The sequence below is a fragment of the Hesperophylax consimilis genome, chromosome 19, assembly GCF_061612785.1.
Source record: "Hesperophylax consimilis isolate HC1 chromosome 19, BYU_Hcon_1.0, whole genome shotgun sequence".
NCBI classification, from domain to species: domain Eukaryota; kingdom Metazoa; phylum Arthropoda; class Insecta; order Trichoptera; family Limnephilidae; genus Hesperophylax; species Hesperophylax consimilis.
Genome location: NC_142854.1, coordinates 32,869,817 through 33,013,995, shown reverse-complemented (window position 1 = coordinate 33,013,995; position 144,179 = coordinate 32,869,817). Strand labels below are relative to the sequence as shown.

General features: G+C 33.3%; 1 protein-coding gene and 2 long non-coding RNA genes across 5 annotated transcripts; 1 reads left to right on the top strand and 2 right to left on the bottom strand.

The window, feature by feature from the left end:
- The first annotated feature begins 42,563 nt into the window (after positions 1 to 42,563).
- LOC149415171 (uncharacterized) lies at positions 42,564 to 107,242 on the top strand. The gene is made up of 9 exons (XM_089643028.1): positions 42,564 to 42,704; positions 54,715 to 54,763; positions 62,222 to 62,270; positions 70,284 to 70,332; positions 81,071 to 81,234; positions 101,463 to 101,576; positions 102,027 to 103,720; positions 104,147 to 104,345; positions 106,581 to 107,242. The coding sequence occupies exons 5-9, from the start codon at positions 81,099 to 81,101 to the stop codon at positions 107,240 to 107,242; spliced, it is 2,805 nt and encodes a 934-aa protein (XP_089499154.1). The 5' UTR covers positions 42,564 to 42,704; positions 54,715 to 54,763; positions 62,222 to 62,270; positions 70,284 to 70,332; positions 81,071 to 81,098.
- A 5,913-nt stretch (positions 107,243 to 113,155) lies between these two features.
- LOC149415170 (uncharacterized) lies at positions 113,156 to 114,940 on the bottom strand. Of its 2 annotated transcripts, XR_016303867.1 has the most exons (6): positions 114,845 to 114,940; positions 114,556 to 114,771; positions 114,321 to 114,459; positions 114,022 to 114,095; positions 113,669 to 113,767; positions 113,156 to 113,583 (listed from the first exon to the last, which is right to left on the bottom strand). It is a non-coding gene; the product is annotated as an uncharacterized LOC149415170 (long non-coding RNA). The 2 variants fall into 2 exon arrangements; XR_016303868.1 differs by lacking the exons at positions 114,556 to 114,771; positions 114,845 to 114,940 and having other exon boundaries at positions 114,321 to 114,501.
- A 6,069-nt stretch (positions 114,941 to 121,009) lies between these two features.
- On the bottom strand, positions 121,010 to 123,850 carry LOC149415169 (uncharacterized). Of its 2 annotated transcripts, XR_016303865.1 has the most exons (5): positions 123,596 to 123,850; positions 123,192 to 123,401; positions 122,897 to 123,097; positions 122,484 to 122,539; positions 121,010 to 122,228 (listed from the first exon to the last, which is right to left on the bottom strand). It is a non-coding gene; the product is annotated as an uncharacterized LOC149415169 (long non-coding RNA). The 2 variants fall into 2 exon arrangements; XR_016303866.1 differs by lacking the exon at positions 123,192 to 123,401 and having other exon boundaries at positions 123,596 to 123,645.
- Between the last annotated feature and the right edge of the window lie 20,329 nt (positions 123,851 to 144,179).

Here is a 144,179-nt window from a genome sequence, read left to right as displayed (position 1 = left end):
AATCAGATTGTGATGAAGTCATATCTAAATATTTCTAAAATTCCCAAACTGCGGATGTGGTGGCAGAAAACTTTGCAAAATTCTTTGACGACGGTGTAAATCAGTTATTGCACGAATGCAATGTTCGAGCGTCTGAGTTGAAGCAAGAACATTTGCAACATTCAATGTACCTACCAAGAGCTAATACAGAACAAACTGAATGCATTATCGGAAGAATGAAAAATTCAAAGACACCGGGCGTGGATCTAATTCGCATGTATGATCTTAAAAAACATGTTAAATTATTTAGTCCTATAATTACTCACCTAATTAACAGAATTATTGACACAAGTCACATTCCAGCTGAACTAAAATGCAGCATCATAAGGCCCATTTTTAAAAATGGAGATCACACCATAATGAATAATTATAGGCCTATTTCCTTATTACCCGCATTAGAAAAAATATTAGAAAAATATATATCTATAAATTTGGATAAATATTTAAATAATTTGGGCATTATTGATGAATGTCAGTATGGCTTCCAAAAACAAAAAAGCTGTGATAAACTGCTCGAAAAATTTTCCAATTATATAAATTCAGAGCTTAACTCAAAAAAACATGTACTAGTATTATTTATTGATTTTTCAAAAGCTTTCGATACACTCAGCCATACACAATTAATCAAGGTACTCGAAATCATAGGAATCCGTGGTAAACTCCTATCAATTTTCAAAAACTATTTAACAAATAGAAAAATGTATGTAAAGATTTTGAATGTAATGAGTAATTTTAGATTTATTAAATCAGGGGTGCCACAAGGGTCAATTTTAGGACCAAAATTATACATTATATATGTAATTGCCATGTCTAAACTTTTAAAAATAGCCCGTAGATTTATTTTTGCTGATGATACTGCACTAGTTGTCTCTAATGAAAACCCTGAAATAGCTATTCAAGAATTACAAATTGACTTTAACGAACTACTTAAATGGTCTCATGATGTAGGATTAATTATTAATGTCAAAAAAACTAAATGCATGTATATAAGATCACCGAGCTTGAAAATGTGGAACTTACCTAAAATAACTGCACATAATTTTGATTGTATACATAAAAAAATGGATAATATCTGCTGCTGTGAAAAAATTGATTTTGCAAACGAATATACTTACCTTGGCATAATCGTAGACAATAACTTTAAATGGGACAAAAGTGTGATCAAAATTTGTAACCAGCTCCGATGTTTGGCGAGTAATTTTTATAAATTAAAATTTGTATTGCCTCGATGTACTCTCAAACTTATATATCATTCTATGGTCGAATCAATACTTAGATATGGAATTCGAACTTGGGGACACTCGAGTAATATTAATATTAAATTCATTCAAAATCTACAAACTGCTATAATTAAAAAAATTGTTAAACCTAGCATTTACAAACAAAGGAACAACTTAAAATTACTGTATGGCTCTGAGGGCCTACTCCCAATTAAAGGGCTTCTCTGGTTTATTATAATTATGGATAATGCGGGAGAAAATGCGTACAAAAAGCCATTGGTGCATAGTCACAAAACAAGATTTACTGAAAAAAAAGGCCTAAAAATTCCACTAATATCAAATAAGTATGGTAGCAGAACACTTGACTATTTGATACCTGTGATTTATAACAAATTTAACAAAAAATTTAACTTGAAAAATAATGAGGAACCCTGCCCTAAACTGACAAAAAAGTGGTTAATAAATGAACAAAACGTTTATCTATCCTAAACATTATATTTGGTATTAATATTTAAACTTAAGCTAATGTGTATTATGTTATAACTTTAAATGGTAGAACCTACAGACAAGCTGATTGTCACAGCTTTGTGGGACTACCCATATCTTATTTTGTATTAAATGTAATTATATTAAATTTAATAAATAAATAAAAAAAAAAAAAAAAAAAAAAAAAAAAAGAAATAAACAGTTTCATTGGAACTCGTAATTTCAATCTTTACCGAAAAATATTCAAGTGATTACTAAACTTCCTCAATATTTAAAAGAGTTAAAATTATGGCTTTTCGATACAACAGTTGAAACTTTTCTTATTTAATTTGTATCAATTTATGTTTCTCATAAAATATTCACCATGTATTATACTAAACACTTCTAACTTCACTATACACTATTGTAAACACTTTCTATACAAACCGCTTAGACAAAATGTAATCTTGTTTTTGTTGTATATGTCTACAGTTTGTTTATTTCTAGGTACAATAATATAATAACTTAAATATATTACCCACGCACAGGCTGCGCCTTAGTGGGTTCCCATTATTCGTATTGATGCATATAATATTGTATGTAATTAATGTACAAATTGGGAAAAATAAAGAATTTAAAAAAATGCTCTACACAATGGGATGTTTTCACAAACTATGAATACAATTAAAAATGTGTGGAAGACTAAGGACGGGTTGTTTCGGAGATTTGAACAATTTTTAAAATTTCAAAGTTAATTTTCAAGTTCTGTGAAAGATTTTTTCAAGTTCTGTTATTATTTCAGTTCTGTCAAGCAAATAGTCTACAATGATAGAGTTTATTTTTATATATGTAATTTTAATATTTTTTCCAGAATTATTGATATAAAAAACGATCTAACAAATCACATTACGAAACGGTTCCAACTGGTGACAATGTCAATGAAAACAATCATGTCGTCAACCAAAAATGGCAGATTATAAATGGCATGTTATAATTTTTTTCCTTTATCTTTTTACCTTTCTTCCCAGGAACTGGAGTCAACGGCGTTAACAACCTCGCCAAATGCCGATCGGGTAGGACCGACAGTTATTTCATATATTAACTGCTGTAATGTCATCCAATTTCAGAGAAATGCATAAATGATTGCCACCAAAAGTTGATAGAATGCATTGTCATCGACAACGACTGTATCTGCTGAGTTTCAGCTCGATCGGATGTCGGGAAGTGGGTTAATTTAGTAAATAGATATATTTCCATTCGTTCTGTTTCCGGCCAGGGCGATACTAAAAGTAATTACCACTTTGAAACAGTGATATAAGACATATTGAACACAAACTCATCCACTTGTTCAAAGTACTTACTTATCTTTGTCCAGGGATAGAAGGTGTATTTACAATAAGGCTACTAGTTTTGTGTAAAAAACAATTTTTATTGGAAATTAAATTTTTTCTCATTTTGTTACATGTTTTTATGTCATAGAAATAAAAGGCATATAATCTTGTACATCTTAGATCAAGTGCTACTCTTGTGTGAAAGGACATTTAATCTGGTACATCTTAGATCAAGTACTACTCTTGTATTAAAAGGCATATAATATTGTACATCTTGGATCAAGTAGGTACACTACTCTTATATTAAAAACCATATAATCTTGCACATCTTAGATCAAGTACCACTCTTGTATTAAAAGGCATATAATATTGTACATCTTGGATCAAGTAGGTACACTACTCTTATATTAAAAACCATAATAATCTTGCACATCTTAGATCAAGTACCACTCTTGTATTAAAAGGCATACATATAATATTGTACATCTTGGATCAAGTAGGTACACTACTCTTATATTAAAAACCATATAATCTTGCACATCTTAGATCAAGTACCACTCTTGTATTAAAAGGCATATAATATTGTACATCTTGGATCAAGTAGGTACACTACTCTTATATTAAAAACCATATAATCTTGCACATCTTAGATCAAGTACCACTCTTGTATTAAAAGGCATATAATATTGTACATCTTGGATCAAGTAGGTACACTACTCTTATATTAAAAACCATATAATCTTGCACATCTTAGATCAAGTACCACTCTTGTATTAAAAGGCATATAATATTGTACATCTTGGATCAAGTAGGTACACTACTCTTATATTAAAAACCATATAATCTTGCACATCTTAGATCAAGTACTACTCTTGTATTAAAAGCTTTTAATTTTGTAGAAGAGTAGTGTACTTCAATGCATTCGTGTTATGTTTTTTTTTTTAAATAAAAATATATTAATTACATCTTTGGAGTTGTATTTTTTTCTCAATAGTTGGCATCATTAAAATACCTATACAAAGTAAACAGATATAACAGTTGAGTTTGTTTTGTAGTTAAATGGGAGATTGTTTAGAAGTACTTAATACAGTTGAAAGATATTCATGTACCAACATTATTAAAAAGACAGATAACATTTTCAGAGAAAATTTAAGTTGATTTAAATATTTTCATAATTTCACAATATCCAGTCCAGAGCAGAGAAAACAACACAAAAAGTGCTTTTCAAGTTGCGTTGCCAAAATCAAAAACTATATCTCTTTCTCTCTAACCTCTTAAAATAAAGAAACACGTCTAACCAATAGTAAATATGAACAGAGAGGCAATTATTCAAGTATTTATCCCGTCAATACATACAAATAAAACAATCTAGCACTAATACTAACTAGTATTTATATTGTACACATGTTTATCGCATATCATTATTTTTACATAATTTCAGGCGATGCACTACGTTGTGTAATATTTTAAATCGAGCCGCTATCAATAACACCCCTTACGTAGATGGCGATAAGGTTTAAATTCCCGCTTAACACCATCCGCCTGTTTTGATTTATGCAAGAAAAAAACATGGCCAAAAAGTGCCTTTTATTTTATTTTGTGGATGTTCAGGCATAAATATGTAATTTTTTTCCGATCATTTTATAAATAACTTAATTTGCCACATTATACAATAAAATCATAACCGAAAATGGGTTCGTAAGTAGAAGATTATTAACTTTAAAGCAGTTTTCATAGGCCTTATACATTATTTTTTTCTGGGCTTATAAAAAAACTTATCTAAAATATACTCGATTATTTCAAAGGCCAAGATGTATTCTACTCGCAATATTTATTTAAAGCATCTGAAACATTTCTAGGCGACTAAATTTTCAAACCAAAAACACATGATTTTGCATTACTGCGTAGTGCATCGCCTTAAATTCGAAAGACATAACAATATCTTCATAATTAGGACATGAACTTCTAGTCTTGGTACCAGTCCAAAGCACTCGGAGGTAATACAACATTGTTTTAGAAAATGATAACAGACAGTGATATCAAGAAGTAATGCTAAAGTTACCTGATGTTATTTCAACACAGCCCATGAATTACCAGCTGCTATTATAGCAGAATAATTGTGGCCAGACACAAGCTTGTATTATTGGGACTATAATATAATTCCTATTTAGTACCAACGATGCGCGAAAACAACATTGATTTCAGGGCTGTCCAACAAATTATTTACACCTTTAAATAATCTCGCAACAATTAATTCAGTAAATAATCTCACCGAAACAAAACAAAATTTTATACTGATTTCAACAGAATTACAAAACTTTAAATTAACAACTTTTTAGAAATTTGCATTGAGCTCTTTCAATAGTATTGGTGACTGTACTGGACAGCAAATGGATGTACCTACATAATTAAGCAAATGAATATTTATCTGTTATCACACATTTTAATTTTAATCCTTTGGGGCTTATCTCGCACAATAACCGCACACGTGTCATATCGCCATTTCAAGGATGAATTACTGACAAAACTGTGGGACCTTAGTAATTAATTCTCGGGGCTATGACGCATTATAATATTTCTGTTTTGATATAAGAATAATTGCTACACATTAACACTTGTAGAAACTGTATTTTAACCCAATAAATATGCAAACAACTGGCCCAACCAGTCAGTTGTCCGACGACATTCGCGAAGTTGTGTTTCATTGCAAATCCTTACCCAAGGTACCCCCGAGAGGAAACCGGCATTTTACAGTCGATGTCACTGGCGTAGTTGTCCAGTACAGTGACTATAGACTATATATTGGAGAATTATATTATATATAGACGTGCACCAACATTTATATTTTGTTTACACTTTAGAAATCTTTGGAGATGTTTTGAATATAACGCAGCAATTCCTTGTCTCCGTTAGCAATCGAATGTGGTTATTTGGTCTCATTTTGGGACTTAAAATACTACAAAAATAGGTACTACAGTAACAATTTTTCATTATAAACCTTACAATACAGAATAGAGAATAAATTATCAAAATGATTTATAGTAATGTTATTTATGTAATTGTCAAATTTGACACTTGTGTTTAATTTGAGTGAGGAATCACATACATAGCGAGAACACGAAGCAACTGATGTACCGAGATCTATAAAAAGATGGTTTGAAAAGGAGATATGTAAATACGAATATTAGAGTGAGCGCGCTAATATTAAAAATGATAATAATTAAGTGAAAATATTTTATAAAACACCACTTGTTTGAAATAGGGCAAAAATCTCTTGAAAAATGGTTTAGTTGCATTTAAAGATACACTGTGAATTTTTACATGCCCATAATATATTATAACAGAACAAAACATGTTTTTAGTAATTTTCAATGCTTACTTTGCGATTTTTTTTACTGAGGGAATTAAACATACCTAATTGAAATTTCATCATAAAAAATGTATAAATATAATCTTCAAAGATATATTTTTTTTGGGAAATTAAAAATTTTAAGACTTAACGAGAAAGTTGTTATAAATCGGTAGAAATTGTGAATGCGGGGCTTAACCCTTAAATGCATACTGTTGTAAAACTGCAACATACCGTTCAAACCACCTTTAACTCTTTGGTGTATACTTAATGCATGCCGTTTTAGAATTATCAAGTTCACGGTAATATATTTTATCGAGTAGCATCACCTTTTTTTTCTTTCGCGAATGTCAAATGTCACTTTTTCTTCAACAAAGTGAAGATTCTCGAAAATTGGTTGGAGTTTAGAAGAAAATTTTGTTTTTTCTGTTATCATTTTGATTTTCTTAGGTAAGTATATACAATAATACAATACTTATATGCAATAACTCGTATTTTTCCGGTACACTTTTTAGTTTTGAGAATTTTTTTTAGGTTTTTTATTTTTTTTTTCATACGTAAATTGTTCATATTATTTTTTATTAAATACATGGTGTTGTAAATTTGCAACAATTTTTTTTTAATCAAATATCATTAAAAAATTACAAATAAAATAAATTCTTTATATTTCCTTGCATATGCATGTAAATATATACAAAATATTTTTTTTTCCAGAAAATTTAATAAATCATGCATTTAAGGGTTAAGAGGAAGCTACAAGCCAAAAATGTGTATATTCTTGGTATACCTTAAATCGTAGGTAATAGACGTAAAAATCGTTTAACAAACGGAGTCTAGAACCGTTCGATTTCAAGCAAAAAACTAGTTTTTATTTATTTTGTAAATAATTTTATAAGAAAGCAAAAAAGTTAATCAAGTGAAACTGTCACAGATAATCTAAGCTATAATACTGTATTTTTTTAAAGTTGCTTCCTTTACGCGTTCACACATTTCTATTGAAAAAATATTTTTTTAGTAATTTGCATTTATATTTTTTATTTAGTAATCAATTTTTTTATTTGTATTCTACTCAAGCGAAGCGATAGGAAAACCTTCAATTTATCTAAAGCATATTTTTTTTATATTAATAATGCACGCCAATTCGTTATATAGATTAATCAAAATAGTGATAAAAAGTATCACCATTTTAGCTATTTTCTCACACTCTATGGCGCCAAATGGACTCAAATTTTGGATTCCTGAAATAATTGTATTCTGAATTGAAATGCGTTAGAAAATCAGAAATAACTACCATTTTCGGAAAATTCATCTTTTTTACGGGCCTAATTGCAAGACTTGGGTTCGGATTTTAAAAGCTATTTTCTCACACTCTATGGCGCCGAACGGACTCAAATTTTGGATTTCTGAAATAATTGTATTCTGAATTGAAATGCGTTAGAAAATCAGAAAAAACAACCATTTTCGGAAAATTCATCTTTTTTACGGGCCTAATTGCAAGACTTGGGTTCGGATTTTAAAAGCTATTTTCTCACACTCTATGGCGCCAAACGGACTCAAATATTGGATTCCTGAAATAATTGTATTCTGAATTGAAATGCGTTAGAAAATCAGAAAAAACTACCATTTTCGGAAAATTCATCTTTTTTACGGGCCTAATTGCAAGACTTGGGTTCGGATTTTAAAAGCTATTTTCTCACACTCTATGACGCCAAACGGACTCAAATTTTGGATTCCTGAAATAATTGTATTCTGAATTGAAATGCGTTAGAAAATCAGAAAAAACTACCATTTTCGGAAAATTCATCTTTTTTACGGGCCTAATTGCAAGACTAGGGTTCGGATTTTAAAAACTATTTTCTCACACTCTATGGCGCCAAACAAACTCAAATTTTGGATTCCTGAAATAATTGTATTCTGAATTGAAATGCGTTAGAAAATCAGAAAAAACTACCATTTTCGGAAAATTCATCTTTTTTACGGGCCTAATTGCAAGACTAGGGTTTGGATTTTAAAAACTATTTTCTCACACTCTATGGCGCCAAACAAACTCAAATTTTGTATTCCTGAAATAATTGTATTCTGAATTGAAATGCGTTAGAAATATGAAAAAACTACCAATTTCGGAAAAAAAAAAAAAATTTACGGGCCTTATTGCAAGACTAGGGTTCGGATTTTAAAAACTATTTTCTCACACTCTATGGCGCCGAACGAACTCAAATTTTGGATTCCTGAAATAATTGTATTCTGAATTGAAATGCGTTAGAAAATCAGAAAAAAACTAAAATTTTCGGAAAATTCATCTTTTTTACGGGGCTAATTGCAGGACTTGGGTTCGGATTTTTAAAGCTATTTTCTCACACTCTATGGCGCCAAACAAACCCAAATTTTGGATTCCTGAAATAATTGTATTCTGAATTGAAATGCGTTAGAAAATCAGAAAAAACTGCCATTTTCGGTAAATTCATCTTTTTTACGGGCCTAATTGCAATACTTGGGTTCGGATTTTAAAAGCTATTTTCTTTATAAGTTGGATGAAAGACATTTTCTAGCCTTCCACAGATATTTCTATTATTATATTGATATTTCTCCCCTGTACCGCGAACATTAGGAAATTATAACATTATTCATTGCTCTAATAATGAAGAAGAAATTTTTAATGACCAATTTAAATACATTACTCATATTATTATGCTGATATTGTGATGAATCTCTTTATTTAAAGAGAAGCAATATTGTACCTACCTAATCAGTGTCTCACCAGTACAGGTGTGACAATAACAAATCAGTGTCTCACCAGTACAGATGTGACAATAACAAATCAGTGTCTCACCAGTACAGGTGTGACAATAACAAATCAGTGTCTCACCAGTACAGGTGTGACAATAACAAATCAGTGTCTCACCAGTACAAGTGTGACAATAACAAATCAGTGTCTCACCAGTACAGGTGTGACAATAACAAATCAGTGTCTCACCAGTACAGGTGTGACAATAACAAATCAGTGTCTCACCAGTACAGGTGTGACAATAACAAATCAGTGTCTCACCAGTACAAGTGTGACAATAACAAATCAGTGTCTCACCAGTACAGGTGTGACAATAACAAATCAGTGTCTCACCAGTACAGGTGTGACAATAACAAATCAGTGTCTCACCAGTACAAGTGTGACAATAACAAATCAGTGTCTCACCAGTACAGGTGTGACAATAACAAATCAGTGTCTCACCAGTACAGGTGTGACAATAACAAATCAGTGTCTCACCAGTACAAGTGTGACAATAACAAATCAGTGTCTCACCAGTACAGGTGTGACAATAACAAATCAGTGTCTCACCAGTACAGGTGTGACAATAACAAATCAGTGTCTCACCAGTACAGGTGTGACAATAACAAATCAGTGTCTCACCAGTACAAGTGTGACAATAACAAATCAGTGTCTCACCAGTACAGGTGTGACAATAACAAATCAGTGTCTCACCAGTACAGGTGTGACAATAACAAATCAGTGTCTCACCAGTACAAGTGTGACAATAACAAATCAGTGTCTCACCAGTACAGGTGTGACAATAACAAATCAGTGTCTCACCAGTACAGGTGTGACAATAACAAATCGTCTATGAACATATTCGTATTTACCCTTTACCCATTCTTATTTGTTATTTACTTGCATATTTAGCTTCTTTATAATTTCCGATTTTATGTCCGGGTTAAATCTTCCCCACAGGAAAAACTAAACCCTTCCACACACTTTTCCATAAATGATCATCTAGTCAATCCACATTAAACAAGTGCCTTATATAAGCAAAACAATACAAGAACAACACGTCAACTCACCAGAGATCAAATGGGAAAATAATTCACCGACTTCGGATATTTTCATATCAGAGGGTTCGGCTCGGTAGAACTTCTAACAGGGCCTATAAATCCTACTGATCCCTCAATATAAATATTTAAAAAATCTTTCGTAATCCTACATGTATTTAAAATGACTGATTTTTGCATTTTTATATATAAATTCTTTGACAGATCTATTAAGCCTAAATTTAGAATGAGAGAGCTGGCTATAATGCCAGTAGCCGAAAAAACAAATGGTTATATTTTTATAGTCTGAGAATGCCAAATTATTTTTATCTCATTTCCTAAATCTGTGTATTTTCTTATTTTTTCATTCACAGATTTTTGAATATTACAGGAATTTGGAATAGCGACATCAATGATATAAGTTATTTTTTTTAATTTTGTCATGTAAAACTATATCGGGTCTATTATGACTAATCGTTCGGTCTGTTAGCATAGTTTTATCATAATACATTTTATAAAATTCGTTTTCTAAAAATGACTTTGGTTTGTTTTCATAATATGGTATTTTATATTACGGCAGACAATCAAGTTATGTTTAATTACCAAACTTTGGTTAGTTATTTTTAAATCTTGATTGTGCCTAAATGTATACTCGGACGGCGCTAATACAGAACATCCCGATATAATATGTTCTATAGTTTTCGGAAAAGCCAAACATTTTCTACATAAATCATCTATTTGATTTGTATCTTTGATTATGTGCTTCCTATAATTTTTAGCATTAATGACTCTATCCTGAATGGCAAAGCATAAATCCTTCTATTTCTGCGCTCAACTCTCCAATACTCAACCATTTGTTTGACGAAAATTTGTCAACATACTATTACGTTTGGTTGAGATAATTGAAGTGTTTTGCGTGAATAATTTTATTTGACTAGGAATTTAATAATTCCTGGTTGGGATTTATAAAAATGAAAGGCATTCTCGTCGTATAAATTTAAAGGTGTAATGTTTCTATCTGCCTTGGAAATTATTTTGTGCATTTCTGAGCTATTAGCTTTCCTATGAAAAAAAGTTCTTAGCATTTCTTCCTGATTGTGTTTCAAAGCAGTTATTTTAACTATACCTTTACCTCCTAAATTTCTAGGTAAGTTAATTCGTTCTATTGCTGAAATTTTGTTAGCGTAGTTATAATTAATCGTTCTAAGTTATATAAATCTGTATTGGACCATTTAATTATGAAAAATGAGTACGTTAATAGAGGTATTGCCTAAGTATTTATTTCTTTTACTAAATTTTTAGCAGATAGATTGTATTTTAAAAATTTTAGAAAATCATAGTTTGAAATTTAATCCTAATATCATTTTTAATACTAGTATGGTCTAATCTATTTGATTGTGGGTATCCTAAATACTTATAAACCTCATCCCTTTTCATACTAGTAATTTCTAAATATACTCTCGTCCTCATCTACAATTTTGCCTTTCTCTATTTGGATCGTTCTACATTTATCTAAACCAAAAGTCATTTTAATACATTCTGAAAAGTTTTTAACTACCTTGATCATTTTCTCTAAATTTTGTTCAGAATTCGAAAATAATTTTATATCATCCATAAATAATAAATGTGAAATTGTACTACTCTCCCTTGTATTCCCCTTATTTTCTATTCCAAACTTGCTTTTAATTAACATTTTAGATAGAAGATTCAATGCTAAGCAAAACCAAAGAGGACTCAATGAGTCTCCTTGAAAAATCCCTCTTTTAATTGAAATACCCGGTTTTACTATTTTCTTACCTTTTAAATTGATAAGTAAATTGGTATTCCAAAAGGACATAATATTTTCCAAAAAGTTAATAATAATGGGGTTAATTTTATATATATTTAATACTTTGATCAGCCACCAGTGCGGGACACTATCGAAAGCCTTTTGGTAGTCTATATAGCAAGTATGTAAATTACGCTTTTGAGTTTGAATCTGTTTCAGAATTACAGAATCAATAACTAATTGTTCTTTACATCCCATCTGCGACAACCTTTTTACTGATTAAATAAATTCATCTATATGAGTATATATTAAATCTGTCTAGCAAGAGGTTAAAATTTTGTATATTGTCGGTAAACATGTAATTAGAGGGATTATTAATATTTTCGCTTTTGGGCAACATATAAGTAATGCCCTTAGTTAGAAAATTTTGAAAGATTTTTTGCTAAAAGAGGATGTAAAGTAGTCAAACGTTTGTACCAAAAATCATGTATCCAATCGGAACCCGTGGCTTTCTAATTATGAGTATTTATAATAAATTCGACTAACAATTCAACCGATATATTAGAAAAACTCATTTGTTAAATATTTGAATAATTAAGTTCTTAATTTTCTATCGGACTTGACTCGTTATGTTTTATATCTTTACTCCAAATTTTAGTCCAAAAATCGCGCATATCTGATTCAGATGGCAACGGAATATTATTATTCGAAATAATATTTTGTTTATCGTCAAGTTGTGAATAAAATATTTTTCATTTTTCTGGAATAATCTGTTATAATAAAGTTAGATAACAATTATTAAGTAGGTATTTATCAATGTTGACGCACAGTAAGATAGGCGCACCTATCCATCGATCAATATACTGATTGTGCATCTAACCCCCGATGTAGATCTCTTAGATTAGTATATTATTAGTATTTTTAAAGTGGAATTACTTATTAATTAAAACGTCAAATTGTAAAATTAAATCATTGAAGACAATATGAACATCTCTCAAACGAAAACCAATTAACAATTATGTGTGTTAATATTGTCTTCAATGAGGCATTTTATATTTGTATTTAATAAACCGAAATGATTATTTTATTACTGGAAAGGAAGAAAATACCAATAAAGACACAGAAAATTAAAAATATAACGATTATTTTTATAAGCAATAATTATTAGCCTGAAACACTCATCCACATTGAAAAATCTCCTGATAAAAGATACATGACGCCAACGGGACTTGAACCCGTGTCCTTTCGATTTCCGGTCGACAGGTCTGACCACTGAGCTATGGCGGCTTATCTCTTATCCGCGAAATAATTCAATATATACTAGTGTTTCATTCAACAATTACTGCTTATTACATTTTGTTCACCTGAAAACAACCAACTTTATTTTATATGAGAAAGGCATTGTAAGTTTTAACTCTCTCACTAGATGGCGTCGAGACAAATTGTCTACATTTTTTGGTGAAGATACTTGAACTTGTCAAATATTAATTACTATTTTTTTTTGTTAAACTAATGTTTAAATCTCTTGTCACTGGGACGGATTTCTGTGTTACCGGGACAACACTTAATTTTTGATTAATTGCAAGATGATATTATTAATTTGAAATTGAAATATAAGATCGACAAAAATGAGGCATAATTATAAGGTCCCATTGGTCGAGCGGTTCAATACGTTGTTGTTGTTATTGTTTATTAAACCGAAATTTTCCATATTCCTTTCCAGAGATCCAACTTAAACTTCTCCAAACCTCTTGTGCCAATGTGTCGACTATATAACATCCACCGACTATAATATATTTGTAAAATTCCTTGAATCTCTTGTGCGACATTCAGTATCCATGCATAAATAAGCCTTTATCATTTCTTATTGCTGATCGTTGTTCAATATCAACCCAACTTGTTAGAAGTAGTAGTTTTATCCAATCAATCCTCTGTCGACTTTATCCGAAGACAGGAGAGAGTATTTGGTTGGATACATTATAATTAATTAATTTGTAGAAAGTATATGCATCCGAAAATTTCAGGTCCGCGTTTTCGGTAAGAGAAATGGACTCTCATTCATACTTCGCTATCGTCAAAAATGTAATGCCCGTTGGGGGATCTGCTATATCTAAGTACATACATAACCTAAATAACTGCCCGTTGGGGGATCTGCTATATCTAAGTACATACATAACCTAAATAAATGCCCGTTGGGGGATCTGCTATATCTAAGTACATGCATAACCTAAATAACTGCCCGTTGTGGGATCTGCTATATCTAAGTATATACATAACCTAAATAACTGCCCGTTGGGGGATCTGCTATATCTAAGTACATACATAACCTAAATAACTGCCCGTTGGGGGATCTGCTATATCTAAGTACATACATAACCTAAATAAATGCCCGTTGGGGGATCTGCTATATCTAAGTACATGCATAACCTAAATAACTGCCCGTTGTGGGATCTGCTATATCTAAGTATATACATAACCTAAATAACTGCCCGTTGGGGGATCTGCTATATCTAAGTACATACATAACCTAAATAACTGCCCGTTGGGGGATCTGCTGTATCTAAGTACATGCATAACCTAAATAACTGCCCGTTGGGGGATCTGCTATATCTAAGTACATACATAACCTAAATAACTGCCCGTTGGGGGATCTGCTATATCTAAGTACATACATAACCTAAATAACTGCCCGTTGGGGGATCTGCTATATCTAAGTACATGCATAACCTAAATAACTGCCCGTTGGGGGATCTGCTATATCTAAGTACATACATAACCTAAATAACTGCCCGTTGGGGGATCTGCTATATCTAAGTACATACATAACCTAAATAACTGCCCGTTGGGGGATCTGCTATATCTAAGTACATACATAACCTAAATAAATGCCCGTTGGGGGATCTGCTATATCTAAGTACATGCATAACCTAAATAACTGCCCGTTGGGGGATCTGCTATATCTAAGTACATACATAACCTAAATAACTGCCCGTTGTGGGATCTGCTATATCTAAGTATATACATAACCTAAATAACTGCCCGTTGGGGGATCTGCTATATCTAAGTACATACATAACCTAAATAACTGCCCGTTGGGGGATCTGCTGTATCTAAGTACATGCATAACCTAAATAACTGCCCGTTGGGGGATCTGCTATATCTAAGTACATACATAACCTAAATAACTGCCCGTTGGGGGATCTGCTATATCTAAGTACATACATAACCTAAATAACTGCCCGTTGGGGGATCTGCTATATCTAAGTACATACATAACCTAAATAACTGCCCGTTGGGGGATCTGCTATATCTAAGTACATACATTACCTAAATAACGCCTTTGATTGAACATTTCAATAGTTTTGATGTACCAAATGTACAAAAAATATATACCAAAAATGTACTTTTGAAACAATTATCTCAAAATACGGAATCCACACTAGATAGAATCTACGTAAAGTGCGCGAATGGGATTAGTCATGTGCCCGTTGGAAAATATGTTTTGTTCTGATAAGCGGTAGATAGAATTTGACAGTAATTTGACGGCCGGCATAGTCCAGTGGTAACGCATTGGACTGCCATTCCGAAGGTCGCGGGTTCGAACCCGGCGTGCGCAAATAAATTTTATTTGATTAATTTGTGTTATTTCACAATTAATTAATTAAAATAATATATAGTATATTTTCGGCACGTTCCAGAGTGGAAGATACTACCAGTATCGCCCTGGTGTAAAACCACCATTCAGAATTGAAACGTTGCTCCAAATGGCTTTAGCCGTGTTTAGTGACTAGATCTGAATAGCCAGGTACTACCCCACCTTCCTATTTCCCTTCCCCACTTACCTTCAGCCTCACAACATCCCCCAATTGGGGATGCCATAGTCTCACTGGCTCCAGACGGGAGCAGTTGGGACTCTTGTGAGGTATTACTATAAAAAAAAAAAAAAAAAAAAAAAAAAGATAGGCGCACCCACAGATTATAGATTAAACCATATTGATTTATGTGGACAAATATGATGGATGATTATTTAACAATGACATCGAATAATTTTATAAAATAATATCATCAATTGTTTACGTTTACTCAATGAATCAAATTTTGGTAAAATCAAAGCTGCAACAAGATAATTAATTATAAGAACAATTGTACGATTTGTAAGAAATGTATTTCAAGATTTACTTTCTGATTAGATTCTATTTTATTAATATAATATATTATATTTTAATATATAATGCATAGAAGAAACCGACATATTCGATGCATACTCTTACTTCATGCATATGCAAAGTATAGTTTATTTGAAATGACAATGTTTGTGAAGCCTTTTGTATTTGTTGTTTTTGATCCAGGTATTTTAATTGCCTTATCTATTATATGATTGTGTTACATTTATATTTTACCTTACTAAAGTTCTCACTTAAGAGATTATTGATTTTCTTACAATTTAACATTTTTCTTTTTGTCTTTTTTTGAAGCAAACAAAATAAGTGGTTATTTTGAAAACAAACAGATAGCTAAGCTACTTAAGTCACCTGTAGTTTGGTATAACGGTTATTTATGGGTTTTTACAGATTGGCTTTTTTTATCTCTCGCCTTTTTTATTTTTATATTTTCTTACACCTTATATACTTTGTAACATTAACATAGGTGATGTATGATTAACATGTATGAATGTGATTGAAGCCTGGAGTATGTCCAGACCGCCTTGTTTGGCGCTCCATCCTCTCTGGCTACCCGCAGAAGAATCTATCTGATGGTATTATAGTCTATTGCCATGAATGACATAGTGTAGGTACCTATAGACTTGTATGTATAAGACGATCTATGAATGTGATTGAAGCCTGGAGTATGTCCAGACCGCCTTGTTTGGCGCTCCATCCTCTCTGGCTACCCGCAGAAGAATCTATCTGATGGTATTATAGTCTATTGCTATGAATGACATAGTGTAGGTACCTATAGACTTGTATGTATAAGACGATCTATGAATGTGATTGAAGCCTGGAGTATGTCCAGACCGCCTTGTTTGGCGCTCCATCCTCTCTGGCTACCCGCAGAAGAATCTATCTGATGGTATTATAGTCTATTGCCATGAATGACATAGTGTAGGTACCTATAGACTTGTATGTATAAGACGATCTATGAATGTGATTGAAGCCTGGAGTATGTCCAGACCGCCTTGTTTGGCGCTCCATCCTCTCTGGCTACCCGCAGAAGAATCTATCTGATGGTATTATAGTCTATTGCCATGAATGACATAGTGTAGGTACCTATAGACTTGTATGTATAAGACGATCTATGAATGTGATTGAAGCCTGGAGTATGTCCAGACCGCCTTGTTTGGCGCTCCATCCTCTCTGGCTACCCGCAGAAGAATCTATCTGATGGTATTATAGTCTATTGCCATGAATGACATAGTGTAGGTACCTATAGACTTGTATGTATAAGACGATCTATGAATGTGATTGAAGCCTGGAGTATGTCCAGACCGCCTTGTTTGGCGCTCCATCCTCTCTGGCTACCCGCAGAAGAATCTATCTGATGGTATTATAGTCTATTGCCATTAATGACATAGTGTAGGTACCTATAGACTTGTATGTATAAGACGATCTATGAATGTGATTGAAGCCTGGAGTATGTCCAGACCGCCTTGTTTGGCGCTCCATCCTCTCTGGCTACCCGCAGAAGAATCTATCTGATGGTATTATAGTCTATTGCCATGAATGACATAGTGTAGGTACCTATAGACTTGTATGTATAAGACGATCTATGAATGTGATTGAAGCCTGGAGTATGTCCAGACCGCCTTGTTTGGCGCTCCATCCTCTCTGGATACCCGCAGAAGAATCTATCTGATGGTATTATAGTCTATTGCCATGAATGACATAGTGTAGGTACCTATAGACTTGTATGTATAAGACGATCTATGAATGTGATTGAAGCCTGGAGTATGTCCAGACCGCCTTGTTTGGCGCTCCATCCTCTCTGGCTACCCGCAGAAGAATCTATCTGATGGTATTATAGTCTATTGCCATGAATGACATAGTGTAGGTACCTATAGACTTGTATGTATAAGACGATCTATGAATGTGATTGAAGCCTGGAGTATGTCCAGACCGCCTTGTTTGGCGCTCCATCCTCTCTGGCTACCCGCAGAAGAATCTATCTGATGGTATTATAGTCTATTGCCATTAATGACATAGTGTAGGTACCTATAGACTTGTATGTATAAGACGATCTATGAATGTGATTGAAGCCTGGAGTATGTCCAGACCGCCTTGTTTGGCGCTCCATCCTCTCTGGCTACCCGCAGAAGAATCTATCTGATGGTATTATAGTCTATTGCCATGAATGACATAGTGTAGGTACCTATAGACTTGTATGTATAAGACGATCTATGAATGTGATTGAAGCCTGGAGTATGTCCAGACCGCCTTGTTTGGCGCTCCATCCTCTCTGGCTACCCGCAGAAGAATCTATCTGATGGTATTATAGTCTATTGCCATGAATGACATAGTGTAGGTACCTATAGACTTGTATGTATAAGACGATCTATGAATGTGATTGAAGCCTGGAGTATGTCCAGACCGCCTTGTTTGGCGCTCCATCCTCTCTGGCTACCCGCAGAAGAATCTATCTGATGGTATTATAGTCTATTGCCATGAATGACATAGTGTAGGTACCTATAGACTTGTATGTATAAGACGATCTATGAATGTGATTGAAGCCTGGAGTATGTCCAGACCGCCTTGTTTGGCGCTCCATCCTCTCTGGCTACCCGCAGAAGAATCTATCTGATGGTATTATAGTCTATTGCCATGAATGACATAGTGTAGGTACCTATAGACTTGTATGTATAAGACGATCTATGAATGTGATTGAAGCCTGGAGTATGTCCAGACCGCCTTGTTTGGCGCTCCATCCTCTCTGGCTACCCGCAGAAGAATCTATCTGATGGTATTATAGTCTATTGCCATGAATGACATAGTGTAGGTACCTATAGACTTGTATGTATAAGACGATCTATGAATGTGATTGAAGCCTGGAGTATGTCCAGACCGCCTTGTTTGGCGCTCCATCCTCTCTGGCTACCCGCAGAAGAATCTATCTGATGGTATTATAGTCTATTGCCATGAATGACATAGTGTAGGTACCTATAGACTTGTATGTATAAGACGATCTATGAATGTGATTGAAGCCTGGAGTATGTCCAGACCGCCTTGTTTGGCGCTCCATCCTCTCTGGCTACCCGCAGAAGAATCTATCTGATGGTATTATAGTCTATTGCCATGAATGACATAGTGTAGGTACCTATAGACTTGTATGTATAAGACGATCTATGAATGTGATTGAAGCCTGGAGTATGTCCAGACCGCCTTGTTTGGCGCTCCATCCTCTCTGGCTACCCGCAGAAGAATCTATCTGATGGTATTATAGTCTATTGCCATGAATGACATAGTGTAGGTACCTATAGACTTGTATGTATAAGACGATCTATGAATGTGATTGAAGCCTGGAGTATGTCCAGACCGCCTTGTTTGGCGCTCCATCCTCTCTGGCTACCCGCAGAAGAATCTATCTGATGGTATTATAGTCTATTGCCATGAATGACATAGTGTAGGTACCTATAGACTTGTATGTATAAGACGATCTATGAATGTGATTGAAGCCTGGAGTATGTCCAGACCGCCTTGTTTGGCGCTCCATCCTCTCTGGCTACCCGCAGAAGAATCTATCTGATGGTATTATAGTCTATTGCCATTAATGACATAGTGTAGGTACCTATAGACTTGTATGTATAAGACGATCTATGAATGTGATTGAAGCCTGGAGTATGTCCAGACCGCCTTGTTTGGCGCTCCATCCTCTCTGGCTACCCGCAGAAGAATCTATCTGATGGTATTATAGTCTATTGCCATGAATGACATAGTGTAGGTACCTATAGACTTGTATGTATAAGACGATCTATGAATGTGATTGAAGCCTGGAGTATGTCCAGACCGCCTTGTTTGGCACTCCATCCTCTCTGGCTACCCGCAGAAGAATCTATCTGATGGTATTATAGTCTATTGCCATGAATGACATAGTGTAGGTACCTATAGACTTGTATGTATAAGACGATCTATGAATGTGATTGAAGCCTGGAGTATGTCCAGACCGCCTTGTTTGGCGCTCCATCCTCTCTGGCTACCCGCAGAAGAATCTATCTGATGGTATTATAGTCTATTGCCATGAATGACATAGTGTAGGTACCTATAGACTTGTATGTATAAGACGATCTATGAATGTGATTGAAGCCTGGAGTATGTCCAGACCGCCTTGTTTGGCGCTCCATCCTCTCTGGCTACCCGCAGAAGAATCTATCTGATGGTATTATAGTCTATTGCCATGAATGACATAGTGTAGGTACCTATAGACTTGTATGTATAAGACGATCTATGAATGTGATTGAAGCCTGGAGTATGTCCAGACCGCCTTGTTTGGCGCTCCATCCTCTCTGGCTACCCGCAGAAGAATCTATCTGATGGTATTATAGTCTATTGCCATGAATGACATAGTGTAGGTACCTATAGACTTGTATGTATAAGACGATCTATGAATGTGATTGAAGCCTGGAGTATGTCCAGACCGCCTTGTTTGGCGCTCCATCCTCTCTGGCTACCCGCAGAAGAATCTATCTGATGGTATTATAGTCTATTGCCATTAATGACATAGTGTAGGTACCTATAGACTTGTATGTATAAGACGATCTATGAATGTGATTGAAGCCTGGAGTATGTCCAGACCGCCTTGTTTGGCGCTCCATCCTCTCTGGCTACCCGCAGAAGAATCTATCTGATGGTATTATAGTCTATTGCCATGAATGACATAGTGTAGGTACCTATAGACTTGTATGTATAAGACGATCTATGAATGTGATTGAAGCCTGGAGTATGTCCAGACCGCCTTGTTTGGCGCTCCATCCTCTCTGGCTACCCGCAGAAGAATCTATCTGATGGTATTATAGTCTATTGCCATGAATGACATAGTGTAGGTACCTATAGACTTGTATGTATAAGACGATCTATGAATGTGATTGAAGCCTGGAGTATGTCCAGACCGCCTTGTTTGGCGCTCCATCCTCTCTGGCTACCCGCAGAAGAATCCATCTGATGGTATTATAGTCTATTGCCATGAATGACATAGTGTAGGTACCTATAGACTTGTATGTATAAGACGATCTATGAATGTGATTGAAGCCTGGAGTATGTCCAGACCGCCTTGTTTGGCGCTCCATCCTCTCTGGCTACCCGCAGAAGAATCTATCTGATGGTATTATAGTCTATTGCCATGAATGACATAGTGTAGGTACCTATAGACTTGTATGTATAAGACGATCTATGAATGTGATTGAAGCCTGGAGTATGTCCAGACCGCCTTGTTTGGCGCTCCATCCTCTCTGGCTACCCGCAGAAGAATCTATCTGATGGTATTATAGTCTATTGCCATTAATGACATAGTGTAGGTACCTATAGACTTGTATGTATAAGACGATCTATGAATGTGATTGAAGCCTGGAGTATGTCCAGACCGCCTTGTTTGGCGCTCCATCCTCTCTGGCTACCCGCAGAAGAATCTATCTGATGGTATTATAGTCTATTGCCATGAATGACATAGTGTAGGTACCTATAGACTTGTATGTATAAGACGATCTATGAATGTGATTGAAGCCTGGAGTATGTCCAGACCGCCTTGTTTGGCGCTCCATCCTCTCTGGCTACCCGCAGAAGAATCTATCTGATGGTATTATAGTCTATTGCCATGAATGACATAGTGTAGGTACCTATAGACTTGTATGTATAAGACGATCTATGAATGTGATTGAAGCCTGGAGTATGTCCAGACCGCCTTGTTTGGCGCTCCATCCTCTCTGGCTACCCGCAGAAGAATCTATCTGATGGTATTATAGTCTATTGCCATGAATGACATAGTGTAGGTACCTATAGACTTGTATGTATAAGACGATCTATGAATGTGATTGAAGCCTGGAGTATGTCCAGACCGCCTTGTTTGGCGCTCCATCCTCTCTGGCTACCCGCAGAAGAATCTATCTGATGGTATTATAGTCTATTGCCATGAATGACATAGTGTAGGTACCTATAGACTTGTATGTATAAGACGATCTATGAATGTGATTGAAGCCTGGAGTATGTCCAGACCGCCTTGTTTGGCGCTCCATCCTCTCTGGCTACCCGCAGAAGAATCTATCTGATGGTATTATAGTCTATTGCCATGAATGACATAGTGTAGGTACCTATAGACTTGTATGTATAAGACGATCTATGAATGTGATTGAAGCCTGGAGTATGTCCAGACCGCCTTGTTTGGCGCTCCATCCTCTCTGGCTACCCGCAGAAGAATCTATCTGATGGTATTATAGTCTATTGCCATGAATGACATAGTGTAGGTACCTATAGACTTGTATGTATAAGACGATCTATGAATGTGATTGAAGCCTGGAGTATGTCCAGACCGCCTTGTTTGGCGCTCCATCCTCTCTGGCTACCCGCAGAAGAATCTATCTGATGGTATTATAGTCTATTGCCATGAATGACATAGTGTAGGTACCTATAGACTTGTATGTATAAGACGATCTATGAATGTGATTGAAGCCTGGAGTATGTCCAGACCGCCTTGTTTGGCGCTCCATCCTCTCTGGCTACCCGCAGAAGAATCTATCTGTTGGTATTATAGTCTATTGCCATGAATGACATAGTGTAGGTACCTATAGACTTGTATGTATAAGACGATCTATGAATGTGATTGAAGCCTGGAGTATGTCCAGACCGCCTTGTTTGGCGCTCCATCCTCTCTGGCTACCCGCAGAAGAATCTATCTGATGGTATTATAGTCTATTGCCATGAATGAAATAGTGTAGGTACCTATAGACTTGTATGTATAAGACGATCTATGAATGTGATTGAAGCCTGGAGTATGTCCAGACCGCCTTGTTTGGCGCTCCATCCTCTCTGGCTACCCGCAGAAGAATCTATCTGATGGTATTATAGTCTATTGCCATGAATGACATAGTGTAGGTACCTATAGACTTGTATGTATAAGACGATCTATGAATGTGATTGAAGCCTGGAGTATGTCCAGACCGCCTTGTTTGGCGCTCCATCCTCTCTGGCTACCCGCAGAAGAATCTATCTGATGGTATTATAGTCTATTGCCATGAATGACATAGTGTAGGTACCTATAGACTTGTATGTATAAGACGATCTATGAATGTGATTGAAGCCTGGAGTATGTTCAGACCGCCTTGTTTGGCGCTCCATCCTCTCTGGCTACCCGCAGAAGAATCTATCTGATGGTATTATAGTCTATTGCCATGAATGACACAGTGTAGGTACCTATAGACTTGTATGTATAAGACGATCTATGAATGTGATTGAAGCCTGGAGTATGTCCAGACCGCCTTGTTTGGCGCTCCATCCTCTCTGGCTACCCGCAGAAGAATCTATCTGATGGTATTATAGTCTATTGCCATGAATGACATAGTGTAGGTACCTATAGACTTGTATGTATAAGACGATCTATGAATGTGATTGAAGCCTGGAGTATGTCCAGACCGCCTTGTTTGGCGCTCCATCCTCTCTGGCTACCCGCAGAAGAATCTATCTGATGGTATTATAGTCTATTGCCATGAATGACATAGTGTAGGTACCTATAGTCTTGTATGTATAAGACGATCTATGAATGTGATTGAAGCCTGGAGTATGTCCAGACCGCCTTGTTTGGCGCTCCATCCTCTCTGGCTACCCGCAGAAGAATCTATCTGATGGTATTATAGTCTATTGCCATGAATGACATAGTGTAGGTACCTATAGACGTGTATGTATAAGACGATCTATGAATGTGATTGAAGCCTGGAGTATGTCCAGACCGCCTTGTTTGGCGCTCCATCCTCTCCGGCTACCCGCAGAAGAATCTATCTGATGTTGGATTATTTGGCGGGTTGGGAATAAGCCGAAGTGGCTCAGTGGTCCAGAGCACCTGACCGGACATCAGAAGGCGCGGTGACTAATTATTGCCTATAATAATTTAAGTACATGTTTGTAAATTCCTACCTTGGCTTTGTGCTTATGTGTATATCCCTGTCTGTTTCCCTTTCTGTTTTCTCTACTTAACCTCCTTTTTCTATGTTTGTACTGTTTGGTATGTGAAACATATCATTTTGATATCAAAATACCAATGTAAAATTGTACCTATTAACTCCCACTTTGTATTGTAAATTCCTCCCGTCCTTAAATGAGTTTTTTGACTCATTGGGAACACACTGACACGACATTTTTATATATTAACACATTTTCTTCTAATGATATTACGTTGAAGGGTATAAAGTTCATTCAATTAATATTACATAAATAATAGTTAAAAATACCGTCCATGGCCACCTGTATTATTGGATTACTAGAAAACGTCTCGAGATAATAAAATGATTGATCCAAGACTTATCTTGACTTTATTATTGTTGAAACGTTTTCAGTTGTGCAAATAAATACTTAATTAAAGCGGCCCCATTTTATTCGTATAATTTTGTAATCCGCAGAGATAATAATTTTATCGGCAGATTTACAAATTGTTATTTTTGGATCATTTCGGCAATCAATCAATTATCTCGCCTGTTTTGGTTGCAATTCATTCAATGACCCAATGATTATTGTAAAATTAATATTTTTTATTTTATATTTGGAATAACTTCAAAGATCGTACAGACAGTTGTCATTAAGGTGAAGATATAAGTGAAATCACTATTAAGATTAATCTTTACTACGAATCGGTATAGGTTATAAATACCAAAAATATACTATGGATACATTGAAGCTTGTTCTATCGTTTCTGTTGATCAGAATTAAAATAAAATTGTTAATTACGCCATGAAAAATATTGCCGCAAACTACTAAATGTTTTTTCATGAGCTTAATATGAACTGATATAAGAAACAACTTTAAAAAAAACTTTTTTATTGTTAAGTTTATTTGCGACTGTTTCCCTTGATTAACTTTTTTTCGTTCTTATTAAATTATTCACAAAATAAATAAAAACAATTATTATCAGTTTACTATGAACTCTTATAAGAAACAATTAAAAAAAAAATACTGTTTTATGGCTAAGTTTATTTGCTACCACTTGACTTGATAAAATTTTTTCCGTTACTATTTTATTATTCACAAAATAATTAAAAACCGCTTTGGCGCTTACGAAAACCATTTTTTGACTGAAACATTGTATTAAATTCTAGTATTTCTGTTTTTAGAAGCCCGCGGAGAGTGGCAACGAACAGACGTTAGATCTTTGCCAGTTTTTTAACGGTTTTTTCCGTGTTGACATAACTTTGTCTAGGAGCATTTTTAGTTCTCAAACCGTGAGGATAAGCTTGTGTTTTTTGAGATATTATTATTTTTCGTGACCAAAATATTATACCTTCTCAATACATCTATTTGAAATTCACTTTCGTTTACTTGAGAGAATGTATCAATGAAGTGGATTCTTAGAAGTGGAAATTAACCCACCACCCGTCATACAATCGAGCTGAAACTCGGCAGATTGACTCGTTGTAGAAAGATAATGCATTTTGGTGGCACATAAGTGGACATATGTGCATTTATCTGAAATTGGAACAACTTCTTGATCAACCAAATAATAATTATAAGTGTTAATTTGATTTTTTACATATCTTCTGATTACAGGTACATATTAGTAGTAATTGATCAAATTAAAATTTAAATGGTACATACTCAGTATATAATTAACTATTTAATTTCATAAAATATTAGTATCAAAAAAAAATATTTTTCTTCTTTTACCATATCCTCTTTTTTTTATTATTTTTTTTATTTAATTTTTTTTTTATTTATTAACATTCAAACCTGCTAAACTACTTATGTAGTTTGTCAGCAGGTACATAATGACAACATTTTTGCAATAACATGGTACAATGGTAAAACAGTATGTAGGTATGTACAATGTTGATGATAAATTAACAATAAATGACAAGTTGGTTAAATTACAGAATTGTATAAATATAAATATGTAAGAAGCAGTATAAGCCTCATATAACAAAAACAAGCACAAATGAAATTAATATGAATATATCAAGTGAAATAATCAACAAGTACTTCTATGGTTTTAATATACATAAGGTAATACAAATTTATAACGATTTTTCATTTCCCTAGAATGTGAATTCCAATTAGGAAAACAAGGTCTTCAGTAGTGCATCAATATAAATCCTCAGTATCTAATAGCCATTTCCTTAGATTATATTTGACTTTGGCTGTAAAAACGTTTATATTTTTAATTGTCATTGGTAGTTTATTAAATATTCTGGGTACAATAAAGTTTAGGGTTCTTTCACCGTATTTATTGGTACATTTCGGGACCACCAATCCTTCATTTTGGGTGAATCTTGTATTATGTTTATGGAAAACTCTTTCCCTAAACAAGGAATCAGACGATATAAGATGTTGACTTACAATATTATAAAACAATAATCCTCTGACAGGTAAAACATTCAGAGACTTGTATATTAATTTAGTGTCATTTCTGTGTGCATTGGTATATTTATGGATTAACAATTTTGTAAGGGAGTTTTGTAATGTTTGGATATAACTTATATTAGTTTTACAAGAATGTCCCCAAGAAGTGATTCCATAACGGATTGTGGATTCAGCCAGAGATAGATAGATTAATTTTAAAGTACTTACAGGCACAAAATATTTTATTTTATAAATTCTACCCACAATAGACCGTAGACGTTTACAAACATTAGTAATGTGTACATCCCATTTCATGTGGCAGTCAATAGAAACACCCAAATATACATAATTTTTGACAAAATCGATAGTTTCACATGAACAGGGTTGTGCAACATTTCTGTGTAAGCAGTCAAAAGTATGTGTATATAACGAAGGGATTAAATTGTATCTCGCGTGTGGTGATCTTATGTGCATAATTTTAGTTTTTTTTGGCATTTATTATGAGACCCGCGTCATGAGACCATATTAGGAGAGCAATAAAATCAAGCTGCATAAGGTTCATTGCAGTAATCAAATCCTCATGTGATATTACGAGTGCCGTATCGTCTGCGTACACAAAATGTTTAACGAAAGAAAATAATTTACTCATAATTGAGACGTATATAATATACAGGGTTGGCCCTAAAATTGACCCTTGTGCAACACCTGTTGAAATATATTTTCTTTTGCTAAATTTTTTTAGAATTTTTACTGTTATTTGTCGATCTGATAATAAATTTTTTAACAAAACTAGTAGCTTTCCTCGTATTCCTATTGCATCCATTGTTTCTAAAAGTTTATTTGTATCAATGGTATCAAACGCCTTCGAGTTATCTATGAATAAAACCAACACATGTTTTTTTAAATTTAATTCATGATTTACGTGATTTGAAAATTCCTGAAGCAACATTTCCGTACTTTTTTTCTTTTGAAAACCATACTGGTTGGGATCTAGCAAGGAGAAGGATTCTAAATATTTATTAAGTTTTGTAGAAATGTATTTTTCAAGTATTTTTTCTAGGGCTGGCAAAATGCTAATTGGCCTATAATTTTGTACATCTGTATGTTTGCCGCCTTTGTAAATCGGTCTAATGATACTACTTTTAAGTTCATCTGGAATCACTGCTTGTTTTAAAATTATATTGATAAAATGAGTTATGACAGGCCCTAAAATATGAATATATTTCTTAATGTCAAACATTCGAATGTTGTCATTCCCTGGTGACTTTGAATTGTTTAGTTTGCTAACAATGATATTAATTTCTTCGCAGGTAGCTCTTGGTAGGTACATACTATGTTGAACTTCTGTCGGTCTGACGGTCGAAGCTATATAATCACATTTATGTATCATAGAGCTAACACTGCTCGTAAAATATTCAACAAAATTATTTGCTACGGTTTCTTCATTATGCGTTTTTAACATATATTTTGAGATTATTTCGTCACAACTACTTTTAGACTTGCGTCCTAATATTTTATTTGCTTCATCCCAAGTTTTTTTGGTATTTCCGAAATAATTTTTAAATTTATTGTTAAAAAAGATAGACTTACATTTAATGATTTCTTTTGTAACCTTATTTCTGTAAGTTTTATATTCTAATTCAAAGAATTTATTGGTAGGAGTATTTTTCCACCTTCTGTACAGTAAATCTTTTTTTTTAATGTTTTCTAAAATATCAGAAGTTATCCAAGATTTTATTGCGAAGGGTCTTTTTTTGGGTTTATAATACATAACGATTTTACTTTGTTCATACAAATCCTGAAAATTATTTTTAATTTTAGTGTATAACATATTGCAATCTTGTTCCTCAAGCAAGGTATGCCACTTAAAATTATAAATATTTTTGTCAATTTTGTTTTGGGATAAGATCGATATTTTTTCCCCGTGTTCTACGACTTTTGGCCTTTCAATATATTTAATATTGACTGCAGTTAAAAAATGATCCGCTATGTTAATATTATTACAAACACACGAAGAAAGAGTATTGCTTTGTTGACATCCGCTATTAAAACGTACAAATATGTGGTCTAAACAGGAACGAGTAATTTTTCCTGCCAGAACCGCTTCCCTAGTTACGTTACAAATGCATTTGGTTAAATAATTGTCAGACATTATATTTTCATAGGACATAATAAGTGGGTTTTGATAATTTAAAAGGTCTAGGTTAACATCTCCTATAAGTACAATATTTTCTCTGGGTCTTATATTAGACAGAATGGAAGATATTTCATTGAGAAATTGAACTTTGTTGGAGTTGGGGGGGCGGTATATTGCTATGATGTTTAAAATATTCTTGTTTGGAAGTGTCATAGAGCCAAACACACATTCAAAATGATTCGTTTCTATTGACTTCTGTTGAAATGTGAGTTCATCTCGAACGTACAACAATATACCTCCACCCGATTTTTTACTTCGGCAATAATTGTAACATTTAAATCCAGGAATATTATACAGACAGACTAGCTCTGATGTTATAGCCGTTTCACATAACATTAACGCATGAATATGTTTCCAACAAGAATTTAAGTAGACATTCAGAGTATTCCAGTATTTATAAATCGATCTAATATTCAACTGAACAATATTAATATTTTCCATACTATAGTTACTATGAACATTTAGCCAATCCTGGAAATCATTAGTATTATCGAATTCTACCTCGTCATCTTCTTCAACATAATTATCTTAAAATATTATATCAGCATTCGAGCCACCAACAGATTATTGCCGCAATTTATTATGTACCTTCGCTTGCAATATTATCAGCTCTGTTTACTCCAAATGAATAAAATAACTCCACGTACTTATACCACCTACTACCTACTTATTAATCGAAATGTAATAATATTATTTTTATTCTTAAATTAATGTTCAATGTAAATAAATATATTCTTATATTTATTTACATTTAGTTTGTATCTAATTTAGTAACAGCTATTGTAGTCTATTTTCATTATCTATACTTTTGTTATCATGCTTTATACATTTTGTTTATTTCTTACTTTGTAAATAAAAACTTTCTTTCTTTTCTTTTCCCAATATAATATATTATAATGGCACTACTCCCCAAATCAAACACGAGAAACGTTTTACTCTACTGAATTGGGTAGTTACGTTAAAAAGAAAACCTTTTTATTGTAATTAGTTTTCTTTTAGTTTAACATATTTATGTTTTTATATAAAAGAAATATATTTTTAAATAAAAAAAAATAATAAAAATTACAGCAGTTAATATACCTACGCTATAAATTTCGGTCTTACCAAATTGGGATTTGGCTCAGTTATTAGCGTGGTTAACTCACCATCATCGTCATCATTCCAGTCAACGTCAAAGGGTCATGATATTCCCTGTGGAAGATTTGTTCAACGTCATCGCTTCAAATGTTCAGCTGTTAATGTCAAATGCAGTTCATGTCATTATTTTGATCATTCTGCTAAATTCTGTTTTAAAATTATTTATCGTCTCAGAAATTTCAAAAATGTATACTTAGAGTCATCATTAATTACACAATGGTGAAAATATTTATTGCCCTGAGGGTCGTCATAATATTGGAACAATAAGAAGTATTAATAATAAATAAATATTTAAATCAAGCGGCACTTAGATATTAAAATTAAGGAGAAGCTATAGTGAAATCACTATTTAGATTAATCTTTACAACGAATCGGTATAGGTTATAAATGCAAAAAAATATGATATGGATACATTGAAGCTTGTTCTATCGTTTCCGTTGATCAGAATTAAAATAAAATTGTTAATTACGCCATGAAAAATATTCTCGCAAACTACTAAATGTTTTTTCATGAGTTTAATATGAACTGATATAAGAAACAACTTTAAAAAAAATACTTTTTTTGGCTTAGTTTATTTGCGACTGTTTCCCTTGATTAACTTTTTTTCGTTCTTATTAAATTATTTACAAAATAAATAAAAACCACTCTGGCGCTTACGTCAAACATTTCTAGACCCAAATATTGTATTTTTGAAGAGTGGCAAAGAACGGTGAAGGTTTGTGTTTTGTTTTTGTTGAAGTTTGTGTTTTTTCTGATATTTGTATTTTTCGTGACCAAAATATTATACTTTTTAAATACAGCTATTTGAAATTCATTTTCTTGAATGAATGAATGAATGAAGTGGATTCTTGGAAGTGGAAATTAACCCACTATCCGACACCGAATCGAGCTGAAACTCGGCAGATGGACTCGTTGCCGATGATAATACATTTTAATGGCAATTCACACACGTGGACATACACGCATTTATTATTACATTACAACAGTTAATATAAGCAATAAATGTCGGTCCTTCCAAATTGGGATCTGGCTCAGTTGTCAGCGCGGTTGACTCCAGTCCCCAGGGAGGAAGGTTTAATCCTCAGTTAAACCATTTTTAAACATTTTTATTAATAAAAACAGATGAATTAAAGCGAAAAAAAACTTCTTTTTTTTTCACAGTTTGATTTTTTAAATGTCCATCATCATTTTTGGTAAATTTCAAACGTTTCATTCAACAAGAATACTAGTATAATAATAATTATTGCCACATTGACTTTGGACTCCAAACAAATATCCATTGAAGGAATAAAATCAATATTGATAAGTTGATAAGGTACAATGGAACCATTCGCTGAATATCGTGTATATTTAGCACTTGATAACATTTCATATTTGATTATGTACCTACCATGTACATTAGGGCGGAACGATTTTTTTTTTCTAATTTTTATTTGGAATAGTTGTATTAAGTTGCCAATTGCCATCAATTACCTCAATTAAAAATATTAAAAAAATATCAGACAATGGTAAAAGCCCGCAGACATCGAACATTTGCAAAAACGACAGTTTAGGGGCTATTGCGCGGCTTTCAAAATAGTACAGAATTTATTAAAATAGGTTTATTTTTTTTAATAACATATTCATATATAGTTAACTAGCTATTGCAATCAAATATTTCTTTATTTTAATATACTTTGGTGCTGTTACAGAGGAGCAAAGTGCGGGACGAAGCGGGGGCGGCACCCGACAATCTACGAAATGCAGTGTTTTGTTTAAACTAGTGTCGATAATTGTCTCAAGGTGAAAGGTCGCGCGTCAATTGTATTTGAGAGTACTTAATGATAGACGTTTTTTAAGTGAATTAACATTACTTCTAGAAGACAAAATTTTAAATGTCCGATATTTGGTGTAATTGCAGAGTTGAAAGAGAATATCCCACCTACGTATGAAAAAGTAATGAAATTCTACGAATGGGTTCGATAAGACTTAAAAGTAAGGAAAAACACAACAAAAGAACCTCTGTTTTTGGAATCACACAAACGAATCTTACAGTTACTAAAAAGTTATCACTCGAAGTGTTATATTTTGAAAAAGAAGAAACATAAGGAAGAAAAGTTAGAAGGGTTAAGAGTACAAAGTAGAAAGATTTTTGACATAGGTGCAAGTAAATGTAAAGAATTTGTAAGTTGTACTTGTTTGAGAGAAAAAAACGTGCCAACGGAGGAACAAATGTTTTTAGAAGACCAACGCACTAACTAACTAATGGCTTTAGGAAGAACGGATCTTATCCAGAGTAAAATATTGCTGAATAGAAGATTACGTACTCTAAAACAAGAAATGAGGCATAATAGATAGGATGAAACTAAGAAGAATAAGACAGAAAGTACGCGAGCAAATTTTAAAAGAAGAAAGAGTAACAGAAATTCCTTCATTATATTTCAATGGAAGGAAAGACAAGAAAAAGATCGAAGAGGCTTAGGGTGATTGTACAAAAGGAACATATTTCGATTATAAAAGAACCAGGTACTGTTTATGTTGGGTATGGGGTTCCAACACCGGGCAGTGCAAGAAATATTGAAAGAGCTTTCCACAGCTTTTTAACGACTGAAAAGATATCACTATATGGTTGTTGGCTGTGATGGAACAAACACAAATATAGGGAAAATGGTAGGCGTGATTCCACTTTTGGAAAACAGACTATCTCGTCCATTGCAATGGATAATTTGTCTCTTACACGCCAATGAGTTACCATTGAGATATTTGTTTACCTATTTGGATGGCCCTACTGCAGGACCTAAATCATTTGCAGGTCAAATTGGTAAAGCATTAGAGATATGCGAGACGCTGCCGTTGGACAACTTTGAGAAGATAGAAGGTGAAATACCTCCACAAATATCCGAAGATCTCAGTACAGACCGGAAATATTTACAATAAATTACTACTGCTGTCATAAATAGATCCTTGTCTCTTGTTTTTTTTACATAGAAGCCCAGGTAAACTACCTCATGCTCGCTGGTTGACAAAAGCTAATCGCATACTGCATTTGTATATTTCTAAAGAAAATCCACAGCAAAATCTTGTGTTTTTAGCAACGTTTGTCGTATTATCATACCCGTCTGGTTTGCTATCAAAACACATTCATCCTGCAAAGATGGTTCAAATCATTTATGGAAGCTCGTTAACAGCACTAGATATTTGTCCAACGAGTTGTTTGCGATAGTGGACACTGTTATAATTCGAAACAGTTACTTTGCTCATCCAGAAAACTTGTTGTTGAGTATGATAACAGATTCCCGAAAATACATTAGAGAACTCGTTGCAAGACGCATTTTAAAGGCTCGTCAAGTTAATACAAATTCTGTTTCGCGCATGTTTTAGGTGAAAAAAGTGGACTTAAATGCATGTTCTTACATAGACATGATTAACTGGCAACAAAATATATACAAACCCCCAATACTGATGAATATTTCCGATGAGCAGTTACAAGATCTTACTGAAAATGGAGAAGATACAGTGTTGGAGTTTATGAGACTGCCTTGCCACACCCAGACTGTGGAAAGATCTGTAAAAGTTGTGACAGAAGCAACTCTAAGTGTATTTGACAAGACAAGACGAGAGGGATTCATAAAATCTAAATTAGCATCTCGAAAACTCATGCCAAAGTTTGAGCCGAAAAACGATTTTTGCTATAAAAAATGATTTTATTCATACCAACATAACTTTCTGAAACTGTGTTTTTTGAAATAAATGATTTTATTAATTAAAATATACTTTTATTTTATCATTTTATGCATAATATATTATATTTACTTTTTATTTTGTTTATAGGGTGTTTAATACAAAACGTCTATAAAACCTTAAAAAATAAAATTTCAAGTCTATGGCGGGACCTCAAGCTGTCGAGCTAGAACTTCCAAATTGAGAAGTGTTATTTACAATTACATAAAGCAACTTTTACCTGGTATTCCAATTCGAATTTCGAAAAAAAAAATTATACAAAAGTGTTCCACCCTAATGTACATGTTATTTGTAATCAATTAAATGTTCAATTTTATTGGAATAACTTTGATGGTTATTTGGATTATACGTTTTAAATTATTGAAAAAGAAGATAATACTGATAAACATAAACGAAACAGAACAAGACACAGAAAATTAAAAAGTTGACGATCTCAACTGGGAATCAAACCCAGGATCTCTGTCTTATCTATATATGTAAAAATGTTAATGTAAAAGTTCGTTTCTTCAAAATCTTAAATCTACGAAAGCTATTCACAAATTGCTATGAAATTTTCACAAAACGTTGCATTTGAATAAGCGTATGTCTTTATATACCTATGTATGTAGATGTCACCTGTGAGAGGGAAAAACATGTGTTTTTAAAACATCGCCATCTATTGGACGAAAAACAACACGCGCTTTTTTTTTCTATCTGCACAGACAGACTGAGCCACAACAACGATTGGCGGGGTACAGCTAAATGACGTATAATAATTAGGTTCCAATAGCCGAGTGGTAAGACGATTCGAGGGTTCGATTCCCAGCTGAGTTACATATTTATTTTCTGTGTTGTTCTGTTTCATATTTCGTTTAAATTCATTAGTTTTATCTTCTTCTTCAATAAATAAAATGTATTTGCGCCAAAACCTAAGCCCGCTTTCTCTTGATTTGTAGTCTAGGATCTGACAACTGAGGTCGTCAAGTGACTGTAGTCTAGGATCTGACAACTGAGGTCGTCAAGTGACTGTAGTCTAGGATCTGACAACTGAGGTCGTCAAGTGACTTTGTTTTAATTCAATTTTTATTCTTTGAAAATGTTAAATCTTGTAATTTTGTTCAGTTTGTGGCAACCATTTTTGCTTCATCGAATATCCGGCAGATCCAGACTAGGGTTTGAAAAACCCTCACCTTTTTAAAACCCGCGGGATTGCGGGATAGAATTTAGAAATCCTGTGATATCCCGCGAGATTTTTATATAATGCCAACATTTCTTTTCATTTTTCTTTATTTGGTATAAATTATCCTTTATACCAGAACATTATAAAAATACATAGAAAATGTGACAGTGGAAGTCATTTAAGAAGTTTTTTGTCATCTTTTCATCGTCTTCTGAGTTAATCAAATTATAAAAATATGTTTAAAAGTAACATGAGAGAAGACAACAATAAGACTTCGATTAAAAATGAGAACGTAAAAATAAACACTACCTATGGAGATTCCTGTCACCCATACATGAACAGTAAACCAAAACAGTTTTGGTGTAAATTTCAATTCCGCAAATGCCGCACAAACAAATCTCTCTAATCCTCGGGATTAAATATTGTAGAAATTGCTGGATACGGAATAAAAATATGATGAGAGATTTTTGCTCTATTTTAAATGAGTCGTGTTTTATTTAAATATTTTCACAGCAGTCGCTTACGTCTGTTCATTTCAATCACTTTAAATATTATCGCGCTCTCTCTAACATTCGGATTTACATAAGACCATTTCAAACATTCGTCAGTCCCGCGCAGACGGCAGGCGTAGTGGAAGTGTGTAAGAATTTTCGGCATCTAAAATTAGGTGATTTATTGTAAATAATATTAAATTTTAAATATTTGAAAATCTTATTTAACGTGAATATTGCATTTATCGGTTAAATAATATTGTTTTTCAAAAATGAGAAATAAATAACAAACATAAATGAAATCTCCAAAGGACGCGGCTTGTGTACATAAGTATACCGTATTTACGATTCGCCAAAAATTCGTTTGCTACAAGGCAATGGAAGCTGATTGTTCTAAAACTGTGAGATTATTTCTTGAATGAATTCCGCAGTCCTTTTTTGCCACTCTGGAAATTGTAACGTATGCAATATTAGGTAGGTACATTCCAATGTTTAAAAGGAAACGGTAGAGCTGAGATCTCATCTCAAGATTGTGGGAATAATTTCCTGTCAAGTAAGTTAGGTGATCATAAATAAAAAGAATGAATTCTTAATGGAAAATATATTGAAACATCAAAGTTACAACAAAGGAGTACAGATGATAAACATGTAACCATAGAAATAAATATAGGCACATACCCGATGGACTCCTGAATTAACCTAAACTAACTTAACGTGAAACGAAAGAACGACAACGAATGGCGAACGAAGACTTGCTGTCGGCAGCGGGGAACGGACCCAAGTCGAAAGCCAGGACATCCTTCTCTTGGTGGCAGCGGGAGGACAGCAACTCCCTCAATGGACGCCTGCAGGGGCATCAGGCCTGCAGCACGTGGTAGTCGACCAGACTCTTCAACGGAGCCAAGACAGCAATCCGTTTTCTTAGGGGAAGCGGGAGGACAGCAACTCCTTCAATGGACGCCTGAAGGGGCATCAGGCCTGCAGCACGTGTTAGTCAACCAGACTCTTCAACGGAGCCAAGACAGCAATCCGTTCTCTGGCGACACGGGGACACTCCGCCAAAAACAACCAGCCACAGCTAGGACCAAACCAATCTCGGTTTCAAGTCCGAAACACGAGCACAACGACATGACCATCGGCCAACACTCAATAAAAGCGGGATTCCATATTCCCCACTAAAATAATAACAAACACGAACTGTTCGTGAATGGATAAACACCCCGCGCCTTTTTTTAAAAGAAATAATAACTCCTATTCACATGATTAACTCAGATTCAAGCCCCTTTAAAGGAGAGTGACTGGCTCCACCGACCCACTGGCTAAGTAGGCCGGGGAGGAAGTCACCATAAACAAAACTCTACTTCCTTCCTTCAAAATATTGCCAAAGTTCGAAAAAAATACCCATAGACAAAATAAACCCAATTAAGCAATTAAGCAAGAACTTCTCTTGTCACAAATATTTATGTGACAAAATATTAGAGTAAAACACGTCAGGTGTTTGCCGAACATTTAATTAATACTAACCATACTTTTGATAAAAATACAGGAGTCAAAATTATACATAAAAATAAAATAGGAATACGCCATAATTTAGAAGCATTAAAAATAGTAGTAGGTTGAGATAAACCGAAACCGGTCGTATATAGCAAAATAAAGTGTTTTAAAACAAAAAAATATATTTTGAATAACATATTTAATTCACGTATACTTTTATAAAATTTTCAAATATCTTTATGAAATTCAATTTTTATTTAAAAAAGATAAAAGTGAAGTAAAGCAAAAAACCGAGTATTAGAAATTATCCTCAAGGGACAACTCTGTATTACAAAACATATTCAACTTTTTCAAGTTGTTTTTATAATTTAATACTTTATATTATTTTTTAGAATGCGTCCATTTAAAGACATATTTAATGTATTGATAACTGGAAAAACCGAGTAAGTTTGTTTTGTATTGGCCATTAAATGATGATGATGTTTTTGTTACGTAACTCCACACAGGATGCAGGTAATTCTGCGTGATTATACAAGTAATTACAAGTGATTAAGTACAAAAATAAAATGTTAATTTTTCTAAATTCCAACGCTTTATGGTCGATTCCAGGTAAATAAGTTAATAAACTAAAGGATAAATAAATATTTTTTATGGAAAAATATTGTTCTATAGGAAAAAACTCACTGGATTGGTAACCCTATACGAACTCTATAACAAGTAAAAGTGGTGGGCGTCGCCCATCTACAATTCGAAATGCAGAATACCGCGTCTTAAGAGGAAGCTAAAAGCCAAAAATATGGATATTCTTGGTTTGCCTTATTTCGTGACGAATACACAGGTAATAGGCATCAAAATCGCTTGAAAAATGGAGTCAAGAAACGATCGATTTCATGCTCAAAAGTGGTTATTATTTATTTTGTATAAAAATTTATAAGTACGCAAAAAATTAATCAACGGAAACTGTCACAGATAATCTCAACCATAATATGTTATTTTTTTAAAGTTGATTAATTTGTGCATTCATACATTTTTATTGAATAAATACATTTTTTAGTAGCTTACATCTATATTTTATATGGAGTAAATATTTTTTCTATTTGAATTCTCCTCAAGGGAAAAGATAAGAAAAGCATCAATTTATATAAAGCATATTATTTGGTATTAATAATGTAAACAAATTCGTTATTAATATTAATGGAAAATCACTATTTAGCATTTATTTATTTATTTATTTATTTATTTATTTATTTATTTATTGTAAGAAACAAACAGCAATTTTATACAGGATAAGTTATACAAGAGGTTAAATATGAGGTAAGCCAAAATAGTTTCTTATGCTAATGTTGGTTAATGTGATATAATACAAAATTGTAATTGGTTATAACCATTACCTGAAAATGGAATTAACAAAAAATAAAAAATAAGAATCATATAAATATATTATAAGGAAGAAGGAATAGGAAAGGGCAAGAGGCAGAGGAAGATGGGATGGGGACAGGAGACGCTCATGTTATACCTTTTCTATAACTGTGCATTGATTTAATTAACATTTGTGGTCGTACGCTTGACTTCGTTTCGGTATTTCACAAGAGTATTATTAAGAATATCGATATTGTTAAATTGCGTGTTATATTGCGCGCATATACGGGGGATTGGAGAATTTTTTCTAAGGTTGGTTCTGCACGTGGGTAAATGAAAAAAATGGTTTTGTCTGGTTGGCCTTGTAGGTATGTGAATTGTTAAATAATTTACGAGTTCAGGAGAGTCCAGGCCGTTATTCAGAATTTTGTATAAAAATATTTGATCAGATATTAATCTACGTGTTTGAAGTGGAGTAAAGTTGTGAAATTTTAAGGATTCGGTGTTATTTGCAAAGAGTAATTTAAATTTATAATTTATGTGTTTAAAAAATTTGTTTTGCACACTTTCGATTCTGTCAATATGGCATTGGTAGAACGGTGCCCAAATTAGTGTGCAGTATTCTAAGTGGGGGCGGATATACGTGGTGTAAAGGGAATACATAGTTTTAATATTGCGAAAAGGTTTAGATATGCGAATTATAAATCCCAACATTCTATTGGCTTTGTTGATTACTTCGTTAATGTGTTTGATAAAATTTAGTTTTACATCCAGTACTACCCCAAGGTCACGGATTGATTCTATTTCATTGATATGTGTATCATGAAAGTTATAATTAAAGTAAATTTTATTTTTGTTGCGCGTAAAAGATAATTTGTTGCACTTAGAAATGTTTATGATTAATTTGTTTAATTTACAGTATGCAAAAAGACGATTTAGGTCTTCTTGAAGTTTTATGCAGTCATTGATAGATTTGACTACTAAGTAAATTTTTTTGTCATCTGCATATGCAAGGTAGTTAGCATGTAAAAAACATTTATAAATATCAAATATATATACATTAAACAGTAATGGTCCCAGATGGGAACCCTGCGGTACGCCAGAGGGCACAGTTAAGAAACTAGACTTAGTTCCCTCAACTGATACGCACTGTAGTCTTTTCTGCAGATATGAAGTTAGCCACCTAAGTAAGTAATAAAGCATTAATTAAGCTTCGCCTTAAGTCCGAGTTCTGTTGATTTTATTTCCGAGTAGAGCCGATTTTCCGTCAGCACATTTACGTCGTAATGGGGTAAAGTATGGTAGATTGTAGTTCATTATGTTATAATGCAAACATATTAGATAACTGTTTAAAATTATTGTACTGTTTAAATGAATAAATAAATAATTACAAAAAGTCTTCTGTTTTACAAGTCCTTAGGAGGAACCTAGAGTTAAAACAAAAAAAATTATTTTAAAAAAATGTAATTATTATAAGTATATATAATATACGTGTATGTTATGTAAACAAAAGTAGGTTTAATGTATTTATGCATAAATCTTATAAGAAAACACTCAATTAATTAAAAAAAAAAAGTTTTTTACTTTATAGGAGAAAATTTTAAATATGTATTCAATTTTAAAAGTATGTATCTTTAGATGAGTTATTTTAATTTAATATAAAAAGATTTAATTAATTAAATCCGTAATATCCGTAGTTTGAGACATTTTAACTCCCGCGCGCGTCCGTTCAGTAAAGTATTCGTGTAAAAGTTTATTAATCAAGAACCAAATACCTAACGACTCGTCGACCCTTACTACGCGTAGCCGTTAAATGCATGGCGACTTTTGTTTTGGCAACTTTGTCCAACTTTGGTAAAATTTGATAAAAGTATAAAATATTATTTGCAAATATATTTATGAGTTACATTATAATATAATATTAAAAAGAACAAAAATAATTCCCACAGTTTGAAAGTCACCGGCATTTTAAATAACGTAGACATGGTTCTGATCTTAGATACATTTTTCAATGTATTCTTTTATCGTCAACAGATGTAGCAAACTAATTAAATTCTCTTATAATTAGGACGATGGTGACTCTATACGAACTTTATGAAAACTAAAAGAGGTGGGCGTTGCCCATTTACAATTCTAAATGCAAAATGCGGCGTCTTAAATGTAAGTACATATTATATGTCACAAAAACATCAATATTAGAGGAATATATGTTAACTGAATTCCCCTTTAAATTAAACCATCTTCTCAATCTCAGTCATTTCCTTCGCCAAAAATCTGTTTCTACTTGAATCTATCTGAAAAAAAAACAATATTTTATTTATTTACCATTTTCTTTACCAAAAAAAGTTTCTCCAGAATTTATTTAAAATAACCTATTTCACATTTATTTAAATTTTTCCCAAATTTACACATAATATGTTATGTTTATTACTAATGACTAATGCATGAATTTTTTTTTACTTTCTCACTGCAGTGTACTTACTTCCAGTGGAAGCTCGTGACTTTTGGGTGTACTAGAGTGCTAACGTTATCAAAAAATTACATCATTGATGTTGTTGTAGCCAGAAACGTCTTCTTATTAAAAATATTATTTTAAGATATTCTTAAAACATAATCGGAAGTGACTGCCTGGGGCGAATGCATATCGTGGAACCGGCCCTGTCATATCGGAAGTGAGTGCCTGGGGCGCGTGCATATCGTGGAACCGGCCCTGTAATATCGGAAGTGACTGCCTGGGGCGCGTGCATATCGTGGAACCGGCCCTGTCATATCGGAAGTGAGTGCCTGGGGCGCGTGCATATCGTGGAACCGGCCCTGTAATATCGGAAGTGAGTGCCTGGGGCGCGTGCATATCGTGGAACCGGCCCTGTCATATCGGAAGTGAGTGCCTGGGGCGCGTGCATATCGTGGAACCGGCCCTGTAATATCGGAAGTGAGTGCCTGGGGCGCGTGCATATCGTGGAACCGGCCCTGTTATATCGGAAGTGAGTGCCTGGGGCGCGTGCATATCGTGGAACCGGCCCTGTAATATCGGAAGTGACTGCCTGGGGCGCGTGCATATCGTGGAACCGGCCCTGTCATATCGGAAGTGAGTGCCTGGGGCGCGTGCATATCGTGGAACCGGCCCTGTAATATCGGAAGTGAGTGCCTGGGGCGCGTGCATATCGTGGAACCGGCCCTGTTATATCGGAAGTGAGTGCCTGGGGCGCGTGCATATCGTGGAACCGGCCCTGTAATATCGGAAGTGACTGCCTGGGGCGCGTGCATATCGTGGAACCGGCCCTGTCATATCGGAAGTGAGTGCCTGGGGCGCGTGCATATCGTGGAACCGGCCCTGTAATATCGGAAGTGACTGCCTGGGGCGCGTGCATATCGTGGAACCGGCCCTGTCATATCGGAAGTGAGTGCCTGGGGCGCGTGCATATCGTGGAACCGGCCCTGTAATATCGGAAGTGAGTGCCTGGGGCGCGTGCATATCGTGGAACCGGCCCTGTCATATCGGAAGTGAGTGCCTGGGGCGCGTGCATATCGTGGAACCGGCCCTGTAATATCGGAAGTGAGTGCCTGGGGCGCGTGCATATCGTGGAACCGGCCCTGTTATATCGGAAGTGAGTGCCTGGGGCGCGTGCATATCGTGGAACCGGCCCTGTAATATCGGAAGTGACTGCCTGGGGCGCGTGCATATCGTGGAACCGGCCCTGTCATATCGGAAGTGAGTGCCTGGGGCGCGTGCATATCGTGGAACCGGCCCTGTAATATCGGAAGTGACTGCCTGGGGCGCGTGCATATCGTGGAACCGGCCCTGTCATATCGGAAGTGAGTGCCTGGGGCGCGTGCATATCGTGGAACCGGCCCTGTAATATCGGAAGTGAGTGCCTGGGGCGCGTGCATATCGTGGAACCGGCCCTGTCATATCGGAAGTGAGTGCCTGGGGCGCGTGCATATCGTGGAACCGGCCCTGTAATATCGGAAGTGAGTGCCTGGGGCGCGTGCATATCGTGGAACCGGCCCTGTTATATCGGAAGTGAGTGCCTGGGGCGCGTGCATATCGTGGAACCGGCCCTGTAATATCGGAAGTGACTGCCTGGGGCGCGTGCATATCGTGGAACCGGCCCTGTCATATCGGAAGTGAGTGCCTGGGGCGCGTGCATATCGTGGAACCGGCCCTGTAATATCGGAAGTGACTGCCTGGGGCGCGTGCATATCGTGCAACCGGCCCTGTCATATCGGAAGTGAGTGCCTGGGGCGCGTGCATATCGTGGAACCGGCCCTGTAATATCGGAAGTGAGTGCCTGGGGCGCGTGCATATCGTGGAACCGGCCCTGTCATATCGGAAGTGAGTGCCTGGGGCGCGTGCATATCGTGGAACCGGCCCTGTAATATCGGAAGTGAGTGCCTGGGGCGCATGTATATCGTGGAACCGGCCCTGTAATATCGATAAGGAGATAAGAAAGATAACGGATTTATAAAATAGGTTCGCAAATCACTTTGAGCATTCTTTCCTCACTTCTCTGTCTTGTTGCATTATCTCCAACCAACTTGTTCCTTTTGATTTGTGATTCAATTCTATTTCAAATTCAGTGTGTTCCTGTGGCAGATCAGAAGTGATCCATTTATTACTTTGGAAGACTAATTCGTGTCCGATATTATTTGAGGTGAGTTTTTATTTGTTTATTTATGAATACATTCAGGAACGTACTTGACTTACTTTAACCACTAATTCCTGATATTATCTGTCATTCCTAGTTATTACTAACTGATGATCAGATACCACTAGACAGCTGGGGTCGGTGGGAGGGCTTGGGCGATTACTCGGCTGACAATATGTGGAAGAATTTAAGAATTTAATAGTTATTTCCATTTTTCCTTACTTCATTTGAAATTGAACAAACATTTTCTTAAACGGTTTATTTGTGTAACTAGGAGTGGCGTCTTATGTAACTTTAGGATATCAGTTTACTTTGAAATGGGTAGGGACAGATAACACCCGTAGTGATTATCTCGTAACGGAGTATGTATAGATAAGAAAGGCAGCTAACCAGTGACGCATGCTTTTAAGGAGTGCCACAATGATGTCATTATACTAATCAGGGCTGCGCATTTACACTACAATTATTTGTTCATATTGAACATTTGTATATGCGAGTAGCAAGGTGTTAGAGAAAGTCATGTTTTATTTAATTGTTCCATTTGATGTAATTGTAAAATTGATGAAGTTAAAACTTTTGATGAAATCGTAAAATTTGATGAAACTGTAAAATTTGATGAAACTGTAAAATTTGATGAAACTGTAACATTTGATGAAATTGTAACATTGATGAAATTGTAACATTTGAATTGTGGTAACACCTCAACCTAAACCTGGTTGCTGTAATTAATTATTTAATGTTTAATTTGAAGAATTTTTAAAAGTTCAGTTTTATGTTTTACGTTAACATATTCAATAAAACAATTTAAATAAGATTTACATTGTAGACCTTATATCGCCTTCGCGGACACTAACTATATACTTGTGACAGCCCTGGGACAGTTAAAAATGTTTTTTTATGAAATTAGCTATTCCATTAATTTTCAGGTATTTATCGAAAACATAATTTTTAAAAAAAAGTCAGTTAATAAATGTTTGTCAGTAATTCAATAAATAAAATAGAATTCTGGGTCTGTTAATTTATTGTTTCTAAAATTTTCAAATATTAATTTGGGAACGGTTTTGTTAATTAATAATAACTAGCTTTTTGCCCGTTGCAGGCACCTAATAATGATAAAGCAGGGAACAATTTGAAGTTTTTGGTAATATGAATTTATTGAAAAGTAAAATTAGATTTTTTTCGAAATTCGATTTTTTTTTTATTAGAAATTTTTTTGAAATTTGATTTTTTTTATTTGAATTATTTTTGAAAATATGAAACTTTTTTGAAATTTGAAATTTATTAGAAAATTCTATTATTTATTCAATTTGCAATATTTTTTGAAATTTAAAATTTTTTGGAAAACGAAATTATTTTTTAAATTTAAATTTTGTTGACGAACCACTTGAAGTAACCTTTTACAAAGGTGTTTTTAACTAACTTTTTAATATCCGTTTCACACGCCTCATTCACATTCATACATCGTCTCATACATACTCTTCTATTATTCTGACTCATGACATGGCCCGACTCGAGTATCTGATTCACTTGATCGTGCCATGTCTTCCTCGGGCGTCCCCGACTTCTGCTACCATTCACATTTCTGTTTTATATTCTCCTTACACTCCTTTTTTCGCTCATTCGCACTAGATACCCAAATCGTCTAAGGGTCCGTTTCCTAATCTTACTCACCACGCTTACATCAGCCTTGCATTCTTTGCGGATCTCCACATTTCTCACGCAATCACACGTGGTTTTACACACATACGCCTCAGGGATCTCATTTCAACAGCATTCAGTCTACTTTAATTCTTTCTCTGCCAGTTCCATACATCAGGGTAGGTACCAGCACTCCATTGTGGACTTCTAGCTTCGTTCGGTCTGTTAGTATAGTTTTATCATAATACATTTTATAAAATTCGTTTTCTAAAAATGAAATTGATTCGTATTCATAATATGGTATTATATTACGGCACTTAATCAAGTTATGTTTAATTACCAAACTTTGGTGAATTATTTTTAAAACTTGATGGTGCCTAAATGTATACTCGGACGGCGCTAATACAGAACATCCCGATATAATATGTTCTATAGTTTCCGGAAAAGCCAAACATTAATTATTATTAAATTACATATAATGAGATAATGAAAGCAAGATGCATTGGTACATGTTAAGGGGACATAACAGTACGTAAGTCCAATTATTTAAATATGTTAAGGTTTTTAATGTTTTTATGCATAGCACAAATGATAACAAATTATTATAAACATTAATTACACGCCTGAAATATTCATACAAATTGTAAGTATAAATAAATGTCGCCGACGGGAATTGAACCCACACCTTCAGATGTCCGGTCAGGTGCTCTGGACCACTGAGCTACGTCGGCTTATATCCAAACCGCCAAATAATTCAATATATACAAGTACTACAATCGACAATTACTGCTTATTATATTTTTTCACCTGTAAACAAACAAATTTATTTTTAAAGGAAAGGCTTTGTTAGTGCTGAATTTCCTACGAGATTTAATTATTTGACTGGTTGGGAATAAGCCAACGTAGCTCAGTGGTCCAGAGCACCTGAACGGACATCAGAAGGTGCGGGTTCAATTCCCGTCGGCGACATTTATTTATACTTGGGAGATATTTTCAAGTTGTATGGATGTTTCAGGCGTGTAAAAAATGTTTATAATAATTTGTTATTATTTGTGCTTTGCATCAAAACCTTGTCTTATAAACATTAGTATATAATTAAAAAAATAATTATATATTAACGACCGTTAAAAAGGATTAATGAGAAATCCTTCAGATAATTACATATGTCTGATATAAACATATTTAATATTTTGTAAAAGGTTCTTAAAAATATGTTTTGCATAATGTGTTATTTTTCATAGTTAATATTTAAATTATTTTCTCTTTAAAGGTCTCCACCTTGAGCTCCCCCAGAAGCAAGTTCTAAGTCAGCAGTAAAGGTAACTAAATTTATTTATTATTTGACGACCTATTGCCCTAGTGGACTTTTGCGAATTTGTATATAAATTGTATTTTACTCTTAACTACAGTGTTAGTGAAACAGGATAGTGTATAATATTTTTTGTATAGTGAATAGTGTATAGAAGCAGGACACACAGCATAATAGCAATTATGTTTAATAAATCCTGAAATAGTAGACGAAAGCATGAAATAAACTATTTTGTACGACTAGCTTTTTAGTGAGTGATAAAATGTTTGAATGTGGATAAAGCAAGGAGTATGGGCTCACTTTAATATTCATGATTTGATCTTTGAATGTGAATGAAGCAAACAGTGTATGCCTACTTTTCACATTCCAGTTTGTAGGGTGCTACATTTTAAGTTATCGCATTTCAAATAATTCCAAGTAAGAAGCTACTTTGAATTAAACTTATTCTTGTTAGTAATGTGCTTATTTTAAATTAATTATCGCATTCCTGTAAGAAGGAATCTACAGTTATTATTCACAGTATTTTCCGTTTTGTTTAATATCGATATCAATGCTCTTCTAGCTTTGTCTACATTAGTGAGTGTGTTAGAAATTTTCACTCCTTTAATTACTTCAAAGTCTAGTAAAATGCCTTCTTTGATATTTCTATGTTTAACTTTAACCTTGTGAAACGTCTCTGATCTTCTTTGAAGCGTGTTCAGAACAACGATTGTTATTGATGTCGATTGTTATTTTATTTAAAAGAATAGATTGGTTTGTTTCATAATTTCTCTTTTCTTTATTTTTAGTAAGGAAGTCGTTCTCTAATATCCCGTCATGTTCTATGTTGATGTTAGATATAACGTGAAAAACGTGATTTATTTTTTCATTAAATTTAAGTTCTATAGTTCCGTCTGTTTCGCAGTCGGATTCGGTTTCTCCGTTTTTAATTTTTTTATTTAATTATTAATGTTTATTTAGCGATCACTATTTTTATTAGATACATCTCTTTTTATGAGTGATATTGCTGCGCCTGTGTCTATTAAGAGACTACAATTGGTATTATTATTACCAAACGGTATTTTAACATATGGCAGATTTAATAGTCTTTTTTTGTTAATGTTTACAACACGCTCCCCTGAGGTGATAACTCACAAAAGCGGCGCTATACAAAATGTAGAATATTATTATTATTATATATTGTACAGCATATATCATACCATACCGTACCATCTTGTACATTGTGTTTAGTAGGGTTAGTTGTAATTGTTGGTTTGGCATCGGTCATGTTCTTTATTCCAACGTCGCGATGCATGACGTGGATCCGTACGCGTTTAAATGATAAATCGCATGAGAAGTTGAGGGTGTTCCTCTTTTAAAGTTTATCCTTTTACTTGGATCTTTCAAAAAACAGTTATCTACCAGATGTCCTTTCTTTTTACAAAATGTTTATTCGGGCAAGTTAAGGTTTTTCCTTTTATCAAAAGTTGTATTGCGTGGTACAAAGTTGTACACTTTATTATGATTTTTATTGTTATTTCTTCTATAACAATCAATCTTCTATAACAATCAATCAATCAATCTATTTATAACTGAGTTATATCCTGAGACTGTGGTATAATTGTCACAATAATACATACTAGAGGACCTTGATCTAATGGTAGGTACATGAAATTGAATCAACATTAATATGTCTGGGCTATCCAACTGATAATTTATAATTTTGTATAAAAATATAAGATCAAAATTTTTTCTTCTATCACTTAACTTAAGCAATTTCAATGAATGTAATAAGAAATCATAATCTATTGTTTCTAAAGGAATTCCAAGCCTAAAATTAATACAACTCAAAAATTTGCGTTGGACTCTGTCAATGGTATTAATGTGATTATTAAAGACAGGTGACCAAATTGTAGAGTTGTATTCTAGAATACTTCTAACGAGATGTGAACAGAATTTTTAATGTGTAGATATTTTTAAAATCCTTGGTAATTATTACTATAAAACCTAACATTTTCATAGCCCTATTAGCGATAGTAGTTATGTGAGATACAAAGCAGAGTTTCTAATCGAACATTATGCCTAGGTCAAGTATTTCGATTACAGAGATTAAGGACGGGTTGTTTCGGAGAATTTGAACAATTCATCAAATTTCAACGTTCATTTTCGGGTTCTGTGAAAGACTTATTCAAGTTCTGTTTTTATATCATTGTAGGCTAGTTGCTTGACAAAACTGAAATAAAAACAGAACTTGAAAAAATCTTTCACAGAACTTGAAAATGAACGTTGAAATTTGATGAATTGTTCAGATTCTCCGAAACAACCCGTCCTAAGTCAACATTACACTATGAATAATCTGATATTATTAATACTCCAGCGTCTGGACGGTGTAGGCCCTCTGATTGGTCAAATTTAAATTGTCTGTTTCGGTTAAATTCCGCCAACTTGAAAATTAAGGCACGATTTTATACTAAAATAGGATCGCCTCATAATAATACGAGATTTCTTCAAAAGCATCGTTTCTCCTCATATAATTTTTGGATAATATCAAAGAAAATATGTTTTAGAAAGTTCATAATCCATTGGATTAATTACATTACAGTGAAAATTATCCACAGTTACGTAATTATGTTTGACGTTTATAAAAAAATCACACGATCCTTCAATGGCCGATACGCACGGCTATAGATTAGATCGCCGACAGAGCGCACCTCTGGCGGTCTAAAAACGAACTAAATGAATGGCGCGAATATTTAAATATGCAGCTCACAATATTTGAGTACTTACGATTAACAAGCAGATTTCTTCTGGAAGCTTATCACTTTGTAATGGCATTTTTCATTATTATTTTTATTTTTTTTGTTTATTAATTATATCTGATTTTATATTGACATGTTTTCCAATTTCTAAAATTTCAAAATTATTTATTTGCGATGCTTTATATCCTGAGTGAAGTATTTTAAGACCTGAATTTTTTATCGAAAGTGTGATCATTATTCAAAAGATGATTTGCAAACTCAGATTCACTATTTCCATTTAGAGCCGTGCGATATTCTTTAGTTCTGACTTCAAAATTTCTATTGGTTCTACCTTTGTAAAAAAAATTACAATCATCCCAGTTGAGTTTTTAAACTCCTGATTTTTTTGTTCGAATTTTGCTATCTTTATTATTAAGAATATATTTTTTCATTGTTATTAGTGTAAAACGCCAGTTGAATAGTACCAGGATTGTTTTTATATATAATTTTAGAAGTATCGTTATCCACAAACAGAATTCTACGCCATTGTTTATTTCTATCTTTAGAAAGACCGTTTGAAGAGAATATGTTTAATTTTTTTATTTAGTATTTCAACTATCAATTTATTAGAATAACCGTTATTAAATGCTATTTGTCTTATGGATATATTGTTTTATGGTTGTATGCTATTTGTTTTTTTCAGGTCTTAAAATACTTCACTATAAATAATATATAAATTTGGGAAACGAGGAAACATGTTAATATAAAAGCAGATATAATTAACAAGAATTTTTTATAAACTCTCTTTTAAATATTTTCCCACTCAACTGGTCTTTCCCGTCTAACGATATTGTAATTCCTAATTATTATAAACCCAGCCTACTCTTACCCCTCCCCCCTCCTTCCACTTCTTCTTTCCCAATTGCAATCTATATTTAATTTTTGACTTCGGTGTATACACAATAAAATGTAAACATTATATTTATTTATTTATTGGACAATTTGCATAGCGCCGCTTTTGTGAGATATCACCTCAGGGGCGCTATATTGTAATAATCTACCTTTATATATAGATTTTTACTCTCCTGATGATGTTGTATATATAATCTAACTTTAAACTTTATTAGATACAGTAACAGTTGTAGGTAAAGAATTACCACCAGTTGGAGTAAAATTAACACCTTTTAACTAAACCGACTTCTAATCTCATCGCACAATTACCCTCCTTTTATTCATAAACACGGGTACAATTAATCAATATGTAATAATCTATTATTTAAGTCAACTTTGTTATAACTATCTTTAATTGTGACAAACTAAACGATATTGATTCAACTTATAGACATTGACGGTTGTAACACATATTTAAGCACTGCAAGTCTCCTATGAGCTAATTATATTAGGTACCATAACAGTTAATATCAGTTGTAGACATGTAGTCAATAATAGTGTTTCATTTGAAATAATCCATCACAAATACGTAAAATTTCATTTATTCAAACAACTGTCATTCTTATTATGCGTAAATTTAGCATGTTATTATTAATTAACTCCTTTCTGTTCCGTGTTTTAACAATATATATATATACTCACCCTCTCTCTGTGAATGTCCTAATATCTATCTATTAAATGTAACTGTTGTTAATATCACTTAAAATGGGCGAAGCCTAATCAAAAGCCGCCCGCAGGGCCTAGCAGAAAAAAACCCGCGGAGCGGGTTTTTAACTGCTAGTTATACATTATCGGGTGTTTAATTTTGTGGAACCTCATAACTTGGCATTTGTTAATATTTAGTTGCAGTTTATTACTAGAACATCATTTGGAAAAGTTGTTAAGGTTCTCTTGCAAGATTATGCAGTCGTATACATCATTAATGACCCTAAACAACTTCATATCGTCAGCAAAAAGTAAAACTTCGACAGAACCTAAGCGCAAGCCAAATACTAAGTTTGGTGATCGCGCTTTCGGAGTATCTGGGCCGAAGGCTTGGAATAAACTCCCTCCGGAACTAAGATCCATAACAAGTCAAACAGAATTCAGGTCTAAACTAAAAACTTACCTTTTTAAGCTGTCGTACCCTTAAATTAAATATACCATTCCTAAGAGAAAGTCCAGTTATATTCAATTTTTCAATTAAGTCCTAAATCCTGTATCTAAATTTCGCCAATAAACAATTAGAAAATGTTAATTAAGTGTTAATCTCAAGTGACCTACCAGGTAAGTATTTTACTGTATACTTTCTCCATAAATAGTTAAGTAATAACATAGATCAATGTAGAAATGTATTATAAGTTTGTACAGCGCCCTTGAGGTGTTTTTGCACAAAAACGGCGCTATACAAGTCATCCAAGTATTATTATTATTATATTACTCACAATATAATATTTTGAAAGAAAATTATTTGAATTATTTTTTCATAATAAGAATAATCTATTCTATTGGAATAATCTTAGGAAGGCAGTTGAACTACAAATAAACTGAAATTAGATAGCTTTGTTTAAACTAAAACACAGTATTACTTGAAAGCTGTCTTAAAAACTGAAGATTGTTAATTTTTACACTACATATATATTTATTGCTAATCATATAAGTCTGTAGAAATAAATATTTTTATGCATGTTAAAAAAATAAATTTTATTTCTATACATTTTTAGATTGTCACCGATTTTTGAGTTTCAAATTACGATAATGATCCGCCCCATCACTAAAACTAGACAAATGATCCCAGCTGAAATTGTAAAAATTTTTAATCATTCATAAAAATTAATTTCGGGTATGACTTTAATTTGCTGAACGAGAACAATGTTTTTTCTTGATTAATGATTAATAAATAATGTATACTTTCACGATATTCACATAAATATAAACCAAATACTGCAAATTCAATACGAAACCTCACACTGTTTCGCGTGAATTTGAAACACATTCACTTTAAACATGCTATTATGGTATGATTATTTCATTAAAACAAACCAAAAATAACACACATAAGTCGTTCATATATTGAATTATAATAAAACAATATATAACATTGACATTTTTTAGAAATAATTACCTAAAACACAATTCTTTAACGGTCAACGGAATAATTCCGCCAATTTGTAATCATGCACTTTATTGTTTTTTTAGGTTTTTTCCTTGGAATTGAGTATAATTATTATAGAAAAACTTAGAAGAATAATTATTTTTCTTTCTAACTGCAATCACATTTCTCCGCATTATAAAAAATATATATTAAAAACTTAAATGATGGATGTCCTACATCCGTTTAAATTCAGCTAAATTCTGGAGATCCCTACTATCTTACCTATATTTCTGCATTATTACGAATGGATTAAATAAATAATGCTGCGTTAGTCGAATGGATTAAAATAAATAATTTTATAAACTACTTTTTCACTCACCTCCCTTATTCCTTTCAACTGACCTTCAATCGACGAAATAACTACAATCCTAGTTACCTAATTAATAGCTGCACATGTATTATTTAACATTATTACCAGCATTAAACGTGTTAATATACGTTATTTTAAAGTGTTCATAATAATTGATTTTTAAACATTAGAAAACGTGTTTATAAATTCATTTTAATTTGATATTCAACTGACCCCGTTTACGCTCGAGTAACGAGATTTTGTGAAAAGTCGAATTGTATTGTACCTCATCACTATTTGTCCGCCATTGTTGTTATGGTATGTGACCGTTAGCCACACAAACCAAAGCGTTCTAGTTAATATTTTTACGGTTTTTATTTATCCTTTTTCATAGTTATTTTGTGCGTTTTACTTCGATTTTTTAATGATTTGTGTAGATATGGACTCTATAAATAGAAATATGTAAAGGTTTCTTCCTGTCCGTGCATTCGTGATTGAAAATATCTGATTTTAGTCAACGCTACAAAGTTATTTCATATGGGATGTGTTAATTGTGTTATTAAATTACCATATTTATAAAGCAATTCGTCACAGCGATGTTTTTAAGTAATATTGATACCTTATGTAGGAATATATCTGTGAACTTGTTTTTACGATATTAATATTTGTTTTGATACAAAATGAGTTCAAAATCTAAGAATATTTTTGGACATTTCCTTTGTCGGAAAATAATTCATAAAGTTTATACATTTTTGAATATATATGATAGTTCTCTTCTTAATTTTGTTAACAACATGAAATGTTTTCTAAATATGGTATTATCTACATATTTGCTGAGGTATCGAGTAAAAATATTTCATTAAATTTTTTTAAAAACATTTTTCAAATTAGGTATTAAAATTTTATTGTTTAGAAATATCGATGTTTCAACTTATATAATAATAATAAATCTATATTGAATTTAAAATACCTCAGAAATATTGTTAAAATTCATGGCAATTTCATTGTCGTTTGGGACTTATATGAGAACATATTTAAAATACTGAATGGTTAAATAAATTACTTGATTATATTCTAAATAAAACTGACTTATTGTGCATTCACCATCTGAAGATAATCCCGAAAGCAGCCTCTTCACCTACGATATCTAACTAATATCAGGAGATATTTGAAGAAGGAGCTAATATTAACTAGACTTCACTAATCTAGACATCTCACCATTGGTGTCTGAAGTGGGATTTGATATCAATTTATAATCTGAACCTTCACAGAACTTGAAAATCAACTAATTGAAGTATTGTTTAAATTTTGAGAAACAACCCGTCGTTAGTTTATTTTGCTTTGCCTTCGGCGTGAATTAACTTTTGATTTAATATGGATTTTTAAAATGTCGTTGACGTACATAATAAATAAGATATGTCCCAATGCAGTTAGTTCCCTGTGGGATGCCAAAATCCCTGCTCTGCGTACCGCTCAGAAAATACATTTAACTTGCTGTCTATCAAAACGGCTACCGGATAAATCATCACAATTATAATTCATCACATCTTTAAAAAGTTATATAAAGTCATGGAAAGTGATGAAACAAAAACTTTATTAACTGGGTTAAGTAGGTTAGGTTAGTTTAGGTTAGGTTAGGTTAAAAAAAATTTTTTTTCATCGTTTCTAATGACTTCATCACTTTGTAAAAGTGTGTTGAATTGTCACTGTGTTGAGTTATCATGGAACCCTATCAAAACATATCATTTTTGATCTACGTTTAAGCAGTATTTCGTTAAAGCAATGTTCGCCAAATTGAATATAAGCTTAAAATCTAATAAACTGTCAAAAGCTTTTCTTGAGTCGACAAATATTCCAGAGCATTTTTGTATTACGTGAAGACGTATAATATATAATATTTCAGATGTTAAATCTATTAGTTCTCAAATGTTAAATCTATAATTGCAGCTTTATTCCTGAAATGTTAATCTATTATAGCATCTTAAGCCATGAAATGCTACATCTATGATAGCATCTTTAGCCCTGAAATGCTACATCTATGATAGCATCTTGAATCCTCAATTTAAATTATAGTTTCATCTTTGATAGCGTCCTGAGTCCTCTAATGTTAAATCTATGATAGCATCTTCAGTCCTCAAATGTTAAATCAATGATAGCATCTTTAGTCCTTAAATGTTACATCTATGAAATCATCTTGAGTCCTCAAATGTTACATCTATGATAGCATCTTTAGTCCTGAAATTTTACATCTATGATAGGATATTTAGTCCTGAAATGTTACATCTATGATGGCATCTTTAGTCCTGAAATGTTACATCTATGATAGCATCTTGAGTCCTCAATAAAATGATAGTCAAATCTTTATAAATTGATTTGAGTTTAAAATATAATTTTGTTTTATAAATTTGAGCAATTGTTTTATCATAATTCTGACAAATATTTTGGCGATGTGGCTTAGATTGGGGTCAACAGATTTAAATATAGGAGTAATAATAGTTTTTTTGTAATTTATGGGAAAGTTGTCGTTTTTGAAACTTGTGTTAATGATGTGTGCTAGTCGTTTACAAAATGAGTCGATTTATTATTTTCATATCCAGGGGAAGAATTCAGTTTTAAATCATTATTTTGGTGAATGCTGGTTCGTTGAAGTTGTGTTTCTGGCTTTCACCCTTCAAGGGTGTTCTAGGACATCATTTAAAATTATGGAGAGAAGGAATGTATTTTATATAGTCATTTTGTTTAATTGGCATATGCGAGATTGAAATCGAGTTCAGGATATTTGTTTAGAGAGGGACTACCAAAAAATATGTGATCTAAAGTTCCCACTTCTAGAGCAAAGAATGTACAATCTGAGGAGTCAAGAACGTGAATTTTGAAAAGGTGAGAAGGAACGGAACAATGTTTAAAGTTCTTAAAAATGTGTTTTGCCTAATGTGTTATTTTTTATAGTTAATATTTAAATTATTTTCTCTTTAAAGGTCTCCACCTTGGGCTCCCCCAGAAGCAAGTTCTAAGTCAGCAGTAAAGGTAACTAAATTTATTTATTATTTGACGACCTATTGCCCAGTGGACTTTTGCGAATTTGTATATAAATTGAATATTACTCTTAGCTACAGTGTGTTAGTTAAACAGGATAGTGTATAGTATTTATTGTAGAGTAAATAGTGTATAGAAGCAGGACACATAGTATAATAGCAAATATGTATAATAAATCCTGAAATAGTAAACGAATGCATGAAATAAACTATTTTGAACGACTAGCTTTTTACCCGTTGCAGGTAACTAATTTAAAAAAAATAGAGAGTGATATAATGTTTGAATGTGGATGAAGCAAGGAGTGTTTACTTTTTAAGTTATCGCCTTTCAATAATTCCAAGTAAGAAGCTACTTTGAATATAACTCATTCTTGTTAGTAATGTGCTTATTTTAAATTAATTATCTTATTAAATTATCTTATTAAGTAGGATTCTAAATTTGATTTATCGCGTTCCAGTAAGTAAGATTCCACATCAAATTTATCGCATTCCAAATAGTTTAGTGCTACTTTAATTTATGGCATTTCAGATTGTAAAGTGTAAATTTGAATTGATTGCTTTCCAGAAAGTAGGATGCTACTTTGAATTTATTGCATTCCAGTTAGTAGGATTCAACTTTAAATTAATCGTATTACGGCTAGAAGGATTTGATGTTTCAATATAGATAAAGCAAGGAGTGTGTGGCTACTTTATTAATCGCATTCCTTGAAGTTAAGGCATTTCAGAATGAAGGGTGCTTCTTTGAATTTCTCGCATTCCAGTTAGTAGTTTGCTCCTTTGAATTGAACTTGAACTTTGAATTTACTAATTGCATTTCAGACAGAATCGTGCTACTTTGAATATTTCGCGTTCCAGCTAGTAGGATTCAACTTAATCATTAACTGATTCTTCATACATACTTGGTTCATCCTAGACACGAGAGACTGTAGATCTTCCATACTGTTAGCAATCAGTACCGCATCATCAGCATACAACAGGCAATATACTTTCAGATGACTCAAGGTGTTTGTCATCCAATTAATGGTTGCCAGGGCGACATTACTCAATTTAAATAATTTGAATAAACATGCAATATTAAAAAAACGGCGCAATATAAATATTTGAATTAAAAAAAAATATGTCATATCAACCAACATTTTATTAATGTAATTGCATATATTCATAATGAATTTTATCTTTTCAAAGTTCTATGCTTCTGGTAAATTGTACAGCGCCCTTAAGTTGATTTATCGCAGAAATGGCGACATTCAGATTATCGTAATAGAGAAAAAAAAGTAACAAGTCCCTTTGCATTTTCGAAAAAAAACTTTCACCACCTTAAGTAATTTATTTTTAAATATTTGATTAATTCATTTGGTACGTGAGTCCAGTAATTATCGTCATTTAAATATTTGATTAATGCATTTCGTACGTAAGTGAAGTAATTTAAATATTTGATCAATAAAGATAGTACTGTTGATATCCCACTTCAGACACCAATGGTGAGATGTCTAGATTAGTGAATTCTAGTTAATATTAGCTCCTTCTTCAAATATCTCCTGATATTAATTAGATATCGTAGGTGAACAGGCTGCTTTCGGGATTATCTTCAGATGGTGAATGCACAATAAGTCAGTTTTATTTAGAATATAATCAAGTAATTTATTTAACCATTCAGTATTTTAAATATGTTCTCATATAAGTCCAAAAGGACATTGAAATTGCAATGAATTTTAACAATATATCCGAGATATTTTAAATTCTATACAGATTACTTATTTTTAAAGTGGAAACATCAATAAAATTTTAATATCTAACATGAAAAATGTTTTAAAAAAAACTTACTGAAACATTTTTACTCGAAACGTCAATAGTATGTAGATAGTACAATATTTGTTTACAAAATTAAGAAGAAAACTATCACTTCCCTTTTTATGCATTTCATACAAAAAAATGTACTCAAAAATGTATAAACTTCATGAATTTTTTTCCGACAAAGGAAATGTCCAAAAATATTCTTAGATTTCTCATTTTAGTATCAAAACAAATGTACATGTTTTTGGTATACCTTATATTGTAAGTAATAGGCATAATCGCTTGACAAACGGACTCTAGAAACGTTCGATTTCAAGCACAAAACTGGCTTTTACTTATTTTTAAGAAACTAAAAAGTTTTCGGGAAATTTTTTTTTAGTTCAAAAAACAGTAACCTTGGCATTGTTAACGGATCTGAAGTCGGAAGGCCGCTATAAATTATCCCTAGAATTTAAATCCGCAAACTTTGCAGACGAATTTGTCCAAAAAATTGATGCACTTTCACAAAACAAATTTAAATCTTATATTCCAACTTACAACCTTACTAGAATGGGCCGAGTGAGAGGTATACCAACCGATCTCTCAGAATCTGAAATTGCTGATGCACTTAATGATTCTCAAGTGACCCCTAAGGTTTTAAAAGCACGTGGATTAAATTACAAAGATACATCTAATGGAACCACTACATGGAAACCCTCACAATCGGTTGTTATTACTTTTGAAGGCCAAACTTTGCCATCTCGGGTATTTATTTATTACAACGCACTCCCTGTGGAAGTATATAAATTCCCGACGATCCAGTGTTTTAACTGCTGCCGTTTTGGAGACTCGAAACCCATATGTCGTTCCCCTCCACGTTGTTTTCATTGCGGAGAGGACCACCCCTTTGATCTTTACCAAAAATCATCGAATGATCCACGTTGCATTAACTGCAAGAGAAATCATACAGCGGTTAGTGTGGCCTGTCCAGAATTGACCAGACAAAGGAATATTGAACAATCAATGGCTTCAGGCAACATTTCCTATTTCCAAGCATCAAAATTATTCCCACCTGCAATAAAATCGTTTGCAGAGGTAACATCTACCTCAATTCCTTTCAATCGATCTTACTCTAAATCTCCTCCATCATCTTCTCACAGGGAAACAATTTTTATACCACTAAAACCAAAACAAAATTTGTTGCTTCTATTGATAAAAATCAACATAATGATATTTTGTCTAACCCAAATGAGAATTATAAATCTCAGACACTCAATGGGAGTACTTTAAATAGTTCTCATTCTACCCCAAATTTTAGGAAAGTGGTGAATGAAAATTCTGCTTTCGTCAGACTTTAATTACCCACTTAATTTCTATTCTTTCATACACCAATAATATACCGTCCAACGCTGCCGATTGTATTAAATCTTTAATATCCTGTCTACCTAATGTCTCCGAAACTGAACAGAATTCTTCAGTGGAATATCAGAAGTCTAATCTGTAATAAATTTGAACTTGTAAAATGACTCGATGAACATGACATTTCAGTTGCCGCCATTTCCGAAACGTGGTTTAAACCCTCGTATCTATTTAAGCTTTCAGGATATCATTGTCTTAGACATGATAGACTGGATGGTAAAGGTGGCGCTGCCCTAATTATCCATGACTCTATCCCTTTCAAACCAATCATTTTTCATACTATCTCTAAAAATTTTCAGATAGTAGCAGCTGTTGTATCTGATATTACAATACTATCAATATATGTCCCTCCCTCCACTATTTTTGATGAAAACGAATGGTCATCATTTATGTCTCAGATCCGTCCCCCGTATATGTTACTGGGCGACTTTAACGCTCATTCTACCTCTTGGGGTAGTGAATTAACGAATCGTTCTGGCCGTAATCTTTTAGATTTTATTGATTCCCATAATTTATGTATTTTAAACGACGGATCTCCAACCCGATTCACCCCCCCCTCAACAAAGGAAAAGTGCTGTTGATTTATCTTTCTGTTCATCTTCGGTGATACGTAAATGTTCTTGGAACATACTTAAAGACCCCCTTTCCAGTGACCATTTCCCTATTATAATTCTCTTTCACTATCTAACCACTTCGCATTCCTTTACAATTAACAATAATTTTAAATTTAAAACGATAGATGCGAACTGGAGAACTTTTTCTTCTGAATTAGACTCTCTTGTTCACTCTGTAAAATCTTCTCTTGGGAACATCAGAACACAATGTGAATTATATCCTAGTATAGTTATAAAAGCAGCAGAAAAATCCATTCCAAAGCGTAAAGTTAACATTAAAACTAAACATTCGACTCCGTGGTGGGACGAAGAATGCACTCGTGCTGTTAACTCTAGAAAAGAAGCAGTTTCCATTTACCGCAAATGCATGTCTTTTGAAAATTTCTTATCAGTGAAACGCGGCCAATCAGAAACTAAACGTATTTTGAAAAATAAAAAACGGTCTGGATGGCGAAAATTTTGTGAAAACTTGTCTCCTGAAACTCCCCAGTCATCTGTTTGGACTAATTTCAAAAAATTCGGTTCATCATATGCTCCGGAGCGTACCAAACATATTCCGGAGGAAATTATTATAGGTTTTGCTGATAAGATTGCGCCTCCTTCAGTTGCCAGATGTGAAGAAATGCCCTCTTTTATTTCATATCCATCTCACTCTAACTGGCTAGACTCTCCTTTCTTAGTAAGTGAACTAAAACGAGTAATCAAATCTCTTTCTGACTCTTCTCCGGGTCCTGATGGAATATTATATAGCTTCTTTAAAGCATTCTCCGACATGTCGGTTGAATATTTCTTATCCTTAATTAATAACATGTTTGAAACAGGATTTATTCCGGATGTCTGGAAAGTTCAAAAAATCCTCCCGGTTTTAAAACCAGGGAAAAATCCGTCCGAAGTCTCATCCTATCGTCCTATTGCTCTTTCGTCGTGTTTAATTAAAGTAGTGGAACATTTGATAAAGATCAGATTAGAATGGTTTGTTGAAAATCACAGTATTTTCCCTCCTAATCAAAGGCTTTCGGAAAAAGAAATCTACCATGGATAATTTAAGTTACTTAACAACAGATACCCGTATTTCTCAATCCCTTAACTCTTGTACATTGGCCACATTTCTAGATCTTTCTTTACCTTACGACGATGTATTAATTGATGTTTTGAAGGAAAAATTAATTAAAATAAAAATCCCCAAAAATAATTTCAATTTATTTACTATAATAATCAAGGATAATGTAACGTGTACATTATGTTGTTGTAAGCAGATTACCATATAAAATTTTTTTGTGTTTTGATTCTGACACGAACCTTTATAAATAATACATCTACCAAAATCGATAAATTGTACATCAAAGCCAATCACTATCATTAGTGTTCTAAAATATAAATTATTGTAGGCGCCTAAACGATGTTTCAATTCCATCAACCTGAAACAACAGCAACATAATAAAAAGAGCAACATCGGTTCAAACATAAATAAAGGACTCACTTGTAGACCATAGATATATTACTCACGTCGAGCGGTTGTAATGTCGGTTCAGCAGATTCAGTTGTATCAACCAAACGGTGTGTTTGAACGTGTTGGTGTATTATTCGTAATAATCTATAATAAAAAAATATTTATTTAGAATCATGGTTTTTTTTTTAAATATACCTGAATACATTTTTCCTAGCCATAGTATTTTTCACTGTATTTCCCACGGAGGAAGGAAGAGAGTCCTTCCTCCGTGGTATTTCCTTATTCTATGAGTGTGTGTATATGTTTAAAGTCCAAGGGACAGCGTCTTTATTAAGAGTGAAAAGTATTACAAATGTTTTGTCAGTATTTAACGATAGTAAAAGTTGATCGAATCCATTATTGATCAAGTTTATGTATAACTGAGCCATTCTCTGAGCTTCGTTCCACGTAAAACCCTTAGGACGGGTTGTTTCGCAGAATTTTAACAATTCATTCTATTCCAGTTCTGTTATTCTATCATTATCAGTCAGTTGTTTCACAAAACTAAAATATTAATAGATCTTGAATAGAACCTTGACAGAACTTCACTTCACAGAACTTCAAAATCAAATAGTTAAAGTATTCAAATATGATTTAAGATTTTCACGGCCAAAAGTATTTTTGTTATTTGTTTTTGGGGTATTATAAAAAAAATATAATATGGGGTATTATAAAAAAAAAAAAAAAAGTTAAAGTATTGTTTAAATTTTGTGAAACAACCCGTCTTTAGTTAATTTTGCTTTGTCATCGGCATGTCAAATAACTTTTGATATTATATGGATTTTTAAAATGTTGTTCAGGTACATAATAAATAAAATAGTCCCAGTTAGTTCCCTGTGGGATGCCAAAATCCGTGGTCTGCGAACCGCTCAGAAAGACATTTGACTTTAAAAATTGCTCTCTACGTTTAAGCACTATTTCGTTATAGCAATGTTCGCCAAATTGAATATAAGCTTAAAATCTGATAAACTGTCAAAAGCTTTTCTTAAGTCGACAAATATTCCAGTGCATTTTGTATTTCGTGAAAATATATAATATATAATATTTCAGATGTTACATCTATAAGTTGTCAAATGTTGTATCTATTATAGCATCTTCAGTCCTCAAATGTTAAATCAATCATAGCATCTTTAGTCCTTACATGTTACATCTATGATGGCATCTTTAGTCCTGAAATGTTCATATCCAGCGGAAGAATTGAGTTTTGAATCATTATTTTCATCAAATCGTTGAAATTGTGTTCAAATGTTTCTGGCTTTCACACTTCAAGGGTGTTCTAGGACATCATTTCACATTATGGAGAGAGGGAAGGTATTTTATATGTTCATTTTATTTAATTGGCAAAATTCAAAATCATATGCAAGATTGAAATCGAGTTCAGACTTAGAAGAGATGAGACGTTGAATGGAGGGAGGCAATTTCAGATAAGGCTTGAAAGAAGAGAGGATATTTGTTTAGAGAGGGACAAAGAAAAGTGATCTAAAGTTGCCACTTCTAGAACACAGAATATAAAATCTGAGGAGTCAAGAACGTGAATTTTGAAAAGGTGAGAAGGAACGGAACAATGTCCAATCCTCATTCGAATAAGTGAGGATATTTATGTTTTGATGAATGAGTTAAGATGTTTTAAGGATTGGAATATGATGTATATAAATCCTCTGAAGTCGAAGCTGTGTCTCTTCTATTATTTTTATATTTGCCGATAGTTAAGTTAGAATTTTTTTGGGCTACTCTTTGACCTCTCCAACTGTTCCCTCGACCCATCGGCGGGTTAGGAATAAGCCGACGTAGCTCAGTGGTCCAGAGCACCTGAACGGACATCAGAAGGTGTGGGTTCAATTCCCGTCGGCGACATTCATTTATACTTACAATTTGTATGATGTTTCAGGCGTGTAATTAAGGCTTATAATAAATTGTTATAATTTGTGCTTTGCATCATAACCTTGTCTTATAAACATTAGTGTATAGTTAAAAAAAATAATTATATAGTAACGCCCATTAAAAAGGATTAATGAGAAATCCTTCAGATAATTACATATGTCTGATATAAGCATATTTAATATATTGTAAAAGAATGTTTAAAGTTCTTAAAATTTGTGTTTTGCATAATGTGTTATTTTTCATAGTTAATATTTAAATTATTTTCTCTTTAAAGGTCTCCACCTTGGGCTCCCCCAGAAGCAAGTTCTAAGTCAGCAGTAAAGGTAACTAAATTTATTTATTATTTGACGACCTATTGCCCTAGTGGACTTTTGCGAATTTGTATATAAATTGTATTTTACTCTTATCTACAGTGTGTTAGTTAAACAGGATAGTGTATAGTATTTATTGTATAGGTAGTGAATAGTGTATAGAAGCAGGACACACAACATTATAGCAAATACGTATAATAAATCCTGAAATAGTAGACGAATGCATGAAATAAACTATTTTGTACGACTAGATTTTTACCCGTTGCAGGCAGCTAATAGTGATTAGTATAATGTTTGAATGTGGATGAAGCAAGGAGTGTGTGCTATACTTTTATATTCATGATTTGATCTTTGAATATGAATGAAACAAGAAGTGTTTATTTTTGAAGTTATTGCATTTCAAATAATTCCAAGTAAGAAGCTACTTTGAATTATTAAACTCATTCTTGTTAGTAATGTGCTTATTTTAAATTAATTATCGCATTCCTGTAAGTAGGATTGTACATAATTTATCGCATTCCAAATAGTTTATTGCTACTTTGAATTTATGGCATTTCAGATTGTATAGTGTAAATTTGAATTAATTGCATTCCAGAAAGTAGGATTCGACTTTAAATTAATCGTATTCAGAGATGTGCAAAATGGGTACCCAAAACCATTTGAAATGCAAAATGGAAATGGGTCAAAACTTTTCCATTTGAAAATGCAAAATGCAAAATGGTTTTTAGAAAAGCATTTCAAATGCAAAATGCAAAATACCTATTTTCAAAATGCATTGAAAATGCAAAATGGTTTCTCAGGTTTAAAATAATTATTGAAATTGTAAACAACTTTGTCATTTAATAATGGAAATCAATGTAGAACAACTTGTGGAATAACAAATCATACATTCTGATATGTAAAAAACAATTGAATTTGAGTGGAATATAATAGAATCTATTATTAACTAAATATTGTCATTTTTAATGATTTTTTCCTAGGGCCATCATCATTTGTGTAGTAACTCTCTAGTGAGGGGACATCCACCAGTGAACAATAAAGAAAACAGGATAGTGAGACAATCAGACAATATAAAATGTTGTTTTCTAGTACGCACCCATTATTTGACCATAGATTGTCACAGAAAACTCCAAGCAGGCGCACTAGAAAACCCACAACTTTGAGAAAACCAATATATATTCTATATTATGTAGGTATTATGTAGCCTTAGCCATTATTAGATTTTAGAAGAACGAGCTTCTCAAAAACATCATCACTCATCTTTCTTCTATGAGGTCTCATGATTATACCTCCATTTGAAATGAGACATTCAACTGGTGCTGAACTCGGAAGACAAGTATTGCATTTGATGAACATGTGCTTAACAGTAGAGTAGTCATGAAACATTTCAAAATCGGTTCTTTTGTCTTGAAGGTATTGCAAGGCTTCTAAATCTGGAGTTCCTGCTGTTGCTGCGGAAGAATCAGATGAATCTTCATTATCTTCGAAAAAAATAAGATTCATCTTGTACTATTAGTTCCACTTTGTGGATTTAAATAACATTTTTGGTACTTTCTTTTATTTTCCTTATTTGTAGTAAAAACACTGAACGGACTCTGTCCTTCTGTTCTTTAGGTGTGTACTTCATTAAAAAAAATGTATGCGACACTGTAGCGCGAATTGTACTTGTAGTAGCGACCATGCTTCCTTTTAAAACCATTGAACAAGTTGAATAAATAAACATTTCCATTCCCAATGCTGCCAATGCTGGTAACATCTTTGAAGCAAATACTTCATATTCGTGGTAATGTATTGATATCTCTCAAAGAAAATATATATTTGGTTAAAATGCAGTTCGTACATATATTTATATAATGAAATAAGATAAGCAATGCCATACAAATTATCCATCTTCACTTGTATATTCTTAAACTACTGAATATACTAACATAGCATTCTACAATTTAGCATAGTATATTGGTTTTCTTTAGGAAGCGTGCATAGGTAGATAGTTCGATATGAGAAATAATAATATTAATTACAGTACTTACATGATTTTAAATTCATAAACACCACGATCACAGATTATGAAACCATTGAAAACACAAAAAAATTGCGCGGGACTAATTTAAAAAAAAAAATAGAAACTGGTATCTAAAATTTAATATTACAGCGTCATGGCCCCGTGTTCACTATTTGAATCTGTATTTTTTAATGGCATCACTTAATTGCCAGGGCTCCTACCACGTAGCAACTTGACAGACGTAAATTATCTCTCATAGCGAGGTTGAGGACCGACTGATATACGGGGCCTATGATGAAAAGATGAATGGAGATAACAGGAAGAATGTTGCAAAAAAGCATTTGAAATGGAAAATGCATTGAGAAAAGCATTTAAAATGCAAAATGGTTTTTAGAAAAGCATTTAAAATGCAAAATGGAAAATACCCATTTTGCATTTCCATTTGAAATGGATTTATTTGAAATAAAGCACATCTCTGATCGTATTACAGCTAGAAGGATTTGATGTTTAAATATAGATAAAGCAAGGAGTGTGTGGCTACTTTATTAATCGCATTCCTTGAAGTTAATGCATTTCAGAATGAAGGGTGCTTCTTAGAATTTCTCGCATTCTAGTTAGTAGGATGCTCCTTTGAATTGAACTTGAACTTTGAATTTACTAATTGCATTTCAGACAGAATCGTGCTACTTTGAATATTTCGCGTTCCAGCTAGTAGGATTCAACTTAATCATTAACTGATTCTTCATACATACTTGGTTCATCGTAGACACGAGAGACTGTAGATCTTCCATACTGTTAGCAATCAGCACCGCATCATCAGCATACAACAGGCAACATACTTTCAGATGACTCAAGGTGTTTGTCATCCAATTAATGGTTGCCAGGGCGACATTACTCAATTTAAATAATTTTAATAAACATGCAATATTAAAAAAAAACGGCGCAATATAAATATTTTAATTACACAAAAATTATGTCGTATCAACCAACATTTTATTAATGTAATTGCATATATTCATAATGAATTTTATATTTTCGAAGTTCTATGCTTCTGGTAAATTGTACAGCGCCCTTAAGTTGATTTATCGCAGAAATGGCGACATTCAGATTATCGTAATAGAGAAAAAAAAGTCACAAGTCCCTTTGCATTTTCGAAAAAAAACTTTCACCACCTTAAGTAATTTATTTTTAAATATTTGATTAATTCATTTGGTACGTGAGTCCAGTAATTATCGTCATTTAAATTTTTGATTAATGCATTTCGTACGTAAGTCAAGTAATTTAAATATTTGATAAATAAAGATCGTACTGTTGATATCCCACTTCAGACACCAATGGTGAGATGTCTAGATTAGTGAAGTCTAGTTAATATTAGCTCCTTCTTCAAATATCTCCTGATATTAGTTAGATATCGTAGGTGAAGAGGCTGCTTTCGGGATTATCTTCAGATGGTCAATGCACAATAAGTCAGTTTTATTTAGAATATAATCAAGCAATTTATTTAACCCTTCAGTATTTTAAATATGTTCTCATATAAGTCCAAAAGGACATTGAAATTGCAATGAATTTTAACAATATTTCCGAGATATTTTAAATTCAATATAGATTACTTATTTAAGTTGAAACATCAATAAAATTTTAATATCTAACATGAATCATGTTTTTAAAAAAACTTACTGAAACATTTTTACACGAAATGTCAATAGTATGTAGATAGTACAATATTTGTTTACAAAATTAAGAAGAAAACTATCACTTCCCTTTTTATGCATTTCTTGCAAAAAAATATACCTAAAAATGTATAAACATTATGAATTATTTTCCGACAATGGAAATGTAAAAAAATATTCTTCGATTTTGAACTCATTTTGTATCAAAGCAAATATTAATATCGTAAAATAAAGTTCACAGATACCTACATAAGGCATCAATATTATTTGAAAACATCACTGTTATGAATTTCTTTATACATATAGTAATTTAATAACAAAATTAAGAGGATGCTACAAGCGAAAAATGTGTATGTTTTTGTTATACCTTATATTGTAAGTAATAGGCATTATAATCGTTTGACAAACGGAGTCTAGAAACGTTCGATTTCTAGCACAAAACTGGCTTTTATTTATATTGTAAATAATTTTACATGAAACCAAAAAAGTTAACCAAGTGAAACTGTCACAGATAATCTTAGCTATAATAATATTTTTTTATTTTTTTATTATTTATACCTACTAAACTGCCAAAGCAGTTTGTCAGCAGGTCAGGTTATTTGTAATTGCTATTTCACATAACATCAAAATATGTATATGTTTCCAGCAGAGATAGATGTTAAGAGTGTACCAGTATTTGTAAATGGACCTTAAGTTCAGTTGTACAATATTTAATCGTTCCTTGTTGCAATCTTTATTATTAATGTGTGTTTTGTCCTCAATCCATTTTTGAAGATCACTGGTTTTGCAAAAATTTACCTCATTGTCCTCCTGAAAATAATAATTATTGGACGCCATAGTCGATCGTAGCAAGGTCCTTTTTCAGTGCAGCTTTGTAGGCCGGGCAGTTGTCCTTGTCTCCAGTCGAGTGCGTAGCGGGCTTTCCAAATCTAGTGCACGTAGCGCAGACTGGTTTGGCAGCGGCATTATTCGTTGGTGTGGTTCTCTTCAGCACAGTGTCTCTGCAGTACTGTGTCCTATCATTTGGCACTTAGTACATACGGTTAGTCCAATAAAGTCTCTGACACGGCACACAGTCCAGTTGACGAACACCTTCTCCTGTTCCACCAGCACTTTTCGTATTGTAGCGGGCATCTCATAAACCCGATGACAGGTGGTTCCAGAGCGAGCGCCGAGAGATAGGAGCAGTTGAGATGTATGTCCTATATTAAGATGTCAATAAAAACTGTCAATAATATATACATGTGTGTACCATTTAAATTAACTCAAAAACACTGTTTTTATGTTTAATTCACATTAAAATTCGTTTAGATTTCACTTAAAGCTAGTTATTTCACTAGATGTTTATTATTATTGTTATTGTTTTTTAGTTCACTTTAATTGGCAAAAGTGATTTCAGTTTTGAAATCACTTTTAAAACACTTTCCTTCAAGTTTCGGTAGAATAGACACTAGGGTGTATCGATTTTTAACTTTTTTTTTTGTTTTCAAATTCCAACTTGAGAAAAAGTTGCTACTAGGTACCACAACTTACCACAAAAAATTTTGGATTTTTAAAAAAATGTTTAGGTCTCCCGCACAAGGTCTAAAGTTTTAATTTTTTTCAAAAAATATCCAATTTTAAAAAAATAAAATCGTAACTTTTGTGTTTATTCCAAGTTAAAAAACAGTAATATTAGGGCATAAAAATAAGTAAGAAACGATTTTTTTTTATAAAAAATGGATTTTAGGTCTCCCGCACAAGCCTTAAAGTTTGTTAATTTTGATTAAATTTTGTAATTTTGTGTACATATATGAACCATGTTTTTTTTTAAGTTTAAACCACCGGAATTAATTTTAATTTTCTTACAGAAGGCATAAAATGAGTTCAGAACACAAAAGTTACGATTTTATTTTTTTAAATTTAAATTTTTTTTTATATTTTTTGAAAAAAATTAAAACTTTAAGCCTTGGGCGGGAGACCTAAACATTTTTTTGAAAATCCAAAACTTTTTGTGGTAAGTTGTGGTACCTAGTAGCAACTTTTTCTCAACTTGGAATTTGAAAACAAAAAAAAAGTTAAGAATCGATACACCCTAATAGACACACTAGGATAAATTCTACACCAAGTTTTGTAGATATTTGCAGAAATTTCTCTTGTTTAGACACTTTTATTACGAATTGTCAATACTTTGCAAGGTAAAGATATCCTAGCTTCGCTTTGTGTCAATTCTTTTGGTAAACACACTTTTTGAGCATTTATCGGTAGAAGACCGGGAAGACAAACTCACCGGGTGAAAAATACTGCACATCAATAACAAATTTTCTTTGATTTGCACAATATTTCACTGTTTTTATTTTTAAGAAACGGGAGCTAAAGAAATAAGCGACAAATCTTGAAAATTGTAACAATGTTTGTATTGAAGCACATAATAAATAAGATATGTCCCAATGCAGTTAGTTCCCTGTGGGATGCCAAAATCCCTGCTCTGCGAACCGCTCAGAAAGACATTTAACTTGCTGTCTATCAAAACATATCATTTTTGATCTACGTTTAAACACTATTTCGTTATAGCTATGTTCGCCAGTTTGAATATAAGCTTAAAATCTGATAAACTGTCAAAGCTTTTCTTAAGTCGACAAATATTCCAGTGCATTTTTGTATTACGTGAAGATGTACAGTATATAATATTTCAGATGTTAAATCTATAAGTTGTCAAATGTTGTTTCTATTATAGCATCTTCAGTCCTCAAATGTTACATCTATGATGGCATCTTTGGTACTCAAATGTTTTTAAATCCTTATTGATTTGAGTTTAAAATATAATTTTGCTTTATAAATTTGAGCAATTGTTTTATCATAATTCTGTCAAATATTTTGGCGATGTGGCTTAGATTGGGGTCAACAGATTTAAATATAGGAGTAATAATAGTTTTTTTGTAATTTATGGGAAAGTTGTCGTTTTTGAAACTTGTGTTTATGATGTGTGCTAGTCGTTTACAAAATGAGTCGATTTTTTATTTTCATATCCAGGGGAAGAATTTAGTTTTAAATCATTATTTTGGTGAATGCTGGTTCATTAAAATTGTGTTCAGATGTTTTGTTTCAAATGTTTCTGGCTTTCACCCTTCAATGGTGTTCTAGGACATCAATTAAAATTATGGAGAGAGGGAAGGTATTTTACATATTCTTTTAATTTAATTGGCAAATAACAAAATCATATGCAAGATTGAAATCGAGTTCAGACTTCGAGTTAAGGATATTTGTTTAGAGAGGGACAACAAAAAATATGTGATCTAAAGTTCCCACTTCTAGAGCACAGAATATACAATCTGAGGAGTCAAGAACGTGAATTATGAAAAGGTGAGAAGGAACGGAACAATGTCCAATCCTCATTCGAATAAGTGAGGATATTTATGTTTTGATGAATGTGTTAAGATGTTATAAGGATTGGAATATGATGTATATAAATCCTCTGAAGTCGAAGCTTTGTGTCTTCTTTTATTTTTCTATTTGCCGATAGTTACGTGACGGCCGGCATAGTCCAGTGGTAACGCATTGGACTGCCATTCCGAAGGTCGCGGGTTCGAACCCGGCGTGCGCAAATAAATTTTATTTGATTAATTTGTGTTATTTCACAATTAATTAATTAAAATAATATATAGTATATTTGCGGCACGTTCCAGAGTGGAAGATACTACCAGTATCGCCCTGGTGTAAGACCACCATTCAGAATTGAAACGTTGCTCCAAATGGCTTTAGCCGTGTTTAGTGACTAGATCTGAATAGCCAGGTACTTCCCCACCTTCCTCTTTCCCTTCCCCACTTACCTTCAGCCTCACAACATCCCCCAATTGGGGATGCCATAGTCTCACTGGCTCCAGACGGGAGCAGTTGGGACTCTTGTGAGGTATTCACTATAAAAAGTTAAGCTAGAAATTTTGGGGCGACCCTTTGACCTCTCCAACTGGTCTCTCGACCCATCGGCGGGTTGGGAATAAGCCGACGTAGCTCAGTGGTCCAGAGCACCTGAACGGACATCAGAAGGTGCGGGTTCAATTCCCGTCGGCGACATTTATTTATACTTGGGAGATATTTTCAATTTGTATGGATTTTTCAGGCGTGTAATTAATGCTTATAATAATTTGTGCTTTGCATCAAAACCTTGTCTTATAAACATTAGTGTATAGTTAAACAAATAATTATATATTAACGCCCGTTAAAAAGGATTAGTGAGAAATCCTTCAGATAATTACATATGTCTGATATAAACATATTTAATATATTGTAAAAGAATGTTCAAAGTTCTTAAAACGTGTTTTGCATAATGTGTTATTTTTCATAGTTAATATTTAAATTATTTTCTCTTTAAAGGTCTCCACCTTGGGCTCCCCCAGAAGCAAGTTCTAAGTCAGCAGTAAAGGTAACTAAATTTATTTATTATTTGACGACCTATTGCCCTAGTGGACTTTTGCCAATTTGTATATAAATTGTATTTTACTCTTATCTACAGTGTGTTAGTTAAACAGGATAGTGTATAGTATTTATTGTATAGTGAATAGTGTATAGAAGCAGGACACACAGCGTAATAGCACATATGTATAATAAATCCTGAAATAGTAGACGAATGCATGAAATAAACTATTTTGTACGACTAGCTTTTTAGTGAGTGATATAATTTTTGAATGTGGATGAAGCAAGGAGTTTGTGCTTACTTTTCTATTCATGATTTGATCTTTGTGTTTGAATGAAGCAAAACAGTGTATGCCTACTTTTCACATTCCAGTTTGTATGGTGCTACATTTCAAGTTATCGCATTTCAAATAATTCCAAGTAAGAAGCTACTTTGAATTAAACTCATTCTTGTTAGTAATGTGCTTATTTTAAATTAATTATCGCATTCCAGTAAATAGGATTTTAAATTTAATTTATTGCGTTCCAGTAAGTTTTATTTATTTCTTTTTATTTTAGTTACTTTTTTAAATAATTAGGTACATTTTTCTATGGCACATGAAAATAAAAAATTAAAACAGATCATTGAAGTCCTCCTCACTAGGAGATCCTGTGCTGAGGGGGACTATATATGTTTGTATACATTTTCAGCAACTAAGATGATGTTTTTAATAAAATAGTATTTTTTAGTTCTTCTAAGTTATTTTTATTATTATTTCATGTATGATTCATACTTGCATACTTATGTTTCTATAAAATATTATTTATTGTTCTTTTATATTATCTTTATTATTACTTCATGTATAACTACCACAACACGGGCATTAGCCTAGTATGGTAGTTAAAAAAATGTCAAAAAATGTAACATGTAAACATTTATTAAATAATAAAAAAAAATATATATATATATATATATATATATATATATATATATATATTAGCTAGTTCTTCTTCCGATATTTCCTTAAGTCAAGATTTGATGTTCTTAGTGTAATTGTTTTTCGTTTTCCTTTGTTTGATGTTGAGAGGGAGTTTATTATATAATTTTATTGCTAAAAATTCAGAGCTTCTTTGTCCAAAGGTAGATTTACATTTACGAATATTTAGTGTGTCTGTTTGCTTGGCTCTGGTTTTATGATCGTGAGAGGGGTTTGCCTCTGGTTTATTTTTTAGGTGATGAACTAGAATATTTTTAGCATAGATTTTTTGTAAACTTAGAACATCAAACAGATTAAAAATATCAGTAGTTGGCGTCCTTACAGGGAGCTTTAATATGGTCTTTATGATCCAATTTTGAGTTTTCTTTAGTTTTTTTAGATGGTTTGATGATGCTGAGCCCCATCCTATTATTCCATATTCCAATAGAGAGTGGCATAGAGCATAATATACTCTCTTTAGATCTGTAGTTGACAAGATATTTCGTAATTTTTTGAAGAAATAGATGAGTTTTTTAGCTTTTTTGAGGTTCCTTCGATGTGTGCATCCCAATGAAGTTTGTCGTCAATTACGATCCCAAGATATTTAATTGTATTAGTTTGGACTATATGCGGGCAAGAACATTGCGGATATTTGTTTAGACATTCATGTAATTTGAGTGTATGCTCATTCGTTGGTTGACCTCTTTTGTTTTTAGAGAATGTTAGATATTTAGTGTTACTCACATTTAATGTATGGGAGTTTGCTTTTATTAATTAGTTTTGGAGTACAGTCAGACCTTGCTCCGCTTTTTTATGTGTGCTTGTCCAATTTTGTTCATAGAATATAATGACAGTGTCATCTACAAAGCTCATCATGTCTCCTTTAACGGGAAGACTCATAAGGAAGGTCATTAATATAAATGAGAAATAGTATTGGACTCAATACGCTTCCTTAAGGGACACCTTACTTGATTGATAGAGTTTTGCTACTTTTTTTACCAATTTGTACATACTGCTCTCTTCCAGTTAAGTAAATTTTAAGTAGATTTAGAGTTGTTTGTGTTATTCCATTTTTTTTATTTTTTAAAATAGTATTTCATGGTCAATTGTATCAAAAGCTTTTTGAAGGTCAATAAAAACTGCCAAGCATTTTTTACCTTCATCCAGTTTTTTTATAATTGTATTTGTTACTTTAGCTATAGCATCACCAGTACCCAGGTTTTCCCTAAAACCGTATTGCGTCGTTGAAAATATTTTATATTCATCCAAAAATTAAACCATTTGTTTTTTATTACTTTTTCCAATATTTTCGATAGTGTAGGTAATAGATTAATTGGTCGATAGTTAGATATATCATTTTTGGGACCACTTTTGTAAATTGGAATAATCATAGCAATTTTAAGACGTGTGGGAAAAATACCTTTTCTTATTGAAAGATTTACAAGGTACGTCAGTGGGTAGATTAGCTCATTTAGTAGATATTTAATTGCTCTGTTTGATATCAGTTCATTTCCCGATGAGGCATTTGTGTTTAGGGAGGCTATGGTATTTCTTATATCTTCACTTGTTATCTTGACTATGTTAATGGAGTTTTCTTGATTGACATTTTCATTCCACACTGTTTTTTTCGGTAGTAAATGAAGATTGTTTGATTTTATTTGCTAAGTTCGAGCCTATATTGCAAAATTAGTTGTTTGCAAAGTCGAGATTTTTTTCTGGATGTTCTGCAAAAGATGTTGGTATCCTGTCAATGTTTAATTCTTTAATGTTTTTAACATTGTGCGAGGCTTTAGGCTTTGTAATTTCGTTTATGATCTAACAGAATTTCCGGGAATCATTATTACATTCCTTGATTTTCTTTTTATAGAATGCTTCTTTAGCATAACGGATTACATTTTTACAAATGTTACGATATCTTTTGTAGAAGCGATGTAAATGGATATCATAGGGGTAGTTTCTTACTTTTCTGTGGAGTTCGTCTCTTTTCCTGATTGAGTTGATAATGTTCTGACTAATCCAGGGTTTAATGTCAATAACGTCTCTTTTCCTGATTGAGTTGATAATGTTCTGACTAATCCAGGGTTTAATGTCAATATTTTTATGAGATATCTTTTTTTCTGTCGTTATGGTGTTTGATAGAATAATGTTATGAGTAAAGTCAATAAAATAGTTCCAAGCAGCATCAGTATCATAATTTCCAAGAAGGTTTGACCAGTCAGCAATTTGTAGCTCGATTTTAACGTTTTCCCAATTTGTTTCAGACTTTGCTGTGACAGATTTATTTTTTTGATTTATAGATGTATTTTTATTATTAATAGTTAGAAGTATTGTGTAGTGATCAGTCAGTGTAGAAGGGTAAATAATGGTTTGAGTTAATTTATCAGTTTTGCTAAAAATATGATCTATGCATGATTTGCTTTCATTGCATACTCGTTTAGGTTCATCAACCAGGCTTTTAAAACCATGGTGAGCTAGTGTATGTATATACTCATATTTTTTTGGATGTCCATTTTCCAGGATATCAATATTTATATCTCCGATAATAAAAACATTCTTAGTATTTTTGAGTAAGTTAAGCTCAAAATATAAGGAGTTTCAGAATGGCTCCAGATTTTTTGTAGAAGGTGATCTATATATTGCGAGAACTGTTATATCCTTACCAATTGATATCTTTAGACAGTTTGCGTTATTAATATTGATCTCTCTGACTTCAACTTCAGTATCTTCTTTAATGTATGCAATAACACCATCACTCTTTGTATTATTCATTAGTGTGGAGTAATCGACATTTTTATCAATTTGTAGAGGGTAGTGTTTATCAGTTAACCAACATTCAGTAAGGATAATTATGTCCCAGGTTAAATTTAAACGTTTAATTAATATTTGTACCTCGTCAAAGTTTTTGTTTATGCTTCTAATATTTTGAAACAGTATGTTAAAATTTTCCAGTATATTAAAATTAAGTCCGGGTTGAATCTTGCGATCATACATAAAGATAGCTGCCAATAAAAATGTGCGGTGAGAAAAATGAAGACAATTTTGGTAGTTATTATTATATATTATTATTACCAAAGTGCCCATAACACTAATTACTCCAAATATGCTAAGGAATAGCTGGTTAAAGTTTGTCGGGTACGTGCCGATACACCCTGTATATAAAAATAGAAAATAAAATCAAAGTGAAGTCAAAATTTCATAGAAATCAATGAGTACAAATATATGATATAACGTCAGTAAAATGCATACAATAACGTCATAATCGTTGAAATACAAAATTATAAATATATATATATATACACCTATACACCTATACACCTATACACCTATACACCTATACCCTATACACCTATACACCTATACACCTATGTTACCATAACACGCACATGCAAATCGCTCATCAAGATATAACTTATCCCTACTTTCTTACCAAATAGTACTTTCTTTGATTTTATATTGTATTTGTATTCTTTTTTTAGAAATACACTTGTACTTAATGTACTTGTATTTTTACTACATTTTTAATTCTATTTTAATTACACAAATGTACTTGTATTTTTTCTTTTTATTTATTCTTTATTTTTTTTTTGATACATGCTCCTTGTATTATTTTTAATTCAATAATATGTATTCTCTTTGATATACTTTTTATATTATTTTTAATTTTTCTGTTTTCCACACCTATTTTTTATATTCATATATCAAACTTATGTAGATATTTTGCATTATTTTTAATTCCTTTATACTTCATACTTGTTTTAGATGTATAAATTATTTTATTTTATTTTTATATTTTTCTGTTTTCATTCAACTTATTTTTAATTTGTATTATTATACTTAACATAAAATTGACCACTACAACACGGGCATGTGCCTAGTGTGGTGGCCAAAAATTTACCCGTTTACTGTAATGTATAAACTTTACTGAATAAAGAACATTAAAAAAATATATATATAAATATCCGTATTAAAATTATGTTTGGGTAAAATCAGGAAAAATTCTCGTCAGAAAATCCAAAGACTCAAAGGTTATGGAAATAAAACACCTAAACGATATATCTAATAAACTGACATAAACACGACTGTACATCTAACACAACCTCACATCACATACTTACACAAATACACACCAACATGGCAGATTACATGGAATATATAGATTCGGACAATCAACACTACTGTGAAAGTACAAATGATATTAACCTCTGGACCAAATTCACAAAAGAAAAACATAGAATCAATATATTACACCAAAACATTAGATCGATCAATAAAAATTTTGATGAATTTCTTATATACCTCCAACAGCTCGAAAATAATTTTGATGTCATTGTGCTGACAGAATGCTGGTTGAATGACAACTACATACCAAAAACAATCAAAAACTATAATACACACCATACAAAAATACACAAAAACCAAAATGATGGTATAGTTATATACGTCAGTGATAAAAATAACACAACCATTCAAGAAATAAACATAATCGACTCCAACTGCATACAAATTACATATGGAAAAGAAACATGTATCCTAGCTATGTACAGATCTCCATCCAAAAACAACATCACAAATTTCTTAACTGATCTTAACAATACATTAAATGATCTCAACAAATACAAAAATATCATCATCATAGGAGATCTTAATATAAACATTCTACAAAACGGACACCCACAAAACATAGAATACCTAGCAATACTAGCACAACACGGACTGGAGCCAATAATAAATGTCCCAACACGGGTCACACAAAACACTAAAAGCTGCATAGACCATATAATGATCAAGACAAAACTAAAAACCAAAACAGTAGTACTTGAAAGCACAATCACTGATCACTACATGAATATGATAACAATAGACACCGAAAACACTACTTCGAAACAACATAAAATATTTACAAAAAAAATAATTGACTACTCAAACTTAAAAGAAAAACTCCAAAAAATAAACTGGAATACATTATACCAAATAGATAATGTCGATGAAGCCTGGAATACATTTACAAATACGCTTACGCAAGAAATAAATAATTACACTACAATAAAACATATAAAACTTACACACAAAGCAAAAAAAATTAAACTATGGATAACACAAGGAATATTAAACTGTATTCGTAAACGAGACAAAATTCACAAACAAATTAAACAAACACCGTATGACATGGAACAACTTAATTACTATAAAAGATATAGAAACATATGCACGAAAATTATTAGAGTAGCTAAGGAGATGTACTACAAAGAAAAACTTAAAAAAGCAAACAATTACCCAAAGGAAACATGGAGAATATTAAAGGAAGTTACATACACACAAAAATACAAACAAAAAAATACTATCGAACATCTAAATATTAACTCGAAAAAAATAGATGCCAAAACAAATATAGAAATGATGGCAAACCACGCAAATAACTTTTTTGCAACTATAGGGAAAGTTTTAGCGAATCGTAAAAAACACAGCACAAACACACTAACACAAACAAACAGATCAAACATCGATACCCAACCAACACAACACAGATTTATATTAAAAATAAGTTCGGAAATGGAAATTAACAAAATAATAAATACATTAAAAAACCAGATTGCTCCTGGATTAGATGAGATAACAACGGATTGCATTAAAATAATAAAAAATGAAATATTAAAACCTATAACACACCTAATCAACCTTAGCATAACACATGCCTGCTTTCCTAATACTCTTAAAAAAGGACTGGTAATCCCTATGTATAAATCCGGAGATAAAATGGAAATAAATAACTATAGACCAATCACTTTGTTAAACTCTCTATCAAAGATTTTCGAAAGACTATTAAAAAACCAAATAATAAAATACCTGGAAGAAAACAAATTAATCTCGGACAAACAATATGGATTTAGAGAAAAAAGAAGCACAAAAGAAGCTTTAGCTAGTACAATAGATTATATACATAGCAACTTAGATCAAGGGTTTAAATGCATAGCGATATATTTAGATTTGGCTAAAGCCTTTGATTCAATATGCCACAAAACACTTTTTAAAAAATTAGAAAATATGGGTATCAAAGACAAAGAACTACAACTATTAAAAAGTTACATGAGCGACAGAACACAACAAGTCAAAATTAATAACTATACTAGCAAACCACTACCGATTACACACGGAGTTCCACAAGGAAGCATACTAGGGCCAGTTCTTTTCATAATTTACATAAATGAACTTTGCAGCATGGAAATAGATGGAGAAATAATTAGTTACGCAGACGACACAGTTTTACTATTTAAATCTAAGGACTGGAATAAGGTTTATAACATAGCGAATCTAGGAATCACGCAAGTGAAAAAATGGTTGGACTCAAATACACTCACACTAAACATATCGAAAACAAAATTCACAACGTACAGCATAACTAAAACAGGACAGCCAAAAAACAATACAAACACCATAAAAATACACGAATGCATAAACACCAACATCTGCGATTGCCCCCCTCTAGAAAAAACAGAACAAATAAAGTATCTAGGAATCGTAATTGACCATAATCTTAGATGGACACATCACATCAAACAAATCACAAATAGACTCCTCAGAACAATACACATTTTCCTAAACATAAGAAACATATATAAAATAAAACAATTGAAAACAATATATTATGCACTATGCCAATCAATAATAGAATATGGAATAATTGCTTGGGGAGGAGCAACAAACGCAGCTATCGCTCAAATAGAAATCGCACAGAAAACGATATTAAAGGTAATACTCAAAAAACATAAACTAACCGACACAGACCAAATATTTAAAAGCTGTGACGTACTTGATATACGCCAATTATATGTTAAAACACTACTAAACTACATTTTCGACCAAAAAAACAAACCCAAACAAACACAAAATATCACTAATAGACCGGTCAGACAAGCGTACAAAGAAAACATAAAAACTCCGACGGTAAACACTACCTTTGGACAAAGACACCATAAATACCACGCTATTAAAGCATTCAACAGTCTTCCACTTGAAACAAAAATTGAGGAAAATAAAAATAAATTCAAACACAAAATAAAAAAATGGATTAAAGAACAAAAAGACAATATTACCAAAATTCTATAACATAAAAGAATAAAACATATACACGCAACACACAAAAAGATATAAAACACGCAACACGCACAAACACATATATTATTATAAATACCGATTTACATTCTCTTTTGATATTTTTCTTTTATTTTTAATCTTTATTTTTATTTTAAATTTATCTTTATTTTAATGTTGTTTTTCTTTTATTTTTAAATGTATAAATTCTTAAATTATAAAATGGGGGCCTCAGCACGGGTAAACAACCCAGTGAGGCCAACATTACTAAATTGAAATATGAAATATTGTAAAAAAAAAATGTATCAACAATAAAAAAATAAAATAAAAAAAAGTAAAAGGTATAGAAAGTTTAATTACGATAAAATAGAAAGTTATCAATTACGATGAGGTTGCTAGTAACTTATTGATGAAAAGTCCGTTTTTTGTTAAGTAACCAAGGATTGAATTTTTTATAAAACAATATGAGGTTTTCATGAGTTAATTGGAAGCTATAAGCCAAAAATGTGTATATTCTTGGTATAACTTATATTGTAGGGAATAGGCATTAAAATTGCTTGAAAAACGTAGTCTAGAAACATTTGATTTCAAGCACAAAACTGGTTTTTATTTATTTTGTAAATAATTTTTTTTACAAGAAAGCTAAAAAGTTAATCAAGTGAAACTGTCGCAGATAATCTTGCTATAATACTGTATTTTTTTAAAGTTGTTTCCTTTACGCGTTCATACATTTGTATTGAAAAAATCTTTTTTCAGGTAGTTTACATTTATATTTATTATTGAGTAATTTATTTTTTATTTGTATTCTACTCAAGTGAAGCGATCGGAAAACCTTCAATTTATCTAAAGCATATTTTTTGGTATTCATAATGTACACAATTTGTTATAAAGATTAATGAAAGTAGTGATTTAGCATTAAGCATAAGGGTGTTGAAAATGAAGTGTGCGAGGTTTGATTTAATTTTTGGCACTTGAAGTTGGTTTTTGCTCTGTGTTTTGTGAGTGATTAAAGTGGCATGGTGAAGATTGATATCTAGAATATTAGTTGAAATTAGAAGGTTTTCTGTTGGGTGTAGGTAAGGCTTTTTGATCATGATCCTAATTGATGTTTTGTGAGTAGTGTTTAGCGCTTTGACGTATGTATCGGCGGTTAAAACAGGTATAGCTATATATCCACGCAGATTAAGAGGAATTTGGTTAGAGATTTTGTCCGCTCCTGGAGTAGAACGTGGTTTAAAAGATAAAATGAGTTCGGTATTTTTTTTTAATTTAGTTTATATATATTAAAGGAGTACAAAGGACGCTCGGTACAGCCGTGTTAGGATATTTGTTGTAATGTAGTGTGGCTCTAGGTGAGGATTTTGTTTGCTAGATTTAGGCCAACGGTTGAAAAATACTAATTAATATGATTAACCAGTTTATCAGGTTCGTGTTTTGCTAGAAACATTTATCCATTAATTGATCATTTATTAATATTATCACTTTTCTTTGGTTTAAGATAAGCGGCCCTTGATCGACTTCCCAATTTATTTTGGATCCATACTGGCGTTCTTAATTTCGTTTCTATAGAATTTATATTTGGCCTGCTTTATTAGTTTATTGCAAAGACTTCTGTATAATGGATAGTTTTGTGTTTTTATTTACTCTCATATGCATAGTGTTTCGTTTGTGTATTCTCTTTACTAAACCTGTTGTGATCCATGGTTTATTTTTCAAAGTTTGGGAGTGGTGTTTTCGTGGGTTTTTAATGTGTTTAATCGTTTACATTTCCAGCGTTAGTAGGAAAGCATTGTGAGCTAAGTTTGGGTTTTTTCTTTAATTGTTGTGATCCAAGATTCATGACTTATTAGGCATTTTCTTTTTTGTCATTGTTTGATCGAATGCCAAGTGAAGTAGTGTAGTGATCAGTGACTGTGGTATGAATAATGTATGAAATAGTTGATTTGTTAGTTATAGCAAAAATATGATCAATACAAGTTAATAGTTGACTTCAGGCCATAGTGACTTAAAAGACTTGGGTGTTGGTGGGTTTTCGGATTACTATCGAGGATAACAAATTATTATAAGCAATACTTAGTCGCCAGAAATATCCATACAAATTGAAAATATCTCCCGAGTAAAAATAAAGGCCACCGACGGGAATTAAACCCGCGCCTTCAGATGTCCAGTCAGGTGCTCTGGACCACTGAGCTACGTCGGCTTATTCCCAACACGCCAAATAATTCAATATGTACTAGTTCTTCAATCAACAATTTCTGCTTATTATATTTTCTCACCTGTAAACAACCAACTCTATTTTTGAGTTGCGGGTTCAATTCCCGTCGGTGGCATTTATTTTTACTCGGGAGATATTTTCAATTTGCATGGATATTTCAGGCGAGTAATTATTGCATGATATTTTTTTATCCTTTTGTGTGATGCGTAAAAAACTGTGTCTTATAAACATTGGTTTATCATTAAAAAAATAATACTAATGAGGATGTTTAATATTTATGTTTAAACCTCCTGCTAAAATGAGTTGTTGTGTATTTTTGTTGTCTTTCAGGAGCTTTTTTAGAGAATTTAAGAATGGTGTAAGGTTTTTAAAGCAGGGGTTCTATATATAGAGAGCCTTACCCCTCGACCACGGAGGAAGGCGTCACTTAGTTTTCTATGTTAATTGAAAGGTAAAGTTTCAGTTTCTAATTATATGTAAATTCCTAGTTATATTTCAGTGACCAAATCAGAGGAAATGTTCAAATTCCTGAAACGCGCAGCTAAAAAGGTGGTCAAGGCTGGCGAGAAGGATGCTGTGTCAGACGAGGCGCGAGGATCGGACAAGAACTTGGAAGGAAGTGACTCTGCTAACCAGAAGGGGTCTCTTGAAGGTATGTTTGTTTGTTTGTTTGTACCTACCATGTACAGATACTTGTAAGCTACAGATGGCAAGAAGGATGCTCCATCAGACGAGGCCTTTAAACCGTCTTTAGTCTGAAGGAAGACATTGTGTATTTACTTACCACGGTAGAATAGCACTAGTGCTTTACTCCATTAGGCTCCACTGCATGTACATGTATTGTATGTTCTTTAGCGCAGTAAAGGCATCTTTGTGATATACGGCCGAAGCGCCGGCTATGGTTTTTCTTCTATGTATATTTATTGCATTTCAGATTGTTAGGTACTTCATTGAATTTATCGCATTCCACTAAGTAAATGCTACTTTGAATTTATCGCGTTTCAGATAGAAGAATGCTACTTTAATTTGTTTTATCGCTTTCCAGTGAGTAGAATGCAACTGTAAATTTATCGCCTTCCAGTTAGTAGGATGCCACTTAGAATATATCTCGTTCCAGTAAGTTGGATTCTACTTTGTAATGATCCGCCCTTTCTACTTCAAACTTTTCCTTCTCTTCTTTCTACGATAAATTTCTTTAAAGTCCCATAGGTAACTTTTCCATAAGGCTTTGCATATGTGTTCGCAGGGATGGAAAATTCCTCCCCTGCCGTCTCTACATGCCTTTGCTCCTCTCTTTATTACACACCCCTTCAAGTGTGTACATCCTAGTTTGTCCACGTGACGTACGACCTTGAACGTACTCATTTCACGTGACGGTTCAGTATAAAAAGGCTTCACCGAACGTTGTGTTGGTTTTTTGTTTCTCGGTTTAGAAACCTAGTTATCTATGTATGTGTGGTATCCCTTGGTTCTTTTGAGATAGAGTGAGTTGAATCCATTATCGCTGTGTTTTAAAGCCATTTCATAAACCTTATTTTTCTGAAGTCGCCTGCTCTTCAAACTAGCTACGTGATTCTACCTGTCATAGGGTAATGTGAGTATAATAAAGTGTTAGATTTTATATATGTGATATACATACGATAAATTTATGGTGTTAGTTGTCGGCGCCATCCATGTATATATTTTAGGAGGGGAAGGAGAGGAAAGGAAATGAATTTTTTTCAAGCTAAGATTGACTCCTCCTCTTACCAAACAAAACTGATGGATGATAATTTGAGCAAGGCGATCGATATCTGCGTGTCTGGATATCACAACCGGCCGGGTCTCCCCTTGTTCCAAATCGGCAACCGTCACGCCAGAATAAAGAAAACCAGGTCTCATCACCAATTTCAGAATTGCCCCAATCTCATACACCTCCAGGAAAATCTACTTTACTGAGTGTAGAAGGGGAAAACCATGACATCCCTTGTCACGAATCTAGTCGCGAAAATGTGACACGCAAGGTCCTAAGTTACGTGCCACCTCTAGAAAACGTTGTAACTCCCTCGCCGTCGGGGATTTACATCCCTTTCTAGGTCAATACATAGATAACACACGACGATCTTGTCGACATTTAGCCTGCTTTTTAACGATAGGTTGTGTGCCTACCCATTCAGCCAATTATCATGTGAGATATATGTAAGGTCTACTCGAAATGCCAAATTTAGGATGAGGACTGTCTGTATTTTAATATTCGGTTCTAGTAATTATTTTATGAGGTTACTAGCATCCTCGTGTATTAGGTATGGGTAACTCCTACTGAATACCTATCCTCTCAGGTAGGTATAAACGGATAATTGGTTTGATTTTTGCATTTAATTTAAAGAGGCTGCCTACCTCTCGAAAGGTACCTGTTGAGAAAAGTTGTTCGGTTGGTAGTTTTATTTCGGAGATTACCATCTCCCTCTTTCGACTTTAGATTTGTTTTTGTGCATCCCAATTCGTAACTTAGAAAGTCAAACAATAGATGAAAAGTATTAAATTAGAAAAGTCAAATAACAGACGAAAGATATTCATTTTGTTCTATCTGGTTGCATCCGATCGCTTTCTATTTGGGCGGTCATACGCTAGCAAAACTCCCCCTTTGACTGACTGTACACCGCGCCTCGGCCTATATATGAAAAGGTCATCGGCCCGTCTCCCTTTTTCAGCTGGTAGATAGTCTGATTGACACATTCCCTTTCGAAACATTATTTGGACGACAGGGGTTGTAAACTTGGATGCTGTATCCGTCCTTTAAAAGGGACTTCTGTTGTTTAATAAATAATATAAAAAAACTCACCCTGTTAGTCACCTCCAAATCCTAGTGTGAAGCTTACCTGGTTACACACTATATAGCTAAATCAGTTTAATTTTTCGGTCCACCCCCTACCGGCATTCCTTCTTCCTTTTAGTGAAATCCTGGCAATTTGTTCACTTTTAGTCCCCTCCCTAAGACTTTAAAAGGGTAATTAAATATTCCTGTAAATAAAATTGTACCTCCCTAATCTGTTAGGATTCGAACCCACAGTTAATGATATATTTGTTTCTCTGGTTTTCGGTCTCCGTGGATAAATGCCATCTCGCCAAATCAATAACCTAGCCCGATTAAACACTTCCCGCCTTTAAGTACATTCACTCTGTTTTAAAAACGCAATCATTATTTTTATTATTTTCATGTTTTTAAGACAAGCAATCTAGTTCGAACTGTATACGAAATCACGTTTAAATCAACACAACTTTATAACACAATCGCGATTGCACAACACCTGGCGCCCCTGAGGTGGGTTTTTACAAAACGGCGCTCTACAAATTATCCAATTATTATTATTGTCATTATTATTAATTGTTTTCTCACTGAGTCCAACCACTTTCACTTCACACAAAAACCGGTTCAATAATATTTCACTTTAATTCAGAAACCAACAAAGCTTTCTAACATCATCTGAATTCACTAATTAATTGTAATCTCACACATCACTTCTGGTTTGTATTCATTTCTCGGGGCTGTCAACGTATCCGAATTCAAGACTCGACTGCCTGTACCTGCGCCCTGTCCCGTGTGAATGTGTTTACTCCAGGCCTGTCTGTCAATAAATCTCCCGTCGTTGTCTAAACAAAAAATTTTTTTGAGCACGTTCGTTTATTATTTATCGTTTATTTATTTTCGTGATTATTCAAACCATCACAACTTTGAATTAATCTATTTTTAGTTGTTAAGATGCTACTTTGAATTAATCGGGCGCTACTTTGTCTTATTCAATTTCAATATATATTTGTTTTGTACATGGTTCGATATTAGGAATTATTGGTTTAATTTAGTTTAGATAATTTTATGAAAGATACTCCAAAATATTACAGACAACCTTATTATTAATCCTTCGGGCTAATTTTTTCGCTTTTGTGAACAGTTCGTATGATCCTTGTGTCTCCCTTACGTTCATGGAGAGAAATGTGATCTCAGAGGTGTTAGAAAGAGAAAATCCCACGCTTCATATTCAAATCTAGGCGTTAACTACATTAGAATTAAATTGTCCACCTCTATAAACCAAAGGTTCTGACCGCACTTTTAAAGAAATGTGTGAAATTTCGTGAATTCTTATTAATTACTTTCATATTAATCGACGAAGAAGTGACGTAATTATAATGTTTATAATTGAAATTAGTGTTCTTTTTGGTTATCAGTTAATTAAGTCCAGTCTTTAAAGGAATAATAAATGTAATCCCCTATTTATATAAAAGAAATACATTCACACACTCTGACAGCATATGCCAGAGGCCTGAAGGGTGCAAGGTTAAATGTAACTAATTATTTTATTTTATTTATTTCATCAAAAAATTACAGAATATATAATATATCATTATTAAGTTATATAACTATATGTAAGTTAGTAGCAGTTTCTAATAGAAGAAGAAGTAAATATGTATGTAAGAGTGTTATATAGAAATGGCATAATATACTATATTTTAACACTATATGGTCGGGCATTTTACCGCCAAATCGGGGCGAAGCGCAGGTATTTTTTTAAATTTTATCGCCAAAATTAGACTTTCCGCAAAATATTCACATCTTATGATCTATTTGATATTTTTCTATGAAACTTTCAGTGTTTTACTTTAAAAAGATGTCTCTATTTATTTACTTAGCAATGTATGTGTAATTCCTTTTTTTATGAACAAAAACTTTCTACTTTCTTGGGAATCATAGAAAAAACAGTATTTCACAATCGAAATAGCATATCGAAATTTATTCATTCAAAATTACAAGATTATTTAGAAATTTTCGATACATATAAATAAAACTATAACCTTATAGTGCTTCAATGTGTGATAGCGTTCGAAACACTTTCCTTTATGCAGGGGCACATTGCAAAACTTGCACATGTACCGCGTTTTTTTTATTTAAAAAACAAAAAAATATTGAATAAATAGTTAATAAATATCAACAAACAAGTCCTGCTAAGCCAATTGAATTGGCTTGTCAACAGGTGCTTAAAGCTTACTTACATTTACATTATTTATAAGTAATAATTTACATTTTATATCTACAGAATTAACAATTTTTTCTTACAATTTTTCATGCATATTAAAGTAAATATTTTTTTCCGATAGCCAATTTTTCACCATATATTTAACCTCATTCATAGATTTACATTACTTTATAGTGTCAGGTAATAAATTAAATATCTTCGGTTTGTTGTATTCAAACGTTCTCTGTCCGTATTTATTATTAAATTTCGGAACTATTAACCCGTCATTGCGCGTGAATCTAGTACTGTATTTATGTTCTAATTTTTCTTTATGCTGTGGGGTAAATATATACTGAATTATGATTTTTTGCCATAGAATAGCCTTAACAGGTTAAATTTTGGCACTCTGAAACAGCAACGGTGTATTATGTCTCTGTTTAAAAATATTAGGGACGACTAGTAATTTTACAATTGCATTTTGTACAACTTGGACTTGTTTCAGATTGGTTATACTAGTATTTCCCCATATGGTTAATCCTTATCTTATAATAGATTCTGCCATTGACATATAAATTTCAATTTTTAGATCTTTATGTGATATGACCAATGCCGTATCATCTGCGAATACAAAATGTTTAACAAAAGAGAACAGTTTTTTCATAATAGTTACATAGTAGTTCCCAATATGGAACCTTGTGGAACTCCTGCAGATACATTCTTTGTTTTACTAAAAGTATTATTTATTTTGGTACATATTTTTCTATTTCTAAGATAATCTTTAAATAAATTTAACACATTTCCTCTTATTCCAATTTTTTCTAAGGTTTCTAGCAGTTTTTTAGAGTTAATTGTGTCAAAATCTTTAGAGTTATCGATAAATAACACAAAAACATGTAATTTATTATTTAATTGATTATTTATGTAATTGGAAAAATCTTGCAGTAATTTTTCGGTATTTTTTTTTTCTTCGAAAGCCTTATTGCTTTGGATCTATGATAGCGAATTTTTCAATGTTATTATTTAATTTATTTGATAAAAATTTTTCGAGAATTTTTTCTAACGCAGGTAGTATACTAATAGGCCTATAATTTCCCAGTTCAATGTGTTTTCCACCTTTAAATATTGGTCTAGTAATGCTACATTTAAATTCTTGTGGAATTTTTGCTTGCTTTATTATCGTATTGATTTTATGAGTAATTATTGGCCCAAGAGTTATTATATTTCTTTTTAAATCAAACATTCTTATATTGTCAATACCTGTGCTTTTAGAGTTTTTAATTTTTTTAACAATGTTTTCAATATCAGTTATAGTAGCTCTTGGTATAAATAAACTGTGAGGCAGTTTTTCCAGTACAATATTAGTAGCTTTGTGATTGCATTTATGTAACATTTTGCTGATGCTATCCGAGAAGTAATTAACAAAATCATTTGACACAGAATCCTCAGTTCTATCTTTAAACATATATCGTGTTATTGTTTCATCACAATCGTTTTTGGGTTTACGTCCTAAAATATTATTTATCTCATCCCAGGTTTTTTTTGTATCATTAAAACAGTTTTTAAATTTATCATTATTTATAAGTTTATTGACAAGGTGTAACGTATAAAAATTAATATGAATATATATGCAATAATAAGGAGATGATAATCTTAAATAAAATATTCATATTACGGAATATAATTTATTGTAACACAAAACATAGCAAGAGACTCAAAGAATAATTTAAATATAAATAATCTCAGGGTGCGACTAACCTCGAAGAAACGTTAGTAGGTCGGTATATTATTACGTAAAAATAATTAACATGGTGATTGAAAGTTATGCTACATTGTAGGTAGTAAAATGAATTATAATTTTAAATATCATTACTATAAATATTAAGGGCGCCAGTTCCATATAACGATAGAACAAAATTTATTAAATTATAGTAAACCAATATTGCAAACAGAAAGAAACTAAATATTGAATATTTGAAATGAATATTGAAAATTGAAATGCATAATGATAAACTAAAAACTTCCCGATTTCGTGTTGACCGCCATCCGCGAAGAGTCCTTTCTTCCCCGTACGTGTAATCGCTGAATCCGCCACCCGAATACTGAAGACGAAGCTCCTTTTGTTCTGTCAGCCAAACACCGAACCTTCTCTCATGGTGTCGCCAGTTGTCGGACATCCACACCAAATAATGTAAATCAACGGGTACTTAATTTATCCCGTTACATTACCCCTTTCCGTTGAGAAAAAAAAATTATGTTTATGTTGTATTATAATTTTTTTTTTTGTAGTGCCTCCTGGCACTTCCTTAAAGTCCATTTTGGGTATAGTGCAGCACTCCGGTTATAAGAAGTTTGTAGAGAAGATCCAACTCCGCATGAAGCCTTTAGAGCCAGGCTATTCCATAATTTCTTCTGAGATGAATGCCAAAGGGTATATAGTTCCTTATGAAGTAGAAGGCTGATAGTCGTTGAATGTGGGGTTGAGAAGAATCCAAGTAGTTTACGTCTTGATGATGAGATTGCCCGTAGGAGATGCGAAGTAAAGCCATGCGATGTTCATAGCCTCTGTAGTAGTCAATTGCTTCCATGTTGAGATCCTTGGTTCCGCTTCTTTTTTCCAAGTCTTCTTAAAGTCCCCTATTATCTAACCCCTAACTTATTGGTTTACTTAACAAAGAAAGGCAAAAGAAATTATAATTAATCATATTAATAATATAATCATAAAAAAATAGAAGTGATGATAAACACTAACAAAAGTTATAATTTTGATTGAAACATACTGGCCCCAATAATCAAGATATAATGAATTTGGCATAACCAATTATATGGAATTTCCCAAATTTCCAAAAAAAGAAATGTTTGAGCATCAGAAGCGATCAAACTGCAATGCCAGTTATATAGAAAAACTAAATGTGTCAATTAGTTCTACTTATGTACGAACATTAAAAAATTTTGGTAAAAATTGTAAAATAGAATTTAACACCTATTAAAATTCAATGGTATTTTCTAAAAAAATATATAACCAATATTAATATCAATTAATGTCAACATCCTATCCAAGGTGCGAACCTATTAGTTAAAAGTGAGTTCGAAGTTTAGAACAATTTCCAAAAGATGGCAGTTAATATTATTAAATTTCAAAATAATAATTATGAAAATCACAAATCTAAAGTGTGAAAATGTGTAAAGATTACATCATAAGTTCCTATATTATGTATCTATAAGTTGAAATAAAGACCAAAATAACTTTACTGTTAAGTCAAGCGATAAATGTTGTCATATTTGAGCTACCCTGTAAAATTCGAATACGAGATCATTTATGTATGAATTTAAAATTACTATTTAAATCATCATTAATTATTATCGATGAATGAAAATGTAAGTTGAATATTAAATTTAATTTTATTTTAAATAAACTGCACGAGCTCAAGAACTCAAAATTACTGATAGATTGTATAAAATTGTACTTCGATTGCCATCAAATTGAACTTATTTTAAAATAACAAATTCGATTGTATTTGTTTCTACCTGATATGAATATCTCAGGAATATTATTATGTAAATAATAATAACCATATTACGTTATTAATTACTTTTGAAATCCAAAAACAAAGTTTCCGATAAATCCTCTATAATAGAGAAGGAAAATGACCAAAATAGTCCAAATTTATAAAAAAAAAATCAATGGACAACTAAACATAAAAACACTGTTTATGAGTTTCCAACAAATCCTCTATATCAGAGATGGAAATAGTATGAATTACTGAATTTACAGCAATTAAAAAAGAAATTGACAAATAATATCTTATATATCCTCTGTAATGGAGATGGAAAATAGCAAGAATTGTCTAAGATTTACTGAATTTACAGCAATAAAAAAAAAAAAATTGTCAAATAATAACCAACATATCCTCTGTAATAGAGATGGAAATTAGCATTTGAACAATTTAATCCTTTACTTAAAAAAAACAATAAGAAAACACAAAACAAAAACACGCTCTCACAAGGAAATTAACGTTATGATTTTCCATTTTTAAAAATTTATCACCTTCCAAAAAAAATGCCCAAAACACTATCAACTATTTCATCAGGTGCACACTCAGAGGCTTATACAAGCATGGCGGCATTTAAGAAAATGTACTCTCAGAGGCTAAAAAGCATGTAGTACTTTTCTCCCGAGTTAACCACCCAAGACGACCCTCACCTACAGGAAGACATCGCAGCACGCCCATTACAACCAGCACTTCATCTCGCCTAAAATAAACTATTAAACCTTAATAGTTTATGGATAGCAGTTGCATCCGGACAAGGACAATCACCGGGACGATATACTCTAATCACAATCCCTGAAACGACATATCAACACGTACCCTTCTACGGCTACTTGGAGAAGACCATTAATAAACAAACGAACATTTAGATGAACTTAAAACAACACGCGGCCACACGCGCAGCAATCCCAAAACAAAGGATCGATTTAAGAAAGACCACGTGTTCCACGTGCACTGGTACAATAACCCCATTATCGGAATGACACATTGACACTTTGACACGCAGCCCGAAAATAGGAAGATGACGCCCCACTCCACCGCACCAGCATGGACTATATAAACCCCAACTCCAGCTTCCAGACGACTCTATTCCGTGTATCGAATCCAAGCACTTGCTTGTCGTATTGTTCACTTAATAGTTTCCTTTTGAAATTGTACTTACATATTTTAAGTTGTATTGTTTAAATTAATTAATAAAGGATAAATCATCCACAAGTTATATTCCTTTTTTTAACACTAAGAAGACAACAAAAGTTAACTGGCGCCCAGTACGTGGGTCATTTCGAAGAAGCTGTTAAACTTGGCCGTAGCCAGGACTTCTTAGATATTCTTTAATATCTCGACGCGAAGAGGACCACACACCAAACAAATTCGTTAACTAGGCAATGAAGATCATCGCATCAATACTTCTGTGAGTACATTTTTCAATTGATCGTCTATCCCATACGTACGATAGATCCCTTCCCTTCCTTATCCAAAAGGTTAGGGAGAAAACTATTTTTTTTTAAATTAAAAGTCACTTCGTATATTTCTAATTTATTAAAATGGCACAGCCAAATGAGAGGCCCGCTCCCCAATACTCGGAATCGATATTGGAGTACAGTGGCTCTCCCCAAGATATTAATTTATTCATAAAATCAGCCAGGGGGTATATTACTCGAAACGGCAATACGCCAAATAATGTTGAGAAAATAATCTCAAGATTACGTGGGAAAGCACTTCACGTAATTCTCATGAGCGATCATGATAACAATATTGAAACAATATTAGAAACATTGAAAAATGAATGTGGGGACAATAAGTCTGTGACGTTATTACAAACAGAATTGATAAACTTCAACCGCGGTCAGAAGGATTTCTCCTCAACGATCCATGAGATCAACCAAATTCTCTTTTCGATTAAAATTAAAATTTCCGATCAATATGGAGGGCCTAGTGCCCACATATTGATGGAACCATACAAAGATACGGCTCGAAATACTTTATTAAACCTCATGCCAACGCACATTAAATGCGCAAACTTAACAAAAAATTATGATGCCCTGTGCACAGAAATAAGGATGTTGGAGGCCCATGGCGAGCTCCACCAGCGGTCTAAACAAAATCTTGTGTTTCCACAAGCAGGACCATCTAATTTTATGCGGCCAGGACAACAATCAAATAAACCTTTTACTCCGCAAACGCAAAGCTCGTTCAAACCACATAATAATTTTAATCACAATAACTATAATAATAAACCGTGGCATAATAATAACCAGACGCATAATAATAAGTTCGGACAAAACCGCCCGTGGCACGGAAATAACAACAACAATTTTAATACGCACCAGACACGTGCCGGTGATGTCAGTATGAGAACGGCCCCAATGTCCCGACCTCCTAAAGGCCCGGTCATCGACCTCGGCAACGGACGTACGGCGCAGGAGCTATTCTATACCGACAGCAATGATCAGGAACGGCCGGATTTTTGGGAAGACCAAGAATCTCCCCGAGAAACCTAATCCACCTGAATCATATCAATAATGGCCTACCATATATAGTAGCGCCATTAAATATGAAAATTCTGATTGATACGGGAAGCTCCAAATCATTCATGACTAAAAATGTATATAATAGATTGTTTCGTGACTGTAGATATATAAATGAAGAGTTTACTGTACAAACAGCGCACTCTACGACCGCCCATAGAGGTACAGTCGTGACGCCATTTTGGAGAAAAGTATTCGGCAATAATAATGCTGAAATGCGTTTTTATATTTTTGACTTTTCCCATAAATACGATGTGTTAATGGGAATAGATATGTTAAAATTAATGAATGCAACATTAATTTTAAACAACTCAAATAATATTTTAAAAACTCCAACCAAACAAGTTCAGTTGTTCCATGTAATGGATATGAGTAAACTTGATGAGTTATTGGAGAAAAATAGGGATTTATTCTCTGAAGAACTGGTAGTTAATTGCTCACCTCATGTAAAACATGAAATAAAATTACTTAAAGAAGAGCCCGTGTATCAACGCGCTTATCGATTACCGTACGAACAGAGGCTTGAAGTTGAAAGACAAGTCGCTCAACTTCTGAAGGATGGAATCATCCGACCAAGCGATTCGCCTTGGGCAAGCCCTGTCCACATCGTCGAGAAAAAACTCGACCAATCGGGTATAAAAAGGTGGAGGATGGTCATAGACTATCGGAAACTCAACGAACAGACACGTAGTGACAAGTTTCCGCTCCCAAACATCGAAGACATTTTTTCACAGTTACATGGTAATAAATACTTTTCAACTTTAGATCTGACAAGTGGGTACCACCAGATCAAAATGTCTGATCAAGACATAGAAAAGACAGCATTCACTATTCCTAATCAACACTACGAATTTGTTAGAATGCCATTCGGATTAAAAAATGCTCCTGCTTCATTTCAGCGTATGATGAATAATGTATTACGTAAATACATAGGGAAAATATGTTTGGTATATTTAGATGACGTTATAGTATATGCCAACGACGAAGAAGAACACCTCAGGCGCTTAGAAATAGTTTTCAACGCCCTGCGGGAAGCAAATTTAAAAATAAATATCAATAAATGTGAATTTGTCAAGGAAGAAATTAAATTCTTAGGCCATATTCTTAATGGTGATGGACTGCAACCTGATCCCGCAAAACTTGATGCTATAAGAAAATTTCCCTTACCAAAGACAGTCAGGGATATAAAATCTTTTCTAGGACTAATCGGTTACTACCGTAAATTCGCCCCAAATTTAAGCAGAGTGACGAAACCACTCACAGAATGTACCCGAAAAAACGTAAAAATAAATAACCAAGACGAAAAGTTTTTAAATGCATTTAGGCTATGTAAAGAATTACTGATGAATGCCCCAATATTAAAATATCCCGACTTTAACGAAGAATTCACTGTAACCACAGATGCAAGTAACATTGCTCTGGGGGCTGTGTTGAGCCAAAAATCTCAACCTATTGCCTATATTTCTAGGACACTGTCGAAAACGGAAACCAAGTATAATACGACGGAAAAAGAATTGCTTGGTATACTATGGTCCCTCCAGCAATTCCGTCCGTATATTTATGGTAAACATTTTATTATAGAAACGGATCATCAACCGTTAGTATGGTTAACCAAATTGAAAGAACCCAATGCTAAACTTACTAGGTGGAGACTTAAACTCCAAGAATATGATTATACAATTAGACATAAGCGAGGTTGTAATAATCATGTAGCCGACGCACTTTCAAGGGTCGAAATTCATTATAGTGAGGACGGTGAGGAGCACGATTCATTACGAGTAGAAGCCACCTCGGGTGCCCAGAGTGTCACTGACACCGTGCATAGCAATGTGGATGACCATGAGGGTGGAATCCCAATTCGTAACGAACACCCACCCCCGCGTATGAATAGGATTTTTATCGAATTAAGCGATATTGAGAAGAATAGTTTAAGAGCTAAAGAAAAAGGTACGGACCTTGTATGGTGCATTCCTTTAGCAAATGCGGAAGCGGTATTTTTAAAATTGATTAAAACATGTTTAGATAAGGATAAATACGCAGTAATTATAAATAATGATAGACTATATGAGTGTTTAAGCGAATGCTATAGAAAAAATATTGATAAGAACTCGTTAAAATTAATACGTTTCACAAATGTTAAGATTGAACCCATAAATTTAGAAGAACAAAAAGAAGTAATTCGTTCGACGCATATCGAGAACCAACGTCATATGGGCCTAGATGCCTTACTTAGTAAAATAAAACGGACGCACTATTTCAATAACATGCGGACCAAAATAAAAGATTTTTTAAAAACATGTATAATATGTCAAAACTCTAAATACGAAAGACACCCAAAGTCTGCCCCATTAGAGGCTACCGTTACCCCCAATTGTCCAATGGAAATATGGCAGATTGATACTTACCATTTCGGACGTCAAAAATTCTTAACCATTGTAGATAGATTCTCTAAATGGGCATCTTGTACTTTAATCACTGTCGACAACAATGTCGCCATATGTGAAATACTTGTTAAAATATTTTCGTTAATCGGTATACCGAAAGAAATACATTTAGATCGTGAAACCACGTTCACGTCCACTACGACACGAGAGTTATTAGAAACTTACAATATTAAAACACATGTGACTACTACTGGTCATTCACAATCAAAAGCTGATATAGAACGCTTTCACTCCACTCTGACAGAAATATTGAGATTAATACGCACGGCAATACCGAACGTAACATCCGAAACCCAAATTAATTTAGCCTTGAATGCTTATAATAATAACATACATGGTGTAACTAAACATACACCAAACGAGGTACACTTTTGTCATGGGAACAGAGTACCACAACCTAATGGTGTGATTACCCAAAGCTACGTAGCCGACCACGCAAATCAATGTTAAGAACTCAAAAAATTGATACATGATTTACAGCATAAAACAAAAAATAAAACACGCGAACGAGTAAACAAAACACGTACGCAGCAAGAAATGTCCGTGGGACAACAGATACTTATAAAGGTTACCGCACGGGGTAAACATAAAAATAAATTTAAAGGACCGTTCACTATTACTAAAATACTACCACATAATGTACTTGAATATAAAAGTCTGAGAGGCCTAACAACAATTCACAAAGACAGTGTTAAATTGTTTCAGGCTGACGGCCATGACGCAAGCGCTACGGATCCGCCAATTAGCAGACAATGAGCACTTCATCGTCGCGCCCCTGGGAAATGCACGAGCCGTCGAAGGGCAGTGGCACGTCATTCATACCCTAGATTTATCTAAACTAATTGAACAATCGCAACAACTAGGAATTAATTACGATAAACTTATAAAATGTAACAATGTAACCTTACCACACGTAGGATTAGAACGTTTGAAATATTTAATAGATCATAATAATCAGATAATTGATAATTTAGTTATAAAAAGGAATAAAAGAGGCCTAATAAACGGACTCGGTTCAATAATTAAAGGAATTACGGGAAACTTAGATGATAATGATTTGGATAAATTAGTGCAACGAATTGAAACTAACCAAAATATAAATGAAAAGAGAATCTCGTTGAGTTCAAGAACATTGGAGGATTATTACGGCAAACTAAAAAATATTTCACATAATCAATTGGTACTTTGGTCTCAAATGAGCCATGACCATTATGAAGATAAAACAGACTTGTTGATTACACATTTGATTTATCAGACGGAAACTATTACCGAGTTAATAACTAGAATTACGGAAGCTATCACGTTTGCCTCTCACGGAATGTACCACCCTAGCATTATAAAACCGAAGGTATTTATGGAATCTATTTCACATGTAAATCCTGAACAACTACCTTCTAAAGATTTTGATATTATTCAACGCTTTTTGCAAGTTAAATTCGTTAAAGTTAAACAAACTTTACACTTTATTCTCTCTCTAACTTTAGTAGAACGCACCGTTTATATGTATAACGAAATAATTCCCATCATTTCCAAAACTAACAATAAATGTTTCCAACCCCACCTCCTACCGAGACGATTATTGAGAGATGGAAAGCAGATGTATAATGCACACAAGTGCCAAGTTATTACAGACAGCCTCAGCATATGCAACAAGGAACTCAACTCTATTGATGACTGCACAACTACCGTACTAGAAAACCACAGCGAACAAAACTGTAGTCTACGCCAGATTATATGTCCAGAAGAATATACACATGTCATTGGAGATAATATGATGTACCTGTTTCGCAACGAACCAACAGCATTACAAGCACAATGCCCTCAACACCAACAAAATATAGTAATTTCCAAATCTGTACTTGTAACAAATGACGAGTGCAGTATACAAGGCAAAACCTTCACTATGGGAAGAATCGTTAACCAAGAAACATTACTCATCACATATTCAAAGGAAGAATTACATGTACTAAAACTACCCATCCTACATGTAGATGAAATACAAGAACCACGCAGAGAATTCGATATCCCTACCACCACGACGGGATTTGAAGGAACTATACACATCACACTTACCAGCTGCTTGATAATTACGGCCATCGGATATATCCTTTGGAGAAGATATAAACCCTTCACAGTGCGAAGGAGTTTCAATTTTAGGGGGGGAGAGTTAACCACCCAAGACGACCCTCACCTACAGGAAGACATCGCAGCACGCCCATTACAACCAGCACTTCATCTCGCCTAAAATAAACTATTAAACCTTAATAGTTTATGGATAGCAGTTGCATCCGGACAAGGACAATCACCGGGACGATATACTCTAATCACAATCCCTGAAACGACATATCAACACGTACCCTTCTACGGCTACTTGGAGAAGACCATTAATAAACAAACGAACATTTAGATGAACTTAAAACAACACGCGGCCACACGCGCAGCAATCCCAAAACAAAGGATCGATTTAAGAAAGACCACGTGTTCCACGTGCACTGGTACAATAACCCCATTATCGGAATGACACATTGACACTTTGACACGCAGCCCGAAAATAGGAAGATGACGCCCCACTCCACCGCACCAGCATGGACTATATAAACCCCAACTCCAGCTTCCAGACGACTCTATTCCGTGTATCGAATCCAAGCACTTGCTTGTCGTATTGTTCACTTAATAGTTTCCTTTTGAAATTGTACTTACATATTTTAAGTTGTATTGTTTAAATTAATTAATAAAGGATAAATCATCCACAAGTTATATTCCTTTTTTTTAACACTAAGAAGACAACAAAAGTTAACTCCCGAGAAAAATTGCAACAAAAGCCAATTGCTTTCACTATATCACATAGCACATAGTTCCCCTGTCTCATGTAGGCAAAAACATCCACACGCTACAGGCCCTCTATGCCCTATGGACATAAGATGTAAATATATACATCATTCCCACCCTTACAGTCAACCCTTACGAGCTGTACAAAGCCTCAGCGGTTTTATATTAAAAAACATGTGCAATGTAAAAGAAAAATTCACTTTCAGAGGCTACCCAAGCATGAAGTGACATTCCCACTGTAAGATACAGGTAACATATTTTTTTTTAAGTTGAAAATCATACGTTAAGACCTACCCAAACAAAATTTAAACAATACGACAAGAGTACTGAACAGAACAAAACATACATTTAATGTGTAAACATACGCGTTACGTTTACGCATAAAATGTAAGCGATCAAATTGTCATTTCTCGTTTGTGGCGTTCAAACGATTACGAGAACTTGTTAAGAACGAATAATATAAATATTTATAGTGAGACAACATTATTTTACCATGTTGTAGTAAAATATTCACGTGTATTTTAGTAAATTTTACTTGAAAAATCATCAACATCAAATATGTGTTGTGAAAGAAAAAAAAATATGCATATAATAATAATTGTGTGGGTGTGTGAAGTTATTTTTTTTTTCTATAGATAATATTGACATTGTAAACATTTCCTTGAATAAATGTGTAACATTGTTCTGTATCTAAAATCTTAAAAGAACCATTCTAATTTAAAAAAAGTGATTATATTTTAACCATTTAATAATCTCCTTTCGAAATAAATTAACGCAAAAAAAATTAAATGTCTGACTTCAAAAAAATTCTTCAGAAAATTCAAAATAATATCAAACTAGGCAAATTATGTGTTATATCCACAATATAGCAATAAGTTAATTATATCGAAATTACTAATGGACTTCCATGTCATGATTTAAATTAAGCATGTTACATTGACTATCAAATATGATTGTGATAAAATTCAGACTCCAATTAACCCCAGATGATGCAATATCAATCATAAATTTAAAGTACCCACAGTAAACATTAAAGGTTCCACAGTTAAAAAATAATTATTGAGATTTATTTTTTTGTTTTTACTTGAGTCAACTCCTCCGAAACCAATTGAACCGATAAAATGACTTTAAATCCTTCCTAGAAGATATCATTATATCACCTCGCATAGCCCCAAAGAAAATCAACAAAATAAACAAACAATATAACCTCTTTATGCAATGATTATACAGGCAAACCGCAATATACAGGAGTCGTCTGCCGCAGTGATGAAAGACGTCTCCTCCAAAACTACCAGCAAGCGATCCCGTGATACTTGTAGAAATCTGAAATTCACATTTATATATTTCATTATCTTATCGAAAAATAAATAAAAATAACTCCCTTTTGTCATTGATGGAAAGTTTAATTATTTCCTATAACAGGAAAATATATTTCAAAAATAAATAAATTATTAATTTAAAAATAATTTCTATGTATGCCTTATAACAGGAAGATTTAAAAGTCTATGTCAATTGAAATGAAAATGACAAAGAAGTATCATATTATAATGTTATTATTCCAATTATACAGGATGTGAAATGGTATGCAAATGTAATTCAACATAACCTGAAAGAGGAATATTAATATATCTTGAGGAAATTTTGCACAAAAATGGCGTTATATAAATGAAATAATAAAAGTAATAATCATTATTATTATACATTTGTGAGAAGAAAAAATCCATTATAACAATAAGAATGTAACTTACTTCGTTTGATCAATTAGTTTTGTTGCAATAAATAGTCACCAAAATTGCGACGCATGTTGTTCACGAATATTGTGAAAAAAATAAACTACCGGTGCACTGAGGAAATAAAATAATAATTAGTTTACCCACACACAATCATTATACATATTTAAATAATAATATTTGCCAGTGAATCAAGTATTCTGATTCAGAATGTTTTAAATAACGTGATGACGCCTTACTAAATACGTCACGGATTCGGAACGGTAACAATAAAAATAAAATATATGACGATTTAGAATTTTACGTCACAAAGAAATAAAATGAACGCTTGGCGTTCTGAGTATTTGGTGGCGGACTGCAAAAAAATGTTCAAATTAAAATTAAACCCCCGATTGCAATTATAACGACGGAAGAACAAAAAACTCTCGCGAATCAACACGAACTCGTGAAGCTTCATTTATGCATTTCATTACTCAAAAATTTAAAAAAATACATGAAATTAACATGAAACTATTCAAACTACCCACAACAGCACATTAAATCACCATAAAACAACAAAAAAAACCCGGTTTAACCACGTTGGGTCGCCAAATGTAACGTATAAAAATTAATATGAATATATATGCAATAATAAGGAGATGATAATCTTAAATAAAATATTCATATTACGGAATATAATTTATTGTAACACAAAACATAGCAAGAGACTCAAAGAATAATTTAAATATAAATAATCTCAGGGTGCGACTAACCTCGAAGAAACGTTAGTAGGTCGGTATATTATTACGTAAAAATAATTAACATGGTGATTGAAAGTTATGCTACATTGTAGGTAGTAAAATGAATTATAATTTTAAATATCATTACTATAAATATTAAGGGCGCCAGTTCCATATAACGATAGAACAAATTTTATTAAATTATAGTAAACCAATATTGCAAACAGAAAGAAACTAAATAATGAATATTTGAAATGAATATTGAAAATTGAAATGCATAATGATAAACTAAAAACTTCCCGATTTCGTGTTGACCGCCATCCGCGAAGAGTCCTTTCTTCCCCGTACGTGTAATCGCTGAATCCGCCACCCGAATACTGAAGACGAAGCTCCTTTTGTTCTGTCAGCCAAACACCGAACCTTCTCTCATGGTGTCGCCAGTTGTCGGACATCCACACCAAATAATGTAAATCAACGGGTACTTAATTTATCCCGTTACAAAGGTTTCGTGATTTTTTGTATTCTGTTTCATTTGTTTTGTTTGTTGTTGTACTTTTCCATTTTTTATATTGTTTATCACTTTTATTTATTTGACATAATAATTCACTGTTTACCCATTCATTTGTTGCATAAGGTCGTGTTTTCGGTTTTTGCACTATCGTTTTAGAACTACTCTTGTAAAATTTATTAAATAAAGATTTTATTTTTTCTTATAATGAAATACAATCCTTCTCCTCTATAAGTTTACTCCAGTTATAATCTCTGATATGTCTATCAATATCATTTTGTGAGATGATTTGAATATACTTATTTGCAAAGTCTACCTGACGTTTATGAGATTTTATATTGGTATAAAATGATCGGCAATATTATTTTCACAGACGCAAGCAGTTATTTTCTTGCCTCTAAATTTGACAAATATATGGTCAATACACGTGCGAGTAATTTGTCCATTTAATACAGCTTCTCTAGTTACTACATTGATGCATTTAGTTAAATAATGGTTAGTAAGTAAGTTTTCATATAAAGTTACAATATTATCTTGTTCATCAAGCAAATTTAGATTTATATCTCCAAGTAAAATAGATAGATAAAATTATTATTGTTTGTGTTTTAAACTCATTATATTGACAGGTAGATAGATCGGGTACCGTCGACAATAGAAAACACATGACCCCGCACCCATTTGGAACCCCTTTTTAACAAGTTTCCCGCTCCTTACCGCTTTGCGCAACAAAACGAGTAAACTCGTCTCCCGCGTCTTAATGTAAAAGGCGTATGACGAGTTTTCTCGTTTCCCGCAAAGAATGTGTTAAGTTGTGCATAATCTGCCTCACTAGGCGAACCTGTTTTGAGACTAATTATAGTTCGATCTCCTTTTTAATTGGTTTTAAAATCTGTCCGCTTTCTCTGTTTTTAAACTAGAAGCAGTTTACTTCATTCGCATAATTTCATCCTCATCAAGACCAAGTAATTAAATATTAACCAAGTTGACCTCAAATGCATCAATATTAATATTATATTATGTTTTTAGCCTTTTCATGCTAAATGATGTTTTAATAGAAGTACGGATATCGGAGTATTCAGGTGTCAGTCGTCCCAAGAGATACTCTCTAAGAGATAGGTTCTCTTCCCCATTTACTTCTTTTTTAAAGAGTTCCAACTGCTCACAACCATCTGGAGCCAGGTAGACTATGACATCCCCATGCGGGGTGTGTAATGATGGTGAAGGTTGTGGCGAAGTACCTGGCTATTCAGATCTTGTCACCGAACATGCATTTCAATGCAATCAATTCTGAATGGTGGTCTTACACCAGGGCGATACTGACAGACAGCGAATCTGCCATTCTGGAACGTGCCACAAATATGGGTGCCTTAAATTATTTTAAATGATTAAATTGTGAAATATCACAAGTTAATAAAATAAAATTAACTTGAGCACGCCAGGATTTGAATCTGCGACCTCCAGATTGCTAGTCGAGAGCCTTACTCCTCCACCACGGAGGACTTATAGGAAGGCATTACTGACTTTTCTTGTGCTAATTGAAAGCTAAAGTTTCACTTTTTAGTTGTACTTTTCTTGTTATATTTCAGTGACCAAAACCGAGAAAATGTTCCAACTCGAGGAAGAGATCAAAAAGTTGGGCAAGGCTGGCGAGAAGGATGCTGTGTCAGACGAGGCGAGAGGATCGGACAAGAACTTGGAAGGTTAGTTACTTTGATTATCAGAAGGGGTCTCTTGAAGGTATGTTTGTTTGTTTGTTTGTACCTACCATGTACAGGGCCCGCAGGTACTTGTAAGCTACAGATGGCAAGAAGGATGCTCCATCAGACGAGGCCTTTAAACCGTCTTTAGTATCAAGGAAGACATTGTGTATTTACTTACCACGGTAGAATAGCACTAGTGGTTTACTCCATTAGGCTCCAGTGCATGTACATGTATTGTATGTTCTTTAGCGCAGTGAAGGTATCTTTGTGATATACGGCCGAAGCGCGGGCTATGGTTGTGCGTCTATGTATATTTATTTATTACGTTTTTCTAACTAAAAATAGACGGTAACATAAATAGTAAAAGCGTTTTTATTAAATGTAAGTTTTTTTAAGTTAAAAGTTTACTATCATGACTCATCTAATGCATGGTAAATCTATGTGTTTCAGGAACAAGAAGAGTCACTATACAAATTGACGAAAATTTGCTGTTGACATCTTCGCGATTGGAACAACTGGTAGATGCCCTCTGCGATTCCTCGGAGCTGTTTTCAGATGACCTACTGAATGTGGAGCCACACCCGAGCAACGAAATACTGGCTACGTTTGCCGACCTCATCTACACCAAGAAGAATAGCGGAGAAAAGGATGCAGACTACGGGGCTAGGATGCTGCCGGGTAAGTTAGATGGCTGGAGACTTCTTCTGTCGACCGCCATCAATTCAGATTCAACCAATGGTTACTGCGGTGCAGCTTTTTACCACGCCGGTTCGCAGCAAGTCGTGGTGGCCCATCGCGGAACCAATCCCTTATGCTTTGGAGCGTGGTATACAAACATAATGGGCATCTACGGCACAAACTATACACCGTGTATGAATTCCGCTATAACCTTTGTGGATTCGATACGTCAAGTCATTCTTACAGCAAACAACCAACACAATAGGCACTACACACTAACACTCACTGGCCACTCTCTGGGAGGGTGGCTTGCTCAGATAACGTCATTCTCTGTCAAGTATTTAGTCACTGAACGTTTAGATAGCCCAATTCTCTTTCAAAAGAACCCCGATGATGGTATACATGCGAGAACTGTTTGTTTTGATAGTCCGGGGGCCCGGGACATGTTGGTCCGAGTAATGGATAGTCATTACGACAGGTATGGTAACCAGAGCAATGTGTACTTACACGGGCTGGATATCACTGTTTACCTGTCGCTCCCCAACCATGTCAACACTTGCGGGATGCACCTCGGGAACATTTACCACGTTTTTGTTGACATGTCTGAGTTCAACTGGTTTGATAGGAATACCCCTAAATATACATTAGAGACTCATGCAATTTCCAATTTTGTCAAGGCTTTAAAAGACAAAAATTGGAAAATCTACCAAGTGTTGGATTGGGCCAGCGGCGTAGAAGAATATAGAAACCTTTTCGTAAAAAATGATGAAAATATAGATGATCAGTACTTTCTTGAAACGTATCGTCGGTTTGTCATCAAGTCCCCAAATAATATTTGTTCGTTCAGAGTTTTTTCAGAAGGTGAATTGCAAATGCTTTTCAAAATGTATATATTACAAGAACAGCAAAGCAAATTGACCGTTATAAATAAATTCATCGCGAAGTATAAACGTAATGACAAAAGTACGGAACTGCTCCCTAAATTTGTTTTGGATTCTTTCAACCGAACAATCAGTTGTGAGTCTGTGCTGCAACTCTGCAATGGCCTGAAGCAGCTGATGCGGTGGCTGAAGAAGGACTTTACGGAGGCAGTGGAAGAGCAGATTCAAATCTTAAACCGCACTGCAGACTTTATTTACTTCGCCGAGGGACAGAGTTACCTCAAGTCGCTGTCCGAGTGTTCGCTGGAATTTGCGGATTCCGTAGGTTTCCCAAAGGTTTCCTTAAGGTCAGGATTCCTAAAGTTCCTCGAAGGCGAAGAGCAAGTTCTCTGCCTAGTCGCGAGTAGTGAACACGTTGCATTCCAGATGAGCCAACTTTGGAACATCCTCCATAAGACTGTTGACTCTTCTGTCGGCTTCGGCAAATATTTCAGTCAAAATCGCTACACATTCATAGAATGGTCTCAGCTACAAAAACATATTGAAAGTTTTGGTTGGCCCATTGAGAAAGAATACTTGATGATGGTAGACTGCACTTCTTCCTCCGTTATTGAAAGCAAACAATTAATTGACGACGTTTCTTCTAAATCATTAAAACTTGTATTGATTGTGTCGCCAGAAGACTCTTCTGAATTCATTAATACTATAAACTTTGCCAGCAATGTTAATTTCTCAGATCTAACTCCTGACTCACAAAACAAAATGTTTAATCGCAATAATGTTATAACTGTTGGGGGGAAAGAGTATAGTTTTGAAAGTTTCCTAGGAGAAGACCGTTCAGTTTGTAAAATCAATCAGATCCTAAGTTTAGACACCTTAAAACGATTCGCGACAGCTGAAAACTATACTATTGCCTTAGAAGACACGCGTCCCACCCTCGGCGATATACAGATGCCTTTCTTTAAATTAAACAAAAAAATTAGTATAGAATCCTTTGTTAATTATGTAAAGTCACCCGACACTGACATCCTGGTGGTGATGAGTGGGTTGAGCCGCGAGGTCCTGGAGACTGAGGCCGGCTGGGACCAGCTCAAGAGGATGGACATCATCCGCACCAAGGGAGATGCGCTACTTTTCTATAGAGATATCTGCAAGAAGAACCAGGATAAATGCATTTACCTGTTAGAAGTGTTAGGCAGAGATGTGTACTGTAAGGAAATATTTGATAAACGTTTTTATTTAGACAGGAAATTTCTTCATAGAGCATTTATTAACGTGAAGGAGTTTGCAGAAACTAAACATGCCGATGACCTGTTTGTTATTAACACTGAGGCAAACAAGAAGTTACTCATAAATTTGGTAGAGAATTGCGTTAAAAAGAAAGAGTTCACAGATAATATACTTATTGCGTCCCTAGAAGAAGAGGTGAGTGTTATTCAAAAATATGTTAGTAAACGTATCCATTTTGTAAAAATTTGTCAGAGCGAGGAAAGCCATAACCTAGAGTGGCGATATTCCCACGGGTCTGTAGAGAGCCTGATACCCCGTATGTACACAGACTCCAGTAAGCCGGTAAATGAAACAGATTTGAGCAAAACAGACAGAAACTTGGTAATCATAGCTGATGAACCAGGTATGGGGAAAACAACTTCCCTCGCCAACTTGTCAAGACTCGTGGATGCACCATGGGTTATATATTTAGAATTAAAACACTTCCAAGGGCATATAAGAGATTTATCAGATCCGTTGACTCCTAAAAGCGTAGCAAAGTTTCTGTTAAGCAAGTGTCGCTCTGAGGCTGACAGTTTATTAGAGTATTTGTTAGGAAGGACGACACATTCCAAGCGGGTCGTAATACTGTTAGACGGGTTTGATGAGCTGGATGATTATATTAAAGATAAAGACAAAGCGAGTGCCAAACAGAAGATAATCAAGCTCCTTATTTTCTTTAAAAATATACCATCAGTTCAAATATTCTTGACAGCTCGTAAATATTTGAAAAGTGCATTAGAAAGGGAATTATGTAATTTATGTACGTTATTTTTACCGTTTAATGAAGAAGAGCAACAGAATTTTTTAGTTAGGATTTGGCATTCCTGTCTCTCTCTTGAGCTGGAAGATAACGGAGTGAGAGAGGGACAACTAAAGGAGTACGCCGGAGAGGTGCTACGGCAAGCAAAGCTAGTTCTCGGTTCAGACATGACCAGCTTCATGGGGGTTCCCCTGCAGCTGAGGATGTTATCGGAAGTATTCAGGCCGACAGGGGATATGTTGCATCAGTCTCGGGAAGTTTTATTTAAAAAAATCAACATTGAAACTGCGTCAAATCTTTACAGTAAGTTTATTTCGTTAAAATATGAAATTTACTTTAATGATAAAACATGTCTAGGCGTAGCGGCGGATGAACTTATAATAAATTATTTAATTGACAGTATAACCGAAATGCACGGTAAACTAGGATTTAAAACATTCTTTCCGGATTTTTATGTTAAGAACTTTGACGCCATTGAAGACGAGTGGCTAAATAAATTGAACAGAGTTGGTTTGGTTCAAACAAACAGTGACGGAGATTTTCAATTTGTCCACCGTACTTACGCGGAGTACTGCTGCGCGGTAATGGTGGTCCGCTGGCTCCAACAACGAACGCTCCATTGCAGGTATGAACTTTTCAAACAAATACTTTTCCCTCGAATACTGCTTCATCCTGACAGCAGGATCATCAGACATTTCATGAATGCGCTATTAAATGAAACACCAATGTCAGAGACTGCACTTGAATTAAACGCCAAATGCATTAGTCAACTGTGGCTTGAAGACAGAACGGTATTTATGAACGAGGAACACCAAACAGCTCTGCACATTGCAGTTATAGAAAAAAACGAACACATTATCACATTTCTAATCAGTGGATTCAGTACACAAGAAGCCTTGGCCTCTTTTATGACACATTATGACTTTAAGGACAAAACAGCACTGAATTTGTTAAATATACCTAAGCAACGTTATTTGAGTGGACATAAGTTGTTAGTATTGGACGAAATAACAAAAAATATTTTACACCGTGTAATTTGTTCTGATGAAACTAAGGAACAGATCTTTTTTGCAAGTTTATTTAATGGAGGTTTTGTAGACATTGTTGAAACAGATGTATTTAATCCGGATATTGAAAATTCTCATGAAACTGTGGTAAAGTTATTTTTAAAACATTTATTTTTTATTGAATTCAATGAAGGAATGGAGATAGAACGCAATGTTATTCATTTATTTTGTCAAGTTATTACCTCAAGTTTTATCTCAGGAATAATTAATAGAATAAAAAAAGTTAAATCAGTAAAAGCACCATTTGGAGAGGCTGTTGAAAAAAAAAAAATTAAATTAGTTAAAAAGATATTGTTAGAGAAATTAGAAAATAATGTTGAACGTTATTGTTTATTATTGAATATAGGCAGAGATAGGTCATATTGGCAATCTGCCCTTCACCTTGCTGCAGAGGAGGGCCACCTCGATATGGTTAAACTACTCGTGGAGCAAACTGTTGTTCCCTTTACTGAATGGATGGCACGGAGGGATGACTGGGGGTTGACTCCTTTACATACAGCTGCTGTGGAGGGTAAACTGAATATAGTAAAGTACTTAGTGGAGCGCAGAGCAGACATTCATACAAACAAGTCTATTCTGATGTATACGGCCCGGAGTAAAGACTTACCAACTGTAAAGTATCTCGTTCAAAAGAGTGCTGTCATCAACTATACAGATGGGTTTGGTAAGACTGTACTACACGCCGCGGCAGAAGGGGGATCTTTCGATGTAGTAGAATACCTCCTGCAGCAGGGGGCGGACCCTGACAGGGTAAACAGGAAGGGAGATACGGCACTAACTGAGGCATCACAGAAAGGGAACTTGGCTGTGGTGAAGCTGCTGCTGAAGTGGGGAGTGGATGTTAATGCGGATGGTGGTAGAGCTCTTAGTGAGGCTATTGGGTGTGGTAAATGGTCTATAGTGAAGGTTTTAGTAAATAAAGGAGCAACGGTTAAAGAAAGTCAAGTAAAGTACAAATTATCCAAATTTAAAGTAAAATATCCGAATTTCGAATTTAAAGAAGAATAACATTTTTTTTTCTAATATTTTACAGTTTTTTTTTTAGCATTACAATTTTCAACTACCATACTAGGCTAATGCCCGTGTTTATTTATTTATTTTTATTTATTTCTTTTTATTTAGGAAGCAAACAGTCGTACAGTAAAAAAATATAACAATAAACATTCATATGTTCAATCTAGACCAATTAAGTTCCATTGAGTTAAATGTTGCTTTAGTATTTTTTACCTACGCAACATATTAAATGGCAAAAAAAAACATAAAATTAAAAACAAAAAGAAAAAATACAACTTTTCGCATAGCTATACTATTCACTACGGGTGATAATAATGTAATTTTAATGTGTTATGGTAGTCATACTAGGCTAATGCCCGTGTTATGGTAATTATCATCAAGTGAGTATCGCACAAGTGTCCCAACAGTGAGAGTATAGCGGGGAGGGGAAGTATATTATAGCATTCAGGTCTGGTCATCAAACACAGCTAAAGCCATTTCAAGCAAAGTTTCCATATTGAATGGTGTTCTTTCTCCATACTAAAATTTCGTGATACTAAAATGGTACACAATGAGTTCCAATTTAGAAAATGACACCTAAATTCAAAGCAAATCCGAGTTGTAGAGTTCATTGAAGCAGAGTTACAGACAGACCTTTATTCAGTTTGATTGTAAGCATTTTAACAATTTTTCAATATACAAAGGTATTAATGTAATGTAAATCTTTTTGAAGTACCTATTGTTACATAATGATTTGATTAGTTACAATAGTGTTATAGCGGTTACGTATTGCAATATGAGTCACACTTTCTAAAGCATTTTCACTGAGTACATTTAGATATTCTGTAATTACACTCTTTTTACTATCCAATATGTTTATGTTAATGGAACAATACATTTGGTTGATAATTGTATGTGTTTCAAATAGAGTTGAATCTTCCATGGCGTGGATTTAATAACTGATCAAATAGACTTGAAACGTGTTTTGTTATTTATATTAAATATATTCCTTTATATCACTTTTCATATTCTGCCGTTATTTCCATTTTGTCATTGTTCGTCAGTGGAGTTTTCCATTCGTCTCCATTTAATAATTACGTTTGCTGCTTTGGAGTTTGTTCTTTCGTAAAGTCTCCACACCTTTTCAATGTTTTCATTATTTACGTTCAATTTCTCTGGTCTTTTTTCATCTCAAGACCAAATGTTACAATTTTAGTCCGCTTGTTGGATCTCTTGTATCCGGTATTCTAGGTATTTTAGTTAAGTTTATTTACTTTTAGTTTTTTCCCTAACTCTATATGTAGTTCATCCTATTTGTTAGATTAGTCAGTGTCTCCATGTCTTATAATGTTAATTTAGAATTTGCTTCATTTCTGTAATATTTTCTTGCTGCTCGTCTTGTGCTCTTGTGTGATGTTTATATTTGCATTATTATCTCGGTGGCAGTTAGCACAAATCCATTCCTTACCTACAGGAATGTTTTGGCAATTTGTGGAAACCACAGTCGCTGTATAATTCACTGTCCTTATTTCTTGCACTTCACCATCGTGAGGTAATTTGAGCGTTTCTTGTTGTTTTCTTTCACTTTTATTGATTTGAATGATCGCACCGTGATTAACACTGTTTGTGTTCGCTGAGAGACCGCGACACGACTTAATAAGTTGAAACAATTGAATTCAAACAGACGTAAGAACCCTTGTTATAAGTTATAAGTACTTGGTATGGATGCGTTATTTGAGCAAGCAAAACACACAAGTATTATTGGTAGGTAAAGCACAGACACACACACAGACAACAGGTGTTTTATATAATGTATTATATTAGTCCCTCTTCTCTTAATACTATTGTTCTATGAAAACTATTTATTGATTTATGTTGTTTATTTGTATTTGTTCAATACATGAATGGATCTAAGAGTACCTATCCTACATCTGATGTGAATATTATTATTGAGGCAAATTGTATTTAATAACTTACATTTAGTTTCAGTAACAGTATAGTCTCTGTAATGCAAACACAACAGACACTTCTCAAATGGCTAAATCGCCCGTTGAATTCTTGATAATGATATTCTTGCAACCAATTGAATTTGAACCAGAAAAGATGCCTCAAAGCAACCGGTATATATTACACGATGGTATTCCTGCAATGTGTACATGTCAAAATATGGAACTAGTTAAAGAATATGTTTATTTAGGTGTCAATATTGATTGCTTTTTCAAGTGAGATATACAAATAAACAAAGTTTGTTCACAACTAACAACACTTTGAATAATTTATTTATCTCTAGCTGAATCTGTTATAAGGTATGGAATAACAGATTTTCCTGTAAAACTAATATGGACCATGTTCAATCCGTGCTAAATTCATTGGTTAAATTATTAGCTGATTTATACAAAGGAAGGCATAATATTCCATAATTCTATCAGAGTCTTCTTTCAGTGAGAGCAATTCTGTGGTACAAAATTATATTTCAGCACAGAAATAACCCTTTATAAATAAACAGGCTAGAACACAATCATAATACTCGTTTTAACTTTAATGAAGGACTTATTGTACCTAAGCATACAAATAAATATGGACAAAGAACGTTAAAGTATATGATTCCCAGTTGTTTTAATATGTTACCTGCTGAAATTAAAAACTGTGCCCAAAACAAACAATTGGTGAACTTACTGAAGACTTGGCGCACTGAAACAATTCATTTGTATTAACTTACAATTATATATTATTCTAAGACTTTTCAAATTGTTATTTATGTTTTCATAGCTTTCTTTTCAAGTCAATAAGAAGTCAACTTGAGTACAATTCTCCTGTCTGGAACCCACATTATAATATACATGTACAAGCTGTTGAAAGAATACAAAACAAATTCTTACGTTTTATAAATTTTAAAATGGGTTTTCCAGCAATTATGTAGAACTACAACACTCTGTTAAATTATATGAATATTCTCAAATTGTCAAACGGAAGAATTTTCACTGACTTGGTATTTCTATATAAAATTTTAAATGATTTAGTTGATAGTCCGGTATTGCTAGAATTGATAATTCCACAACGTAATACTAGAAGTCAGGATTTATTTCAGTGCAGAAATTCTGGGACTAACTACCATATGTATTCCTCGTTGCCCAGAATACTAATGGAGGGAAACAATTATACCAAGTCAGTGGACATCTTCAATTTATCTTTAAAAATATATAAAATGTTGTTTATGAAGCAATTCAGTTATGTACAATAAATAATGTATATTTCTTAATATTCATATGTAAAATCCCCGAAAAAGGGCGTTAATAAATAAATAAATAAAGTGTGTATTTTTTAATAATAAAATAAAAAAAACCACATAATTATTGATGTTTGTAATAACTCATTTCTGTTTAGTTTGTAACTTGTTTATACTTATGTTTGTTATGTATTACTGTTACTGTTGTAATGCCTGTTCTTTAATACATATTCATGAATAAATAGAAATGTGTGTTTTATTACATTTATGTATTTGGTGCAAGTTGTGCCTTTGTTAGTCCCGTTCTCCAATACAAGACTACAGTCTTGTACAATATTATCATCACATACGCATGAGGAGATTGAACTCACATCTGTAAACGCTCCAGTGGTTTGTCTTCCGCTAATCTTTACAAACAAATGATCGATACACGAGCTATTTATTTTCTGTTGAACTATAACTTCTCTTGTTACGTCATCTATACATTTTATTAAATAATTATTTGCAAGGATATTTTCATAGGTTATTACGACAGAATCATTTCTATTTAATAAGTTTAAATTGATGTCACCAAAACATATGACACTTTCATTTGGTTCAATATTATTTTTAATCACAGAGATTCCAATTTTCCAAAAACGATTTCAAAATATTTTGTCTCTATAATATATATTTGCGAGAAGGCGAGATTATATTTGGCATATAACAAAATACCTCCACTGGAATTGTAACTTCTGCAATAGTGATACGAATTAAATCCGGGAATTTCATAGAAAGCAACCTGTTCCGAGCGTATCGCTGTTTCACAAAGCATAAGTTAAGTATGTCAATGTGATTTAACAACATTACTCTTTACCTGTCGGCCACCAACCATATTAACACTTGCGGCGTACACCTCAGTAAGATTTCTCGCATTTCGCCTATCGTATACGACCCTGCCTGTATATTTGAGAATATTTTCGGTGGTGGTATTATCTATAACGCGATGACTCACGGAATAAGTAATTTTATTGAAGCATTGATTCATGATGAAAGTGGAAATATAGGAGAAGTTACAGATTGGGCCAAAAGTCACAAAGAGTTTTATGATCTTTTAAAGAAATTAAATTGGGACAACAATTATTACGTAGAACCACAAGTTGATAATCCTAACGCACTTAAAAAGATCTTTCGGTATAAGGTGGCAACCAGTAACGAGTAACCAGAAAATGCTGGCTTAAAAGTTCTTTTAGAGTATTGTTTTCTTATTTTTTACTATGTATTATAAAATAATTTTGAAAGTAAAACCGATTGTTAAGATGGCGGCGCGAAGTATGAATTAATAATAACAACATAAATAATACACATAAATTTTAAATACTCGCTATACTCGAAACCATAATAAAAATTTACTTCCTGTAATTCATTACTTTCGGACAAAAAATTTTTAGGTAGTTTGAAACAAGATTGTACAATACTTTTCGAGAGAACATAAAAAAAGATGATACTAAAACAAATTTCAAAAATGATAATGTATTGGTATACTTAAGGCATCTGAAAGGTCCTATGAAATGGGTTCAGGGAACTATTCAGTTAAAATTAGGTTCATGGGGGTATTTAATTCATTTAATCAGAGGAGAGGGGAAAAAATGTTAAAAAAAAATAAATGAAAGGAGGAAAGGATGATATGTATTGCTATGTTGGCAGTCCTGATGGGTCGCTTGGGAGATAATGTGTAAGGGTGGGTTTTTTCATTTACCGAGAATGCTAAATGCAATGCTAATTGTAAAAGTAAACAGTAAAAGTCATAGAAATGAGTTTTTTCATTTGACATTTACTGTTTACTTTTACCTACAATCTTACAGGCCAGCAATGGTACTGTAAACTGCTAAAGTAAAGGTAACCAAAATGGCCGCCGTTGTCTAATGTCACTGTGACAGTTCAGAGATAAGAGGTTATTAGATACGGTATTTGCTATTATATTATCATTATCATCATTATGTTCGCGACAAGTGACAGTTCGTCAAGTTCTGACGACGAACCCATAATTAATTATATGACACGACGTGTTAAGCGACATAATATACGCAGGAATTTCTATCTAATGGAAGACTTAGATTTCGTATGCCGATTTCGCATTAATAAAAAAACTGCTCGACTTTTGACTGCATTAATTGCAGATATGATATGTGCTCCCAGTGACATGTAATTAATGGTTGATAAAGTGTAATTACAAACATTTTTAGAACAATTTATTCAAATGATATGACGTAAATAAAATGAAGCTTCTGCAATAAGTTTGTCTCCTCTCTCCTTAGGAAGAAGTTGGATATAGAGATGTATAAATGTGGAGGAAGCAAGGGAGGTTTATATGGGCATTTGTGTAGAGCTGTCCTCTCTGCCTACCCCAAGAGGGAGATGGTGTGTACTGTGTATGTGCAGGTTGGCTGCCAGAGACACAATATGAAAACTCTTTGTACTTCAACTTGTAACTAATGTGCAGTGTGCACATGATATGGAATAAACAAGAAATTGAAATGATGGACTCTTTCAAAAATATTATTTTTATTTAAGAAGTTGTAGGACTTATGTAGGAAAATTATTATCCTTAAGTAACAATCATATGTTTATAATTTATTAATGCTCCTTATTAATGAAAATATACATAGTTAAAACTAATACATATTTAATAATTACACATAATGTATATACATAAACCCATACCCATTTTAAATTTTTAAAAAAAGTAAGTATGTATGTATTCTTTCAAAAGCTTAAACATGTATATTATTCAATGTGAAAGAGACGATCAAACATGCTGCTGAAATGGAAAATTTGGAATTAGAAAAAAGCATGCTCCAGATTAACTATTTAATTGTTTTTCTAAAATAAGTATTTCTAACATCTTTTTCTTTTTTTCGAATTCTAAATTTTCAATTTCCAGTTTCCTTTTCTTTTCCAAATCTTCAATTTCTACTATCCTTTTCTTTTTTTCAAATTCTAAATTTTCCATTTCAAATTTCTTTTTTTCTAATTCTAACACTTCTGTCTCCATTTTTATTTTTTCCTCCTTCAACTGGATTAAAGATGTGCAAACAGACAGCCTTGTCTGTTTCGGGGGTGTTTTTTTTTTGTAAGCTTTTGGGAATATCTGCAACAAGAATAAACGTTCCTATTTTATTTATTGGATTCATAAATCAATTCAAATTTTAATCGATTAAAATGTTTCCACTTACTTCTCCGAGGAGTTTCAGCTATATCTTTTTGGTTTGTATTATCTGTCTGGTCCACATCTATCGCAGAGAGCTGCTGACCATCCATCCCAGGATTCACTTCTGAAATCAAATAATAACTATGTAGGTACTCATGTATTATGCAATCTGGTGGAGAAATAGTTTCCTGGTTAAATAAATTATGACAGTTATTGGGAGCAAGTCTTTAACGGGATAGTTGCTAATTGTAGATTGCAATTTATGGGTAACTAAATCAAATGTGTATCTGCTTGGCCATAGGGACCTCAAGCATTTACAGAACATATCCATAATACGTACATATTTGTTAACATACATTAAATGAGAAAATGTATTACCTGAACCCATGAGCTCCTGTACAATTAATAACTTTCTGGATTTAATGTATGGCTATTGATGTTCTTTGATGTGGCTGAAAAGATAATTAATTTTTATATAAAAACCAAACCGGCTTATTTTTTTCAGAAATAACTTTTGTTAAAAGTTAAACTTTATATAAAAATAACCGTATAACAATATATGACATAATGAGACAACAGTATTCATCACCACCACCGGACCGTGGCAAGAGATAATTGACACATGAGTGTACCCACACCACTTCATCAACCTATACATTTGGAATATAACAACTTACAATCTCCATCGTATGTTGAAGAAATCCCCACAATGGATTCCTTCATAATGCTAGATACCCACTCAGAAGTGTCCGACATTGGCGGAAGGGGAGGACCACCGCCTGTTTGTTGCTGAGACTGCCTTTGCTTTCCAGCTTCCTAAAATATACAAAACATACATTTTTTCAATAATAAACAAGTGAAATCATCATGAATAAATGAGTGATAATATCAAATGATTAGTGATTGTAATACCTTTCTAGCAACACGCTTTATATACTCCCACTTATATTTGTTGTCCGTAATATGTTTGTTGACGCATTAAACTCACTTGTCAACGTGATCCAGGCTTTTTCCTTGTCATGTGAGCACAATGCGTCAGTCCTTTTACACAAAATTACGGATCCATATTTTTGAATCAAGTTTTTTAGCAAGTCTATCTCCATCGCCGAAAAATTGTTTCCACGTTCGCTGCAAAGATGTATACATTAGTTATGTATTGAAAAATAAGCATTAATACTGATATAATTGAATTTTTACTTACTTTTTGCTAACCACACTCATTATTATCGCAAAATTTACAAACAAAACACAAGCGACGCGGCTACAGACGACGCAATTCACAGAATGTTGAATGTCAACTTGACATTTGTTGTGTGTGTTGCCACATGAAAAAATATATGAACAGTTCCCAATACGAAAATGTGGGAATTAGATTAGTTATCATGCTGTCATCCCTGTTTACCTTTACTTTTGCAGTTGGCGTCGTGAAAAAACTCATTTTGCCGTAATTGTCAACTGCACTGCTAAAGTAACTGCAAACTGTACAGCTAAAAGTAACGGTAAATGAAAAAACCCATCCTAAGAGTGTCAATAAAGGAGGAAAGGATGATATGTATTGCTATGTTGGCAGTCCTGATGGGTCGCTTGGGAGATAATGTGTAAGAGTGTCAATAAAGGAGGAAAGGATGATATGTATTGCTATGTTGGCAGTCCTGGGGCCCTAGCATGAACGATCGATAAAGCCCGATATTGACAAAATTCGATAAAATTCGTCATATAAGATCAGTTACCGATAGTTGCGAGCATGGTCAATGGTAGATTGGATATATTCCGACCGACAATTGACAAAATTCATTGTCTATGGTCAGTTGGCGTTATTTGCGAGCACGTTTGTCAAATATTCCAACCGACGATTGACAAAAACCCGCCAAATCTATCGCGGACTCTTGGCTGTCACGATATAAAAACAACTTTTTAATAATGCCGTTTTTTTTACAAAATTACTGGTATATCAATGAACGGAGGCAGGCTAACGATTCCAAAGAAGCTCGTAAGATTGAAAGACGCCGTTTACGCGATCAATTGAATCCGTTTGAACTTGGAGAGACTGAATTCAGACACTTGTTCCGGATATCTCGTATAATGGCTAAAGATCTTATAGATCAACTAACTCCCTTTTTAGTGTCAAAAAGTACAAGCGGACTTCCAATGTACATTAAAGTAAGTGCATTTAATATTATTATGATATCTTTGTAAAAACACAATGTCGATCATTAATAAAAGGATTATAATGTTGACAGGTATTAGCACCAATAAGTTTCTTCGCCACAGGAAGTTACCAACGTGGGGTGGGGCAAGACCATATGCTGGCTATAGGTCAGACAACCGTCAGTAAATGCATCAAAGTGTTTATGAAGGCAGTGTTGGAGCACCTTTATAGAAGGTGGATACATTTTCCAGCAACAAACGAAGCCAGGAAGCAAGTGGAGAGTGCTTTCAGGGACAAATTAAACTTTCCTCATGTTCTGGGCTGCATTGATTGCACCCACATTGCCATTGTGACCCCTTCCAGACATGAAGAGCAGTATAAAAATCATAAAGGATTCTATTCGCTCAATGTTCAAGTGGTAAAATGTTTGTTTTTACAAATAAAACAGTTGGTGTACGGTGTTTTCACATTTTATTGAAGGTTTTACATGTTTGTTATACAGGTATGTGATGCTGAGTTGACAATATTAAGTATTAACACACGCTTCCCGGGTACTGTCCACGATCAATTTGTTTGGAATAGTAGTACAGTAAAAACTGAAATGACCAGACTATATAATCAGAGAATTGGGACGTATTTCTTGCTAGGTATTATACTATATTATATTTCAACAATCCATAACTTAGTAGTTATATATACCTATTGTAATGGGTGTTTATGTTTCAATCAGGTGACTCCGGGTACACATTGGAACCTTATCTCATGACTAATGTGTAAGGTGTATAAACTAATTACGAATAAAGTTAACATATTTTTAACTCTTTTTAAATAAATTTTAATATGGATTTAAACGAGAACTCTCTTAACTATATGACCAAGGCCAAGGATCTACTCTGTTCGCTGATAAAAATTATTAATGACCCCGGCAACAAATTTACGAAGGAGCAAATGGGTAAAATTACCCCGATAACAACGGATCTGTTAGGAACCACAGGATTGATGGCTGTTCGTATGGGAATGTTGGAAGGAGAATTGTCAACATTAAAAAGTGTAACGGATACTCAGTCTATTGTTACTAACCCGACAAATACTTCATCTTCAATAAATGATTTGCTCGCAGAGGCCGAGGAAAGAAAAACCCGGTCAAAGAACATTATTTTATTTAATGTTCCCGAAAGTATTTCAGAATCAACAACAACAATTATTAAAATGGACAGCGATAAAGTAGTTTCAGCGATTAGTGATATAAATAATGAATTAATACCGAGTGTGGTTAAGTCGTACAGACTTGGTGTAAAAAAGTCCAACAAAATTAGACCGATTAAGGTCGAATTCAATGACTCTGTCTCGGCTCGTGAGGTTTTGACCAGGAACGCAAAACTGAAAAACGGTATAAAGGCCAGTAACGACCAAACACCATTGCAGAGGACTCAACTTCTAGATTTACGCCAACAACTCGAGACGAGGAAGAACAACGGTGAAACCAATATAACTATCAAATATGTGAACTCTGTACCTAAAATTATTGAATGTGCGCCAAAAAACTGAAACAACAAAAAATAAAATGCTACTACCAAAATGTGAGAGGGATCCGCACTAAACTTCCCATGTTGCTGACTTCGGCGGCAACTATCAGCAGTGATATCTTCATTTTAACCGAAACATGGCTCGACTCAGGAATCAATTCCGCCGAATTAGGCTTCCCTAATTTCAACATCTACCGTATGGATAGGAATTCTAAAACAAGTGCCAAAACGAGAGGAGGTGGTGTAGCCATTGCTATCTCAAAAAATCTCAGTTCTTCAAAAATATCCACAAAAAACACATCCATCGAGCAACTATTTGTCAATGTGAACACTTCTAGAGGTAAAATAATAGTGGGATGTGCATACTTACCTCCGAATTCTGATGTCCAAAGCTACAGCAATCACTGCGACGAGGTTGAATCAATTTGTGCTAAATATCCTAATACTAAACTACTTCTAGTTGGTGATTACAATCTGCCACATTATGATTGGTGTAATATGAATTCTGTCAATTCTTGTTCTAATGTTAATATTCGTGTTATTAGAGATATGGCACTGTTCTTAGGTCTAGCACAGTGTAATAATGTTCTTAATATAGGAGGTCGTACGTTGGATTTGGCACTGTCAAATGTGTCTGACATCTGTGTTGTGAGAAGTACCGAAATTCTATTACCTGTCGATGTTTACCATCCACCACTAGAAATATGCATGTCCAATCTTAAACCAATTCCTATCGTAAAAAAGGTAGTAGAAACTCGAAATTTCAAAAAAGCTGACTATGTTAAAATTTCAAATTTCCTTAAACAGACTGACTGGTCATTCTTTGATAGCGACGATGATATTAATGTACACCTTAAAAAATTTTACTTCATCGTTAATTCTGCAATTGAACAATTTGTTCCTTTAACGACTTACAGAGAAACTCTATACCCAAAATGGTTCTCAAAAGACCTGATAGACTTAATTTACCTCAAAAAATTATCTCATAAGAGATTCAAACAAAGTCGCCTGGCCATCGATTATACTGCGTTTCAAAAATTGAGGGCAGAGTGCAATAAGCTCTCCGCAAAATGTTACAAAAATTACATTAGTGATGTCGAAGGCTCTATCATGGACGACTCAAATTTCTTTTGGAAATATGTTAAATCCCAAAAAGAAAATGGTACTTACATACCTAGTAGTGTGTCATTCGATTCTAAATTATCCCAAAATCTTCAGGAAACTGTTAATCTTTTTGCTGATTTTTTTAGCGGCGTTTACATTAATGCAAGTGAAGACAGCAATATTTCGTGCTTTGATTTGGTTGAAACTCTTGATATATCTGACTGTAATGTAACCATAGACGATATTATATCTAAGCTGAAGAGTCTTGATTCCCGAAAATCCGCAGGACCTGATAATGTTCCGCCCAGGTTTTTAGTAAATTGTATGCATACATTGTCATATCCTATTCATAAGTTATTTACAAAGTCACTCTCATCAGGTGTCTTCCCGGACCTTTGGAAGTTTAGTCTTTTAACGCCCATTTTCAAAAAAGGTAATAAGAGCGAAGTAACAAATTATAGGCCAATATGTATAATGTCTACTTTACCCAAACTTTTTGAAAGCCTAGTACTAGATAAGTTGATATCCCGAATCAATCGAACCATCTCTCCCCTTCAACATGGATTCATTAAAGGTAGATCTACTCTTACCAATTTGATATTGTACACGAATGATATTGTTAATGCCCTTAATGCATCACATCAAACTGATTCCATATATACTGACTTCAGTAAGGCATTTGATAAAGTAAACCACAAAATATTATTACGTAAACTAAAATTGTTGGGAATAAGAGGGAGCATGTTGGAATGGTTTAAGAGTTATCTATTAGGAAGGTACTTAGCAGTCAAGATAGATTCGTTTACTTCTTATACATTTGCTGCCTCGAGCGGAGTACCACAGGGATCTCACTTGGGCCCAATATTATTTTGTTTGTTTATCAATGATATTGTTAATATTTTTACTAATGTTAAAGTCCTGTTATTTGCCGACGATCTGAAGATATACAGAATAATCAAAGACGATGACGATCGCGCAATTTTGCAGTTGAACCTTAATAAACTATGTGCGTGGTGTTCTGTCAATGATTTGCAACTAAATTTAGGTAAATGCCAGATTATCAGTTTTTACAAAGGCAAAAATCCACTTAATTTTTCCTATTTTATGAATGGTGCTAATCTTCTTCGTGTATCACAGATTCGTGATCTTGGTGTTATATTCCACGAGAGTCTACAGTTTAACGAACACATCGATGAAATAACAAGCGATGCGATGAGAATACTAGGTTTTATTTTGAGAATGGGAGCAAATTTTAAAAGTATGTCAACATTAAAACATCTGTATTGCTCGTTAGTACGAAGCAAATTAGAATACAATTCCACCGTATGGTCACCGTACTACAAGGTCCATTCTCAATCATTAGAAAAGGTACAAAATAAATTCCTTCGGTACATTAATTTTAAAATGAAAATTCCAATTGAATTTATAAATTACAATAACTTGCTTGCTGAAACTAAACTTCTTAAATTATCTGATAGAAGAGTGTTAATTGATTTGCTATTTTTATTCAAAATTATTAAATCTTTAATTGACAGCCCTAATTTGTTGGAACTTATTTGCATTAATGTTCCTGCTAGGCAAACTCGCAGTAAAGATACTTTTAAATTTAACAAGAACCTCAACACTAATTATTCTATTTTTTCACCAATTCCTAGAATTCACAACCTTGCGAATAAATACTGTGAACTTATAGATATGTTTGGTTTTGACAATTTTGTGAGCTTTAAAAGGCAACTTATTTCGATTCTATCGGCTAATAATTAACTTTTATAGCTTTAATAATTTTATTACATCTTCTCCCATTCGAAACCTTTCAAGTAAATTATATCCATATTTGTTTGTTTTTTATTTGCTCTACTATACACTTATAATTGTATGCATATACCTACTAACTACTTTTTATACATAACACTATGTTCCATCTCAGATCTTATTATTTCTTATTCATGTCGATATTGCTAAATTCTATTAGTTTTTGCTTTTTACAGGTGCAACTCTTATTTTGTTATTTTTTTTTTTTTTTTTTTTTTTTTTTTAAATCTCTGTTATAATGTTCTTTACCTCACGAGTAAGTTACACTCTAATTTATATTGGTTTATCGATTTGTTAAACTCACAATTAATACTGGGTTTAAACACACCCACTTACTTACTTTTTATGTTGAACTTTCTTTTACTTACTATTTCATGCTTGGGTATATTTTATATTGAATCCATCTTATTAGTGTTTTGCTAATTTGCACAAAATTTTATTATATGTGTTGCTTTCTTACAATTAACTCCATTTATCTTCTTATGTTCAATTATTGTAATCAATGTAAATGTATATTTTCATGTAAAAGCCCATTAGGGCGTAAATAAAATAATAAATAAATAAATAATGACCCCAATATTTGATGCAGCTGAGGGAAGTGCAGAGTACAAATATACAAAGGCGCACTGTAAGGCGAGATGTTGCATAGAACGTCTATTTGGAGCATGGAAGGCTATATTCCGTTGCCTTAGGAAAGATAGAGTTCTCCATTACGAGCCAGAAGTTGCTGGTCAAATAATCACTACATGTGCTATTTTATACAACATGATGAAGCACTATAAGTCAGTTTCCTTATTTAACTAAATGAAATGCATTTAAAGAAAGTAAGGCAACAATTCAAAATAATAATCGTTTTATTTCAGATTAACAGATGAATTTATTGATAATATCGTGATAGAAGAGATTGAGCTATTAAACCAGGCTGAAGATGTCAGCAGAGTAGTAGCAGCCCGCGGAGTGAGAGATCAAGTCGTTCGGAAGTACTTCTCTAATTAATAAACTCATCTTACCCATCTAATAAAACAAAGTTTAAACATTTCAATCATTTACTATTAAATATAAAAAAAACTTGAAAGAAAGTAAAGCAACAATAAACAAATACAATTTTTGTGTCATTTCTATTTTTAATGTTTGGATGAAGAACTGCCTGTGCCCGCATTGCTGAAGAAGATTCTCACTGACCACTGAACCCGCCAAAAACACATTTCAAATTTTGTGAGACTAATTGTTAATTACCTTACATAATGATATTTTTGTCTAATTTCAAATCTAGCTGCTACATTTAAGACAGATTCTAACATCTTGTTACTATGATAAGATAATATTTCATATTTATGTGATTACATAATTACTATTTTTGCTAAACTGTGTATTTTTTTAATTCCCCATTTTCCTCTTCCCTATCTCCTTCAGCCTCGCAACATACCCCGATTGGGGATACCATGGTCTCACTGGCTCCAGACGGGAGCACATAAAAAAAGTATTTTACTAAAACTGTATGAATATAACATATGTCTATAAATCTACAAAAACCAAAATGGCTTCATACACACAAATACAACATTTATGTAAACATTACAAGTCATTGAACACTATACAAGTACATAACAAATTACATATACTCAAATTCACCAAAGACTGAAAGTGGCAAAAGAAATACAGGCTATGAGGGTGTACACGTATACAATCTCCTTCCCGATAGCTTGAAAACAGTAATAGAATTAATATATTTAAGAAAACCGTTTGATTTTAAAATTAGTGAACAAAATTGAAATGTACTTATATAAAATGTGTACTTGTTAATAAAGCGAAATATGTATATTTCTTAACTTAATAAATAAAATAAAAATAAAATAAAACTTATTCTAATGAACAAGTAAAACAGAGATATTGGAACAAATGGCACACATAAAAATTAAATTGAATTTTCCTCGTCTTCAGATTCCAACTGCAATGAATAGTTATGGGAAGTCGATGGTACTGGATCTGTTGGTCTAGAAATAGAAAGAAAAGTGTATTATTAGAGATTTCATTCATTATACTTTCATCGTTCCTCTGCCAGTTCCATGCCTCACTGCTATATATATATATATATATATATATATATATTAGAGTAGGTACCAGCTTTCCATTGTAGGCTGCTAGCCTCGCTTCATGAACTTTTAATTATCGTGTTTCTCGTGCCTATCTTGAGACATACTCAATCATTCAAGTGACATCATAATAATATGAAATATGTACTGTAATACCTCAATATCTGTTGTCGGAGTATGTCAACCCTTTCTTCTTGTGCTGCAGTGTACCTCTGAAACGATAGATAATAATTCATTAATTTACCGATGAGACCATTTTTTTACATCGACGTATTTTCGTTTTACATTGTATATGATGACATTAATTTATGAGACGATGTATGAATGTGAAAGAGGCAAGAAGTGTGTGCCAAGACCGAGTTGATTGGCGGTACATCCTTTATACTGGTACTGCCTACCCCTGCGGGAAACGGCGTGATGGTTAATTAGTAAGTTAATGAGAATAAGAAGGCCGCCGCTGAACTTTGAAAGGTTGCCACTGAACTCTGAAATTATAAATAACAATTCATAAATTTTACTTAATTTGAAATTACTTGGGAGTGATTCAAAAAGAAATATGTAGGAAATACCTCAAAAACATCTGTAAATCTGTTGGCGACTGCCACAAGCTCTTTAAAGATGTTGTTGCTGGCTTCTTGAGCTTTTGCCATACGACAGCCGACATCTGGCGTAGCAGCTAGCTTCCTCTTCTTGGCTGGGTTGGGTTGACTTCTCAGCCCAGTTTCCATCCCTACACTGGGCTGAGGCGTGAAGAGCTGCTGATCGGAGTACTATAAAACACAAATAATTGGCATTGATGATGAACGATAACTTCCATTTTGACAGCAAATATATATTATATTAACATTCTAAGACATTAGTGACCTCAATATCCAGCACAAGTTGTTCTGGTCCCTCTCCTATGCAGCTTTCTGGAACTCCACTGCCCTCAGAACTGGCTCTGCCAATGATACTAATCACTTTTTGAGTGATGTCACTTAATACCGGTATGGTAACAGTGTTTCCAGTTCTGAGAGCAGCTCGCTTGGCATCGGCGTTTTTTGCCCGCGACTTACACTTTAAATCACGCCATGTCTGAAAAGAACAAAAATAATATCAGCTTAAAAGTGTTTTACGGACTTATATTAAGTGTCTTCATGATCGATGAAAATCAATCTGACTGGCCGTCGACCGTACTTTCTTGCTGAAATTGTAATAAAGCATTCTGAATGTCTACAAGCACATTTTTATTGATAATCCCATATAAACAAGATAAATAAATAACTTACATTGATTCATTTGACTTCGACATCATAATAAGTTGATTTTTGTAGATAATACGTAAAGCCGTTGGTAACCGTTGAAGTTTGACGTTTGACGTTTGAGAAGCGATCCATAGACAACTGCTTCAGTATTGCCAGCGTATATCGATTTCTTATTTATTGCGTTATCAATATTGATATAGTTACCGATAGCTTTTACATGCTAGGGGGTATTGATATAAACTCGTCGGAAGTTACGTCTGTCGATCCGATATTGTAAAGTTATCGAATTTTCTGTGCTTGACCCCCTGATGGGTCGCTTGGGAGATAATGTGTAAGAGTGTCAATAAAGGAGGAAAGGATGATATGTATTGCTATGTTGGCAGTCCTGATGGGTCGCTTGGGAGATAATGTGTAAGAGTGTCAATAAACGTCATAGGTCTGAGTCAACAGTCTAATATTCTTTAATAATCCCCGATATAACAAAAAAGAACATTATAATTTGGATAAAAGGTAATAATAGGGCCTTTACCGGTGCCCCCACCCTATATCGAACTACTGATGCAAAAGCATTTCCGCATTATAGAAACAATATATAAATACTTTTATAAACTATTGATTCCCGGTCATATATGACCCTAAAACGGAAATAATATTATTGAAACGTAAATAATATTGACAGAATTTTTTTCCTTGAAATGCTTAAATTATTGTAATAGAGTTATATAATTATATAACTCTATTACCATAGTTAGTAATAGAGTTTTATATATATATAATACAAAATTGGTCAGCACATCATTAAGTACCATTGTTTCATTGTCATAATCAGTACATATAGAATGTAGGAGTATATAAATTGATGTTGAATGGTTATTTAAAAGTGTAAATAATCAGTTGGACAGCCCTGAAGTCAATGGTATTATATATAGTCCCAATAATACAAGCTTGTGTCTGGCCACAATTCTGCCATTAACAGCTGTTGGTAATGCATATTCTAATTATATTATTCTTTAGACCACTTCTATAACCACATTAATGTTGTTAACTGCCAATAACTTTAAAAATTGTGTTACCTTTCTTTGTCTAATACTTTCTATTACAGAACTTTTCTGATTTTACTGCGCTTTGTCATTATTTTCTTTAATTATAATTTAAGTTCAGAGAGAGAGAGAGAGAGAGAAATATAGAGATCTTGGTTTTGACAACACCACTTAAAAATGTTTAATTTCCTCTGCTCTTGATATTGTGTAATAAATAATTCTAACATTTCCTTGATTCGCCTCTCTTTAACCGGTTCAGTGTCAATCACTCCCATGGGCGGACCAATCATAATATGTCATTTAAATGTAACGAAAGCTCTCGGCAGCGAATGTGTTAATATCAATAATACAAATAAACTTGAATATCTTTCTACTGTATAAAAGTACGTATTATAAACAATCTCCTACACACAAAGCATTCTTAAGCCATCAAAAGACGTTTAGTATACAAATTTGGCAAAATATTTAAAAAAAAAGCCAAACGTACAGACATAGAAAATTTTCTCTAATAGAGATTGTGAAAAAAATTGTAAAATCGGTTTTGGAGGAGAAAACAGTGAAATGCTAAACCTCGATTTTGACGATTTTAATTAGGTATAAATCATTCAAATTTCATTTCGTTTCCTCTTAATAATTATAATATTATATAAATTATTACTTTGTATCCCTTACAGATCCCACCACCTTAAAGATAACATAAAGTACACTCCTCTTCTACACAATCAAAAGCATTTAATACCAAATTTGTACTTGATTCAAGATGTACAAGATTATATGCCTTTTTATCAGAGATGTGCTTTATTTCAAATAAATCCATTTCAAATGGAAATGCAATATGCAAAATGGGTATTTTCCATTTTGCATTTTAAATGCTTTTCTAAAAACCATTTTGCATTTTAAATGCTTTTCTCAATGCATTTTCAATTTTAAATGCTTTTTTGTAACATTCTTCCTACTATCTCCACTCATCTTTTTTTCATAAGCCCCAAATGTCAGTCGGTCCTCAACCTCGCTATGAGAGATAATTTACATTTGTCAAGTTGCTCCCTGGTAGGAGCCCTGGCAATTAAGTGATACCATTACAAAAAGCACTGATTCAAAAACTGAACATGGGGCCATGACGCTGTAATATTAAATGTTAGATAGCAGTTTCTATATTTTTACGTTGGCAACATTAGTCCCGTGCAAATTTTTTGTTGTTTCATAATCTGTAGTCGTGGTGTTTTTGGATTTACCGTCATGTAATATGTTTGTTCTACATTGATGTCCATTATTAAATGAAAAAAATTCTATAATTATTTTAATTGTTTGACCTGAAAAACCATTTTGCATTTTCAATGCATTTTGAAAATAGGTATTTTGCATTTGAAATGCTTTTCTAAAAACCATTTTGCATTTTGCATTTTCAAATGGAAAAGTTTTGACCCATTTCCATTTTGCATTTCAAATGGTTTTGGGTACCCATTTTGCACATCTCTGCTTTTAATAAAAACATAATACTAGATCTAAGATGTATGAGATTATATTCCTTTTAGTTTTATTAAATAAAAACAAATATCTTAATGAGAAACAAAAGTAGTTTTATTACTAATGATGTCCTTTAATGTCTAGTGACCCCTTGTAGCCCTACTGGGGGCAAAGGTTTGGATAGTGGAAATCTGTTTGGATCAGATATTTGGAACGAGTGGACGAGTTTGTGTATCCAGGTAAGTATGTTCACAGGAAATAGAAATGCTTATAAGGTCATCGGCAGGTGGTGCATTGGTCATATCTAAAAGCCCTGGAAGGAGCTACTCGAGAACTATTTGAAGCCTCGGGATGAGGGGGAAGATGTGAGAAAAATGCCAAAACCTTCTAAACAAATTTAATGACATAATATCCCAATCCTTGTCTCATCGAACACCCCAAAACTCATAAGCCGTTATAACTGCATTAACAACAATTCATTTGAGTAATCTGAAAGAATGTTGCCTGTTGTATGCTGATGATGCGGTGCTGATTGCTAACAGGATGGAAGATCTACAGTCTCTCGTGTCTAGGATGAACCAAGTATGTATGAAGAATGAGTTAATGATGAATGTAAGTAAGTCTAAAGTCACGGTGTTTGAAAGAGAGAGTACGGAAACAGTGTGCAATATAGTTGTTGCTGAGGAATACTTGGAGCAGGTGGATGAGTTTGTGTATTTAGGAAGTATGTTCTAGAGAGATGGGAAGGCTGACAGAGATATTGAAACAAGGGGAAATGCAGGTAACTCCATTCATGGAGGACTGAACGCAGTTGGCGCTAACTAAACATTGTCCAAAGAAGCCAAGCTAGCAGTCCACAATGGGGTGCTGGTACCTACCCTGATGTATGGAACTGGCAGAGAAAGGATGAAAGGGAACTGAATGCTGTAGAAATGAGATCCCTGAGGCGTATATGTGGTAAAACCATGTATGATCGTGTGAAAAATGTGGAGATCCACAAAGAGTGCGAGGCTGATGTAAGCGTAATGAGTAAGATCAAGAAAGGGACTTTTAGATGGTTTAGGCATGTAGAGCGAAGAAGGAGCGTAAGGAGAATAAACGATGCAAATGTGAACGGTAGCAGAAGTCGGGGACGCCCGAGGAAGACATGGCACGATCAAGTGAATCAGATACTTGAGTCGGGCCATGTCAAGAGTCAGAATAACAGAAGAGAATGTGAATGAGGCAAGGAGTGTGTGGTGTGACCAAGTTGTTTGGCGGTCCGTCCTCTCTGCCTACCCCTGCGGAAACGGCGTGATGGTTAGTTCTTTATGCACCACCTTGCTTACAAATCATTTCAAAAGTTAGTCATACAAGATGGCTGCCAGGCAATTTCCTCTCACCCTAGATTTGACTTCAATGCCATACATACAGAATGGCACTAATGCTTAGTCCAGGGCTTGTGTGGTCCAGGATTATTATTACAGACATTTGCTTTCAGTATTACAAGTCTAGAAATAGGTCGAAACTTCCCACACAGGAACTTAATACATAGTCATGTTTATTTTAACTTTATTTATTCAATTGTAAAATAAATACTAAATAAGTATTATGTGTAAAAAAGTTCTGAATATAGAATTACTATAAAGATATAGTATAAGTACAAAAGGTTAGAAAAAAATAATGTAATAATTATTAATTATGGATTTGAGGTCAAAATACTCCACCAAACTGAATAATTATTTTTCCAATCAAAAAGTGTATTTCTTGAGACTAGTGGTTCACTTGAGACTAGTGGTTCACTTGAGACTAGTGGTTCACTTGAGACTAGTGGTTCACTTGAAACTAGTGGTTCACTTGAGACTAGTGGTTCACTTGAGACTAGTGGTTCACTTGAGACTAGTGGTTCACTTGAGACTAGTGGTTCACTTGAGACTAGTGGTTCACTTGAGACTAGTGGTTCACTTGAGACCAGTGGTTCAGTTGAGACTATAATATAGTATATAGCATGGAAAATACAAGATTTTTAATTATTACCAGCACACAAAAAAATGTCAAAGTTGTCTCTGAAATGGTGAAAATTCCAATGTTTTAATGGCCTATATTTCCTAATTAAAACACAAATAAATAAAGCAACACATATCTGTACTAGACATTTTCTATACTAGTCTAGAGTGAACCACTAGTCTCAAGTGAACCACTAGTCTTAAGTGAACCACTAGTCTCAAGTGAACCACTAGTCTCAAGTGAACCACTATATAGTCTCAAGTGAACCACTAGTCTCAAGTGAACCACTATATTATAGTGGTTCACTTGTATTTCATAATGTATTTCATAATGTTATTTCAAAAACAGTAATATCTAAACAAATATCTTCAAGTTTCTCTGTATATTTCAGCATTAAATTTCAAGCACAATTTTGCACAAAACCGGTCCATAATCAATACGAAAATTTCGTAATAAAAAACCGGGCGTTTATGTTGTCATGAATCTTCGAATGAATTTGCAATTCAATTTTAATGAAGCACAAGAATATTCATAAGTTATATAAGTTTAAAAAATACAAAATCAAACCCTTAAAAAATTTAACCTTCCCAATGAGGAAAATATACGCAAAATAATTGAGGAAAAAATATGAATTATTAATCCATAATAATAATTTATTACTTAATTATTTACATTTTTTAAAGTATCAACTTTAATAGTGGTAAGGCTCTCGATTACGAATCCGGAGATTGCTGGTCAAATCAATTAATTTATAAAAATAATATTGAAGTATATTTACGGCAAGTTTCAGGGTGAAATGTAATCTCAGAAAACTCACCATTTAGAATTGAACCGTTGATTGAAATGGCTTTAGCCGTGGTTGGTGACAATAACTGAAAAGCCATCTTCACCTCACAACATACTCCAACAGGGGATGTTATAGACTCACTGGCTCCAGACGGTAGAATTTTAAACATATTCACATCTCTAAACGAACAGTACAAATTATGAAGACACACATTCATTGGTTTGTTTCCCAAAATTGAAACTTTGAATCCAATTTTATCAGAATCAGTTAAAATGTAGAAATATCAATACATTACTTTCAAGGAATAATCCAATACCCCCAACAAAAACCTCCACGTCCCTTGGGCAACGGCAATTCTCGTACTTAGGACCAAAATCATTTAATTTCATTCCCAATGCTTGGAAAACGAAAAGTACAAATGTTTTGGCAAATTGATCAACGACTGGCTCCTTGATTTAGTGAGGGTCAAAAGTGAAGATAAGTTGATCAATAGATAATCTCATTATGAAAAATATATGTATGCATAATTACAAACACACTCATTTATAATTCGTCAAAGTCCATACAATACAAAAACACATATTTATCACCTCTGAAAACAATTGTCTATTCTTTTGATTATTTTCTATTCACCCAACTAGATTATAAAATTATAACACTACCCTTCCCATTGTTCTACCTTACAACTCCTGCGGTGATCTGTCTTTTTATTATTACCATCTGTCTTTTATTTACTTTACCGGTTTTATTTTACATAAAGTGCTCCAAGGGAAAATAATCTTAGTAGGATTAAAAAATGAAGCAAAGAAATGGAAAAAATACATTTGGGTATCCACCATTGTCTCATGTCGCTTTTTATTCACTTCCTTAAGATAAATATTCAATTTTGTTTTTAATAATTTGCTGCATCCTTTTTGAGTCGCATCTTTTTGAGTTTCTTTGCCGACTCCTAAAGCTGGCGGACACGTCATTCATGTTAATTATTATATTTTGTTATGACGTTTGAAGAATGTTTTGATTCTCGATTTTTGCAAGCGATTTAAATAACCAAACATACATTTATTGTTAAACATAAGCATTCGATACTAATTTTGTATTTAAAGATATTGTTTTTTCTCTTCACTCATTCTTACAAGTACAGAATTGTATATTTAACTAAAGCTCCTAACAGGAATTCAATATTAACACTTTTTTCCTTCTATGTAATAATATGCTCTATAATTAAAAAATGTAATGTAACTAAATTTGTCAATTTGACTGGCCTAAAACAGGATCCATTCCTAGTTGGCTAGTCAAACTTTCCGCATGTGTTTTTTTTGTATAATTTTATGTGAAATATATTATTATTATGTATAACTAAATACTAAATACCGACACAAAAACTATCGACTGAATCCAATTATCCCAAAATGCTTTTTATTGACACGTCATAGTTAAAGCCTAGTGTATCACTTGAGACTAGTGGTTCACTTAAGACTAGTGTATCACTTGAGACCAGTGTATCACTTGAGACTAGTGGTTCACTTGAGACTAGTGATTCACTTGAGACCAGTGTATCACTTAAGACTAGTGAATCACTTGTGTCTCTTCCATCTCTTTGTGCCACTCTAGCGATAAGGTATTTACAAAATAAATGCCTGAGCGATGGAGATTTCGGTTTTGTATTCCGCAGCGCTCATTCCAAAAATCATACCTCTGAATATGAATAAGGAAACATATAAATTGCTTACTGTGGTTTAAAGCCATTGAATCTATTTATATTTCATCCCACATTTACAGGTTTAATAATTGAGCTGTTTGAGGAAATTTTAAAATACTGGATTTTCCAATAAGAGGTGTTAATTTTGATATTTAATCGTAAAAGATCAATAGTTTCGTTGCTTGTGTGGCACGTAGCGCCGTCTTGTTGAAAGTAAACGTTGTCCAGATCAATACCATCCAATTCCGGCCATAAAAAATCAGTAATCATCTCTCGATAGCGTAATCCATTCACCGTAACTGTTGCTCCAGCCTCATTTTCAAAAAAGTAAGGTCCAATGACTCCACAGGACCATAAACCGCACCAAACAGTCACACATTGAGAATAAAGAGGCTTTTCAACAATAATTCTTGGATTTTCCAAGCCCCAGATGCAAGAATTTTGCTTGTTGACGAAGCCACCGAGGTGGAAATGGGTCTCATCACTCAAGATGATTTGCATTTGATTCACTCAAGTGAATTTTAATGTAGCGTGTATCGTTCCATTTTTATTAATGGCGTAGTTTCTACTTACCAAATGTTAAAAAATGACAGCTTCAAAAGTAACATCTACCGAAATAGCGGGCTATTCAAAATAACACCTCTTATTGAAAAATCCCGTATATAACATTTGGACAACCATCACTAAAGGCCAAGAGCGGAGAGATTTACATATGAATAGCCATCACCAGACTGGTTATTTAACATTATATTATTTTAGATATTTTGTACTATTGTGTATCCTTTGAATGAGAAGGTTATTTTATTTTTTGTTAGTACCTATTTGTGCATTAATTGAGTTTTAATAACTGGATTGCTCTAACTGGAGTGAGAATATCTGTAAGAAAGCAGAAAAACAATACAATTTGGATAACAGGTGCAATGCAGCTTTGCAGGTTGAAATATGTTTGTATATTAATGCCAGTAGTTGTGTGCAGAGGTAAGTCAATTATTATTATTTTTATCAAACACTTTGTGGCTTGACATTATATTACTTTATTTTTTTACATTGTTTTAAACCACTTTATTAGAGTTATATAGTTCTTCAGGACAATTGAAATATTAAGTCAAGAGTGTGTAAGAGTGCAACTGCAACCAGTCCACCTATACATATAACTGAACAAAGTGATTTAATTTTAAGAAATCATTAATTTAGCTGTGTCTCTGGATTTTCTCTTATTAAATAAAAGTCCGACTCAACAAACACTTAGAACTTGTATGTGATAGATTGACAATGGGCTATATGTTTATTAACAGGCGCTTGGAATAAAAACATGTTTCCCCCATTATCATTATTAAAACTGTTACACGTTGATGTTGAATGGTTACGATCCTTGGCTATGAATACGGAGGTCGCGGTGAACTATACTTCCAGTATCACCCTGCAGAAAGACCATCAGTCAGAATTATTTAAACTTTGATTGAAATGGCTTTAGCCGTATTTGATAATCAAATATGAATGAAATCTTAAAAATAATTGAAGGCATGAAAGGAGGTTCGTCTCCCGGATTCGATAATATTACGGTACATTTTCTAAAATCCATGAAAATTCATTTGATAAAACCCATTACTCATTTGATAAACTTAAGTTTAATTTTACCAACAAACTACAAGAACACTATAATTTCACCTATTTATAAAGCTGGAGATCCACAACAAATAACTAATTATCGCCCGATCTGAGCTAATCTCACTCTGTCTAATCTCAAACAGTTGGTCAATTTCCTTGAAAACAATAAAATCCTACACAAAAACCAATTTGGTTTTATAAAATCACTCAGCACACAAGATGCTATTTCTAATGTAACTTCACACATTTACCAATCATTAAATAAGGGCGAAAAATGTGCAGGTATTTTTATTGATCTCAGAAAAGCTTTTGATAGCATATCCCACGAAATTCTACTGAGAAAATTGGAAAATATAGGTATAAAAGAAAATGCGATTAAATGGATTACCAACTATTTAAAAAATCGCCCACAAGTCGAAAAATTAATCAGGTTGTGATAAAGAAATATCAGACTTTGGAATCCCCCAAGGTACGGTTTTGGACCAATTCTTTTTACAATATACGTTAACGATATTTTCTTTCAACCATTACATGGACATATTACTTCATATGCCGACGATACAGTACTAATAATAAAAGAGAAGACTTGGGAAAAAGTAACGCTAAAATTCACAGAAGACATAAACACTCTTAAGAATTTCTTCGACATTAATTTACTGTCACTAAATAGCGATAAAACATTTGTCATTCCATTTGCATTACAATAAAAAGACACCCCTAAACACTTTGACATTATCATAAATGACAATTCCAAAACACACGATAATTTTTTTTTTTTTTTTTTTTTTTAATTTAAAGAAAGCAAGACAAAAAATATATATTACAGTAAATAATAAAATAAATTACAGAAAAAAAAAAACAGAAAAGTTCCAATAAACTACTTTTCAGTAGTTTGTCGATGGCAACTTTTCACATAAAAAATATCAAAAAAGATAAAAACTTATTTTACTTAATGACAACAGTGATAACAATAAAAAAATAACAATTTGTTTTAAAAATATAACTAACTTACTATCTAACTAACCATCACGCCGTTTCCCCGCAGGGGTAGGCAGAGAGGACGGACCGCCAAACAACTCGGTCTTGGCACACACTCCTTGCCTCATTCACATTCATACATCGTCTCATACATACTCTTCTATTACTCTGACTCTTGACATGGCCCGACTCAAGTATCTGATTCACTTGATCGTGCCATGTCTTCCTCGGGCGTCCCCGACTTCTGCTACCATTTGCATCACATTTGCATCATATATCCTCCTTACACTCCTATCTTCGCTCATTCGCTCTACATGCCCAAACCATCTAAGCGTCCCTTTCTTAATCTTACTCATTACGCTTACATCAGCCTTGCACTCTTTGCGGATCTCCACATTCCTCACACGATCAAACATGGTTTTACCACACATACGCCTCAGGGATCTCATTTCAACAGCATTTAATCTACTTTCATCCTTTCTTTGCCAGTTCCATGCCTCACTTCCATACATCAAGGTAGGTACCAGCACTCCGTTGTGGACTGCTAACTTCACTTCTTTGGACAATTTTTTGTTAGCGCCTACGGCGTTTAGTCCTCCATTAACGGAATTACCTGCATTTACCCTTCTTTCGATATCTCTGTCAGCCTTCCCATCTCTCGTAAACATACTTCCTAAATACACAAACTCATCCACCTGCTCCAAGTATTCCCCATTCACAATTATATTGCAAAAATTTAAAAATATAAAAACATATGACACAACAGTGATAGTATCTACCTATAGTTTGTATTAGACTCTAATACAAACTATTTCTTTCAGCGAGCCAATTTTTCAACATAATATTTGTTTTTACATTTGTACATTTTTTTATTTCAGCAGGTAACATATTTAAGCAACTAGGTATCATGTAGTCCAGTTTTCTTTGTCCATATTTGTTTAAATGCTTAGGTACAATTAGTCCTTCATTTATCGTAAAACGAGTATTGTAAGTGTGGTCGAGTCGATTTATGTATATAGGGCTATTCATATGCTGAAATATAATTTTATACCACCAGAAAATTTTAAGATTCTGATAAAGGTATGGAACATTATGCCTTTGTACGTATAAACTTTTATGAGCTAATAATTTAACTAGTGAATTTTGAACTGATTGAACATGGTTTATATTTGTTTTACATGAAAGTCCCCATGCTGTGATTCCATACCTTATAATAGATTCAGCTAGTGATAAATAAATTATTCTAAGTGTACGTATTGGAACATAGAATTTTAATTGATATAATCTATTAACAATAGATCTCAGACGTTCACAGACTTTATTTATTTGTAAGTCCCATTTGAAAAAACAATCAATAATAATACCTAAATATACATACTCTGTGACCAGTTCAATATTTTTTTACATGTACATATTGCAGGAATACCAACATGTAAGCAATTTGAAGTGTGTGTCTTTATTTCAGGTGTAATAATATTTGCCTTAGCATTGGGTGATCTAATAGGTATCAATTTAGTTTTTTTGCATTTATAATTAAACCAGAGTCGTGAGACCATTTCAAAAGTTCAATGTAATCTTTTTGTAATAGTTCAATACATAATTGCAAATCACTGCGAGAAATCACCAATGCAGTATCGTTCGCATATACAAAGTGTTTTACATGTTTAAAAATGTACTTAATAAAAGATACATATATAATATATAAAATCGGGCCTAATATGGAACCTCGAGGAACGCCTGCTAATATTTTCCTTTGTTTACTTAAGGTGTTCAAAAGTTTTATTTTCATGCATCGGTTGTTCAAGTAATTTTGAAAGAGTTTTAGAAGTTTTCCTCTTATTCCTATGATTTCTAATATTTTCAATATTTTTTTATGATTAATAGTGTCAAATGCCTTGGAATAATCTATAAATAGGACTAATACATGATTTTTACTATTTAATTCATTGATTATTAGGCTGGCAAACTTCTGAATTAGCACTTCAGTGCCCTTTTTTTCTGGAAGCCGTATTGATTTGTATCAATAATATAATAGAAAAATCTTCTTAATATTTAATCAATTTCAGCTGAATGTATTTTTCAAGGATTTTTTCGAGTGATGGCAAAATACTAATCGGTCTATAATTACCCAATACAGTGTGATCACCGCCTTTATAAATGGGTCGAATGATACAACATTTTAAGTCATTTGGAATTTTTGCCTCAAATATGATTCTATTAACAAAATGGGTTATAATTGGACCTAAGGTAGATATGTGTTTTTTAATATCGCTCATTCTGATATTATCAATTCCAGGAGAAGAGTTTTTAAGTTGTCTTACAATGCTTTCTATATCAGCAATTTTGGCCCTTGGTAGGTACCTACATACTTTGAGGCATCTCCTCTGGTTCAAACCCAGTTGTCCTATAATTACATTTATGTAACATATTGCAAACACTATCAGAGAAATAATTAACAAAATCATTATTTACATCTTCTTTGGTCTGATCTTTCATCAAATATTTGGAGGCAACTTGGTCACAATTATTTTTACATTTCTTTCCTAAAATTTGATTACACTCGTCCCATGTTTTTTTTTAATCTTTAAAAAGGTTTTTGAATTTATCATTATAGTATGTGGTTTTTAATTTCAGTAACAATTTATATAAAACATTTCGGTAACACTTATATTCTTTTTCATAGTATTTGTTTGTTGGAGCATTTTTCCAACGTTTATATAAATAATCTCTTTTTTTAAATTTTATATAGTGCATCCGTAGATATCCAATCATTTATGGCATGAGGTCTGCTTTTAGAATTTTTAATAATAATAATTCTGCTTTTAAATTTTTATAAGTCAAAAATATTATTGAGCTGCAAAACATTTCAGAAGCTAGGTTTACATCGAGGCAGTCATAATGATTCCAATTATGTTGTTATCCTAGCCTTCGGCGAAGGTTTTTACTGCCGGGTCGCCGGCTTAACAATACACCCATTTCGGATTACGACTTGATGGGTGTATTTCCAAGTTGGATTTCTAATTTTTTTATTGCGGGACCGGTGAAACTATTCACTAAATACTTAAGGTCTAATAATTCCAACTGCCGCCTCCATCTGCGTGTAAAATCACAGAGACAAATGCTGGAGCACGTGTTCACTTTGGTCTTTCTGTGAATTCAAGTCACGTAGATACCTAGGGACATATCAACTTTTTACTTAAATGTTTTTCACATGGTAACCTATAATATGTCGATAAGTTCTTGAAGAGCATAAAGACACGTTGAAATATTTGAGGTATTATTATTTTTAAAGTTTCGCAATTGCATAGGAATAATGGGATATCCTACTACACCAGCGTCAACGTGTGATTCAAGCATTTGATATTTATTGGTCGAGAAAACGGTTATTCTTGTAGCCGGTTCCTTTTGGAATATTTAACGAAAATGAAAAAAAGTTTCCCATGCGTAGAATGGTCCACATATATTTTATTTTTATCCAGTTCCACATAGGTCATCGTAACTGGAACCGCAGTGACAATCCACTTTAGGTACAAACATCTCTACCCTAAAACACAAGCATCCACAGACAACGCGCGTTGTACATACGGTGGGGTGGTTTATTTATGAATAATATATGTGTAGGTTGACATTTTTTTAGCAAAACTGAGTCATGAATGCCAATGTCAGCCAATGTCAGACATTAAGCTATTACGCATCAATGAAACTTAACTTATTTTCAACATTTTTTGAGTGCTAATCTCCAAGAATTTTTTTTATTCATTCGATACCTGGAAATTGGACATTCGAACACTTAACAAAACATCAGTTTAAAACAAAGTTCACAGATAAATATCCCGTCACACGTTGAGGGCTTGAATGTTCACTATCCACTTTCAACTAATTAATGGCGTGTTTAGACATTTCAATTTTAGTTGAGGTATTAGTCTAATTAAAATCTTAACGTCGCTATAGTTCGTTTTTATCCAACAGACCAAAACTTATATCGGGAGAAATAGCCCTCAAAGTTTTTTTTACGAAAAACGCATATTAAATGAAATTAACTACCTTGTAAACCTACTTAAATAATTAAAGTGATAGCAATTATTATTTTTAAGTAACATTCGTTACAAATGTTTAAAATTACGCAGAACACAAATTATTAATTTGGATGTTCCTACATCCAAAGTGACGAAATCTTGTGTGTTTAACCCATATTTCGCCGTTATCAGTTTCCGTGGTCAGATTTTGATGAAATTTGGATATGTGGTATATAAACACACAATTAAGAAAATAAAAAATTAAAAAAAATTAAAAAACTTATACTTACAAAAATATGAGGTGGTGCGTTTTCGCACCGTCAGCGAAATAGGGGGGTAAAAAGTAAATGTATGAAACCAAACAAGTTTATTTGAAAGTGGATTTATTTCTCTTCATTTATAAATCATATTACTAATATTAACTAAAATTAAAGATATTGTATATATAGGTAGGAAAGTGCACCTTTCTAAAAGACAGTAAGAAATTAGCATACACAAATATTATAATAAACACTATTTTCCGGTATGGTATAATTCGTTACATTTATGGTGCAATGCCACATTACACTCTGGACACATAAAATATGTGTGTGAATGACATATGCGACATATTTTTCTATTTTCCCCCTTATTTAAAAAATGACTACTCCCTGTTATACTTGACCTCGATGTTGTCGCAAATCTACTGGGTCTGCCAATAGAAGAAGAATTTACTTTTGACGACTTCATGAGAGCGGTGGCCACACTTCTTCTAAAATTCAAAAGGCTCATATTTTCTTCTGGATGAACCATTTGGTATAGTTTCCATGCATTACAAAGTGCCACATCACAGAAGTTGGAGAATATTGCCCACCACCACTTTTTACCACGAACCCTTATTCTATAGTTTGAAACGAAATTATCCGCTAAATCAACACCTCCCATAAAACGATTATACTGGGTAAGAGCGCTGGGTTGAGTGACATTTATATATCTTTTTTTAATATTTGAATACCTCGATACGTTTTTAATGGGCTCTACGTTACCAAAATTAGATGCCACTGTAACTACAGCACTATCTTTCCATCTAACGACCAGTATCTCATTGTTTTTTTCGAATCTATAATCATATTCCCCTCTTTCTAATTTATTAATTTGTTTGGTCGTTTTTAGTGTACCGATGTTCTTTAGTCGATTTTCTCTTATCGTACCAGTACCGAAAAACAAATAATCACTTAAATATTTCAAAAGTGGGATCGATGTAAATAAGTTATCGAAATAAACAATGTGATTTCCTGGAGTGTCTACACTTTTCAGAAGATACTTCACAACGTTGCCTCCCATACCCAAATTATTAGTATTTGACGGCACTTTGTTTTTTCCCGTATATATATCAAATGCATAAATATATCCATCTGCAGAAGCCAATGTCCACGACTTATATCCAAATTTGATTGGCTTGCCATGAATATACATGTTACACGAATGTTTTCCTCTATAAGGGATCATTTGTTCGTCTATTGACAGCGCATGCCTTACAATTCCGAACTGTTTAAAAATTTTATTCAACAAGGATAAATATGGTCTAACTTTATAAAGTTTGTCAGTCGTATCGATATTTAAATTGTCAGCCAAATGTAAATTACTCTTGATGTCACGATAGGTTTGTCTGGTCATGCATGACCTTACAAAAGGATTTGTAATGTCCTCATCTAGAGACCAATACATTTCTTCACGAGGTAACCTATGATACCCAGTGTATAATAAAAATCCTATAAATGTTTTTATATTATTGATCGTCAACGATGTGGCTACTTTGTTTTTTAATAGAGCGTAACCATTTGATTGTTCTACAATTAAGTTAATAAGATCATCATTAAAAAATAGTTCAAAGAACTCGGTACAAGATTTACCCACTAATTTTCTTTTCACACCTTCGACGCTTCTATTCTCAACGTTGTTTGGCACTCGCGAATAACTAGGTTTCGATTTCTTCCAACGCATTTCCCTTGGCATTGATGACGAAGATGTTGATGGTTGGGGTTGGGATGGAGTTGTTGAAGGTTCACTCATCAGCCTCTTGGAGTGGACTTCCAAAGTTCCTGCCGTATCTCCGAAAGTATGGCTAAATGCAGCGTCTTCATGTAAATCATTGTCATCAAAATCCTCTTCATCAGTAACTTCGGCGACTTCAGGTGGTAAAACGACCACATCTGGAATATCTTCTTCGCCGTCTTCATCGTTGACATTCCAATTCTCTGTGATAAAGTCAGCAGCCTCTTGTGCGGTAAAAAAGTCCTTTGGATTCATCCTATTCAGAAAAAAAACACAGTATTAGCGATTGATGCCGGTAATTATGAATAAAATAATGCCAAGGTTTTTACCCCCGTATTTCGCTGACGGTGCGTTAATGCACCACTTAAATAAACAATGTAAAATGAGTACCTTTGAAATTTTTATTTTTTTTAAAGTGTTTAAATTATTAAATACGTGTCATTTCTGTATTAAAAAATGCTAGAATATATTAAGAATTTTAGTCATATGTTAAATATAATAATTATTTAAAAATTGCTTACCTGAGTGTCGTATTTTGTCCGACTTTGGGGGCGTCTACAATGCGACTGAAGCAAATATATATTCTACCTGTTTAGTTCTAACGGTAAAGTCAAACCTTTTCTATAAATACCTGAAAGAATAACGGTGAATCCTTATCAAGTTATCAAAATATGACCAAGCAACCAGGATGGTGCGTTTTTGAACCGTCAGCGAAATATGGGTTAAGTTGGATATTTATTTCATTTATTAATTTAAACGTCCTGATGGACTTTTACTTGTTAAATATTTTATATAATTTACTGCATAATACAGTGAAAACAGAAGGTTTTTATTTTTAAAACATCAACACAAAAATATAATTTTTTTAAAGTTCACAACATATTTACAAGAAAGCAATAAATATACACAATCGCTCTTTAAATATGCTACTTAAAAATGTCATTCAGGTATCTCTTGAACACAGGCAAACTGATATTAAATATGTTGATATTTGAGGTGAATTTGTTTCCAAGTGTGTTAAATCGAGAAATAGGTGCATGTATATGATAGCTAGTACTAAAGAAATTTATTAGTTGCAGGAGTTTACAACAGTCTAGTTTGGAGTGAATAATCTTAAATAAAAAAGTTAGGTCATTTATTTTTCTTCTGTTTTCTAGTGAATGTTATTTTAAGTGTATTTACTAAGAATGTATAGTTTTTGTGGATATTGGACAAAGGAGACAAAAGCGCACACTCTTGCGTGACTTCTGCTTTATCCAACGTGTTTAGTATTACAGGAAGATCGGAAAGCAATTCAAAATAATATGATTATTAAATACACTTAAAATAATTCGGTCATTAAATGATGATACTCACATGATTTGCGTTCAAAAATATTAACTTATAGGTTATATTTTGGAGGTGAGACCAAAAAAATTCAGATGTGACTCTAAAAAAAAATTTTTTGTAATATTTTGATTAATTTCTTGATTGGGAATCAAATGGTAAGAGTAAGATTTATCCAATAATAAATTCGTAAAATCATAATAGAAAACTTACATTTTCAGACGTCCAAAAAATAGTATATCTGGCGGCATTGCATTAATCGGGCGATTCATTGCATTTGTTATTGTTGATTGACGAGCAGCAGCCCAGTGCCAGTGAATGCAATCAGTGTATTAAGTAGGTCATCAATCGTTAACTAGATCTAACTTAAGCCTGTGTATTCATTATTATTGTAAAACGCCAAGGTGATTTTACACCTAAACGGCGCCACACAAAAATAGACGACGAGTCCTTTTTAAAAATGATTTTACATTGGAACACATGGAGTAGGATTTATATTTATTACACAATAAAGACTACCTTGTAAAGAGTAGAGGTCATAAAACCTTCTAACCACATTCAGCTCCGTTACAAGTGTTCCAGTGTTTGAGATATCGGCGAACCATTGTGTATTACCATTCAGTTGGGCATGGGTTACAAAAGTGGGTGAATGAAGAGATTGGAAATAGATGTAGGTAAATAAACAAAATGAAAAATATAAACATTAAATGTACGAAAAAAACGTTTTTATCGACATTCTATTAGCTCTGCGATAAATACTTATTTTTCTAAATCATAATTCTTGACCAAAAAAAGGAACAGGTAAGAAACAAACGAACCCATGAGAAATGTTAGGTACTTAATGTACAAAATGAGGAAAACCTCTCATTTCATTCTATTACGTTTATCTCTATCTTGTTTTAAACATCACAAGTACAATCTCTCATAAAGAATCATTTTTTATTGTATCATTAAAATAAACAACAGCTTTGTCTGCTGCTATATCCTTTTATTTTAATTAAATTAAATTAAAATACTTGCTTATAATATACCTTTACCGTTCTTTTATGTACCTACATGATTATGGACCATTAAATTGTTTATAATACGGTGACTAAGATTCCCTAACTATATTAATGATGATAAATGAATCATCACGCCGTTGCTCCTCAGGAGTAGGCAGAGTGGATAAATCGCCAAGCAACTGTGTTTTGGCCCCCAATCCTTGCTCCATCCATATTCGAAAATCATCTCAGATACTCTTTCATTATTACAACTTTTAACATGATCCACAATAAGTGTTCATTTTTGCATCATACGTTCCCCTGACACTGCATGAGCCCAACTATTCAAGCTCCCCTTTACTTATATTTTTCATTATCATCAATGCATTCCTTTTGGAAGTCTTGATGAACTGCCATTGGAAGGGTGTAATATGTACTCTCTGGTAAAATTAATATATGTTGAAATGTAGATTCCTACAATCTCATGAATGTATGTAATGTGTTTTCTTTTCCATTTTAATTATTTTTTGTTTTCTCTACATATAGCCCTAGTATTTAAGAAGCTGTTTCGTTAATTATTATTTTTAAGCTTTTATGTTTTAACTATACTTGAACATATTTCAATACTGTTGTGTTTTTGTAAATATTGTAGACATCCTGCAGCCTAAAAATTATGCAGGGACATTGGAGGTAAAGATTATTTTATAATAAATGTAGGCGCTTAACCAAAAAAGTCCTCGTGAAAGCCAGGGATGCCGTCGAAAAGATCCTCAGTCCTATCGGACAGTTCCTCTGTCCCATCGGAGAGTTCCTTTATCCCATAAGAAAGTTCCTCAGTCCAGTTCCTTCGTCCTACTCTCAGTTACATGCATCATTGTTTGTTTAATTCCGTCCTAATCTCAGTAAAATGCCTCACTGTTTGTGATTTATTTCAATTAATTAATTGACTGCGCGATTAAGACAGCAACGACGTTTTTTTATTTCAATTTTTAGTACGAAAGTGCAGTAGAAAGAATGCAAGGCTGATGTAAACGTAATGAGTAAGATTTAGAAAGGGACGCTTACATGGTTTGGGTACGTAGAGCGAATGAGAGAATAAATAAATATAAGGAGGATATATGATGCAAATACGAATGGTAGCAGAAGTCGGGTACGCCCGAGGAAGACATGGCACGATCAAGTGAATCAGATTCTCGAGTCAGGCCATGTCAAGAGTCAGAATAATAGAAGAGTATGTATGAGACGATGTATGAATGTGAATGAGGCAAGGTGTGTGTGCCAAGACCGAGTTTTTTTGGCTGTCCGTCCTCTCTGCCTACCCTTGCGGGGAATGGTAAGTCAGTTAGTTAGTACGATATTTTACAATAATGTAGAATTTGGCATGTATTATAAAATGTTATGTACAAAAAATTAGAAAAAAACTATGTATTTATGACCACCCTGTACAGGGCTGTAACGGGCGATAAGTTGAAAAAATTTTCTGATAAAATAATGAAAAACTATTAACCTGTTGCATTTTCCATGTAATTTTTTATTGTTTTCTATAGCGTACATATTAAGGCACTGTGTTTGTTGAAATTTTCCAGAAAACCACTAAAATAACTTTGTAAATAGCAAAATCACAAGCGAAGACATTTACTTTTTTTGCGCTAACGAACGAATGTATGGTAAAACAGCAATCACGTGGTCTTCCCGCTGTGCTGCCATTGGCTGCTTTGTCTATTAGAGTAATACGCCCGTAATGGAGAGTTTGAATTTCATACATAGGCTAACAAACTGCGTTTTGAAAACACATTAATTTTTTTTTTTTCAATTGGTCTTATAAATACATGCTTTATGAGAACAACTGCATACTTAACTCAATTTCGCCATAAATGGTCTGTTGGACAAAAACGAACAAGTGCGACGTTGACCAACTCTTTTAAAAGAAGGTTCACACTTGTCAATGAACTTTCGAGATGTTCAAATTTAAATTGAAATGTTTAAGCCGCTACAAGTCAAGCAGAGCGGCAGTGTTGTTTTCTGACGGTCTCTGGAGTTGCGGTTTGTCCAACTAACCCTCTAACATCTGCGCATTGTTTATTGTTATAATTCCAATCATGGACCTAAAAAACCCTGGATAGAGCATTAGTGCGATTTTGGAATTATTTTATATGCCATTGAAGCAAAATAGGGGATATTGTCAGGCAGCCACCTTGTATAGCAAACTTTTGAAATGATTTGTATGTAAGGCGGTGCATATTGAACTGTTATTTTATTTTTGTGTTGTTAATACAGTTATAACGATCGGTTTATGATTTTTGGGGTATTTGATGAGACGGGAAACGGGACATGTAATTAAAAAATTAAGTACGTTACATGTAATTAAAAAATTAAGTACGTTAATTCATTTTCCATACATCTTCCCCTGCGGCTTCTAATTGTTCTCGAATAGCTCCGTTCAGGGCTTTTTAGGTTCACGGTTTTAATAGTTAAAATATTGCCAAAACGCACCAAATCATCACCAGGAGTTTACTTTTAATTTCGACAGGGTAAATTCAGTTATTACTCAGTTTAGTACCGAGACGTTTTTTATAAAAAATACTCGTAAACAGATTTTAATTAAAGAACACCATGTAAAATGTGTTCTGACATCTCGTCACTACCGTTATTGGATTGTAAAAATGCGTTAAATAAAACCATTT

Excerpts from the sequence above, each read along its gene's own strand:
- LOC149415171 (XM_089643028.1), top strand. The coding sequence starts at position 81,099 with ATGTTCAAATTCCTGAAACGCGCAGCTAAAAAGGTGGTCAAGGCTGGC. Across the intron at positions 81,235-101,462 it reads CCAGAAGGGGTCTCTTGAAG|TGACCAAAACCGAGAAAATG; the intron begins GTATGTTTGTTT and ends GTTATATTTCAG. Across the intron at positions 104,346-106,580 it reads GTTAGGCAGAGATGTGTACT|GCAGAGATAGGTCATATTGG; the intron begins GTAAGGAAATAT and ends TATTGAATATAG.